At 38.1% G+C, this 141,801-nt stretch overlaps 11 protein-coding genes, 1 long non-coding RNA gene, 3 other non-coding genes and 2 pseudogenes across 18 annotated transcripts; 6 read left to right on the top strand and 11 right to left on the bottom strand.

Moving 5' to 3' along the window:
- Nucleotides 1-10,025: 10,025 nt before the first annotated feature.
- On the bottom strand, nt 10,026-16,304 carry LOC131800085 (uncharacterized). 2 transcript variants are annotated; one of them, XM_066173456.1, is made up of 3 exons: nt 15,558-16,304; nt 11,514-11,876; nt 10,026-11,201 (listed from the first exon to the last, which is right to left on the bottom strand). In XM_066173456.1, the coding sequence occupies exons 1-3, from the start codon at nt 15,573-15,575 to the stop codon at nt 10,836-10,838; spliced, it is 747 nt and encodes a 248-aa protein (XP_066029553.1). In that variant the 5' UTR covers nt 15,576-16,304; the 3' UTR covers nt 10,026-10,835. The 2 variants fall into 2 exon arrangements, with proteins under 2 accessions (XP_066029553.1, XP_058973750.2); XM_059117767.2 differs by lacking the exon at nt 15,558-16,304 and adding an exon at nt 12,998-13,600 and having other exon boundaries at nt 10,029-11,201.
- A 2,014-nt stretch (nt 16,305-18,318) lies between these two features.
- Nucleotides 18,319-23,965, bottom strand: LOC136283893 (uncharacterized). The gene is made up of 3 exons (XR_010718989.1): nt 23,479-23,965; nt 20,271-20,343; nt 18,319-19,768 (listed from the first exon to the last, which is right to left on the bottom strand). It is a non-coding gene; the product is annotated as an uncharacterized lncRNA (long non-coding RNA).
- Nucleotides 23,966-33,300: 9,335 nt separating this feature from the next.
- LOC131800093 (methyltransferase-like protein 27) lies at nt 33,301-49,299 on the bottom strand. Of its 2 annotated transcripts, none has more exons than XM_059117775.2 (4): nt 49,144-49,299; nt 35,245-35,377; nt 34,033-34,405; nt 33,301-33,549 (listed from the first exon to the last, which is right to left on the bottom strand). In XM_059117775.2, exons 2-4 carry the CDS (start codon nt 35,374-35,376, stop codon nt 33,371-33,373), a joined length of 684 nt encoding a protein of 227 aa, XP_058973758.1. In that variant the 5' UTR covers nt 35,377; nt 49,144-49,299; the 3' UTR covers nt 33,301-33,370. The 2 variants fall into 2 exon arrangements, with proteins under 2 accessions (XP_058973758.1, XP_058973757.1); XM_059117774.2 differs by lacking the exon at nt 49,144-49,299 and adding an exon at nt 43,182-43,377.
- Nucleotides 38,010-47,454, top strand: LOC131792642 (DNA ligase 1-like). Of its 2 annotated transcripts, XM_066173406.1 has the most exons (12): nt 38,019-38,337; nt 39,220-39,335; nt 39,929-40,011; nt 40,380-40,459; nt 41,006-41,098; nt 41,385-41,472; nt 41,701-41,740; nt 42,303-42,419; nt 42,850-42,975; nt 43,690-43,725; nt 45,568-45,628; nt 45,814-47,454. In XM_066173406.1, the coding sequence occupies exons 1-12, from the start codon at nt 38,325-38,327 to the stop codon at nt 46,089-46,091; spliced, it is 1,131 nt and encodes a 376-aa protein (XP_066029503.1). In that variant the 5' UTR covers nt 38,019-38,324; the 3' UTR covers nt 46,092-47,454. The 2 variants fall into 2 exon arrangements, with proteins under 2 accessions (XP_066029504.1, XP_066029503.1); XM_066173407.1 differs by lacking the exons at nt 45,568-45,628; nt 45,814-47,454 and adding an exon at nt 44,201-45,554 and having other exon boundaries at nt 38,010-38,337.
- A 5,422-nt stretch (nt 49,300-54,721) lies between the features above and the next one.
- On the bottom strand, nt 54,722-72,114 carry LOC131800073 (cytoplasmic dynein 1 intermediate chain 2). Its single transcript, XM_059117750.2, has 16 exons — nt 71,953-72,114; nt 70,445-70,607; nt 69,432-69,513; nt 68,067-68,130; nt 66,982-67,042; nt 66,095-66,184; nt 65,507-65,669; nt 64,840-64,939; nt 63,746-63,871; nt 62,904-63,050; nt 61,940-62,053; nt 61,144-61,277; nt 60,272-60,416; nt 59,675-59,815; nt 56,626-56,751; nt 54,722-55,445 (listed from the first exon to the last, which is right to left on the bottom strand). Exons 1-16 carry the CDS (start codon nt 72,031-72,033, stop codon nt 55,311-55,313), a joined length of 1,872 nt encoding a protein of 623 aa, XP_058973733.2. The 5' UTR covers nt 72,034-72,114; the 3' UTR covers nt 54,722-55,310.
- Nucleotides 56,766-59,657, bottom strand: LOC131800074 (low molecular weight phosphotyrosine protein phosphatase pseudogene; annotated as a pseudogene).
- Nucleotides 72,115-73,952: 1,838 nt separating the features above from the next.
- On the top strand, nt 73,953-75,525 carry LOC131800094 (histamine H2 receptor-like). The gene has a single exon (XM_059117776.2). It carries the CDS (start codon nt 74,173-74,175, stop codon nt 75,250-75,252), a length of 1,080 nt encoding a protein of 359 aa, XP_058973759.2. The 5' UTR covers nt 73,953-74,172; the 3' UTR covers nt 75,253-75,525.
- A 2,229-nt stretch (nt 75,526-77,754) lies between these two features.
- On the top strand, nt 77,755-79,192 carry LOC131800086 (uncharacterized). The gene has a single exon (XM_059117768.2). It carries the CDS (start codon nt 77,897-77,899, stop codon nt 78,677-78,679), a length of 783 nt encoding a protein of 260 aa, XP_058973751.1. The 5' UTR covers nt 77,755-77,896; the 3' UTR covers nt 78,680-79,192.
- Nucleotides 79,193-81,463: 2,271 nt separating this feature from the next.
- Nucleotides 81,464-88,314, top strand: LOC131800065 (ZP domain-containing protein). The gene is made up of 9 exons (XM_066173307.1): nt 81,464-81,580; nt 82,225-82,359; nt 82,907-82,991; nt 83,678-83,961; nt 84,469-84,669; nt 85,392-85,517; nt 85,958-86,546; nt 86,744-87,042; nt 87,956-88,314. The coding sequence occupies exons 1-9, from the start codon at nt 81,508-81,510 to the stop codon at nt 88,096-88,098; spliced, it is 1,935 nt and encodes a 644-aa protein (XP_066029404.1). The 5' UTR covers nt 81,464-81,507; the 3' UTR covers nt 88,099-88,314.
- A 48-nt stretch (nt 88,315-88,362) lies between these two features.
- LOC136283933 (WD repeat-containing protein 75-like) lies at nt 88,363-93,933 on the bottom strand. The gene is made up of 11 exons (XM_066173508.1): nt 93,928-93,933; nt 93,284-93,360; nt 92,565-92,656; nt 91,979-92,077; nt 91,185-91,351; nt 90,912-90,971; nt 90,290-90,356; nt 89,955-90,028; nt 89,771-89,865; nt 89,508-89,551; nt 88,363-89,268 (listed from the first exon to the last, which is right to left on the bottom strand). Exons 1-11 carry the CDS (start codon nt 93,931-93,933, stop codon nt 89,066-89,068), a joined length of 984 nt encoding a protein of 327 aa, XP_066029605.1. The 3' UTR covers nt 88,363-89,065.
- Nucleotides 93,023-93,159, bottom strand: LOC136284062 (small nucleolar RNA SNORA16B/SNORA16A family). Its single transcript, XR_010719065.1, has one exon. It is a non-coding gene; the product is annotated as a small nucleolar RNA SNORA16B/SNORA16A family (small nucleolar RNA).
- A 3,680-nt stretch (nt 93,934-97,613) lies between the features above and the next one.
- On the top strand, nt 97,614-104,311 carry LOC136283856 (uncharacterized; annotated as a pseudogene).
- A 391-nt stretch (nt 104,312-104,702) lies between these two features.
- Nucleotides 104,703-119,812, bottom strand: LOC131800082 (WD repeat-containing protein 75). Its single transcript, XM_066173306.1, has 25 exons — nt 119,697-119,812; nt 119,475-119,604; nt 117,943-118,008; nt 117,323-117,413; nt 116,559-116,725; nt 116,246-116,316; nt 115,724-115,822; nt 114,964-115,052; nt 114,351-114,506; nt 113,679-113,741; nt 113,135-113,250; nt 112,726-112,833; nt 112,214-112,290; nt 111,621-111,787; nt 111,022-111,131; nt 109,626-109,702; nt 108,908-108,999; nt 108,325-108,423; nt 107,525-107,691; nt 107,266-107,325; nt 106,632-106,698; nt 106,297-106,370; nt 106,113-106,207; nt 105,812-105,855; nt 104,703-105,389 (listed from the first exon to the last, which is right to left on the bottom strand). The coding sequence occupies exons 1-25, from the start codon at nt 119,798-119,800 to the stop codon at nt 105,187-105,189; spliced, it is 2,592 nt and encodes an 863-aa protein (XP_066029403.1). The 5' UTR covers nt 119,801-119,812; the 3' UTR covers nt 104,703-105,186.
- LOC131800097 (small nucleolar RNA SNORA16B/SNORA16A family) lies at nt 109,365-109,501 on the bottom strand. The gene has a single exon (XR_009341438.1). It is a non-coding gene; the product is annotated as a small nucleolar RNA SNORA16B/SNORA16A family (small nucleolar RNA).
- LOC131800098 (small nucleolar RNA SNORA16B/SNORA16A family) lies at nt 110,320-110,455 on the bottom strand. The gene has a single exon (XR_009341439.1). It is a non-coding gene; the product is annotated as a small nucleolar RNA SNORA16B/SNORA16A family (small nucleolar RNA).
- Nucleotides 119,813-119,891: 79 nt separating the features above from the next.
- LOC131800075 (uncharacterized) lies at nt 119,892-124,295 on the top strand. Its single transcript, XM_059117752.2, has 8 exons — nt 119,892-120,001; nt 120,113-120,172; nt 120,800-120,871; nt 120,983-121,054; nt 121,756-121,845; nt 122,831-122,952; nt 123,134-123,464; nt 123,795-124,295. Exons 1-8 carry the CDS (start codon nt 119,900-119,902, stop codon nt 123,882-123,884), a joined length of 939 nt encoding a protein of 312 aa, XP_058973735.2. The 5' UTR covers nt 119,892-119,899; the 3' UTR covers nt 123,885-124,295.
- A 293-nt stretch (nt 124,296-124,588) lies between these two features.
- On the bottom strand, nt 124,589-138,719 carry LOC131800067 (uncharacterized). The gene is made up of 13 exons (XM_066173507.1): nt 138,537-138,719; nt 136,893-137,084; nt 136,563-136,685; nt 135,365-135,731; nt 134,691-134,921; nt 133,788-134,200; nt 133,258-133,389; nt 131,107-131,268; nt 128,671-128,877; nt 127,928-128,053; nt 126,776-127,403; nt 125,683-126,326; nt 124,589-125,081 (listed from the first exon to the last, which is right to left on the bottom strand). The coding sequence occupies exons 1-13, from the start codon at nt 138,625-138,627 to the stop codon at nt 124,927-124,929; spliced, it is 3,471 nt and encodes a 1,156-aa protein (XP_066029604.1). The 5' UTR covers nt 138,628-138,719; the 3' UTR covers nt 124,589-124,926.
- Between the last annotated feature and the right edge of the window lie 3,082 nt (nt 138,720-141,801).

Raw genomic sequence — 141,801 nt, 5'->3', positions numbered from 1 at the left:
CAACACTGACCGCAGCTTGGCTCGTAGGTGATATCCGTCAATTGTGATTAAGTTAAAGGTTCACTGCCTAATTGCCTATCGGATGTTGCAATCATGCGTGCTCTAGAGTCTGAATCGGCGTAAAAAGTCCTCGCCCATGTACGGCGGGGTTTTCAATAGGGCCTGAAGTGGAGCTGAAGTGAACCACAGATCTGGCTCACGGACAGCTATAAAAAATAAGTTTACACGACATTGCGCGACCAAAATAACTTAGTGCCTTAGAGATGGCTCTATTCCAAGGCGAAGTTTATTTTTCCGTGTTTACCTTGACCTTGTTCGACAAAAATAGCATAAAAGGCCACTTAAATTTGATTTGATTAAACCTCGGAAGTTGCAACAAAGGTTTTATAATGATACAAAGAAAACAACTTTCAGATACGCCGACATCACCCAAATCGGCCGGTAGGCACTGTCAAGGATTTTGAATTTCAAAAGGAGCTGAACAAATGAACAGAGCATTTAACAAAGCAGTTGCATTCGCATTCTTTTTTCTGGTTTATTCTCTAAATCCTCTAGAATTTCAGATAATGCAACAACGGACCAAGGGAACTTTGAAAAACCCACAAAATTTGTTATTTGATTGTCTCTATCGACCAAGATATGACCCTAGGACTGTATTAAATATCCTCGATCTTGTGTGGCCTTTATTACGATACTCAGAGCTAGAGTGGTAAGCCTTGCATATACAGTGTGCCGAACAAAATGGACCAACTCACATGTACTCTCCCGTGTTTGTATTGTTAGGGATTTGAAATAGGGTTAGTTCATAATTCTACATAATCATCCTAGTCAAAGGGCTCTTGGAGCCAGCTCATTCATGTTATGGCTTAAGTTTATATTGATTTCTTGGACTTATTGAATACAGATACAGTTGAATTCGGTTTATGTGAACTTTCAAGACAGCAAAATATTAGATATAATAGATATAAGGGCTTCAATTAAGCTTACCTAATGCTTGGCGCAACTGAAACTCGAATAATTCCGAGAATCGAAACAGTCACTTGCATGCCGCCGTTTCTTAAGTTTACACTTTACAATGAAGTAAATCTGTTAGAAAGGTTTCAAGATTACTTTTAGTTAGTCATGTTTTGGGACATCCTAGATTCATAATACAAGCTGATTAACCAAACCTGATTACATAAAGAAGCCCTCCTTGATAAAAACAAAATAATGTATTCAGCCCTTCTTTTAGTAAAATCTATGGAAGAGATGTGCTAACTCCAATATAAAAGTCATTCAGTATAACAGAGATTTCCCAATCCCGGTGCACTTTGTTAAATTAGGATTCCAGTGAATGCCCTTTTCCTTATAGCTATCTAAGGCCTTGTCTGAGCTCATTTATTTTTTTTATGCCATGGAATCCAGATACAAAATGGAAAGGCCTCCAGTAGACAACCTCATTCGAGGCCAACAGAGAAAGCTGCGAGCCCAGGAAAAAAAGACAAACAGCACCTATGTCTGCAGTTTATGATAACTTCATTCTAATTTACTGTTACAGTTACAATGAGATTTTAATTTAAAAAAATCACTTTTATTTAACTGTAATTAATCCCTTCACTCCCAAGAGTGCTAAGTCAAAATTGAGAAGAAATCTTTGAATTTCAATGTGCAGAATCAATAACAACATATAGTAAAACATGAAAGTGCTTCTTGACAGCTTACATTTGAGTGTTCGCGCACAAGAGCTCTTTCCAAAGAAGTTACAACCACAGAAAATCAAGTCAATGCTTGACTCTAGGAGCGAAAGGGTTAAATACCATTTGTATCATCATCCAAAATTAAATGATTCATATAAAGACTATTTTTTGACTGATAGTATTTATTGCAGTAAATACAATTCAAGTTATTGCATTTTATGGAAAAGGATCAACAGATTTTATATACAATTTGTATCATACCAAATTTAATGATTGATTAGGAATATGTTTATGAATAGCTGTAATTAAGGATAATTCTTATGAAGTTTTCAAGAAAAGAACAAGAAATCAAATTCCATCCTAATATAACTACTTGTTGATGTTAATATACAATCAAATTTATTTTACATGTAAACCTGAGTTAAGCATGTAAATAAATTTCATTGAATACTTGAGTTTTTAGTTGCGATTTTATAATTTTAATTATTTATTTCACGTTAGTTGCCTCAATTTTTGCTTAAAATTCCTAGTAATTCTTAAACACTCCTAGAAATTCCTGAAAATTCTTAGGAATTTCTGGCAAGTTTTAGATTTACAGCCTTTCAGGGAAAGTCGTTGGTGCTCTGAGTTGGAATTCCTGGGAATTTCTAAGAATTCAAAGTCCTGTTGATTATTAACTTGGAATTTCTGGGAATTTCTAGGTTTTTAGTTACAGCAGTTGGGAATTTCTAGGAAATCTTAGGAATTCCCATTTCAAATTTACTGTGAAATTCACACCTCTCATTCCTAGGAATTACATTTTTCCTACGATTTGCATATACACGAGGCTCTATTTTAAACCTATTTTAAGTGTATTTATATCCTATTTTTTCAAGTTTTTTTTCCTATTTTATCCCTATTTTATGTTATAATAAAGTTCAGATATAACGCACGCTCTCATTGGTTGAAAGAGCGTGCTCTATGAGAGTATAGAGCATAGAACTTAGCTAAAGCTGTCACGCCATCTGCCAAATTGTACCATGTTCGACCTTTTCCGGGACTTCTTTTTAGCTTTTTTCCGATAATTGAAAGTGAAATTTCGGAACAAGCGAGCTGGCAAGTAGTAACAGAAGAACCAAGGAAAGGTTTGTAAACATACCAGGCGCCGTTATTTACGTTATTAAAACGTGGGCAGATACGAAAATCCTCAAAGGAAAAACAAAATAGACATTCCGAGTTTTAAAGATTTTCACGCTCAGTTAGATTGCAAGCTTACGTACGGTAATGAGAATCAAACACAGCCAACACTCGTATAGTCTATAGAGTTCAGAGTTCAAAAACAAAACAGAACAAAACAGAAATGATGAAAAATATTACCAAACTGGCATAATTGTTAAAATTCATACTAATCATAACGGTGTCTGGGCAAATATGATCATGCTGAAGTCCATCACGGCTCACTTATCATGCCGATCTCCGGTCATCACAGTAAAGCAAGCCTCAGAAACTACATCGGCCGCCCTTCGAGTGAAAAAATAAGAGCTCGCTCTGATATCCTTTCCAATGTGTTGAGTGGAAAGTCACTTCAGTCACTGCAGCCGAGTTTTGCGGCGCTGTCATCCCGAGCGATCTTCATGTTCCGGTGAATTCGGCTGTCGTTCATTTAAAAAACACTCGCCTTGAACAGTTTGTTTTCTACCTTGTCATGTGAAAAAACCCGCGTGTTTTTATGAGCCATAATTCGGCTGAAGTTCACTGAACATTTCACTTCAAGATTCTGATTTAAAAACTTCAGGCAAAAGCGTTAAATTCGACCTGCCGAATTATTTTAGTTTGTAAACTATCGCAGAGTGTGAACTTTGATGGTTTTTGAACTTTGATGGTTTGACACTTTTGACAGGTTTTGTCTTGTACAGCCAATCAGATTATTTGAACCATTCTAACAGGGATTCTGATTGGCTTATTGTAGCGTGCTCTATGAGAGTATAGAGCATGCTGACGACACTGTTCTTCGCTTTGGAAATAAAGTTTGTTTTGAAAATTGAAAGTAATACATGGGGAATTTAACGGATTCTTTATTATAAAACAAATAGAGAAGCCTTGACTGTGCTCTGTTCTGTTATAAAGCACTTAGGAAGCGGCTAGAGCACTCAAGAAGTGGGGAGAAACTACGTCTCGTGTTTCTCCCTACACTTCTTTCGTGCTCTAGCCGCTTCCTGCGTGCTTTATAACAAAACAGAGCACAGTCAAGGCTTCTCTATTTGTTAATTATATTTTATAGATATTTGATCCCAATTTTTTCAACTTTTTTCTCCTTTATTCCTATTTTATGCATATTTTAAACCTATTTTAAATGTATTTATATCCTATTTTTTCCCTATTTTTTGTGTATTTTTCGCTATTTTATGCCTGTTTAATATCGATTTTCTTTTATAACTGTTTCATTAATGCTATTTTAATCCTATTTTATCATCAAATCGCTTACACATTTTTTTCTATTTTAAAGCTATCTTTACAGTAGTTATGACCTGCCAACCAGACTATTTTTTTAATATTTTTTGCTTCAAAATAATAGGTATAAAACAGTTTAAAAATAGCTTTAAAATAGTCCGGAAAAATAGAGAAAAAATGCACAAAAAATAAGGAAAAATAGTTTGAAAAACAGATATAAAATAGATATAAAATAGGCACTATTTTTGTAGAGGTAAGGTATCTGACTATCCTATCTTTGAAACAGTACTGATGTAATTAAACATTTTCAGAAACCTGATGGCTTTACAAAGAGTAAAATGTTCCGACTTTTAATTGACTTCCAAGTAGAATCTTGAATTTCCATGAAATGATGTGCGATTCATTGACACAATGATCTCTGACCTTGAAAAAAAGGAATTTTTTTTCTGATTTTTCCTTGACTGTGGCAAACCTGATTTATTAATATAAAATGTTAAATCCTTTCAGGTAAAAGAAAATTAAATACACTCAAAACACACTCCTGACCACAAAATAACTAAATTTGTAGTACATTTTGTGATGGAGATCATTAAATCAAAGTCAAATGATCCTTGCTGCATTAAGTCCCTATAATAACAGTAACGGTAACACCAGAGTTATACCAATCAGTTTCTGCAATATTGTAAAAAAAAAAAAAATATATATATATATATATATATATATATATATGTAAATATATGTACATATACATACATAATATTCTGAATGATGACTTGATTAACACTCAAAGTAAATCTAATACCACTAAATGATAAAAAACATGATCACGAAGCTAATATTTGTAATCGGCCCATGGGCATTGCGGTAGAATAATACTAGCTATAGAACTTAGCCAATCAGAGCACATGCATATTACAAACTCCTTAATCCTTACCCTTTCGCTTTCTTTTCTTGTTTGGTTTTCTTGTTGGTGTTTTATCCACCTCTTCAACGCCTGTTCCTAGATTACCGGTATAACAGTGAATAAACATTATAAAGACATTGACAGATATCACTGATGGATGTGGCTATGGCAGGAATTTCAAACTCCCATGGGAAGGCATATCGTTAGAAAATTATGTTTCAATGGCAATCTAACTTTTATTTACAAATTAAAACCTAAAAAAACATGAAGGCTCTGCAGTTAATTTAACTTCAATTTAAGTCCAGTAGGACCCCGCTTACTCGAACTCGGTTCACTCAAACCTACCAGTAACTCGAACAACTCTGATTTCCCTTGACCCATGTTTTTCAGTCAATTACTATTAGCTAACTCAAACACTCCCTAACGTGAACCATATTTTGTTCCCTTGCGAGTTTGAGTTAGCAGTGTAAGTCTGTTTATACATGCACCTTCAGACCCTAAGCTGCTGTCTTCTGTTGCAGCCAGTACGTCATGAAATTTAAAGTCTGCTGCTAGAGATTTCTTAGATCCTGGCCCTCTTGTTCTTATTGTTACCAAATTCCTTCCGACTTGCAGGGCTTGGGGTGATGCATTTGGAAGCTACTTCCTGGAGCCTTCTTCCTTTCAAAAGTAAAGTTTCCTCTTTCATATTTTACTAACTACGTCCGACCCAAACTTCTGAGAAGAAGTAAACAAAAGCCTCGTTTTGTCCTTGTTATGCTTATAAATAATAGAAAGTTCCAAATTTAAGATTCCTAACAAAGTGCTGGAGGACAAATTTTAGGTATGTACGAAGCTCTTGGTTTTTTAACTTCAAATGAAAACTCCCAGCCATAATGGCGGCTTGAAAATAAAACCACTCAGTATTAGTTAAAGTACAAAGAAATTGTATGACTTACGGGTGCCACTACGGTATTAACAGTTTATGATAGGGACCTCGATAAATAAAAACGAAAAATAAAAACTGTTTATGCTTCTATTTCTCCGAACACAACAGGGGATAAAACTTACTTATTCAACTTGTAATCTGCACGACATCATATCGGCGATGAAGTTCCTACCCTGTACATAATTTTTTAAGGATGAATCTTTAATGTCGGTCCGATTAAAATAGCCTTCTATCTTGCGAATATCTCAAAATATGACTTAACTGGTAATAGTTCTCGCTAAAAACTGCCCCCAGCATTTGTAATATATGCAAAATTTATTTACTGGAGATTTAAACTGCCTTATATTCGTCCAGAAAGGAAACGAAAAACACTGTACAATAATGAAACTAAACTAATGAGCAGCACTGCACGCACTATAATAGTAAAAACTGTTTGTATCTAATTCTCCTATGTGATTCGTCGTTTATCATACAATCGAACCTGTATTAAGCGGCGCCGTATTTAGCGGTCAGTTGTCAAAGTCCCGAATTTGTTTCCCCTCAGTCGCTGTAAATTTCACCTCTATTGAGCAGTTTCCTCTAGTAAGCAGGCGTGGTTACCTATGAGCTCGAACGGCCTGTTTGTATCATCTTTCACTTGTGTTGAACGGTCATTTGGGGTAGAACCACACCAAAAAAACTAAGAATAATCTTCGAAGTAAAACTCAATCCATGTAATAGTATTTTTGAGCTTGTGTTATTACATAAGTGGTCAATTATGGCATAAAATGGCATTCTTTTTCCTGTTTTACATTACCGCTCTTCCGTGGGTGCTAACATCCCTGCGTCGTGTTTACACCCCTCTAAAACGAAGAAAAAAAATCAAAGTTGAGAGTAGAAGTTGCTTAGGAAGTTTATGTTACTAAAAGCTATAACTTCATATCACAAAGGAACTCACCAGCTGGTCCATATAAATTTCCAATGAGTCTGAGTGATCAGACTTACTTCAGAAACTACTCAGCGTAATCATATTGCTGAGCCGGCATGGGTAGGCAACTCTTTTAAAAGCATACATAGGTCTTCCATGACGTCACAAATACTTCTCTGTTCACATATTAACACTGGTGGTAGTCTGAGTGCTGCAACAAGGCGACGGAGGCCTTGCTTCTCGACACGAAACTCTACTTTGCATTCGGTGAAGTTCATAGAATCCGGATCGAATTGCTCGTAGTTTCCATGAGGAAATTCTGGATTTTTTGTTTGGAAGGTATCGTACAGCAGTAAAAACTCTATCTGAAACAATGTTATCACCATAAAGAAGTATGAGCAGCTCACGAAATTCTCTAGAGGACATTTGTCCTGTGACTGTAACGAAAGCTGTAGACTCTTTCACGATCCTCGTCCACGTAACCGGTGTGCTTAAGTGTTTGTGTTTCCCGCCGTGGCCGACGGTCCCATCCCGGGCCTCAATCGGTCATATACGTCGTTGTCCATGTTCTCGTCGTTATTGCTGAAGGTTCCTATTGTTCCAGGTTGTGCACAAGTGAAAATGACTAGATTACCTAGCAACATCTTGCGCGCCTACTGAGAAAATTAACTGGTACCAGCTTGCGCGCCTACTTTGATCAAATCAAAATTTTTCCCCCAATACACCGAATTTGAATTTGCAGTCATATACACGGGGAAGTGTATATCATACCTGCTCGGCGGTTTCGGCCTAGGGGGGGAAACACCCCATGCATACCCGCGGCGTTAACCTGAACTGGCATACTCACTCTTGTAATACTAAATGCATCGATGCTTACGAAAAGAGAGAGCATATATATTTAAGTAGTACATAGTGATTTCTTCCCGTAAACGTGATGCTATTGATGTGATTTATTTTGAGAATTTTAATGACTTAGACCATAGATTTGCTTTATCTTAGATCCCTTCTGGTATACTTTGAATTACTTTCATCGCAGGAACGCGTATTAAAACCACTAATTCGAGTGAAATGCAAATTCCCGCTGTGATCAAATTTGTGTGAAAGAGTACACGCATTTGCATGTAATGAATGGCAAAGAACGAATTAGAATACACCCATTTGGGCACAAGCGGCTTATTCAAAGGTAAATACAGAGATATTCTTTTATTTTTTTATTTTTTTTTTTTAGACTGGTTATCATTAAATCACATCGCAGCAAAATACTGAATTGCATAATTATTTACAAGCTACTAATATACAATTATAAATATAATGGCTTAAAGTTCTATTAAAAGGGGTTCTCATTCATCTCAAACTTGAGTTGGTTACAGCCGCACACTTCACGAAAAACTAATCAGCAAAACGCTTTGTCTCGGCGGCTGGTACATTGTACGTTCTTTGGCGCCTGAAATTATAATGAGGGCTGTAGGCTTCAGGAATTAGGTGATGTAGTTTACTGTCCTGATTCTCACTGATTGATCTGAATAAAGACTTTGTAATGTCTTCGTGGTGTTCCCTGATAGAGGTCAAACAGGCGCGCTCTAACGCTTCCCTGTACGGCATTCTAGGAAAAATACACGCCAGAGCTCTTTTCTGAACACTTTCTAACTCCGACTCTAAATACTGAGGTAGAGAAAAATGGAAAACTGGACAAGCGTAGTCAAGGGAAGATCTAATACATGCACAGTAGTAGGCGACAAGATCTTCGGCTGGAACACGCGCACGTTTAAGTTGCACGAGGAGATAGATTTTCCTAGCATCCCAAAAGTCAAGGTCTCACTTTGCAAAGAGAAAGGACAGGGCTGTCTTTACTCAGACTAGATCCTACTGCGGTTCTTCAAGATTGCTTAACTCGATCCGCGGCCGAATTTACTCTGTGCCATGTCCTCAAGCCCTCTGGCTTATAGATGAAAAACAATTCATAAACTCGAAGTCACAAATATACTAAACCTCGAAAATGCCAACAACATACAGTAATAAACACTCTCAAACTTACCTTTGAAGTGCTGTAAAAGTCGCAGAATAATTGATGCCACACGCACAAGGCACTCCAAAAGCAAAGGAAACACAATTTGGTTTCGCGCGCCTTTCGGATTTCAGAAGTTCCAGGATGTTGGCCCCAGGCCACGGAGCGAACAGAGATGGAATGATGTCTTCACTGAATATTGCTGAATTGCATGTTTACATGAAATATTCGAATTGAATTTTCGCATTGAATGTCAGGATTGAATGTTTCAATTAAATGCTTGCTCTGAATATTTGAATTGAATGTTTATATTTAATATTTGAATTAAATGTTTGCATTGAATGTTGGAATTGAATGTTTACATGGAAAATCGGAATTGAACGTTTGAATTGAATAGTGAATGTCCGACCTGCAAGTGTAATTGATATATTTTAATACCCGGGATGAAAGTTTCGCTAAAGGATGAGAAGGTTGCATTAAAAACCCGCTAATTTGGAGTTAACATTCAAATGTTACTGAAAGGGTTTGATGTTTATAAATAAACGTTAAACCACAGGCAGCCCAAGCTCCAGCTGTGGAATGATCATCTTACGAAATAACAGTCATGGCGAAATTATAAGTTTGTATGGGAATATTTACGACCGCTCTAAGGAATAAAAAAATAAGTCAAATTCTCACAAAAAATACTTCACCTTACTTCCACAGTGCGTTGCTTGTTATCTGACCGCATTCTAAGTTGAAGGAAACCCATTTTGGCGAATCATTTTTTTCCAGGTTTTCTATATACATAAGAAAAACCCTCATGTACGTAGAAAACCTCCAAATATTATTCCTTAGAGCGGTCGAAAATATTCCTATACAAACTCTTATAATTTCGCCATGACTCTTATTTTGTAAGATGATCATCTCACAGCTGGAGCTTGGGCCGCCTTTGGTTAAACCTGATTAATTGAAAGTTTTAACTGACTATTTGTGTGTTTGGAGCGCATAATTAAATGTTCTCATTGGATTTCAAAAGGCTTTTATGGATGTTTGAATCACAAGTTGAAAGTCTACAGTTAATATTGCAAAGTACAGGTTAATGTTTGTATCTTCGAATAAAAATTGATTAATTGAACTTTGGTGGTGTTGGAACGCCACAGCTTTTTTAATGGTTTCTTTACAAGTAGCGCACGTGGGACAATTTTTCCGGAAGGCACTCTATTTTGTTGACAGTAACCCTTAGATAAAGGACATAATTCAATAATATACGCGAGCTTGATTGCAACTGAGATGGCGAGTGGCCTCCCTGACATAAAAACATACTGATATAATTTCATGTTAATTTTCCTTTAAGAACCCTATGCAGAAGTAAGTTGTCGAGGTTAAATCACCACAAATTAAACGTGACAATCATTTTAAAACCCCAAAGAGAAGAGCTTTATTGTTATTATATTCCTAGGTAAAAGGTTGAACACTGTTACAGCGTTGAAGCTGCGTTTGAAGACAAGATCAGATGCAATTATGACCAAAGAATGACCTGGAAATCCCTACGTTAGTCTCGTTATAGGATAAACACTTTGAAAACAGGGAGGGGAGTTGTTTATTGCCAAATAAGTCAAAAAAAAGCTCTTCAAAAAAAGCCCAACACCGAAACATCTAGAAGCAAACAAAAGACCACAAAGTACCATCACTTACTCAGGCAGTTCCATACTCTACACTGAGGAACGGGGTCGTTACAGCCCGGCTGAATGAGCGGGAGCTCTCCATAGATAATTTCATACCTATCTCATCATCTCATCTTATACCGAGGCTTCTCACTCAATCAATAAAGATCCCAACACCACAACCTATATCTAATAGTTAAAATATCGGGAGGAAACTGACTGACTTAAAAACCTACTCTTAAACAAGACAACGACATGAAATTAAAATTCATTTCTGAAAAAAACTACTTAAACGCTAGTTGCCTCAGTCAGATCCTTCTTCTTCCACTCTGAGGAAGCCTAATTGTATTTTGGCATGATGCGCTTTCCATGTGCATCACGGGCAAAGATTGGGCAGGTACCTGGAGGGAATGGCCAAGCTCCAGCCTCCTTCTCAGCCTCCTTGGAGATCTCATGAACCCTCTTCACCAACTTCTCGAATGCAGCTCGACCCTTAGGAGTGCCTATCGTATCTCGCATTTCGGCCAGTTTGCCCACGTACTCACCCATGGTTGTCAGGTTCTTGAAAGGACATCCGTGTTTGAAACTAGGGCAGTTTCCGGTAATTCCTTTCATTTCATCAGCAAGACCTTTATACGGGCACACACCTTTGCCAAAAACTGGGCACTTCTTGACGATCTCTTCAACCGTCAAAGAATATGGATACTGCAGGTTAAAGGGAAGATAGAGTTGAACTAGAAACAAGAATATTCACTGGGAAACGGTACACAACAGCTCAACTAAATCAGCCGTAAGCTAATCATAATTTTCTTCATTTCAGGCAATAGATTCTGTAGAACGATTCGTGTTTCGAGATTTGCTCTGAAAGTGGGAAAAACATTACACAGTGACAATTGTTTGGCATTGCCTACAAAAACTAGGGAAAGAAAAGAAATTCCTGCATCTAAGCTATACGTTAGAAAGCTCTTTTTCGATGGTTTCTATCAATAGTTTCATGCTGAAACCGAAATTACCTACCACAGTGTATGCAGGTTTCAAAATCTCCATTCCTGCAGTGTCTTTGGCAAATGGGCAGCCACCCTTGAAGAAGCTTGGAGGGGAGACAGTTCCGTACTCTATGTTTTTTACCTTACTAAGAAAGACGACATCCTTCAAAAACTCGATCCATTGAGCTTCGTCTTTGGACTGGTCACGCATCTGACCCATCATGTCTTGAAGCTCACCCACGGTCTTGCATTGTTTGAAAGGGCAACCATTGTTGAAAGGAGGACATTTGTCACAGATGCCTTTCTTTTCTTGGGAAAGCTTGGCATATGGGCAGCCACCACCGAGAAATGCTGGACAGTTCTTCAATATGTAATCTACGGTGACGTCTGACTTCTAAAAGGTTGAAATAAAAACGGAAAATCTAAGGCTCAACGAGGCGATTCCTTATTTATGACAGCCGGAATCCAAAACATTCACCATTTGCCGTCATACATTTAGCACATCATAGCTGTTAGACCAATATAATTGTGGGGTTAGCGAGAAAACGATTGACCCAAAGCATTTACAAAATCATGCTTACAAAGCGACCGAGAACTTATAAATACGTTGTGTCTATGTTACGTAAGAGCGATAAATTACATAACAATTGTTCCTTCTGGGCTTATGACTGAGCAAGACGAAAGACGAAACTGGCGACAAATCAAGATGTTGTTTGTGTAGGTAATCACATGATTTCGAGTAATAATTTGGAATAAATAAGCAGGAGTAAATTTATTCAAACCGTGCATTCGGTCAAAACAACCGCGTACGATCAAAACAATAATATGCAATGATATCTTCACATCTTTAATGCGCAAAAAAGTTCAAAGTCTGGCTAAACAGTTCAAGGAATTGTTTAGTCTGTGTCCGAATCACTTTCGATGAAATGGAATCGTCGTTTCCGAGGTTTAACCATGTTTGTTTTTAATTTCGGCGTTGGATCGCTCGAGCAAAGTGTTAAGCTGGGTCGGCTCGTAATTTTCGATTTCCTTGGCAATTCCCTTCTCTAAACACCACTTTTTCCAAACCGACAACCAAAACGGAATAGTTTAGGTTTTCCTCATTTTGCACTCCATCAGTTGATATAAAATTTGATTCATTAACAGGGAGAAAACATTCATTTCATAAACTTAGCTTTTTTTCGCTTTTGTAAGTCGTCCCAAGAACTCATTCTCAATGTGATTAATGCTTTTTTTCTATCCTACGAAAACCATGCAATGGACGACAGTTATAATAACATCATCATTCGTCAGTCTCTTTTAGGATACTTAGCATCAGAGGCGACATGCACTGGTAATATTTCCTCAGAATAAAAGAGTTTTAAAAAACTGCAATATTCTAATTAGAAAAGACAGTATTTAGGGAGTGTCACACAGTTTGAACATCAAATGCTATAGCATTAGCTCCTCAGTAATAAAATCCTTAGACAGTATTTAATCGAACCCCTTGGTTAACCTCAGGACTGAGTCACTTACTGGCTTAGATGACGCCATGTAGAGCTCGCAGGAAGACTTTCTTGCAAAAAGAATTCAAAGTCTCGTAAGCTGTAGTAGTTCACACTGTTACTGACTAGCTCAACTGATTATGCTGGGGTTGGGTGTATCAATTCAAAAGCAAAACGGAGGCAAATAACAATGGATGATTGACGCATCAAAACAGGTTATTCTCGATCAAACAGGTTTTCCAACACGTGGTGCAATGCATCATTCAGTTCAAAAAACGTGATATTACCTTGCCAACACCTGCAAATTTGTTATCAAAGTTTCTGATAATTTGCATCAATAAAAGGACCGTCCAAATCTTGCAAAAAAACTCTTTTTTTGACAAATCAAATAACTGACTCATCATAAGAATAGATATATATTTGTCGACTATTATAAAAGGCACCACCAGCTTATCGATGTAATTCAAAAAGAACTTTTCAATGCGCCTGCACCAGTTTTAACAAGTGTTCAAATCCAGTCTTAGTTGTGGAGTTAGCGAGAAAACGATTGACCCAAAGCATTTACAAAATCATGCTTACAAAGCGACCGAGAACTTATAAATACGTTGTGTCTATGTTACGTAAGAGCGATAAATTACATAACAATTGTTCCTTCTGGGCTTATTACTGAGCAAGACGAAAGACGAAACTGGCGGCAAATCAAGATATTGTTTGTGTAGGTAATCACATGATTTCGAGTAATAATTTGGAATAAATAAGCAGGAGTAAATAAGCAGGAGTAAATTTATTCAAACCGTGCATTCGGTCAAAACAACCGCGTACGATCAAAACAATAATATGCAATGATATCTTCGCATCTTTAATGCGCAAAAAAGTTCAAAGTCCGGCTCAACAGTTCAAGGAATTGTTCAGTCTGTGTCCGAATCACTTTCGATGAAATGGAATCGTCGTTTCCGAGGTTTAACCATGTTTGTTTTTAATTTCGGCGTTGGATCGCTCGAGCAAAGTGTTAAGCTGGGTCAGCTCGTAATTTTCGATTTCCTTGGCAATTCAATGGATTCAGCTTTGCCGTTACGAGCTAGGTCTTAAAAAAAGTTTGGGTAGGACATTTTGATAAACCTTTGAACTGTACAAGAAATAAGCTGCCTTTTCCGCATCACCTGATCTCGCATTCCTTGTTTTCGCATCAATTTTTTCCCCAAACCGCGAAAGGCGCGAAATTTGGCAGTCGCGAAGATTTTAAATTCGAAGTTAACTGCATAACCGTGTACGAAACGAAATACCACAAAGGCTGTTTCTATATGTGGCATTTAGACACCAAAGAAACAGTGTGCCATCGTCCCTCGATAATGATGATGTTAGAAACGACGAAACATTTGACGTAATTGGCTAAGATATGTTGCTGATAAAGCTCTCAATGGACGTTTAATTGTTGTGAAGAAAAAAACTGTAGCCATACACAGACAAGCATCGGCGGTCATGTGGTCACAAATTCAAATTCCTTACCTACTCAATCCCATAGAGTCCATAGAGTCCAGTAGCTCAATAATCCTAAGTTTCTTGGTTTGATTGTTTTTTGTTTTTCGTCTGTCCTTTTTGGTGTAATCACTTCAATATAAACTTCCTTTGGCAAATCCTGCTTTCTACGAAACACGTGTAATGATGCAACCTTGAGTATTTTTGTGAAAGGTTCAAAACAGTAGCTATACGGAGACAAGTATCGGCGGTCATGTGATCGCAAATTCGCGACAAGTTACGAATCCACAGGCAGTTTATTTATAAAAATGAAAAACTAAAACGATTAACGATAGCAATTTCATCTCATAAATACGTTGTGCCTGTATTACGTAAGAGCGATAGATTGCATAACAATCATGCGATCATAACAGTCATAACAATTCCTTTTGTGCAGATGACGGAGCGAGACGAAAGACGAAACTGGCGACACATCAAGATTTTATTTTATGCTATAAAGACAATCTCTTGCCAGATAGAAACTGTGGGCTTGCAAACGTTGTATGGCTACAATTTGAACGACTTTATCATTTTTTTTAACCTGAGGCATATCTTACATTCCATTACTGATAGTTCTAATGAAATCAAGATCAAGCACGACACTTAAATCTACTGTTTCTTGAGGCCTTGCGAGAGAACGGACTAGCTTAGGTTTTCCTCATTTTGCACTCCATTAGTTGATATAAAATTTGATTCATTAATAGGGAGAAAACATTGCCCTCATGAACCTAGCTTTTTTCGCTTTTTGTTTAATGGTCCGGAAAGCTCATTCTTAATGTGATTACTGCTTTTTTTTTCCTATCCTACGAAAACCATGCAATGAACGACAGTAATAATAACATCATCATTCGTCAGTCTCTTTTAGGATACTTTGCATCAGAGGCGACATGCACTGGTAATATTTCCTCAGGATAAAAGAGTTTTAAAAAACTGCAATATTCTTATTAGAAAAGACAGTAGTTAGGGAGTGTCACACAGTTTGAACATCAATTGCTATAGCTTTAGCTCCTCAGTAAAAACATTTGAGACAGCATTTAATCGAACCCCTTGGTTAACCTGAGGACTGAGTCACTTACTGGCTTAGATGACGCCATGTAGAGCTCGCAGGAAGACTTTCTTGCAAAAAGAATTCAAAGTCTCGTAAGCTGTGGTAGTTCACACTGTTACTGACTAGCTCAACTGATTATGCTGGGGTTGGGTGTATCAATTCAAAAGCAAGAGCGAGGCATATAACAATGGATGATTGACGTATCAAAACAGGTTATTCTCGACCAAACAGGTTTTCCAACACAGGGTGCAATGCATCATTCAGTTCAAAAAACGTGATAATACCTTACCAATGTTTTTACAACGCCTGTAAATTTGTTATCCAAGTTTTTTTATTATTCGTATCAATAGAAGAACCGTCTAAATCTTGGTCATTTAACAGTCATTTTATGAGAAACCAAATGATTGACTCATCATAAGAATAGATATATATTTGTCGACCATCATAGAAGGCACTACCAGCTCTTTTCTCTAATTCAGAAAGAACTTTTCATTACGTTGCGATTCCGCTTTGCCGTTACGAGCTAGGGCTTGAAATAAGTTTGGGTAAGACATGTCATACACCGTTGGTCTGCACGGGAAATAATTTGCCTTTCCTGCATCCTCTGATCTCGCATTCCTGATTTTCGTATCATTTTTTTCCCGAAATCGTGAACTGCGCGAAATCTGTTAGTTGCGAAGATTTTAAATTCGAAGATAATTACATAACTGTGTACGAAACGAAATGCCTCAACGGCTGTTTCCATATGTAGTATTCAGACACCAAAGAAACAGTGTACCATCATACCTCGATAACGATGATGTTAGAATCGACGAAATATTTGACGTAATTGGCTGCGATATATTGCTGATAAAGCTCTCAGTGGACGTTTAATTTTTGTGAAAAAAAACAAAAAACAAAAAACAAAAAACAACTGTAGTCATAGGCAGACATGCATCGGTGGCCATGTGGTCACAAATTCAAATTCCTTACCTACTCAATCCCATAGAGTCCAGGATCTCAATAATCCTAGGTTTGTTGGTTTGTTTGTTTCTTTTTTCGTCTGTCCTTTTTGGTGTAATCACTTCAATATAAACTTCCTTTGGCAAATCCTGCTTTCTACGAAACACTTGTAAAGACGCAACCTTGAGTAGATGTTGCACGCGGCTGAAACATAACCACGAATCAACCTTTGAACAACTTTTGCCATTGCCTACGGGAGGCGATGTATGAAGCAAGACGAGGCAAAAACAAAAGCTAGATTATGCCAGCAGGAAACACCTTTTGCTGTTTTTGTGTTAAACTTATATTCTTGTTACCCTTGCGGCTTATGTGTCAGGTTACGTAACGTCGCAGGCCTGTTTCGAAAACATGATGATTTACCTCAGTGGCTCCATCTGATATAGGATTTGTTCGTTTTGATGACGGTTGATTCAACCTCAGGAATGATTAAACAGAAATTTCCCTTTACAATCGATACATTTTCACGTCGAAGGATAATGAAAAGATATCAAACAGCGGTTTCACACTATCCAGAAAAGCTGAACAATGATTATGTCAGTTTTTCCAGATAACATCCCTATATTCCATGAGTGGTTTAATAAGCCTTTTGTTCAAAGATATTAACGCGGATCTTTGAAACATTACAGCATATTTAATCGTTTAGAAGCTTACCAATTGGCGACGGGAAATCTGACTGGCGATGTATGAAGCAAGACAAGGCAAAAACAAAAGCTTGATTATGTCAGCAGGAAACACCTTGTGCTATTCTTGTGTTAAACGTATATTCTGGTTACCCTTGCGGCATTTGTGTCAAGTTACATAACGTCGCAGGCCTGTTTCGAAAACATGATGATGATTTACCTCAGTGGCTCCATCTGATATAGGATTTGTTCGTTTTGATGACGGTTGACTCACCTTCAGGAATGTTTAAACAGGAATTTCCCTTTACAATCAATACATTTTTCCGTGGAAGGATAATGTCTTAGAAAAAGTCTTTAAAAAATCGTGCCATCGGCATTTTAAGTTCAGTTAAGTGTTCTTTATCAACTTGGGGATATAAATTTGCATCATTGACAGTAGATAACACTGAGCAATACTGGAAGACTAAAGAAGGTTCGAAAACTTGGCATTATAGTTCTCATCACCGACCGCAGCTTGACTCGTACGTCATGTCCGTCAATTGTTCTTAAGTCAAAGGGTCATTGCCCAATTACCTACAGGATGTTGCAATCATGCGTGCTCTAGAGTCTGAATCGGCGTAACAATTCCTTGCCCATGTACGGCTGGGTTTTCAACAGGGCCTGAAGTGAACCACAGATCTGGCTCACGGACAACTGCAAAAAATAAGTTTTACACGACATTGCGGGACCAAATTACCTTAGTGTCGTAGAGATGGCTCTATTCCAAGGCGAGGTTAATTTTATTCCATTTCAATTCAAAAAAATTTGTTTGCCTTGACCTTGTTGGACAAAAATAGCATAGTGGGCCGTTGAAATTTGATTTGATTAAACCTCGGAAGTTGCAACAAAGGTTTTATGATGATACAAAGTAGACAACTTTCAGATACGCCGACATCACCCAAATCGGCCGGTAGTCACTGTCAAGGATTTTGAATCTCAAAAGGAGCTGAACAAATGAAACATTTAACAAAGCAGTTGCATTTACATTCTTTTTTCTGGTTTCGTATTTAAATCCTCTAGAATTTCGGATAATGCAACAACGGACAAAGGGATCTCTGAAAACCAACAAAATTTGTTACTTGATTGTCTCCATCGACCAAGATATGACCCTAGGACTGCATTAAATATCCTCGATCTTGTGTGGCCTTTATTACGATACTCAGAGCTAGAGTGGTAAGCCTTGCATATACAGTGTGCCGAACAAAATGGACCAACTCACATGTACTCTCGCGTGTTTGCATTGTTAGGGATTTGAAATAGGGTTAGTTCATAATTCTACATAATCATCATAGTCAAAGAGCTCTTGGAGCCAGCTCATTCATGTTATGGCTTAAGTTTGTATTGATTTCTTGGACTTATTGAATATAGATACAGGTAAACTCGGTTTATGTGAACTTTCAAGACAGCAAAATATTAGTAACCCTCATCCTTCATTATCATTTGCAGTATTCTGAAATATTCCTTGATATCTTTTGTTTTAAACAAAGCGGCCATATTCCCTTACAAAACTGGATACTAGATTTTAGCTATCTTAAAACTAGTTTACTGAACTATGGATCTAAAATCTACCTATTGACTAGCTATTTCCTAACCAGGTCGCTTGTGTAATCACTTAATCCTAATTCCTATCCATTAACGGGTTATTTGGAACCATGCAGATAGCTCTATCTAAATTCTATCTGAAAAATAAGTTTGTAAAATAACTATTGCAGTAAGTATTTAGGTAGGTATTAGATAGGGTTAAACTAGTGTTTGATGCTCTAATAAGCGAGTTTTCAGCTAGATATATAAAATAGAGATTAGATAGTTACAGCAACACTAGATAGATACAGGACAGAGATGAACTCGAAGTTAGATAACATAGATCAAAATAATAAGAAACTATTCTCGGGTAGATCACAATTAACTAGAATCAAAATAACATTAATCTAAAAATCAGATAGCTGAAAACTAGCCGCGAATCAGGTAGAATTATCAGCAAGTAGAAAGAGAGTGTAAAGCTAGGAATGAGATAGTGGAAAAGTAGCAATGAGATAAAACAAACTGTAATATGCAGATAGATGGCCGATGTGGAACTTGAGCCTTATGTCATGCTGATAAAAGGTAAAACAGCCCTTGGTCTTTGCCTTTCCTTTCTGCTGAGCATGTTGTGACAGCCTCCATGGATACTGTTGCTTTTCATGCTGGATTCAGTGTCAATAACAGCTACACTAGGATTCCGGCAACTACAAGTGCCTTCACTTGCTCACAGTGTGCAGCAACTATCTGCAACTATTGTCGCTTGTTGACTGACAGTTTCCCTCGTTTGAGACTAGGAATTTATATCATTTAAATTTTTTAATGCAGATCACAGGCAAGTTCGCTAAAGATTTGACTCAGCTAACAAAGCAATCAATAACATGTGGGTTCATTCTTTGTAACTCTTGGGCCAGATAAACGAGTTTCTAATTAGCCAGGATGACGTGCATGCATAGTGTTAATAATGATCACACTGACTTGAACTTTACTTAAGCTTTGTTTATTCCACTTTACTTACCTTTTGTACTTTTATTTGTTTTTTTGAGCTTCTTCCCTGGACCTGCATACAGTGAAAGTAAGATAATGTTAAACTTTGAGCAACATTTGGTTTTGCCATCTTTTTTTTTTTTTTACCGCTGGCAAGTAATAGAAACTAAGGTATCTGACTATCCTATCTTTGAAACAGTATTGATGTAATGAAACATTTTCAGAAACCTGATGGCTTAACAAAGAATAAAATGTTCCGACTTTTAATTTACTTCCAAGTAGAATCTTGAATTTCCATGAAATGATATGCAATTCATTGACACAATGATCTCTGACCTTGAAGAAATAAGTTTTTTTCTGATTTGTCCTTATCAACCCTTATTTGTTAATGTAATATGTTAAATCCTTTTAGGCAAAAGAAAATTTAATACACTCAAAACACACTACAAACTCCTGACCACAAAATAACTAAATTTGTAACACATTTTGTGATGGAGATCAATAAATCAAAAACAAATGATCCTTACTGCATTAAGTTCCTTACAATAGCAGTAAAGGTAACACCAGAGTTAAACCTATCATTTTCTTTGTGACTTTTCTTTCTCTTTAGCTCAACAATTTGTACATCCTGTTCCTCACCATCAGTTTCTGCAATATTGTACAGAAAAATAATGGATAAAATACCTGTTTATTTATTTATATATATATATATATATATATATATATATATATATATATAGGGGTAGTGGCTAGACCTTGCTTGGAGCCGGTCTAGAAAAGGAAAAATAAGGCGCTTCCTTCCCTCCACTAGCCTGGATGGACGCCTTGGGCAAGTGTTAGCACACCCTTAGCCTCCCTTAAACAGGGTTACGGTCCCACTGCCTTGTGGTAGCTAGGGATAGCCAAAGGCTAAGGGAGCAAACCCCGACAGAAAAACCGGAGTGGAACCCCGTAAGGCAGTTTTGACGCTGTATCATTTACTGGCAACTCCTGCAGTCGACCTGGTCCCGAACGTACTGGCCCTGCCTTTCCTTCGGACTCTACCAGCAAGACCGAGAGGGGGATTCTGGGACTTGGGCCAACCAGTATCTCCATATCAACCGCCCAGGCAGGCGCATGGAGAGGCAACTTCGGCATGCCCTACGGCTTCGCCAGGCATGGAAACAAACCGGGAAGTGGCAGTTACCGGTTCTAAGTCATGGCTTGATTGGCGTAAAGCCAGACGCCAGGGGCCATTCCTGACAGTAGGAGGGGCTTTTTAACCCCATTGGATAGCTACCGCCCGCTTAAACTGGGCAGCCCCCAGTCAATAAGGTGCTTTCCCGCCACTGCCCGCCTGTCTTGCTGGGGTGAGCAGGACTTAAGTCTGGAAACAGTCTGACAAGTGGGCTGCGACTTATTCACCTAAAATCATGGATCTATTAGAAGACCAGCTCTTACACTTGGGAGTTGGAACGTCCGAACGATGCTGGCCGGACTTATCAAGGACATACGCGACATTGATGGGGCACGCAAAACAGCTGTCATCAGCAGAGAATTGGTTACGCTCAAAGTTGATATCGCTGTTTTACAGGAATCGCGCATAGTTGGTTGCGGAAGCCTAACGGAAAAGGAATACACATTTTTCTGGCAGGGTAGAGATGAAGATGAGCCTAGAGTACATGGAGTTGGTTTTGCAGTTAGCAAGAAGCTAGTACAGATGGTGGAACCAGGCTCAACCAAGTCTGAGCGCATCATGCACATAAAACTCAATACCGATCTAGGTCCCACCAACTTGCTTTCTGTCTACGCTCCAACCCTGACTTCGAGTACCGATGCCAAGGATACCTTTTACAGCCAATTGGATGATGCTATCAAACATATCCCAAACAACGTAGTGCTGATTCTCCTCGGCGATTTCAACGCTAAAGTGGGCAACGATCAAGGCTCCTGGCCTAATTGCCTTGGTCACTTTGGTGTTGGCAAATGCAATGAAAATGGTCAACGCCTTCTGGAGCTTTGCACCTATCATCACCTCTGTATTACAAACACATTCTTTGGCGTGAAGCTGCACCATAGGTTCTCGTGGATGCACCCCAGATCTAAAAACTGGCACCAACTCGACCTCATCATCTCAAGACGGGAACACCTTCATAACATTCGTACTACAAGGGCATAACACAGTGCTGATTGTGACTCTGATCACTCCCTTGTCTGCACGAAGATCCAGTTACGTCCAAAGAAGTTCCATCGCGTCAAACAATCTGCTACACTTCGCATTAATGCTTCTGCCACCGCCATCCCTGTCTCTATGAAAAGAGGACAAAAGAAAAAAGAGGACAAAAAATAAATAAAGAAAAATAAAATAAATGTCTCTATTTTCAACGACATCCTGAGCTCGAACCTCGGAGACTGCCTGGAGCTAAACACAGAGGACCACTGGAGCCATATCAAGGCCACCACCCTTGCTGCAGCATTAAAGGCCTTTGGCAAGAATGTACGCAAAAGCCAGGATTGATTCAACGCAAACATCGCGACTATTCTGCCCTTACTTGGCTGTCCTCCTAAACTCCTGAGCTTCATCAAATCGTTCCATGATGGGTCTCGGGGTACAGTGCAGTATGACGGAAACAGGCATGAGGCATTCGATATAAACAGCGGCGTAAAACAAGGATGTGTGCTAGCCCCAACTCTCTTCAACATCTTTTCAGTTCTAGTGAATCATGCTTTCAAGTCCTCTGAAGAAGGCATCCTGATACGATCTCGTTCTGATGGTAAACTCTTCAACCCTGCGCGCCTTAGAGCCAAGACCAAAGTGCGCAAGGTAGCCATCCGTGACCTTCTCTTTGCCGATGATGTTGCCCTCGTTGCTCACAGCGCTAAAAACTCCAACTCCTCCTCAATCAGTTTTCTGACGCATGTGAGGCCTTCAGACTTACAATCGGCCTAAAGAAGACGAAAGTCATGTGCCAGGCAAATGCAGCCACGCCTGCCGTAACAATCAAAGATTACACCTTGGAAGCTGTCACACAGTTTACCTATCTCGGCTCCACCACCTCCAACAACAACTGCCTTGAAGTGGAGATTGGATAGAGAGTTGGCAAGGCTGCAACCAACTTGGCTAAGCTGTCTGCCCGTGTCTGGAAGAACAAGAAGCTAACTACCCAAACTAAAGTTGCTGTGTATCGTGCCTGCATCGTGAGCACCTTATTGTTTGGTAGCAAGTCTTGGACTACCTACGCTAGTCAGGAGAAGCGCTTGAACATTTTCTATATGAGATGTCTTCGTCGCATCCTCTCCATCTCATGGACAGATAAGGTCTCTAACAATGAGGTACTTGCAAGAGCCAATATCCCCTCGATGTTCACCCTGCTAAGACAGCGCAGATTGAGGTGGCTCGGTCATGTGTACCGGATGGAGGATGGGCGAATCCCTAAGGATCTGCTGTATGGCGAGTTGGAATCTGGTTCGAGGCCTATTGGCAGACCTAAGCTGCGTTTCAAGGACGTATGCAAGAGAGATATGCTCGCCACTGGCCTGCCAACAGATAACTGGGAGCTACATGCTGCAGACCGGAGTGATTGGAGGTCTGTGTGCAGTCTGGCTCTCCAGGCGGGAGAGGAAAGGCTGAAAGCTGAAGCCGTTGATAGAAGAGCTAAGAGAAGAGCAGAAATGAACAAAGCAACGCGTGTTCCAGTGGCATGTGTCTTTGTGTGCAGTGGATGCGACCGTGTCTGCCGTTCTAGAATTGGGCTTTTTAGCCACGAGAGAAAGTGTTTTTATTACAAACTCCTTGATCCTTACCCTTTCGCTTTCTTTTCTCGTTTGGTTTTCTTGCTGGTGTTTTATCCACCTCTTCAACGCCTGTTCCTAGATTACCGGTATAACAGTGAATAAACATTATAAAGACATTGACAGATATCACAGATGGATGTGGCTATGGCAGGAATTTCAAACTCCCATGGGAAGGCATATCGCTAGAAAATTATGTTTCAATGGCAATCTAACTTTTATTTACAATTTAAAACCTAAAAAAACATGAAGGCTCTGCAGTTAATTTAACTTCAATTTAAGTCCAGTAAGACCCTGCTTACTCGAACTCGGTTCACTCAAACCCACCAGTAACTCGAACAACTCTGATTTCCCTTAACCCATGTTTTTCAGTCAATTACTATCAGCTAGCTCAAACACTCCCTAACGTGAACCATATTTTGTTCCCCTTGCGAGTTTGAACAGGGTCATTCTGTTTATACATGCACCCTCAGATCCTAAGCTGCTGTCTTCTGTTGCAGCCAGTACGTCATGAAATTTGAAGTCTGATGTGAGAGATTTCTTAGTCCTGGCCCTCTCATTCTTATTGTTATCAAATTCCTTTCGACTTGCAGGGCTTGGGGTAATGCATTTGGAAGCTACTTCCTTGTCTCCACTGAGCAACAACGACAACAACAACAAGCTTCATTACCAAATTGAGAAGTTAATACAAAAAAAGGTAACATTTACTGAGAATAACTGAAAAGCTAATCTAGCTGAGTAAAAGTAAATAATGTTTAAATATAGGACGTAGGTTGGCACTAAAGCTTGAGCAAAGAAAATTATCAGTCAAAAGAAAAAAGAGGACAAAAAATAGATAAAGAAAAATAAGATAAAGAAAAAGGGACCAGTTGAAAACTCATGAATAGTAAGACTGTACGATGTTTAGTTTGACTTTGTTTTTAAATGTTTTAAGATGGAGATGTTTAATGCTTTCGTCAAGGTGATTCCAAACTTTTACATCTGCAAAGCGAATGTTGAATTTACCATAGTTCGTTTTGATGGTGTTAATAAAATAGGTTGATTTAGAAGCAAACCTGGAATTGTAAGAGTGCATGGATGCTACTGTTTGAAAAGGGTGGAAGAAGATTATAGTAATAGTGATACATAAAAAGTGCATTGTGAAGGATAACAAGATCAGTTAATGTAAGAATCTCTAATTCCTTAAAGAGAGGCTTAGATTGTTCATCTGATTTTGAGAAAGTTATGGTATGTATAGCTCTCTTTTAAAGAATTATTAAAGGTTTAAGAGTAGAACTATAAGTATTCCCCCAAATTGATAAACTATAGGTGAGGAAGGGGTAAATAATTGAATAATATAATTGATGTAATATGTTTCTGTTTACATAACATCTAACTTTAGATATTACTCCAATACCTCTTGAAACCTTCTTGCTCAATTCGTGTAAGTATGGTTTCCAGTTCAAATTGGAGTCAAAAATGAGACCTAAATATTTAATTTGATTATCAGATTTAACAGATGTATTGGAGATACTAATATTCAACTTACGAGCTATTCTTCTTTCTGGAGAATGGAATACCACAAAGCTGTTTTTTTCAATGTTCAAAGATAATTTGTTAGCATGTAGCTACTGGCTTACCTTTTCTAATTCTACATTTAAGTTGGTTTCTAGATTTAGAATGTTAGGACTATTAAGAAACAGGTTTGTATCATCAGAAAAAAAGGTGAAATTCTAAGATATTGGAGCATTTAGGTATATCATTAATGTATAAAAGAAAAAGAAGTGGGCCAAGCACTGACCCCTGTGGTACTCTACATGTAACAGTTTGGTAGTCAGAATTAGTACCAAAAAAAGAGACAAACTGTCTTCTGTTACTTAAATAAGATGCAAACCAATCATTTACAACACCTCATATGCCATATTACTCCAACATGTTTAATATAATTCTATGGTCAACTGTATCAAATGCTTTACATAGATCTAAGAAAATGCGAAAAAAAAGAGTAGGTGCCAATATTGATTGATCTTTGTATTTTATTGGTCAAGAGGAGAAGAGCATGGGTGGTCGAATGCTTTGATCTAGAGCCAAACTGATTATTGTGTAGAATAGAAAATTTCTCAAGATAGCTAATAATCCTATTATACATTAATTTTTCAATTACTTTATTAAATATGGAGAGTACGGAAATAGGTCTATAGTTGGAGACTAAAAAACTGGACCTTTTTTTGTGAATTGGAACTACTCTGGCTACTTTAAATTGATCAGGCACCAAACCAGTAGAAGATGAGCAATTAAAAAGCAGCTGAAGAGGGATTGGTAAAATGCCTTTTAAAGTCTTAAGAAGGGAGGTTGAAATACTAAATGAGCCACAAGCCTTGTTAGAACTTGGTGACATAATTATACTTTCAATCTCAGTTGAATTGGTACAGTACGTGATAAGAAGAAACTAGAGGCCTGCAGTTTATCTAGTGGATAACAATTAAATGGTAGATTTGGTTTAAGTACAGCTGACACCAAGTTTTTTCCAGTATTAGAGAAGAATTTATTCTAATGATCAGCAATAGCTTTATCATTTGTAATCTCATGTTCATTAATAATTAATTTGCTGGGCGAGGTGGAACCTTTGGATTTTAGACATATCAGTTGCTTTATTCCTTCCCAAATTTCTTTTGTTTTTGCTTTTTTGATCATGAAATATTCTTTATAATAATTGGTTTTACTTGGTTTAAGTAGATGATTTTAATTTGTTTCGATAACACTTAAATTTGGTATGGCTGTAACATGTATCAGTTTTCAGATAGTGCCTGTACAACCTATTTTTATTAATAATGAATGCCTTTAATCCCAAAGTAATCCAGAGCTTTGTTTGAAATTTTGATTCCTTTCAAGTGAGTGGCTTTAAGGGTAAATGATTATTTATGATATTGATTACTTTTGTGTAAAACTTAACAAACATTTCAGTTGTATCAGTTAGTCCATGAAATAAATTAGACCAGTCAATGGAGCTGAATTCCTTCAAAAAAGCTTCTTTATTATAATTAGAATAATCTCACCTAAATCTTTTCTCTTTATGTTTTGAAAAAGCAAACCTCTCAATGATGAGAAAATTAGGCAAATGGTCTGTTAGATCATGAAATAAATTCCCACTGACTGTTTGATATTTGATAGAATTACAGAATATATTATCAATCAGTGTAGAGGAATGATTGGTAATCCTTGTTGGTTTCAGTATGTGGGGCTCTAAAAGAATGAACCTAGGATATTAATAAAATCTTTGGTTAAGGGATGTTTATTGAAGTTCAAAAGATTAATATTAAAGTCACCAGATACAAGGCATAGTTTCCTTTTTTGATTGATTTTACCAATAACTGAGTAAAAGTTATTCAGAAATGTTTCAAGATTGGAAGAGGGATGTTGGTATACTACACCACATATCATATTGCTGTTTAAGTCACTCTCAATTTCAACCCATAACATTTCACTTTCATCGGTGCTAGAGGTAAGATAATGTCTAACACTATATTGAATACCATTATTAATATACATACCAACTCTACCTGCCCTCTGTGCAATGGGTTGAGAGAGGAATGAGTAGCCAAGCAGATCAAGATTAGAGATTTGTTCATTGGATCTATTAAGCCATGTCTCCAACAAACTTATAATGTGGAAAGGATAATTTAAATCATTTAACAATTGCATTAGGTTATCAAAGTTTGCTTGGATACTTCTTATATTACAATTGAGGAGTGAAAATGCCTTTGTTTGAACAACTACTAATTTCAGGTGAATTGTGAAATTTATGTATATCAACATAATTAAAATTAACTTTGGAAGGTGTGTTAGATTCAGGGTCAGAATTAGATAAGTGTGGAATATTACCAATGTTAGGTGTAGTCTGAAGCACCGGTAAATCTTCTAGAATAGCATTTACACTATTCTTTGAGCACAACCAGCTTAAATTGGAATTGTAGGACAGCTTGACAAGCTCTTTATCATCAATTGCGTGAAATGTAAAAGTTGATTGGCAGCATATCTGGCAGGTCCACCCAAGGGTACTGAACTTAAAGTACTTGTAATCAGCTAAAGTAAGGCATGTGCAATTAAGGTGATGACAAAGATTATACAGACTACATTTCAATTTCCTCCCATTACTCCTAATTAACTTATCGCAGATAGCACATGGGCATCTACCAGTATCTAATCTTACGTCATTTAGACAACAGTTACTTTCTTGCATTTAGCTTGGTTGGGAAGATACTTCAGTAGTTGCTGTACTGGTTGATTCAGATGTTGATCGTCGTGGTTGCAGCCTTTCCCAATCCCCAACTGATGTGATACGTGACGCTGGTGTGTGCTCATTACGCCTCAAATAAATCACTCCAAAATATGTCCAGATAAACTTATAATTCTGGTCTTTATGAAATTTGAGGCAATTCTTCAACAGCTTTCTTTTTGCTTCCGTTAGGCTTTCTTGAATAAAGATATTGCTTTCACCATGGCGCCCCAGTCTAATGTCGCTAATATTGTAGTATTTCAACTTGGGTCTAGCTTTGTAGAAACGATCCCGAATCCTTCGATTGGTAAATTTGACCACTATGGCGGGATATCTAATTGGGGTAGACCCTGATTCTCCACTGTTAGCTGAAGGAATTCTATGGCTGACCGAAATATCTCTGTCATTAATATCGACATCAATCAACGTTCCAATTTTCTTCACAATTTCGTTTGTATCCTCTCGAGATGTCAGGAACTCCTCTTATTTCGAGACATTCGCGTCTCGTGTACTGAGCTTGATCATCGATGGCGGAACGTAAATCGCTAATCTCTTTGGTCATTTTAGCAGAATCACTTCTCAAGTGGTCGTTCTCTTGAGCTAAAGTCTTCGTTTGTTTCTCCAGATTATCCATCTTAACTTTCATTGTTTCAAAAGATGTATTGAAGAAGGTCATCCATTCCTCGTAAGCCTTCAGCTTTGCGTCTAAGATGGCTGGCAAGATGGCCGTCAGTTTGGATTCTAAGATTTCATCCAAAATAGATCTCAAAATTGCCTCCATTTTAGTTTTTTCTCGAGCTATCTTATCAGTTTACCATTCTGGTACAATCGATAATCAGGAAATAACGAAAAATCATAAAGAAAATTGACTGTAAGAGTAAAATTAACACAGCTGACAAATCCACGCGATGCTCGCATGACAACCGCTAACCGAGAAAGAGCCTTCTTCCTTTCAAAAGCAAAGTTTCCTCTTTCATGTTTTACTTACCATATCCGACCCAAACTTCTGAGAAGAAGTAAACAAAAGCCTCATTTTGTCCTCGTTATGCTTATAAGTAATAGAAAGCCTTTAGAGTCGTGCACCAGAGAACGTAGTTTCTCCAAATTTAAGATTCCCAACAAGTAAGTATGTATGACAATTATGTTGTACGAAGCTCTTCGTTTCTAACTTTAAATGAAAACTCCCAGACATAATGGCGGCTTGAAAATAAAACCACTCAGTACAAAGTACAAAGAAATTGTATGATTTACGGGTGCCACTATGGTGTTAACGGTTTATGATAGGGACCTTGATAAATAAAAACGAAAAATAAAAACTGTTTATGCTTCTATTTCTCCGAACACATCAGGGGATAAAACTTACTTATTCAACTTGTAATTTGCACGACATCATATCTGGATCAGCGATGAAGTTCTTACCCTGTACATAATTTTTTAAGGATGAATCTTTAATGTCAGTCCGATTAAAATAGCCCTCTATCTTGCGAATATCCCAAAATATGACTTAACTGGTAATAGTTCGCGCTAAAAACTGCCCCCAGCATTTGTAATATATGCAAAATTTATTTACTGGAGAATAAACTGCCTTATATTTGAAACGAAACTGATAAGCAGCACTGCACGCACTATAATAGTAAAAACTGTTTGTGTCTAATTCTCCTATGTGATTCGTCGTTTATCATACAATCGAACCTGTATTAAGCGGCGCCTTATTTAGCGGTCAGTTGTCAAAGTCCCGAATTTGTTTCCCTAAGTCGCTGTAAATTTCATGTGGTTACCTTTGAGTTCGAACGGCCTGTTTGTATCATCTTTCACTTGTGTTGAACGGTTATTTGGAGTAGAACCACACAAACAAAACTAAGAATAATCTTCGAACTAAAACTCAATCCATGTAGTAGTATTTTTGAGCTAGTTTTATTACATAAGTAGTCAATTATGGCATAAATGGCGTTTTTTTTCCTGTTTTACATTACCATTCTTCTGTACAACCCTAACGGTCCACCTGTATTTAGCGGTCACCCCGCCAATTCCCGTGGGTGCTAACATCCCTGCGTCGTGTTTACACCCCTCTAAAACGAAGAAAAAAAAATCAAAGTTGAGAATAGAAGTTGCTTAGGAAGTTTATGTTACTAAAAACTATAATTTGATGTCACAAAAGAACTCACCAGCTGGTCCATATAAATTTCCAATGAGTCCATTTGGTAAAGACAACGATTGGAATTTTAAGGCATGGACCCTCTTATGACCAATATAAACAATTATTACGTTTATCAGGTCTTGAAATAGGTCTGGCAGTCCCATCGACGAAACCAAAGCACTTGTCGAGGGGGGCTCCATGTCCTGATATAGCATTTGCGTAACGCTGTGAAGCCCCATGATTCAGGAGATCTTGATTCCACTGGGTTATAAGGTGTCCATAAACGTCATTGATGTAGTCCGAGATATCATTTGTGATTAGACTTATTACAGAAACTAGTCGGCCAAATCGCTGAGCCTGCATGAGTAGGCAACTCTTTTGAAAAGCATACATAGGCCTTCTATGACGTCACAAATACTTCTCTGTTCACATCTCAACACTGAAAGTAGTCTGAATGCTGCGACAAGGCGAGGGAGGCCTTGCTTCTCGACACGAATTCGGTGGAGTTCGCAGAATCCAGATCGAATTGCTCGTAGTTTTCATGAGGGAATTCGAGACTTTTTGTTTTGAAGGTATCGTAAAGCAGTAAAAACTCTTCATCTGAACAATGTTATCGCCATAAAGAAGTATGAGCAGCTCACGAAATTCTCTGAAAGACATTTTTCCTGTGATTGTAACGAAAACTATAGACTCCTTCACGATCCTCGTCCACGTAACTGGTGTGCTCAAGTGTTTGTGTTTCCCGCCGTAGACGACAGTCTCGTCCCGGGCCTCAATCGGTCATATACGTTGTAGTCCATGTTCCCGTCGTTATTGCTTAAGGTCTCTATATTGTTCCAGGTTGCGAAGAATGACCTCGAGTTGCCGAGATTACCCAGCAACATCTTGCGCGCCTACTGAGAAAATTAACCGGTACCAGCTTGCGCGCCTACTTTGGTCAAATCGAGATTTTTCCCCCAATACACCGAATTTATATTTGCAGTCATATACACGGGGAACTGTAAATAATGTCTGCTCGGCGGTTTCGGCCTAGGAGGGAAAAACGCCCTATACATACCCGCGGCGTCAACCTCAACTGGCATACTCACTCTTGTAATACTAAATGCATTGATGCTTACGAAAACAGAGAGCATATATATTTAAGCAGTACATAGGGATTTCTTCCCGTAAACGTGATGCTATTGATGTGGTTTATTTTGAGAATTTTAGTGACTTAGACCATAGGTTTGCTCTATCCTAGATCCCTACTGGTATACTTCTGGCTTTTTCTCGCGGTTAATGGTTAGTTATCGCATTACTCAAGAAAGGTGGATTTTGGAAGAATGGTCTTTGTCAAATGACCCTTCGACCCTCCGGCTCTTCGCGTGCAGTCCCTTATTAAAAATAGTGCTTCATGATGGACTTCTAAGCTACTAGTTAAGTTTTCAAACATGTTGCATGAACGAAATCCATCTGTACTAATCAAAATGAAGAGCGCTTTTTCTAGCCACAATTATTTAAATGATCAACTTTGAATTATTTTTATCGCAGGTACGCATATTAAAACCACTAATTCGAGTGAAATGCAAATTCCTCCAGTGATCGCGATTGTGTGAAAGAGTACACGCATTTGCACTTATTGAATGGCAAAGAACGAATTAGAATAGACCCATTTGGGCACACGTGGCAGATTCGAAGGTAAGTACAAAGATATCAGTGATGATTCCCCTGAAGAGGTTGTCCGTAAAATTCAAGGACAATACTCTGGTGTGGGTAGAAAAATGCTTAAAGGTCATCCAAAAAGTCAAGGTCTCACTCTGCAAAGAGAACGAACAGGGCTGTCTTTACTCAGACTAGATCCCTACTGCGGTTCTTCAAGATGGCTTAACTCGATCCGCGGCCGAATTTACTCTGTGCCATGTCCTCAAGCCCTCTCGCATATAGATGAAAGTCAATTTATAAACTCTAAGGCACAAATATACTAAATCTCGAAAATGCAAACAACATACAGTAATAAACACTCTCAAACTTACCTTTGAAGTGCTGTAAAAATCGCAGAATAATTAATGCCACACGTACAAAGCACTCCAAAAGCAAAGGAAACACAATTTGGTTTCGCGCGCCTTTCGGATTTCAGAAGTTCCAGGATGTTGGCCCCAGGCCACGGAGCGAACAGAGATGGAATGATGTCTCCACTGAATATTGCTGAATTGACGGAGCGAACAGAGATGGAATGATGTCTCTGACTAACTTAAAAACGTACCCTTAAACAAGACACCAAAATGGAATTAAAAGGCACTTCTGCAAAGAAGTACTTAAACTGTTCCTGGCTCAGTCAGATCCTTCTTCTTCCACTCTGAAGAAGCCTAATTGTATTTTAGCATGATGCGCTTTCCATGTGCATTACGGGTAAAGACTGAGCAGGTATCTGAAGGGAATGGCCAAGGTCCAGCCTTTCTTCTCAGCCCCCTTGAAGATCTTATGACCCTCTTCATCAACTTCTCGAATGCAGCCCGACCCTTTGGAGTGGCAGTCTTATCTCGCATTTCGGCCAGTTTGCCTACGTACTCACCCATGGTTATCAGATTCTTTAAAGGACACCCGTATATGAATCAGGGCAGTTTCCGGCGATTCCTTTCATTTCATCAACAAGACCTTTATAAGGGCACACACCTTTACCAAAACTGGGCACTTGTTGAGGATCTCCTCAACCGTCAAAGAATATGGACATTGCAAGTTCAAGGGAAGATAGAGTTGAACTAGAAACAATAATATTCGCTGGGAACCGGTACACAACAGCTGTATCAAATCAGCCGTGAGCTGATCACAATTTTCTTCACTTCAGGTCACAGATTCTGTAGAATGATTCATGTTTAACATTTGCTCTGAAAGTGCTAAAAACACTACACAGTGACAATTGTTTGGCATTGCTTAAAAAACTAGGGAACGAAAAGAAATTCCTGCACCTAAGCTGTAAGTTAGAAAGCTCTTTATCGATGGTTTCCTAAGCTTATCTCGTGTTCTCCCAACCTCTCACGTGTTTACATCAGGCTATGTAAACACGGAAATCATTTTACATTTCTTCATTTTTGCACTTGATGCGCGCGCTTTGCTCATGCTTCATTATGATAAGCCATCTTGTATTTTTCCATGTATGTTAGTAACACGTAATCACATGATTTTTCTCGTGCAATTTGGAATAAACAAGCACTTGTTAATTTTTTCAAAGACCACAAATTGAACCCGCCCTACGGGCTCGTGCAATTTTGTTAGTTTTTAAAAAAATTTACTCGTGCTTATTTATTCCAAATTGCACTCGAAATCATGTGATTACCTATACAAATAGACCCTTATTTGTCTGATGAATTCACTTCTTTCAGCACAGAGTAATTTAATCTACCATGGAAATAGATTCTCTGTAGCTAAAGGTCAAAGAGGAAAAGACAATCTGTTTCCAGAAAAAACCTGTGTTTTATTCTCAAAAGATTTGATTCATCTACTTCATCCTCGTTGTGGTCTTGTTAGTGGTAGCACTAACATTTCAAGACTTTGTAAACAAAGAAAGTAGAAGTCGGAGGCATGTCATCTACATCAAACTGAGGCACTGTATCTTTAGATACTTTTTCCCAGCTGCGTGCTTTCTCCAGCTCTTCCATTTTTGGTTGGTAGACTTCTAGCTCACCATACCGAATGTTAAAACTCACCAGACCACCTGCGATGGAAACCAAAAGAAGAAAGAAATTTTGACTCAGCGCCCCTTAATTTAGGGAAACATTGCTGAAGTACTTCTTTCCACTTCCAGAACATCTGTTGCTTTTTTTCGTTGAGTGGGGGTGGGTTGGGGGAATGGGGGAGGAGGGCTAAAGGCAAACTTTGCTATAGATAACTTATACGATTTGCTTCTCGGCCATCAAAATTTGTATATGAAGATATTTCACTGATCGCAATTTGAGATTTTAAAAGTTACCTATCCTTTCATATACCATCTTCAAACGAGCTCAGAATTCAACCATGAACGTCACCATTTTGAATCTCTCCAAGCCGCGAGTTTCACATTCGAAACTCTAATAGATGAAAAAACTTCAATATATTCGTCTGTTCAACTTGGGGAAACGTCTCTTACCTCACCAGTGTCATTCCCAGAGCGACCACACTATGTTATGAAATGGGACTATCTAACTACTTTTAAGCTTACCAGTCCTGATCATCCGAATCATTTCAACCAAAGCTGCAGGTTTGACATGCGCAGAAGCCAGCGTACCAATGCAAATCATGGCGTCGTACTCTCCGGTTTTAACCTCAGGACTTTGCTGGTCATTTAGAGGGGCGCAGATAAATTTTTGGTAGATTTTTTTCTTCTTCGCCTCATCCAACATTTCTTGTGAAATGTCCAGAGCACACAGGTTGGTGTACCCAAGTTTGTTAAGCTCGACACCAGCCCTGCCCGTGCCAGCTCCACAATCAATGATTTTAATTTCCTCTTTCGGTTTGTCCAGGTATTTCTTAATGGCAGAGTCTAAGCATTCAGCTTGGGGCTTGTGGCAGACGATCCGTGCGTTAGAGTTTTCCTGTAAAGAAATTAATTAGCTTGCAATGGATAATACGCGAGAGAATTTTGCTCATTGCTCGCTAACTCGCAAAATATCAGCGCGTAGTATGTGTTTGAACCATCGCATAAGTTCAGGGAACATTCTTCTCTGGAGGAATATATCACTAAAGACCCCGCGGTTTGACTTATGAACAGAATTGCGAACCGCTGAACGGCGAAACTTGTGGAAGATAGAGAATTTTGTTGTTGCCCTACTTAGTAAAAAAAAAACAGTTATTTCCCTCGGTTTTACAAGTTCCAAGATCTTCAGTTTCGAAAGGTTCACCGATTCTGCGATCAGCAGTTCCATGGATAAATTAGTCATGCGCAGGCCCGTGGTATCCTCATGTATTAACCGTACCTCTTGCACTGGAATTAATGAGCAACAGCTGTACATTAACTTTTGTACAAAATTATTCTTAAGCTCGTCATATGTAAATCGCTTTAAACTTTACCAACCTTAACCACCCTTCATCATTCTTGTGTTATTTTTCTTTCCTTTTTTTGTTTTCATATCTCATTGAAATAATTTTTCTGAGTCTCCTCGAAGGAGACTCTCTAACATTAGTATTCATTTTCTCGGCGCCGATCTCTCTACATTTCCTATAGTAATACCAAGGAGAACTTTTTTGGTCGTCAGGCTTCTTATTGGTGATCATCTCCATTATTCTCATGACATGTAGATTTGAATCAAGGGGGATACTGTAAGAAGAAATTAGAAACCGTTTACTGTTTGGGGTAAAAGGGTTAAATTTGTTCTGTGCTTTGAAAAAAATAGCTCACAATATCGCTACTCAGCTCCTGGCTGTAAGGAATTACCTCATCAAACTTGCTCGCCCATTCTTTGTACACATCTTTTATCTGCTCCTCTGTTGTTGCTTCTGGAGATAAGTTTGCAAATCTACTCCCAAAATACTTTGCATAGCCAGCGACATGATCTTTTGTAGCCATTCTTAAAAAAGACATATAAATGAATAAATAATAATAATAATAATAATAATAATAATAGTTTTTTTTTAAAACTTGAGAATAATAATACTCTTTAATGAAACATTTTGAAATACTTAGTTACTTACATAATGAAATCATAAATTTTAATTCACTAAAATTCTTTTCCTACAATATAGTATAAACTTAATTAAATTAAAATCTGTCATAGGTCCCATTTCACACAGTTACTTCATTCTAATGATTACAGTCGATCGACTACAACCTGTTACTTCCTAATCCTATCCTTAACTATTTCCGAGTTCAACTTAGCTCAGGGGAAATATCATGGAAAATCATATTTAAAGATAAAAAAACAACCATCTTATATATTAAAAAATCTAAAAATATTCTCAAGGCAACGACAAACCTATTATTCGGCGCACTTTTTTGAAAGCCGTTAAAAACGTTTATTGAGCCCGCGCAACCGAAGTCGGATATAGAGCGGTTACCAAACGTTTAGCATCACGCATTTCTCTTTTCTCATTTCACCTGCTATCACAACAGATTCCAAAAACAAAAATTTAAGGACTATTTTGGAACTGCTCAAACCTCCAGGTAAGTCTTTCGCTTCCAAAGTTATTAATTTTGGTGTTGAGAATGTTCATGAGAATGTTGAAAATTTAATGTAAATTATCGCGGCTACGGCATCGTATTTCGTTTTCCCAGCGAATCGTTCTTGTACCTACTCCACCGCTGTATTGAAGCAAAGCTTTATCAGACTTCATCAGATAATTTGGTCTATAATTACCAAAGAGGTTAACTTAATAAAATTTTGGTCATAAGAGGTTCTTCCTCTTATCTAATGAATTCTGAAACTGCGATTCTTTTCACAAGATCTACAATTAAACATTCTTTCCAGAAGAACCTTCTACTTATTTGCCTGCCAGAATCCTCGTTCTTGAGAAAAATAATTCCGGATTCTTGTGGAAAGGGTTTCTGAAATTGCAATTCTGTTCGTAAGATTTGTCATTAAATATTCTTTCCAGAAGAACTCTCTGCTTCATTGCCTGCTAAAAAGAATTCTCCTACTTGAGAAAAGAATTCCTGATTCTTGTAGCAAGAGTTTTTGAAATTGCAATTCTGTGCATGAGATTTGCAATAAAAATTATATGCAGAAGAACTCTCTACTTCATTGCCTGCTGAAAAGAATTCTCGTTCTCGAGAAAAGAATTCCCGATTCTTGGGGCAAGAGCTTCTGAAATAGAGGTTCTTCTAAAGATATTCAGATGTAATGCATTCTTACCACAAGAATTCTCTCTTCTATTCAATCTTGTTTCAAGATTCTTGAAAGAATCACCATTAAAATGATTATTCTGATAAGAATTTTGGTTTTTAAGAGGAGAATATGCTATTTGGGGAATTTAGAGTGTGCCATGTGGGAAAGCGCAAATATCGATTTAATCTGTTTCGCAAACAAAGGAGTTAATCACCGACATCGGAAATCGCGATCAGGTATTCCTCGCGACTTCCCTTGGTTTGTTTTCCAATTAGCCCAGGCCGCTGCCAATCACTTCTTGCGTAAAAACCTACGAAACCTGCGAAGTGGAACTGTGGTGGCTAATGTTGCTTGCCGATATTTTCCGTTGGAAAAACGTAGAAGTCAGTAAATGTGACCGACTCTGCTCGGTAAATTTTATTGTCTGGAGCTTGGACATGTCAGGAGAGTTTCATTAACAGCTGGATTACACCCCATGTTTGAAACTATCTATAAAGACATCGCGCTTTTTCTTTGCTTCTTTTGGTCATATTTCTTCGCTTCGTGATGTTACAATAACACGGGAAATCTAACCAGATTTATGATCGCCGATCATTCGGCGAATATGAGCTTTCTGTGGGTTCTTAATTTAATTATTTTAAAACAATCAGGTTTTTAAAAACGAACTGGGATGTCCACGTGCTATTCACAATCTTACCCCTCCCCAACTCGCTATTTTTTGCGGCGATGTCCACGATGTCCATGTGAAAAAAATTTGATGTCCACGTGCAATCCGTATCTTGAAAATTTTTTTTTTCTTTAATTATTTTTTATTATTTTAGTTAAAATCGGTTTAATTTTTCTTCATTAATTAGAAAAAAAGAAAAAAATGGGAAAAAAGGTACCCTCGACACTGTACCCTCGCCATCGACATGAAACCCTCGACCCTCTACCCTCGACAAAAAGACAGACTCCATTAGATGCCGATATCTAAACAATCAATCAGAATATCAAAAGCCCGACACACTTTGTTCTGTGCAGACATTTTGCTCGTACTGCGGCATCCGATACCCGATATATTCAATAGAAGAATTTTCGGTCGTTTCACGCCTTACTGGCTCCTGAAACTTCCTGAAAAGACAAGTCGCTTAACTTATATTTTCATCGTTACCTGCAGTTATTAATTAAGCTTTCTTCTGATATATAGTTTGCTCGGATTTTATTGCAACTAACGCGCGTACGAATTTTTTCCCGAAGGACACCCACGAAGGTGGGAAGTAACCTTTAACCCTATTTCAAAATTTTACCTCGTAGGAATGCGATAAAATTATCTTGTCCATTGTGTCAGGGTTTGGGATAATGTTTCATGCGCAAGTTGTTTTGGTTCAGTCATCGATACTCACGCACCGGAAATGCCTTCTAAGCCGGTCAAGTTATTGAACCCGATTTATATGGTCTTAAATAACCCTTCAAGTCAAGTCAAGTTATTGAACCCGATTTATATGGTCTTAAATAACCCTGGGGAATATACTTTAGTTCTGGACAAATCCTGTCGTATAAGTTGGAGGATAATTAAACATGTTATCGTCTCCGATTTCGCTTGAATACAAGAAAGAACAGATTGTATCAACTGTATACAGGTTCTATCTCTGATCGAGAAATTGTCAGATGGAGTGGATTCTTAAATCTACCATTTGATGACAAAGACTCCATTATGGCAGATAAAGGTTCATAGTTTAGGATTTGTTGCCTTTGGAAGTCAGTTTAAATTTGCCACCCTTTCTTGGAGCATCTACTCAGATGGCTGTAGAAGATGTGGTAAAAACACAGGAAATTGCAAGTTTACAGATACACGTTGAACCTGCCTTTAACAAGATTAAGAATTTTCGCATCTGGGACAGAGTTGTTCCACTACATCAAATGGGAATTATAAACCAGATGTGGGCAGTGTGTGCATTCTGTTGTAATGCACAAACTAACATAACATCAATGTGAATATCACATTCGTGTGGGGCATGAATGAATTACTTAACCCATAAATTGCCTACAAATCTCTTCTCTCCCGAGATTGTAAGGGGCTACAAATTGGGTATTAAGATAAAGACAACATTTTCCCCTCTGTTCTGACTATTTATTGTAAGGGTTACATCATAATTGAGTGACTTCTTTTCTGTCTGTAAAGACCATGTTGTCTTTGTTGTGTTTAAATTACCTTTGGTGCAAAATGTTTAAACCAGTTTGGTTTTAATTTTCCTTTGTATTCTTTAGCATACTTTGAAACAAAGCAGATTAAAAATCAAACTGGTTGGACAAATTTTAACCCACTACAAATTAAAACTACAAACCAGTAAGAATTTATTCATGTAAGGTTTTAATTCCCAGTCAACTAGTAAATTCACGACAATTAAGGGATCAATATTTGTTTCTGGGCAACCGAGCTCGAAATAGGTGACTCGAGCTCGAAAGCCTATCCGAGCTCGAGTCACAACTCGACTAGAAGGATCCTGAGCAACCGAGCTCGACATAAGTGACAGTGACTCGAGCTTAATGTCTTTCTTTCATGTGTACCACTTAACAAATTCAATTGTGTTGGTTATTTGCTTCCCTAGTGGCATTAGGGAGACTGGACAGGGTGGAGGAGGTACTTCTATGTGAGAGGGAACTTTACCAAAACTATGCTGTGCTAGAGTCCTTACCTGTCTTCTTAAATCTCACCTTTGAAGAGGCTAGTATTGAATATTATAGCTCCACTATACATGGAAATCTGTGTCTAACTAGTGTGCTAAACATATGCGAAAAATGCAAAGATATGTGTGGAAGGTTCCATACATGTACATTTTTGTCCACTTCCTTTGCATGTGGCTACAAAAAAGTGCTACACCATAACTACAAAACCTAGTGTGCATGTTAGAGTTGCGACTAATGTGGTTATAGGGGCTCCCTACTCTAAGCATACAAGGTATTTGAGTGAAACTACATAAAGCTCTACGTAATGCTTCAATTTCCCTTTCACTGAGGGAGGGAAAAGAAGAAATAGGACTTAAATTTTAGTGATTTGGCTTTCAACAGGTTTCCATTAAGCTCCTACCCAATCAAAACACCCCAAAGAATACCCAAAAATAAATTGTCCAGCAACAACCCCTTCCTCTGCATTCTTAATAGCATTTGCAACAAGGACCACTATCATTACAAAGAAATTTCAAATCAAACTCTCCTTCCAAACACATTTCAATTCTGTTAAAGAACTGGAAAAGTAGATTTCTCTGAAAAAACCAAATTTTCCTCAATTAAATGCTTCTCTTGCTTGCTTTTTTGCAGATATGCTACCAGGCAAAGAGAGATTTTAAAATGTTTACACTAATTATCATAAAACTGGGCGATAATTTTGATCCTGTGCAAAGGTTAGCTGCTTGCTGTTTGTTGTTTTAAAATTAGGATCTTGTGCCTGTACAGCTACAGTGTAGTTATTAAGACAGCATTACCTTGAAGTTCAAATTTCATTGCCTAGTACTAGAAATTCAAATAAAGGCTAAGGGATTCCTGGTCAGAAACTGAGACAGGTCATATATCAGCCATTTCCAGAAGTCATAGCATTATGTTACTAAACATGACATGACACAACACTCCAACAACTAGAGTATGCACATGTTTTACAATTTTCCAACTTATATCAAATTCCATACTCAGGTTATCAAAGTGAGAATAATTCCCATTTGTCAACAAATCCTTAAAAGTAATCAGTTTTGTTTCTATTTTTAACTATCTGCAGAATTTGTAGCATGCTCCAAACATTATCAGTTGATCTGTACTACTGGATGGCATGTATGGAGAGTGCAAGTGGGAGAAGAGGTAAATCAATTATCCCAAAGCTGATTCTTGGTATAGATGGTGTACACTGAAGAGAATTAAGCAGTATAGCAATTCAAGAAGAAAGCCAGAAAAATTCTCCGTTTAGTCAGCTTTCATCTGATCATTGTCCATACATTTACACACAAACATGATAAAAGTATGACAGGTAAAAAAGGTTCCCTTCAGTAATTATAGACCTTACAGATAATGGATGCCCTCTGCAGCACTCAGCTGCACATAACTACATTGTGTTTTACTGGAAAGTTGTCATCGTTAAAACATTTTAAAATTGGATACTATGGTAAATGTAATAAAATAGAACTTACAATAATGATATACTGTAAAAAGAGTTGGTGTTGTTCATTGTGGCGAGTATACTATGTTTTGATATATTATCACCAACAACTTCACTCAAAGATTTACCATTCAAAGCTGATTAAAAAATTTTTCTCTCAAGTTATTTATTGTTCAAGTAGTTTACATCAATTGCAGATGGATACTACTATTTTATCATAGAGAGTTTCGTAAAAATCTTTCTTTTTTCAGTGATATCAAAGTTTGGCCTAAATAATGACGAGAGTCAGATTTTTTTCCTGGCACCAACCTCTGGCAGGCCAGTCCTGGTTGAACGTTTTTCAGGTAGGTTTTCATATTTAAGAGTAACCTTCATACATACATTATTTACCATTTTCTGTAATCTGCACTTTTCAAACATACACAGTACAGCACTTACCCTTTCAATCATGCAATCACAATGAAAATACAATATGCACTTGACAGAAGGATGAAAATGATACACAAGATATTGGCAAGGAAAAAGAGGAAACATCTTTTGCAGTAGTTGAGATTACCTTCCTTGCCAACACCAAAAGTTGCAATGTTGAAAGACACTCTTCCTTGAAAGTTCATAACTTGTTTTGTTTAGGCCAGACCCTTGCCAACATCAACATGGGTGACATTGAAGATTGCATTCAGCAGGGCCAATTGGCCCTTCTGAATTTAAAGAAGAAATGGTAAGATAATCAGCTCAACAAAATTCCTTTATTATTAATCCCATAAAGTAGACACTTGTCATGACTCATATACGAGTCATAGAGAACCATATTAAATCAAACAGTGGCCCAAATTTGCTTGTAGCACCTAACTTACTTTCAGAAAAAACATGCTACATGTACCACTTTTACAGTCCAGGTTTCAAAGTGTACCTAACTGAGGCAAATTGTTCTATATTTTTCTGTCAGCAATAAAAAGGAGGATCAAACCACTAAGATGGATATGGAGGTGAATAGTATAATATTACATACCTCTAAAATGTCTCTAACATATCCTTACAATATGTTGCGTTCCACTAAAGCCAATTCATAAAGTTTTGACATTGATGAATGATAAAAGTATAAGTTTATGTCAACAGAAAAACCAGGCCAATGAACATAGAGAAGTATGTCCTGGAGTATTCATCAAATATTTAATGTCATGCTAGTGTCTTTGGTGATGAGTAGGAGCAAAACTTTTCATTTTTTAAAAACAATAATTTCCAATATTGCCTACATACTACAAGACCAACCAGGAGATAAAAGAAAGAAAAAAATCTTTCTATAACATTAGGTAAAAAGTTTACATCACTATGAATAGAGAATATTGGAATCAAAAGAACGACTCCATAGATAGCTCCAGCAATGCTTGTAAAGGTAACCTCTCAAAATTACTAGATAATTGCTGCAGTTATTTTCTGGCCGACAGACCTCTTTGGTGTTTTAATTCCCCCTCCTCTCTACTTGGAATGAAGTCAACGAAGTTCAGCAGAACAAAACATAAGAAATGTTTTTCCCTTTTAATTTCATAGTTAAGAGAGGTAAGGGGTCAGCGGGTACTGCCTGAGGACAAAGAGGGCATTACAATAATCCTACGGTATGGCAGTACCCGACTGAAACGCAAATTCAAAGCAACTGCTCTTTTCCAGGTATTTACAGTAACTTGTGTATGAGTGGTTAATATGAATACATTTATGATCAATTATTGGAATGATAAACACAATGTTTCCATCTCTCTCTTCTAGGGATTTAAAATAATACATTTTATTCAAGATATTTAGATATTTTATATATGTACATGGTCACTTACTTAGATATAGTAATCTCCTCTTTTCATTGACAAATACTTCCTGATCAGAGGAAACAAAACTGAATTATATTGATTTACAGTTTAACTGAATATTTGAAGTACCCTCAATACATGACAAGAAAAAAGCTGCTCCAGACCCCTAATTCTAGTTTAAAAGGCAACCCACTTTCCAAATGAAAGGAGCACCCGCCCACTGCATGCTATTTTGTATTTTTCCTAGTTACAATTCGCATTAGAGACATTTTTGAAAGAACTTTATCTCTTAACAGGAGGTGTATGACTGGGCAGGGTCACAACAGAATATGCCCCTAAATTTTACTCTGCAGAGACAAAAGCACGTGGTCAAACACCAAGATCCCCTTCTGGGCAAGGAGGTGCTAGATATCTGCGAGAGGGTACGTACATAAACTTGTATCTATTATACTGATTTTTTCTTACACAACAAGAGTCCCAGTCGGGTTCAAATTTTCCCCTCTTTGTTACTGAAATAACATCATAAGACAATAAAATATTATTGCAGCCGCCAAAACCTTTAAGAAAAATAAATAAACCCGTTGATTTAATTAAGTTCTTTAATTTTACTTCAGTTAAAACAACGTACCTTGTCTTTTTCGATTTATCAGAGTAAAAAATTCCGAAATTCTTGATTGGTGCTGGGCGATCTTACGCCTCTTTCCACGGTACAGAACCGTCACGAAGTTATTTATCAAACGTTTCAAAGGCTGTTAGCGTCCGTAAAGACACAACAAAACTCCAGTAATGGCCACTACTGTTATTGTAGCTGTGAAAAGCAGTTATCTTTCATCTTCTTTGTCATGTATACGGCACAACGCATATCTTACTTCATATATTCCACACATTATGTAACATGGCTCGACAACTTCGAGATGCTTTGCAACTTCACGAGAAAAGAAGAAAATTTGGGCATGAGCAATCTGAGGAAACGAACGTTTTACTTAGGAATAATATGTATTCTCCGCAATTTCAATTACAGTACACGATATTCAATTAGTGCCTATACTTCAAATGGTGTTTTGCTAGATGGTTTAATAGACGAAACAATCATTTCAGCAGTAACATATCAATTACATCTTCACAAATCTATTTAGGATCCAGAGGAAGCCAAGGCTCTCCTAGATGACCAGGTAGGGAATCTTTTTTGGTTTTACACTGTGTTCTCAATTAAGAGCTTAGTTTGGAATTTATTATTAATTACATGCTGGAACAAGATAAGCATTACCTGACTGCATTTAAGGGCTTAGGTTGGAATTTATTATTGATTACATGCTGGAACAAGATAAGCATCACCTGACAACATTTAAATAAATCCTCACAATTAAAAATTGATTTGTCATTTTCTCCTGGAAAGGGAAATCTTGCAAATCCAACAACTTAGGCAGACAAACAAAATCTTACACTTGACAAATGACTATTGTTTCTCTCCTAAACCACAACACACTCAAGGGAGACTGACAAGGCCGGTTTCCCGACCAGGGATAATGCCTTACTGCCACGACACTTGTTGGGGGATAGGGACAAGACTATTCTCCTGACCAGGGATGAGGCCTTAGTGCCGTGACACTTGGGGGAGACTGACAAGACCGTTCTTCTCCTGACCAGGGACGAGGCCTCAGTGCCGCGACACTTGGGGGAGATGGACAAGACTGTTCTCCTGACCAGGAACGAGGCCTTAGTGCCGCGACACTTGGGGGAGACTGACTGGACTGTTCTTCTCCTGACCAGGGACGAGGCCTCAGTGCCGCGACACTTGGGGGAGATGGACAATACTGTTCTCCTGACCAGGGACGAGGCCTTAGTGCCGCGACACTTGGGGGAGACTGACTGGACTGTTCTTCTCCTGACCAGGGACAAGGCCTTTGTGCAGTGACACTTGGGGGAGACTGACAATACTGTTCTCCTGACCAGGGACGAGGCCTCAGTGCCGCGACACTTGGGGGAGATGGACAAGACTGTTCTCCTGACCAGGGACGAGGCCTTAGTGCCGCGACACTTGGAGGAGATGGACAATACTGTTCTCCTGACCAGGGACGAGGCCTCAGTGCCGCGACACTTGGGGGAGATTGACAATACTGTTCTCCTGACCAGGGACGAGGCCTTAGTGCCGCGACACTTGGGGGAGACTGACAAGACTGTTCTTCTCCTGACCAGGGACGAGGCCCTAGTGCCGCGACACTTGGGGGAGATGGACGAGACTGTTCTCCTGACCAGGGACGAGGCCTTAGTGCCGCGACACTTGGGGGAGATTGACAAGACTGTTCTCCTGACCAGGGACAAGGCCTTAGTGCCGCGACACTTGGGGGAGATTGACAAGACTGTTCTCCTGACCAGGGACGAGGCCTTAGTGCCGCGACACTTGGGGGAGATGGACAAGACTGTTCTCTTGACCAGGGATGAGGCCTTAGTGCCGTAACACCTGGGTGAGACTGACAAAGACTGTTTCACTCCTGACTATAAGATTGGCAAGAATGTTCCCCCTTCTGGTGAATGAATAGGCTCTTGTAGAGACAAGACAATCAGAGAGTTTGCCCAGACTTTTCCCCTTTGACAGGGAAAAGGCTCACAGGGAAATTCTCTTTTAGTTATTGAATTTCATTAATTCCTTCAACGCAATTATTATCAAGTGCTCCCAGAGATACTTGAATGAGCTGCATGGTAGGTATGAAAATTTAAGAAGAAAGGGATTTATTAAGTATGTTTGTTTTGAGTGGCAGGGAATTCCCCTAGAGTAATTTTGATACACCATTCCCTATGGAAGATGACACATTGGCATTGACTTGCGTAACACTGTTATAAAAGCTAACAATAACATTAACATTAACATGCAAGACAATGCAAATGGTATCTACTCTAGTGGAAATGTTTGAGGGAGGTATGCTGTACAGATGAATTTGCTTATAAGCTGAATTATTCATCACCATGTTATCCATTTTGTGCAGCATACTTCCCTTCCCTTCATTTCTTTGCAGGTTTGCTTCAAGGGAAATGTGCCACTAGGCAAACAGGAAATCCTGCAAACGACAGTCGAGGGTAAGAATTGTCTTTATGAGGTTTATGGTAGGTTTTCTAGCAAAACTTGTGAACAAAATTATTATCTTAGAAGACTTAAAATGCTCTTTATTGCATCACCTCAATAATGACGTGGTGGTAAAATCCATTACCAATGCCTGAGTTGATTGTTAAAGGGATTAAACCATCATCACTTTTACTGACAGATGAAGACCACCAAGACCATTATAAAAAGGAAAGAAGAATGGAAAACAGAAGAAAAAAGGAAAGGAAAGAGAAAAGAGAAAAGAAGAAGCAAAAGAGCGAAGAGAAAAAAGACGCAAGAGTAGATAAAGATGGAGAATGTAGAAGAGAAGATGCCAGCATGGAAGGTGAGGAAGGAGAAAAGGTAGAAAAAGAAGAAATAAAGGAAATCAATGCCAAAGGGGAAAAGAAAAAAAGGGAAAAAAGAACTGGCTGCCAAAGGAAGAAGTTGAAGAAGTAGTCAGATGTTGGATAATGTAAGGATATTATGGGGAGAAGTTACTTCTTAATCACTTATAGATGTTAAAGGGTGAAAAATATTAATGGAAGTTTTTAAACTAGTTTGTAATTTAATTACGTGAATGTTTGTTATTCATTAAGTATTTAGTGGTTATGATTACTCAGTAAGTAATCATGCATGTTTATAAATTTGAGTATTCTTGTTACCTATTTGTTGGATAACATAAGGATTTTATGGGAAGAAGTTGTTAACCTTTTAACTGCCACGAGTGACCCAGACAGAATTTCTCCCTACAATATTAATACAATATCAACCAGATAAGTGAAGAGACCAAAGAAGAATATCAATTTTGGGTTAATTAGTTGATCAATACTAAATTCTCTGACCTAACATCATAAGAATTGTATGGTTGATAGTAAGGAGAATTAAAAATTCAATCTGGGAGTTAAAGGGTTAATCACTTCTAGGAGTCAAAGGGTGAAAAAATGAATGCAAGTTTTTAAACTAGTTTGTTGTTTAATTATGTTAATGTTTGTTATTCATTAAGTATTTAGTGGTTATAATTACTCACTAAGTAATCATGCATGTTTATAAATTTTGATCAAAGAAAAATATAAATTATTGTTGTTGTGCTGTATCACATTCAACAGATGTAGGGCAGTTGTTAATTAAAAGTTAACTCTCAATCTTTTGAAACTGTTTCTTAATTGTCCCCTCAAGCTGCTACACAATTCCTTGTAGATAGCTTATGCAAATTGGGTATTGGATCAAGATGACAATTTCTACCTGATAAACATGAGTATTCTCATTACCTATTTGTTGGATAATGTAAGGATATTCTGGGGAGAAGTTTCATGTTTATCCCTTCTAGGGGTTAGAGGGTTAAAAAATTAATGCAAGTGTTTAAAATAGTTTGTATTCTATTTATGTTCATGTTTTTTTATCCATTAAGTATTTAGTGGTTATGATTAATCAGCTGGTAATCATGCGTATTTATCAATTATGAATTTTAATAAATTTTGCAAATAGCATGTGCACTTTACAATGGCATGTTGAAAGTTATCTTTAAATATGTGGTAGAAAGGGAACGTCAAAGGAGGAGAGCATTTTGTTAGACACTAACATACACCTGTTTCAACAATAAAATGAATGTCCCATCCCTTACCATATCTCTTTTAAATATTCTGGATTATTCTCATATTAACGGGGAAGGGGCTGAGGGGAAGAGAGGTTAAGACCCAAAAAAGTTGCGTCATCATCTGGTCACGAAGTTTCGTAATTTTCGGTAGTTTAGCAGCCACGAAATAAGAAAGAATAGAGAACCCATTTATGGGCGATACACAAGTGTAAGAAAGCGTTCTTAGCTAGTTCCTGCATTACAATGAGCTCGATAACGGTGTCGTAAGAAAACTGATACCGAATAGTTAACATTTCAATTTTTACATTCGCCTGCTTCCTTAAGGGATCAATATTTGTTTCTGAGCAACCGAGCTCGATATAAGTGACTCGAGCTCGAAAGCCTACCCGAGCTCGAGTCACAATCTTTGTAATCGAGTTCGATTTGGTAATCGCGCTCGAATCAAATCGAGCTCGTGTCCGACCGAGCTGAACGAGCTCGGGTAGGCTTTCGAGCTCGAGTCACTTATGTCGAGCTCGGTTGCTCAGGATCCTTCTAGTCGAGTTGTGACTCGAGCTCGGATAGGCTTTCGAGCTCGAGTCACCTATTTCGAGCTCGGTTGCCCAGAAACAAATATTGATCCCAATTAAGAATATTTGAATGTAGAAGCATGGTATTACCAATTCTGTTGAAAAAACCAGAGATGTCATAACAAAATAGCTTTTGCAGGAAAACTGTAGGTTGTTCACAAGACTTCACAATCACTGTTGTTATTTGCCAGACAATTTCAATTGAAAAGCTTTCCATAAGCAACTTAATAAAATGTTCAAAGTAATTAGAAAGCAGTTTCTGCCCTTGTTCGACCCAGAAATCAGGGTCATATGTAGTCATGCACTCGCTTCACCGCGTCTCTACAACATTTAAGCTAAAATTTAATCTCTGAGATTTTTAACTCCTCAGGTTTCCTTCCAAGAAGAGAAGCGCCAGGTATATCGTTTTCCGTAAGAAATGTCGGATTTGAAATATTCGAACTACTCGCCTTAACAAACGAATAGGGACGCGACGCGATAGTGTGGCCTTTCTGACCCCGTTTTCATGCAACTCGATCCTGGACTCACGCGATGTCCGCCATTATGAAAGTCGTGTATTGGCGTGAAATTACAGCAAAAACAGCAAACACTGTATCTAGCACGAAACCGCTACGTAGGTTGATCATGTAAATTCTTTAGGTCGAGAAGGGTCCAAACGTCCAACATCAGGAAATTGAACCGCCTGATCACAAATGTATGCTGTCGAGGACCTTGCTTTGTTCTTAGTATTTCTAATAAATCCTCAAGTATTCTCATTAAACAGGCTTACAAGAGGATTTCTGTAGGAATTCGGCATCATTTCCACCGGTCTGAGACAGATTTTGTGAGAGGAGATAACAAAGTGATTTTTTGTTAAGCCCAATAAGATTCGAATATTTCGTCAACAAGGAAATGAGCACCATTTTTGGAATCGCTTGCCATTTGATAGAGGAGATCTCAAGCAGTGTAAAAGAATCCTTAACTGGCTAATTTTTGCAGAGCGAACGAAATCTTTTATTTAGATCTCATCGGGCCGCCACAAAAAAAAAAAACCTACCTAATCAATCGGTCCTTCATTGTCTGAAACATTCCACCCGCCTGCTACTCTTGATTCTGTGACAACTCGCTTTTCCCTTTTCTAGAACTTGTACCTTATATCTCAGTCGATCAATCTTATCGGAAACTTGAATTTATTTCCATAACAAGGCAACAACATGGAAGTAAAAGGCATATTGTCCTGAAGAGAGGTAGACTTTTGCGCTTATAGCTCACCCAGTTTCCTGTTATCACGAAATTAACCCAACTTGACATAAAACGAAAAAAAAAAAAGCGTTACTAATTTCGATGTGCACATAAATTTACCAACCTGAATAGAGATGGTCTTTGCTTGACGTGCTCTCTTAATAGGCTGCTAGCAGGTCGCTCTAAGCGATGCTTATACCGCAGTCCACACAGGTCTGTTGCGTGAGTAATCGGTGCTTCTCAGTTTAACCAGATGCATCACGCGCTTTCCGTAAAAGTACTCAACTCCTGCCCTGACTCGAATTTTTGTTGCGATCTTCTTGACCTTCGCTTGGGCCGGCACATTCCTTAGGGGTACAGGGAGGGTGAATGGCGAAAAAGGGGAGGGAGATGTGTCATTTTTTTTTCGGTAGGGCTTTTGCAAGAAGCGATGATCAAAATTTAAAACTTGCCATGAAAAGTGAACTCCGATATGCTTCGACATCAATACTAAAGTTGATAACTACAGGTATAGATTTTCTTTCGGCGCTATAACACATAACTCCGAGTTTAAACGTAAACCTCTTTGACAACCATACCATAAATGTTTTATGCTATTATATATATTTTTTGTAAGTAATAACCTATTTCGTTGATAGATTTAAACCAGAGTGTCACCTTAACATACGTATCCAAACTGACATAAATAGTGCGTGTAGACCTAATTAATCATTTATTTGACACTGGAGAACAATTTTAAAATTGGATTTTCAATCGTTCGGTCATTTTACCGAAAATAGCCTCACATCTCACTTTCGAAGGGACGAGAATTCCATCAACAGCCAAAACACTATTTCTATGAATTCACTCTAAATCACTCTTTGGTTAAATTCTCTTTGAATGTCAGTTTCTTAGACTCCCCGTGAGAATATTTGTCCTTCACCCAAGAATGGACATTCATTTTTAAATTGATCATTCTTCTGCTGAGATTGACTTTGCTTGTGTGAAGAATCACATTCAAAACCACTCTTGCTGATAAAGTCTTTGTGCTCTTCTGAAATCTGAATATTCTATTGAGAAGAATCTTGTGCCTTTACTGGGTTTTGTTGCATAATTGAAAGGATTGATTTTCCTCTAAAACAGTAGAAGAATCTCATTTTGTTTAGTTTTATTCTTTAACGTACGATCAACATAACATAAAATTGACTTATATGTTCATAAAGTATGCAACAGGTTATCAAAAAACGACTATATCAACATTCACTGTATCGACAACATTCACTGTTTATCTACATTTCTCATTCTTTGTATCCTAGAATAATATCACATAATGCAAGCCGTTCTTGGTCGCTAAAAGGGGGTCATGGTCTCAGGCGTTCCTTGCGTAAACCGCAGAAACGGGATGAGAGTGCGACAACTTGTGTTATCGTGTGCTCGTTCTTCGTAAACAACATAATTTACAGAATACTGTGTTTTGTGAGGACCGCGTTGTAAAGATTCCTGGCTTATACGCTCATCTCACATACAAAATGATGTCGAGCGTTTTCGGAATAGGCCGGTCCAAGAACTCTATAGCTTGAAAGCTAGCCAAATGTGCAAAGTTCAGACTAGTTCTCACGAGATAACAAATGAGCCATGTGAGTTCAAACTACGAAAATACTGGAAAAAATGTGACAGCCGATTTAACAACAAACTATGATGCTGAGACGAACACCTCACACGCTGAAAAAATCAAGAATGTTCATGAACACAACTTAGAAGGTTGCGCTAACAACGGCAACGGATACTGACGGAAGCAACTTGAACAGTAAAAGGTTAAATATCTAAGCCTAGCTCTTCCGTGAAATCTATACTTTATAGGAAATTTATACTTTATTGAAAATCAGTAATAACATGCATAAATAAGAAGTACCCTTGCCAAACATATTTCAATATTCAACAGTCATTTGATGGAAAACAGTATATATGCAACACATGTCATTCAAAGGTCATAAAAGAAAAATTGCCAGGCTGTGAGAGATTATTCAGCGTTAATTGATTTCCGGTTGATTTTTTGCGATAAGTGACAGATGATTGAACAATAGGATCATATTATATATTTAAAATGAGAGAGACCAGAGCGTGAGACAGAGAACGGTGAGAGAGAGAGGGAGGTTAAGTTGATTTTATAAAGTAAAACGTGAAGTTTCGGAACATAGCAGATTCTTTAGTCTCATTTCCGACAAGGCTATGGTGAATAATATGTATGTGGATGAAATACTCAAAGAACTATCCTTACTAGAAAAACTAGAACAAATGCTAATAGCTCAACGAATAGTATTTGAGAAGATTGTGGTCCTGTATAGAGGACAACAGAGAAAAATTAAAGGTGCAATATGCAATGTACCTGTAGAATGTGATCAGACATATAATAAACTCCCTTGTCCACCTGACAGATCTGGTATAATAATACTTAAGCTTAAAAGAAAGTTACATTCTAGAGGACATGTTTATTTTCAAGCAAGTTCTTAACTAGTTCAAATTAAAGTACATAATCCATTGTACATAGATATACTAGTTGATATTAACAATATTGATAGCTATCTCATGGCTTTACAAAATGATGCAGACGATAATGATACACATCAACAGGCTACATCAAACAATGCAACAACAGATAGTGATGCTGCATTGGTGTATGATGCAAGAGAAACTGATAAATGAAATGGTAATGAAGAAGAAAATGATGACTCCTTGAATAAATATAGAGCCCCAGTATGCGAGACCTGCTTAGAGTCAATTATGCCAAACTATCCAGTGGTGAATGTTCAAGTAAAACGCTCGATACGAAGCCCGAGTTAACGCTCCTCGAGCGTCTAGTTTCCGTTAAAGCGAAAATTACATGGTGATAATAATGATAATAATGACCATCGCACCGAAAAATACAACATCAACTTAGTTTGAAAAAAAAGATCGCCGTGTGTAGCACGGTGCGGCAGTAGCGTGTGGTATGATGCGACACTGTGATACTTATAATCAAATGTATAATCATGAATTAGACCTGACATCGAGTCTAACAAGGAAAAATCTGGCTTACGTTCATGGAATAGAGAAGAATGAATACCAAACAAAATTGAAAAAAAGAATAATGAATAATTCGGAAAAAAAAAACCAAGAATGATGAATATTCGAGGTCCCATTATTCAGCTTCCACCATCGATGAAGTTCCTTTCAGTTGAATCTATTGTGCTAACTCTCAAGAGAAACAGGACCGGTGTCAAGCGCTTGGGTTGCGCGAGCTCAATCAACGTTTTTAATGGCTTCCGAAAAAGAGCGCCGAATATTAGGTTGTCGTTGCCTTAGCTTGATTCGATTTCATATGAGGAAGGAGATTTCAGCGGCCAATACTGCCTTCCGCTCCAAGGTCAACTTGTACGTTAGGAGGGCACTCAAATTTGAGTTCATATGGAGGGATTCAATAGGAATATTCGGAGTGTCAGGTGGGGTTTTTGGTACAATAATCCAATGTCAAACGATCGACGGAAGATTTTATCAATATCTGCTTGATCGGACTTAACCTTCATCGGAAACATGCTATTAACAAAGCTGTTAGAAGGAAGTGCTCTTCAGTAACTGATCTTCAAGAACTGATTGAACTCTGTTCATACTGTACTGATTGCAGCACTGACAAATTTAATTTCAGTTACAGAGCTCGAGGTTGGGATAAATTACAACTGAATGGGGCCGAATTATGTACTTGAAGGCTTCAATTTGCAACAAAATTAAGCTCTTGTTGTATGGCTCATAATTGAGCATTCCCCATCCCCTTTCAGTTATGTTTCTGAGCAGAGAGGCACTGGCATGGATTGCTCAGCTAGAGAAGGGATCATAGGAAAGGACTAGGGGTTGCAATTGGGTATTGTAATGTATGACAATGAGTTTGAAACAAAGGAAGATAACATTTGAACCAAGGATAACATTGAACCACAACGTATACATCAAATTATCAATGGACAACTACATCAGCATTCACTATTAGTGACAACTCTTAATTTTTAGCTACATATATCATTCTTTGCATATTAGTTATTTATATAATAAGCTCAGTTATGCACGCATTCTGATTGATTCTCACTCATGATCTATTGAAGGACAGACTATAAATGACGTCATCATTAAAACTTTTTTAAAATTTTTTATTATATAAAACAATTAGATTCCAAGTTGCTGTGCGTCTGTTCAGTAATAGATCACAGAGGACGTCAAAATGTGGTAGGAACATCGTGACACATTTTTTGTTCTTACCACATTTTGACGTCGTCTGTGATCTATTATTGAACAGACGCACGGCAATTTGGAATCTATTTGTTAAATATAACCTCGACTGGCTTACTTCACAATTCCCGCGACTTGGAAAACTGATGCTTTCTCGGTTGTTTTTCGCCGTTTTAATGCAATTCCCCTAGTACAGTAAATGGTTTGAGCCCGGGGTAACATGTAATAGTGTAGTTGGATCGTCGAGGTGAGTGTAGTCCTGAGAAGGACTATTGTCCGTTACCTGAGCGGAAGTCATCTTCAGAGTCAAGTGCTTAGTAGTCACTTGACTCTGAAGATGACTTCCGCTCAGGTTGTCGAAACGTCAGTCACCACGACCGACATTGCCCTGAAGTGAAAATGTGAACGAGGACATGTACTCTGTCGTGGGCAAAATGTGCGATTAATCAATCCACCTCCAAACTTGAAAATCATGAACACTCGAGGGATGCGAGACGCACTCGCCTTCGGCTCGTGCTTCTCTGCACTTCTCTCGTGTTCTTAAAAAATTCCCGCGTGGTTATATAACTCAACATTACATTCGGCGCGTTTTTTATTTCTTTAACATAGCATTGTTACTGACACTTTTTCCTACAATGAAAAGTTTGAATGATAACAAGTGTCAGTCCCCCCACCCCCGCCTTTGCCCCCCTCCCCGTCCTACGCCCCGGCCCCCCCCTCCTCATGCATCGCGTTTTGCAAAATTTTTATGATAAAACAGTGGAGAACCTCTTATGCTTAGGCTTGACAAAGAAACGGAACCGACTACAGCCAACGTTTAGCTCAGGTCAGCAAAGGTTTTTATTAAAATTGAAGCATAACAAAAACCGATTGTAGTACGTACAGATGTTAATTCCCAGCGTGTCCTCCGTTCGGTAGATGTCACAATAAAACTTGCATGGACACAACGCCGAATACAACAAATATGCGATTAATATTTCCGAAATCGAACGATTACTGAAATTTACACTTGGAAACGAGTAAGTCGGACCCCATCGGATTACATAAAGTACGTGAATATAACCCAGACCGTATAGGAACGAAATTGTTTCGCCAAATATATTTCTCAACTTCCGGTACAATCGGGCTGTACACGCGACTTTTTTGTAAAAGAAACCTGAAGATGCGACCTCCTGTTTGTCGATGTTACTTTGACGCGACCCCACTGGCAAACCTCTTTCCGTCTCGTCTCTAATCTTCCCGCGGGCGGGCGGGCGGAGAAACACGCGTCCTGGATTGCTGATGACTAGGACCTGCTCGCAATTAGTCTCCTTCATAGCCATTGTTTGGCCTCGTCACGCAACGTTCTCTCCCCCACCAACGCGGAAGAGAACGTTGCGTGACGAGACCAAACAACGACCGCGAAGGAGACTAGCTCGCCGGCCACCCACACTCTATAATTAACTAAGCACACCATAACAAGCTTAATATTTCCGGTGAGATAAACTTTCAACTCATTTCTTGAGATATGGTTGACAGATATCTTTATTTCTTGCAGTAGACCGCCATAAATATATAAAATTTTACTTCTAAAGCTTCTCCAGGTTAACAGAATCAACACGTGTCAAATTCTCTCACGATGGGCAACACATTTAAGACTTGTGACTGTTGAGGCCCAATCCACAGTGCGCAATAACCCAAAAAACTTTCAAAATTATTTTCAGACACATTTTCATACTGTGAGTTAAAGTTGTCTCGTACGTTTCGGGCAAAATTCGAAACTTTTCAGAAAATTGCTAAAATCAACCGAAAAAGGACAAATATAACTTACATCTGCCAGGACAATACACCTTTTAACCTATTTCTCTCTCTTCAGCACGCAAAATGTGGATAGACTAGTCTAACATCTATAAAACCTGAACAAATAATAACATAAAGAACATGATGCATCCCTATTCACGACCTTCATTCCAATCTCCCTGAGAAAACAAATGAGTCCTCTTCCTAGAATGGCTGACTCAGTTCTGTTCTATTACAGTCCTACTGCATTATTATCTCAGAATTACAGCGGAAATAAAATCAACTAAATGGCATCTTGGACGGCGACATTTTGGGGGAGCCTATTTCGCCAATGTTGGATGAGGCATTCGCTTGGATCTCATGAATGGTGTTTTGAAATCTTGACCATTCATCCACTCTTGGGACAGCAAGTTGCTAAAACAAATCAAGAAAATAGAGAAAAATGAGAATAAGCGTAAACTATAAGTATCGATGGGTTTAACCGTGACGTAAGCAGTAATACGGCCAAAAAACTTAGTGTAAATTGACAAATTTAAACCGATAGTCGCAAAAAGAGGTAACCAAAACAGACTTTCCGGTGGAAACAATGGAATGTTATTAACCTAGCCTGCAGTGAGGGCGTAATTTTGGGGAGCGAGTGCTCAGTTTTTTCTAAGCGAAAATTATGGCTGTCACCTTTGATTTAGATAGCAGCGGAAGGCTGGGGAGAGAAAGAAATTTGTACCCAGGGGATGAGAGACAGTAAAAAAAGGGAGAGGGATGGGGGTTGGGGAGAGAATATTACGCGTCTTTTCGCCTTTTCCCGCCCCCTCCCCAACCCTCGACTCTGACTCCAAATCAAACAAGGCCGGTTGAATAAACGAAAGCGCGCTTCTTTACGTTAACTCGCCCTTATAAGACGCCTGCACTGCTGGCTGATATTGACATTTAGCCGTAAAATAGCCAAAATTTTAAGCCATCACCCATTGAGACCTTCTGAACTGTGTGACAAGGAATCTCTTATCACCACAGATAGACCACCCTGGGAGTTGGCCCTCATTATTAGTACTTCGGCCCGGGCGTTTCTGCCTCGCTCCCACCCCACCCCCGCGGGTAGGTATGTGGCCCTGACAAACGCAAGGCGAGAGGTCTGCACTGATATTGGTGCCCGACTCTTGGGTAACCTTCCCCCTACTCGTCTCAAATCTTTCCGCGGGTGGAAAAACACGCGTCCCGCAGTGCTATTATAAGGGCTTGTGTGCAGGCTATGAGCATTATGGCGGTTACCAATGAAGCACTAAACAGTAGAATTTTGAAGGCAACGTTCTCTGACAACATGAAATAAGTAAGCTGAAATTTCGATGAAACAGCGTAGTTCTCCTCCTGCTATACCCAAAGGTTGATAATGTTTCAGTAACAGGGCGTTTTACGCGACTCAGAGAGGCAAAAAAAAACCCTACAAACTTAGTGCATAATATTAAATTTTACTTTCTTGAACTGACAGTTTCTGATCACGATACTTTGAAAACAGTAATTATTTCCTGCTCTACGTGAGTATGTAGTTAACACACTTACTAAGTTCTCCGCCTGTGTTATACAAAACGCTAGTACTTACCTCGCCAACATCATAGATGAATACGTGACCGTCATCATCACCCACGGCGATCTGGTGACCAGAATGCGTCCATCGTAAACGATTAAGTGACGTCATTGATTCGGCGCTGGTGCTCGCTGTTGGTACCTAGAAAAGATGACGAACAGAGGTGGAGTGAGGAGACGTGGTTAGCTTTGTTTGTTTAGTTTTTTTTTTTTACATACCGCATCAGAATTGCGTTACACCAAGCCGCAACGTTCGGTAAAATCAATATCGCTTCAGTTCTATGTCCTTCATACGATTATCATATTATAAATTTCAACACCAAAGTTACGAAGTAAATGAAATTGAAGCTTGCCATCTACTTGATTCTCGTAAAAATACAAGCTACCTGATGCGAGTATACATCAAGAAACCTTTACTAATAGAATTCATGCCCGATGGTTATATCCGATACAATATAAGCTTAAATCGTAATATGTTTTAATACAAAAACTGAGAGGCATTGTTATTCTTTTCACGTCACGTCACGCGACGTCAATCAAATACAAGCAAACAAAACATACGAATTTACATCGCTATTTATGAATACCCACTGATTCGCGGACAAAATAAAGTAAAAATTATTGGTCTGGTAGTATCTCATTCGGTCTTTATCCCTTTTATTCACAAACGCAAATAATGTCGAACCTTTAACATTTTAAACCTGAACCTCTGCATTAAATTTTGCTTCACAGGCATGAAAAACCGTCTAGACTGTGCTATCCAAGGATTTGACCTAACAAGACCTTTTCAATGTGACCGGACTTTATCCTTTAATCGGCCGCTAGTTCAAGCCCTTTAATAAACTTAGTGCACTATTCATTCCAAAACGTAGAATGGCTTTGCTATATACTCAGTTGTGTGTGCGTGTGTGTGTTTAATCATGCATGGATACAAAACATATTGCGGCGTTGATGTTCTTGTTTCACGGTGTTGCGGTTTTGAGATATCCACATTGCACCCACCACAAACGCTTGGAATTGAGCATTTCCTTTTCAGCGTGTAAAAATAAAAAGCTAAATTACTGGTCCAGTGTTTGAAACATCATCAAGTCTTTCTCTAACACTGTTTCAAAAACTCCACACAGCATCTGTAAACATGATCGAACATCATTTCATAATCTGAAATGTCTCCATAGTAAGGATCACGTATTATCAACTCTCCTTTAGGATCATATGTGCCAAACAGTTTAACCTCCGCTTGCGCAGTGCCATCATTTGGCTTAAAAGTTTCATTCAGATCTCGCACATTGCTCTCATCAAAGGCCAATATTACATCAAAACGACGAAAATCATCCTCGTTTACTTGTCTTGCTCGGTGGTTGCTAGTAATTTCATGTTTCTTCAACACTTGCAACCCCCGTTCGTCCGATAAGAGTCCTTCACGAAAACCAAGAGTTCCAGCGCTGTCAATCTCCCATTCGTTCCTATCTTCACGTTCCTGTAAAAGATGCCTTAAAATCGCTTTAGCGGAGGGAGACCGACAAGTATTCCCTCGACAAACGAACAGGATTTTTCGATATTTAGAATACGCCATATTAGATTGCAACAAGACTTTCAAAAGCGTTCACGTGGAATACATTTGGTCGCAGCTGGAAGAATATGATTACGCAACAATGAAACATATCTCTAATGTGTAATATTGGCATAATAAATTTTACAACTGACTGAATATGAGCACGAATAAGGTGCATCATGAGTTCAAATGAGTGCGTGCCACAGAAAGAGCTACTTTTAAACCCGATGGAAGAAGTGCTTACAACTAACTTAGTACATGTACCATGTTTCCTACACACCGATTGAGTGCTCGATACGCTCACTCTGATATCGATATTGGAAATTCGAAGAGAAATTCAATACCTGCGCGCGCCTATGTTTTATTCTCTTTTTATGTCAATTAAATGATTCATCTCGAACATTGACCACATATTTTATTCATATTGTATATTCACATGAGTTAGCTTGTATTATTACGACAATCATATCAATAACAATTTTTTTTCCGAACTTTGCTGCTGTACCGTGCTTTCCACTATTCCTGCATTGAGTTCGAGACTGCATGAACAATAAACTTAAAGGCGTGGAAATGTACTACTTTCAAGTGTAAACATCACAATGTAGGGGGTGGGGAAGGCATTTTCAAGTAATATATCAAACACGAGGAAGAGTGTTTTATCCGATATCTAAACACCGAGAAGGTGTTTGGATATCAGGTGAAACACCCTTTCGAAGGTTTGATAAAGCTTCTCAAACTATTTATAATTCTTGGAGAAAATCAAAGCAAAAGTTCACCAAATTTTATGATAATTAAGATCACATATCCAAACCTCCATCACGGTTGCAATTTCCCTTGTTTTCTCAGCATGAATTATTAATGAGTTTGAGAAAGAAATGGCGCAATGGTCACTTTTTTCGCCCAAAAATGGGCTGTCCGATCAATAAGTTTGACCGACGACTCGACATTATTTCAAGGTCTGTTCGTAAGATCATTCCACATGAAGAATTTTCCGAAATTTCACAAGCTGTAGGGCCCTGTTTATACTACGGATATCCTAATGACCTATGAAGCTTCGTAATGAAAACACGAAGAGCAATGCTGATCGTTCCAGTTGCAGTAAAAAGGACGCGAGTTAACTTACCTTGAGAGAAACATGTCAAATACTGCCGTTTCTGCATGCTGTTATGTCTTCTTTAGTATAGTTCTACTTGCGATTTACAGCAATTACTGCTCTCTGATTGGCTACGCTACTCGCTATCTATTCTGTAATAGATGGTGAGTGAGGTGCGCTTGCCAGTTATCAGCACATGACGTGACCGCTTTGTACTATTATTCAGTAAAAATCACGAGCTTATCTTGTTTTCAGTTTGAAACGACTGGTTCATGTAGCTTTTTAGCTTTATGCTGAATGAGCTACATTTTTCACGCTCGATTTCTATACATGAAAATAGCTTCGGCCCTCGCCTTCATCAACTACATCGAGTACATAATCTAATCGTTGAAACAGAATGGAAGTTCATAACCACTTTACCTCTGTGTCGTTGTTAAGATTCCACAGGTCCAGTCTTCCTGTTCCGTCCACGGCAGCAAACAAAGCAGGATGGATTGGGGACCACTGTACGTCATACAAATAATCGCCATTGTCTTCAAATGAGTACAGCGGACGTGGGTTCTGCCAATAAATATAACACTGTCAATAAAGATGTTTAAAACTTTTTGTTAATGGAAGGGGAAGCGAAATACCCCTTGAGGATTTAGCCGATGCGCAGGCTCTCAATGGCGCTGCTGGACACTCACAACGTAGGACAAACACTATACAAAGTAGCAGAGAGAGACGAGCCAGCCTGCTTCACTCGCTGTCGGAAGGAGTACACAGACATTCCACGGGCTCGGCGAGCAGCGTGAGAGGATTTCGTGAAGCAGCGCCACTACGAGAATGGATTCGAACCCGTGCCAGTCATCTTTTTTATTCTGTAATGTTAGCAATGCCTTTTTCCTTTTGTACGACGTCATCTTGCCCGGTACAAGGATTAGAACTCCGTGATTCCTGGCGAGCATTCAATGACTTAGGAAAATAGAAAGGCAGATGTAAGAGAGTCGTTCGAAAATTTCTGTTTAAAAACCTTACCTTGTGACTCCACAGTTTGATGGTCCAATCAAATGAAGAAGTCAAAAACAGGTAAGAGAAGTCAATAGGTCCTGCTGCCGAGTGAGTATCAATGCCTGTCGCTGGTCCATAATGACCTTCAAATATATCACTGATTCCCGCTTTACTATAAAATATAAGTAAACAAGGATTTCATCCACTTTGAGTTTGGCACAATTCCGAAACAGTTGAATCATACGAATGCTCTTTGAGAAACATAATGCGCAGTTGTAGAAATATGAGCTAATACGTTACGTTGATCCAGATAAAGCTTAAAATTCATTTATTTTTTCCCTTAGCCTGATGGCTGGCGTTTTTTTCAGGGGGGAGGGGGGTGGGTGGGGGCGCTCTATGGAAACAAAGGTGGCGGGAGCATGAAAATGAACAACGTAGCTTCCAGTGGCGAAACTTATCACAGTTTTCTGTTCCGTATCTCTGACGGTGTCGCCGCTCAAAGCAGCCACGCACTTCAAGCTTTAGAAAGATCATAGAAAGCCCCAACACCCTTAATATTGAAAAACCACAGAGCAATTATCACTAAAGTAAGCTAAACACATCATATACATCTAATCTTTCAGCATTGCCGACTCCTTAGAAACATTTCACAAAGTAAATAACGGTCTCTTGGTGCTTTTGTCACAGTGCCTCTGCCTTGTAAGGTCTGACTTTTCTTGTCACTATCACCTCTTCATAAGTTCTACTGAGTCAAGAAGTGTTTAAAAATATATATTTTCGTTCATTAGAAAGTTCTCGTTATGATGATTACGCACCAGCGTTCTCCTGCATGTCCTGCATTTGTAAAATAAGGTGTACAGCGTTCAAGACAATCTCAAATATGCGCAAGTTAAGCTTACCTTCCGTGTCGACAGGCTGTGTAAACCGAGCCCTCCTCGCTCCCAACCACAAAATTATTGACATCACCGGCCAAAAACGATAAACACGTCACAGCCACAGCCTTGGACTGTTTAAATTGAAGCTCCATGCTGTCCTGAAATAAACAGAGATGGCAAGGAAGAACATTTACGGCAAGTGCTAAATGGAGCTATAGCATAACATTTGGCGTATTTTAAGGTCAAAAATGAAATAAAAGATTGCAATTATCATTCGTTGAGGAAGAAAAACACCGAGAAGGAAAAAGTAAACCAAAAAGAGAACAGAATGTAACCACAAAACCAGCGCCACTTTCTCAACCAAACAGATTTAAAACTACTGCCAATCGCGACATGGTAACCTGCGTTTCTCCATGCATGAAGCAGTTTGCTTGCTGTTACTTTGAGTTCACAATGGTCGAGAAATTTCTTTTCATTTCATTAGTCCTTGTGATTTGTTGCTTTGGTTTTACGACTCTCGATCGAAAAGCGCCCCAACACGGATTAAGAATGGGGACTTTGAAAAGCAATTACCAACTAAATTTTTTCAAGTTGGTCAAATCATAAAAGAGCCTCCCCAAAAGAGCAAACATCAGGTTGTGTGCAGTTTTACTATGCGGCAATTGTCCTGAGACGGACAGTTGCCGCTGACAACAGTTGACCACAACATAAGTAAGAGTGACCATTCGTCACTCACGAAAGGGACCCTAGTCAGTTGAGAGTCTAGTTTTGTCGTGATATGACAAGCTGAAGTAAGTTGTTAACATAACCGCTGACTCACCTGGGGCTGTGACAACATGTCAAGACTCCAAGAACACATCTTTCCATCAGTGGACACACTGATCAAATTGTGAGCATTTTGAGTTCCAACCACATTCACACAATAAACCGGATGCTACACAGAGAAAAGAAATCATCTAATTACACAATCGTTATGAAAAAAACAAACAAAAACAGCAGTAACAAAATAGTACAAGTTTTCTTGTTTTGTTTCTCTTTACAGTCAGATAAAATGTTCATGAAGATGCTGCATTTCAATTTCATCCGTTTTCAACAGATACACTGTTCATCCTTTAAGTTTGAAACTCATTCTTACACATATCAGTACCAAAAACAAAAAGTAATAAAATACATGTATGGTCAAATCTACAAATTGAAAATTCATTTGCACACCGTAATGATTCGATTTAGTGCCTGGTCGCTTATTTGCGTTTTATTAAGGATAGGGCGTTAATTTCTTTTTTTGAGAAACAGCAGAATGTGCGAGACAAAGCTTTGCTGTTTATGTGAAGAGGATCAAGAAGACTGGAAAACGGGAATTGTTATCCCTGGATCCTTCCTAGCTCGAACACCCAGCCAAGCAATCGCCGAAAGATTTAAAGACGAGATCAGTCGTTAGAAATAACTGTACACTCACATGGACGTGATAGTGGAGAAACTAAGACAAAGGCAACCGCTTTTAAAATGAGGCTTTAAGAAACCAATAAACCACGTTTGATCTCAATGTGCAGTACTTTAAGAGTGCTATCACACAAATAGAATAGGCGCTTATTAACAAAATCAAATTGGAGGGGGCACTTATTAGAGAGAGGAACGAGGGCGCTAAATCGAATCGTTACGGTTTATTCAGCTATCACTTAGAGGTCTTGCACAGAAAAATAAAGATAACTTTTTACAGACATTTACTTGGCCCTGACATCCAAACACCAAAGAAGGAAAACAAAATTAACATAGAATTCACTTACTGTGTGTGCAGTGGCAGAGAGAGGTGTTCTCTGTACTGGGGTCTTTTTACTGCTTCTGTTGTCCCACAATACAATTTGGCCTGAATATGTCCCACCAACGATTAAATTGGGATGAAACTTGGCAAAGGTAACTGACGTCACACCAGACTGAAATGGAAAGGAATTATCAGATCTGTAATTCAACGCGATGGTCTTAAAAATGGCTGAAAGACAAAGGGTAGCTGTGAGATTAAAGTACTAAGGCTATATCTAACATATCTAATATATCTAATCTCGCCTGATATATGTGCGATATTTTTGCATGATGGACAAGAAAGCGTACCATTTAAAAAATACATATCAAAGTCACATGTATAATAAGAGGGAATATCAAAGCACGACTTATCAAAACTAGACTTCATGTTTTGGCAAAGGGGGCTTCAATTTCAGCTGATACGTATAATACATGCACCTATATTCAGCATGATAGATATTCCTTGCGATGCCCTTTACCGTAGTGTACTTAGTTGCCAAGCCTTTGACTTGGAGTGAGGCTGAAGGTGACCTTGTTGTGATGGAGACCAGTATCAAGTTAGCATGATGACAAAGTCATTTGCATTTGAAAAGCAGCAACGTTTGTATCATAACAAGCTAAGGTCACCCTTAGCCTCACTCCCGTTTAGAGGCTTGGCAACCAAGCACGAAACTGTAAAATGGACTATTCAAGTTGATTAAACTTAGGCTGTCTTTGCACCGCTATAACATTGAGGCTACTGCACACCTTAAAGCTTTTTAAAAAAATACAGTCCCTACTCTTAGCAAAAACTATTAAATGCATACCGGTAAGTAACTAACTCTCTCACCTGACAGTGAAATACATATTCCGGAGATTCTTTCTGATATTTGATGTTCCATATGAGCGCTACACCATCAGGCTCATGTGGGGCATCTTCATTGTTGTTATACGATGCTACTAACAGCTCTGGGTACTAAGAATGCATCAAACACATATTTATGTTACTTACAAGGCGTAACTGAAAGTCATGCCATCATGTTTCTCACAAAGCACTGTATAAGTTACATCTTTATGCATTGCTCTCAACATGCAAAGTACATGTAAATGTATTTTTCACTTTAAATAAAGGGGGCAAGTTTCTGAAGAAACTGTGGTGCTGCGTTGGTGGGAGAGTACAACAAGGTAATTTGGTATTATCAACTGAGTAAACAATGAAAATTGGCCGCTGTAAATAGTTTCAAAGCTGACGTTTCGAGCGTTAGCCCTTCGACAAAGCGAAGGACGAAAGGCTTACGCTCGAAACGTCAGCTTTGAAACTCTTTGGGTGACCAATTTACGCCATTTTTTACTTTGCTGTTAGATTAAAATGATTGCACGTCACATACATGTCCGAGAGCAAATAATTTTGTAAGCTTATCCATACTCACTCCCTCTAGGTAGGGGATTACTGTAAAAACTTCAGCTTGAGCGTTTTGTGGGAAAGTATGAGCCTTGAGCGACGCGAGCTGGCGGAGGTCTGCAAGGGGTCTGGCACTAATACACAAATCTTTCCGCCGGCGGAGAAACACGTAACCTGAAGCGCTAATACTGGCAGCCTTCTTGCGGTCAAGGGTTAGCCCTTTAACCTCTAAGAGTGACCGACATCTAATTTCTCCTAACCATATCACCCCTGAATCAAACATTAAGGTCAGGAGAATAAAGGAGCTGATCAACGACTGAAGAAGCTCTTGACTGTCAGATAAATTCTCCATGTCGGTATCTTAGGAAACGTTTAGAAAACAGTTTGGAGAATGTGCATACTGATTTTAGGGTGTAAAATCTTGCATTTCTGGAGTTGTTCTGGTGCCACAACTTCTACAATACATTTTTCTTCTTCCACAAAATTAAACAATTTTAAATGAAGTCTACTGAACACAACAACAAATTATCATCCTCCAGTACCTGTGTTGACCAGTCCAGGCAAGTCACTGTCCTATGCCTTGACCACCTCTCATCAAAGAACTCTCGGTTGAATGAGAGTTTACCAGAGGCCTGTGTGTCTCTGTGACAAAAGAAAAAAAATGCTGCGGATTAACTTCATAAATATACACCAATGCAATGATAAGCACTCAAAAAAGCAGTGTGCAAGGTAAATTAAGAGAAGACTCCTACTGGCCAAATAGACCAACATTTCAACCAGAGCTTAACCTGGATTTTTAAGCTTTGAATCTTTAACTACAAGAAAAGATCAAATTGTAACTTCTCATTGCAAATTTAATTCAATATCTCCCAAACAGGTTATAAGAACAGAGAAGCCTGTCAGCCAGAGAGTTTTATCTTGATTTAAAATGGAATCCTCCAGTACAATTTATGGAGGAACCCATGACAATCAGTCAGGATATAAGTAATTGGATCGTGGGAGATCAGTGTACATATTCTCCATACTGCTCTCTAAACATTTCCTAAGATGCTAACAAGGAGAATTTGTTTAACAACTAAGAGCTTTTTGAGTTCATAATCATTTCCTCTAATCTCATAACCTTCATATTTGACTCAGGGGTGATACTGTTGTGAGAAATTACATATTTGTCGCTCTTAAGGATAAACAGGTTACCAGAAAAAAACCTACCCTTCAGTGTCCTCTGTCTCAGCTCCAGAGTAATCAAATGTGATATCAACTGTTTCACACAAGGCTCTTTCCATCATTCTTGTTGCTTTATCAAAGAACTTGCTGAATTCTCCAGAATTCAATATCTGTTCCTTTTGTTCATCACTGAGCTCTATGACAGGCACTGTAGGGGGAGTAAAGGAATAAGAATCAAAGAAAAAAAGGTGAAGTTTCCTCCCCTCATTGAATTAAAAGAAGGTTCAATCTGGTTAAAAAAATGAAAAACCTTTAAATAGCCAACAAACTGAAAGAGAGAACTAAATTTCAAGGAGTTTTTTTTCAGCTCTATGACAGGCACTGCAGGGGGAGGAAATGAATTAGAATCAAAGAAAAAAAGTGATGTTCCCTCATTTAATAACAAGAAGGTTCTATCTGGTTCAAAAACGAACAACTGAAAGACTGAAAAATTCCAGGGACTTTTTACAAAGGGCTTGATTTAAAGAATGATGGACTAAAAGGATAAAAGTGGAGTAGCTTTTTGTATTTGTAAAAACTGGATCAGATGGATTGAATGTCGTATCTTATGAACAAAATAAATACTTTAATAACCTTCTTCTCTTCCATCTTCTCCTCCATCTTCAGGTTCAGGTTGTGCTTCAGTCTCCTTTGGCTTTGGTGCAGCTGGAGTCTCAAATTCATCTAAAAAAAATTATCAAATAAACAATAAATAATTTTAAAGAACTTGCTATTCAGCTCATGTTAACTATTCAAGTTAACAACATAGAGGATTGAAGTAGTTAGTGGCTGATGGTTCTGAATTTTTCTGGCACATATTCCACCCATGATCTGGATGGAGTTTTTACCACATTAACCATCTTGTAGTACATGGTATGATGCTTAATTCCACCCTGCCTTCCCCAGGTAGGATTGTGGGCTCATGGATGAGTTAAAGGGAATGTCAGCCATGGCAGAGGTACACTTTAACTGGTCTAGGAACTGTCTCCTTCAGAGGTTCCTGGACATCAAAAGCTTATAGGCAATTAAACCTTTGATTCCCATGAGTGACCAAGACAGAATTTCTCCTTAAAATATCAATAGAATATCAAGCAGACAAGTGACGAGAATAAAGAAAAATATTGACTAGGGGATTATTAGTTGATCCAATACCAAATTCTCCAAACTAAAATCAAAATAACTATATGGCAGACAGTAAGGAGAATTACTAAAGAGATCTTGGGAGTTAAAGGGTTAAAGATTGCAGAAAATGTTAGGTTGGCCTGACAGACAAAGTGTCTTCTTGTTGTTGCACAAGTTTGCAGTTTACCCAGTGTGTTAATACCCAGTACTAGGAATCTTTATTAATAAACAGTTGTATGTATATACTTTAGGTGTTTTTCAAAATTTCTTCAGTAGTCAGTGGTATAGGCAATTACTTCTGTCACCCTACCTTGTAATTACTGCTACCCTAAGTTACACTCTTAAAATCTCTAACTCACCAGGTGGTTCTTCTGGCTCTGCATTTTGAGTTTGTGTTTCTTTGTTATACAAAACTGGTTCCTGATGAAAATGTACAGAATGATTTTTCAGTGTCAAGATGTAAAAGACACAGCATTTGTTATCTTTGCACACTGTGTGTAAGATTTCTCTTCAGCATTCATGTTCTATGCCCAAGACAAAAAATTTACACCAAATTTGTTGCCTTTCTTGTCGGAACCCATGGAAATGTACAGAATTCAGAAAAATTCAGAATGGACAATATGCATACTGATGTTAGGGTGTAAAGGGTATATTAAACTAAACTTCTGAGCCCCAGTTTAAATTTTCATCCTGGTTTCTTCACTCCTCTGTTCAAAAACCTGTTTGGGTAAATTTTCTCTCTTCTCTTCAAAGCATCCAAACATCAAATTGTAACCAAAAAAAGTATGCTGAATTTTCTTTCAAGTATTCAGATCTGAACTCAAATTTTACACCAACCCTGGGTTATCTTGACCCAACCTGGCCCAGGGCCTAATTGTTTGATTGTGGATTAGCTCCAACCAAGGGTTACAATTTAATCCAGGTTTCTTCATACCTTTGTTCAAAAGCCTTTTAGGAATAATTTTTGCTTTTCTTTTAAGAACAAAAAAAAAATGGAGAACAAAATAAAAATGGTGGACAAAAAGATTGAAGAGCTGGATTTTATTTATAAGTTTTCAGATCTTAAATCAGATTTCACTCAAACCCTGGATTAATTCTTAACCCAGCCTTAAACAACATGAGCCAAGACCCAATTGTTTGATGGCAGATTAGTGCTAGCACAGGGTTTGATTTTAATTTTAATCCAGACCTTTGTGGACAAAAAGAGTTCAACTGAATTTTCTTTTAAAGATTTCAGATTTGAAATTAGATTTCACACAAACCCTTTGTTATCCCAGCTTTGAACAACCTAGTCCTGGTAAGTATATAAAGTCACCACTACCTGAAACTTGTTTTGAATTACTGGTAGCTTATCAGCATGGTTATAACACTACTGAAGGTACATTTTACAAGGTGATATGCATAGTGGCTGAAAGAAATGTACTGAAACAGTGATGGTACTGACCTTGGGTGGAATATTTGTCTGAGTAAGCTGTGATACACCCAACTTCACTGGCCTTTTCTTCTCTCTAAAGGGAAAGTAAGTGACCATTTGATAAATGATAAATTGAGTTGGCTGGTAGGAAATGGAAAATTAGCTATAGTAAAAAGGGTTGTAGCTAAGAAATTAAACTACTGGCTGAAATTTTAAAGTGAGGCAGCAGAAGGATAGCAGTATTACTAGGCTTCCTGTTTACAAAACAGTGATGCAAGAAATGAAAAGAAGTCACATAAAAAAGTGCTCATACAATGTTTTATTATAATGTCCCTTATACTCAGGTTAGTAAGGTATATCTATAAATATTTTCAATTAGATGAAAGAATTTGCTATCAAACAATTGTGAGTGTGTAACATCAAAAATTCAGCCCCCAACTGCCACCTTTTAATCTGGCAAACTTTGCCAGCTGTCACTACTAAGGAGCCAAAAACACATCTTTTGACAAGATGCATGCACCTAGGTCTCCTCAGAATTTCAAATAATCAGTGGTTTTGGGGGCAGATCAAAAACTGGAGAACACAAAGAAAAATCCCTAAGACAAAAACGCCGAACAAAAAAAAAAAAAAGTATGCACATGTGTAATGATGGCATACAATATTTTCCACTCAGGCCTGTTTGGAATTTCAAATTGTGGTTTTGGTGGAAGGACAATAACAGAAGAACCCCAAGAAAAATCCTCAAGACAGAAAAGAGAATACACCAGTACTATGATGGTATAAAGTAAATTTTACTTAGGCCTGTTTGGAATTTCAAATTATGGTTTTGGTGGAGAGACAAGAACTAAAGAACCCCAAGAAAAAATCCCCAAGACAGAAAAGAGAATACACTTGTATGGTGATAGTATGAAGTATTTTCCACTCAGGCCTGTTTGGAATTTCAAATTGTGGTTTTGGTGGAGGGACAAGAACTGAAGAACCCCAAGAAAAATCCCCTAAGAGAGAAAAGATAATACATGTCTATAATGATGGTACATGTATGTTCTTTTCAGGTTTCCTCTGATAAACTACACACAGCTTTTGTATGTGACCTTAAAATATGCAAGTTACTCTTCTCATGCTTGCTAATTAATCAGTGCACACAAGAACAGAGGAAATAACCTAAAATGGAAAAACCACCACAATATCATACACAAGGTTAAATAATATTACAAACACCATGTCTAATTTTATAAAGAGAATGAAATAAACTTCTTCCTTGTCTTACCTACAGGCAATTCAAAAAAAGTAAAAAAAAAATAATAAAATAAAAAATAAATAAAAAAAAAAAAGAAAAGAAAAGAAAATAATAAACAGATAATTATAATATTATTGGAGGCAGCATGTTTTACTTACTGGTGTGCCAAAGGCCTTGATGTTACATCTTTACCTGGGCTGGCTCCTTCGCTTTTGGTAGATCTTGGTATGAGGGGAGACACTAATGAAAGACATAACTCATGTGATATTGATGCTTAAAGCATCCATCTACAGTATGGGGATAGAAAGGCTACTAGACACGAGTGAACGTCATACATTAAAGTTGTCATACAGAGCTTACAAGTCTCACACATTGAGCATGTGAGTCACAAAAACAAAGTGAATCTTATGCTCTCACCCTGAAACTACATTTGCATTACTCCTCACACATTTAAGGTTTCTGATTTAAACTGTTCATTTTGAGATAGCAAACTCCTACTTTAGTGAAGTCCCTACAAAACTGATTCTCTCTTAAGATGTAGATTACTCTTTGTTCCCTTCACCTTAAAAACTTTCTAACAGTGGAAATTCTGATGCAGAGCTACTGTTACACTGGTCAAAGCACTTAACCCTTTAACTCCCATGAGTGACAGAATTTCTCCTTACCATATCAATACAATATCATGCAGAGAAGTGATGAAAAAAGAAAAATATCAATTATTGGATTACTAATTGATCCCATACCAAATTCTCCCAACTAACATCATGAGAATCATTTGGCAGACAGTAATGAGATTTACCCATGAGATCTTGGGAGTTTAAGGGTTGATGACCATAACATTAACTCTCATGCTGACTGCAGACCTGTAATGTGGACTTCCTCCACACAGGTTCAGAATAAAGGAATGCACATCTTAGTTATTTCACTTTTTCACATTTTCCAGGAGAGCATATCTCATTCAGGTATTGCTATTGATTCAAACCAGAACAGACTATATGATGCACAATCAGCTGGCTAGTAGGATACTTGTGCTCTTTTAAATAGTCCACAAGATGATGAACAGAATTTGAAACAAATTCATAACTTGGTTGATGGCTTTTGAACATGAATGTATTCATATTATTGAAAAGATAAACAAAAGAAAAGATTTTAGAAAAGAAACAATGCAGACCTGCAGTGCCATCAATTACATCATCAGGAATAATTCCCTTGAGCAGCTCATCAGCTTCCCTCTTTTTCCTCTCAATATCAGTCTCTTTGGATTCTGTTGATGCAGAAGTAGCACTGGCACCACCCTTTGGTGCAGCCGCTGTCTTGCTTTGCTCTTGCTCTTGCTGCAAGTTATAAAAATTGGAAATTAAAACAAATAAACAAAGAGGTACAACAACTTTGGCATGAAGTAGAAGAAATCTGATTACCTAGGGGTTTCCATAAAAGCAGGTTATGGACAGTCTTCTGCACTTGTAAGACCTCTTACGACCTCTATTTAACCTGCATGTGTTTGGGTTTTGTCTAACAGCCCCTTTTCTGGTACAGCAGCCTATAACACTACCAGTCAACCACTTATGGAAAAACCTATTTAACCCCTGGATTATCCCAAACAGAATCAAACCCTACAGCCAGACATGATTTTAAATTGGATGCTCCAGTCCATAATTGAAACAGAGAGCTATCTAATAACTACACTCATATGTGAGAAATGCCCCACATACTGCTAGCATAAGAAAAAGCAACCTATCCAGAGATAATTGGAGAAATGACAGATTTCAGTCCCTACCAATAGCAAAACCACTGAGACAGGATAACAATATCAATATAATGAAAAGAGTAATAATTACACAATTATTGTGAATGCAATGATAATTAGCACGTCAACATAAAAAAAAGTTTTGATGAGACAAAAGAGTTAAAATATAACACAATTTTTGTACCATCTTCCATGAACAAATTCATATGACCAAAACCACAGTGCTCATAAAGACCAACCAGAAAAAAAAAAACAGCATAAATCACCATGAGCAAATAAGATCTCAGGTTCTAGAGAAATTGACCATGTTAAATTTATTTGAGTCCTCTGTCTTAATTGTTGGCTAAGTATTTTTTCTTTTTATCTCTCTTTCAACCCATCATTGAGTGTGATTAAGTAAGATCAAAGCAACACAGGACTACTTTCCTGGATTAAAAATGTTGGAGAATCTTTCAATACGACAATTTCAGCAAGTGAACAGCCAAAAAAAAAACATTTGAGGTTCTTATGTTATTCTCAGCACCCCGACTAAGCACTTAAGATTCTTGCCACTGTACATGTACATCCAGCTACAAGTACCCATCTGCATTTGACAATAAGTGTTTTTTGTAGCGGGATAGGCGGAATAAACACAAATATACTTTCTTTTTGAGAGCGATATTCAATCACTCCACCAAGTATTAAGTGTAAATCGATCATATTCATTCAACAGTCTGGGATTTATCGATCAATTTTTAAAAATTTACGTACATACAAGTACTCGTAGTTACAAATCTTACGTATACCTTCTAGCTGATGCAATCTCCTTGATGCACATTTTATATTTGCACCAAAACAAGAACAGTTAAGATCTATTTAACCAATCAGCTTTGTACATACAGCAAGTTGAAATCACTAAGTCTGAACAGCACTGGTTCTTGACGAACTCTCACCTTTTTCTTTTCTTCTCGAGCTCGTTTGATTTCTTCTAAGCGCCTTCGCTTTTTCTCTAACTCAGCTTTCCGATCAGACATATTTCTCCAGGTGATCGTCAAATCCTATGAAAATCAGGTTGTATTGATGACACTAAACTTCTAAAATGGCCGACAACAACACCTTCGTGTTCTAGTACTCAGTTCTTTCTTACATGTAAAGGACCAGTTATTACTGACAGAGAGCAGCTTGGAAACGAAAGTAGCCTGCGCGACACGACCGCAACAGGGAAAAAAAAAGTTGAAAACTAAAAGATAAACAAAAGCGAGGGAAAAATAAAACAACAAAAAAAAAACAAAAACAAAAAAACAAAACAAAAAAACTAAATGTATAAAACGAGGATGAAGATATATAACCAATGATCCGTGATGGCATATCTTCGACTAATTCCTTATTTCGCTTTACTTGTATTTATCAAATTTTTTTTAAATTTAGGTCAGTTAAAAAACTTTTGCTCGTAACAATGGCAATCTATTGATGTAATTTGTATTTATCATAACTATTTATTGAGTTTTATTTGTTCATTTTCATTTGTCTCTCTGTCATTTATCAACACACAACTGTGTTTTCTGACCGGTTGCCCCGTGTATTTGCATTTAGAAATTAGTCGATTCAATGACCTTCGTTGCTATGAAATAATAAACACCGCATTTTAATAGAAGGAGAAAGATGGTAAATTTTTCAACTCGTGGTCATCGATTAAAGAAAAGTAAGTTCTGGAGCTTGAAACGAAAAAAGAGTCTTCCACGACAAACGAACTTCAGATCTTCGAATTTGTGCTTCGATTTTTAACCACTGAGCAAAGAAGAACTCGATTTCTCATATTCTATACGGGATCTGAAGACCGTTTGTAGTAGCATTGTTCAAAGCGTCGTGTGAGCCAATAAAATACGAAAGATAGCAAATAGTAATTTTTTCGAATTCTTTGTCCCAAGCTCATGACAAAACAAATAACACCCTTCTACATTAATAACATCGCACCAGGAAATAGGACCTGTCCACGGGTCAAGTTTACAGAAGCATCTTTATTAGAATATTTATTAACATTTGGAGAGAAAATTTTAACCTGTATCGGCTTATATTTATAGTTTTCATGAGACGATACCAGAGAGTATTCGAAAAATTTTCGAGCCCTGAGAAAGAGATATTGAACGTGCGGTTTTGAAATGACTTTTAATGACTTGAAAACAGGCGAAAGCTTGGTGTTGTTTATTCGCCATGTCCGCGTGTGAAATGTTAAATGGAAAAAAATTCCAGCCAATCAGAATACTGTTTTTTGCGTATATTAAAAGATATCTATGGCTCATCGGGATAAATAGGCCTGGCAGGAGTGGAAAAACAAGCCTCCTTTAGCTCAAGTCTTGGGCATGTATCATGGTAAATATGCTTTGACAAGCTATCAATGAGCGGCTTAAGCGCAATGCCACGAATGAACACATCTTGACAATTAAAGTCAGTCAGGACATTCTAACATGTTCTTTTAACGTAAAATTTTAAATGTTTGAATAAAGATAACAATGCAAAAATACTACTCGAAATATCGCAGACTTTCCCAAGATGACTTCAGATTCAGGTTTCTGTACTCAAAAAATTTCATAGAAACTGATCACAGTTGAAGTCAACTATGATAAGACAAAACCCTTGGGTAAAGAGAGTGTAGCACCAGCTGCCCTAGAACTAAAACATGTGTTCAAATAACGCTTTAATTAAAAGTTCAGTCTGTTTCTTCCCTTCTTAACATTAATATCTAAACAGGAATCGCAAAGCATGACTAATATTACTTTCAAATTAGGCGGAGAAAAGGCATCTTATTTAAATAATTATATTTCGCCGCGCATTAAAACCTCAGATCGCCGATGACTTACGCAAATGACAGGACAAAAAAGAGAGGAAAAGGTTATAGAGAAGAATTTTTTGACGTGAGGGTTTAGGATATTCAGTACATGAAGTGTATATGAAAAGTCAATTGAGCTCACAGCCAGTAGCGTTGATGGAAAGTCTGTTATAAGAAATACTTGTACAGTGGGTGAACCGCATGCAGACAGCATCCAGAGGAGATTTATGGTCGGTAGTTGGAACTTCCTTAAGTTTTAAGTAATTTTCGGTAGCAGAAGGGGTAGGGAGCTTTTCCTGAAAAGTTAAAAAAACTGAAAATTTTTGGTTCGTTTTTCAAGTTCATCATGACAGATCTAAACGTAAGCAGTTGGAAAGCGGCAAGAGATCTATTAGAGCGACCGACTTACCTTGTAGTTATCGAAACTATTGTTTTAGCCGTTATTTTTGTTATATCAACAACTGGCAACATTTTCTCGTGTTTCATTATGTATACGAGCCCACGTCTTCGTACATGGCACAATTTGCTTCTTCTTAACGTGATTTTTGTGGATTTGATGGCAACTGTTCTTTGTGTTCCATTCGGTGTGGTTGTTCTCATAACAGGGAGGTGGATTTTTGGAAATACTCTTTGTTCCATGGTCGCTTATGTGAGCTGTCTTCTCCTGACAGTCTCAATTATAACTCTAGCAGCGATAAGCATCAGCCGATATTTCTTGATAACGAGCCTCTTAAGGTACATGAACGTCTTCAAAAAGCAAAACATCACATGGATGATAATACTAATCTGGAGTTTCGCCGCGTTATGCGCTTTTCCGCCATTTTTGGGATGGGGAGATTTCCTCTTCTTGCCAGGAAACGCCATGTGTTTTATATTCTTTGGTTCTAATTTGTTCTACGCCGCGGTTTTCACACTATTAGTGATCGGTCTGCCAGTTTTTGTTATTATTGCATGCTTTGTGAGGGTGAAGCTTCTGATCGAGATGAACAAACGTATAAAGTCGTTTACGTCGGTGACTTCCATTGCGTCTGAGGAAATCGACTCGGCCAAAACTCTGTTTTCAGTTGTAATCATGGTACTCCTGTGCTGGTTTCCGATTTTGCTGCTTTTTCTGCTGGCAGCTGTTGGGATAGAAATGCCAAGACAAGCATCACTGATGTCAACATATAGCATATTTCTACCATGCGCGCTGAAGCCCGTTATCTATTTCTGCATGAAGAGACAATTCCGGACTGGATTTCTAGCTATTTTGAGCAAGCTTCTACCCGATGTGTACAAGAGAAGACGGAGAAACCGTGTTGCTCATAAATCAATAATTATAGATTGTGCAGTAAACAGACAAACCTCTCGAATCCACAGTGAAAGGCATGATCAGTTCAAACTTAAACACGAGTCTGCCGAATTCGAAGAAACAAGAAATATATAATAATTATACATATACCTTAAGTATTAAACTACTTTATTTTAAAGGGCTTTCAAGGTTTATGCGGGGAAGAGACTGAATACACTCAGCTTTCAACAGCCCTTCAGGAAACTGAGTAGCCGAGAAACTCGCCTCGAAAAATTGAGATTTCATAATAACAAAAACATTTAATTCCGTGAACGGGAAAGCTGGCAACGAGCCTACTAGGCTGATCGACATCTGTTGGAAAATCAGCGTTTTTGCGGACGTAATTAAAACTAAAAGCAATTATAGACGAAGGAGTAATTTTTAACCTGGCACAATTTGACAGATCTGTAAAAAAAAATTGTCTCTCTATATACCATTTAAAATTAATTATGTGGGAAACTTTCAAAGGGAGGCATTTTTTTTTGTTTTGTTTTTTTTTTGCACCGTTTGAAAATACGAAGTAAATGCAAAATTGTAATAATTACAGAAAGCTTCTTTCAAGAAATTAAGCCCGGTCTCCGTCCCCAAAAACAGCGCAAATGACAAGTTATACCTCACTTTCTTCTCTTTTTTAATTTGTTTGACATTTGCTGGTTATCTCGCGATTTTTTAATTTTTTAAAGTCAAACAATAACTGAAATCCGATCAGGAATAGAGATTGCAGATGGTCTAGTTCTTCCGTTTTGTAAGCTAAGTTGAAATCTCCGCGCGCTAGTTGCATTAAATTTGTCCGTGAGATAAACTGACGTTGTCGTTTCACTGATTCACAACCGTAAAAGCTTCATGTATTTTGCTCATCCGTCAGTTTGTTTAAGCAAGGTGACATTTATCGACATTATGCTGATTTATGACTACAATTTCACTTTATTCGTACCTTGCAATCGCCCATTGAAACCTCTATCGCCCTATGGATTACGGAACAATTTACATTTAAAGGGAATCAAATGAAAAATGAGTTTGTTATTTTTTATTTTAAAGAATAATACTGAATGAAAACGAGTACCTGACTACTAAGTAACGAGTAAGTTGACAACTCGTCACCATTATGGAAAACGTGGTTGAGGAACGGAAGAAGACTTTAAAATTTATCCTTAATTCGCCAATTCTCTTAATTTGATAGAAAAAAGGGTAAAATTTACCTATTTTTAGTTTGTATTTATTTAGTCAGATAGAACGTTTTTGATTAAAACTAAAACCAGTAAATGTTTTACATTTTAAATAAATGCAGAAATCTACGAATGTCAATCAGGTTCTCAATATATTCGTCGTCGGCTTTCCAATCAGTGAAAGGCATTTAAAATGGTGTTAAAACAAGTTGTTTCCATTGACAAAGAGAAGCCGTTTTTAAAGTTGTAAAGCAACGAGTTGACATCTCGAATTGTGCTAATCTTAATTGACTGCAATTTCTACGGAAAACTTTTTAGTTTCATATCAGTTTTAGTACTAAAGAAAAACTAGAGTCCTACGTGCTAAATTTATCGCCAACGCCCACCAACTGAACGATGAATTTGGCGCTCAATGCAAATATAATGTGCGATGGTGTTGTTAGCAAACTTTTTCCAACCACAGGCGGACTATCATGAGTGATTGATTAAAAATGAAAGACGTTTAAAACGGCCCGGATAAGCGTGAAAAACACTACATTTCTATGCTTTGGCAAATCATTTTACGAGATTTAGATTTTCAGTCTAAAATGTATTGAAAATTTCATTTTTCAGTGCTTTGTTCGTAACCGTCATACATTGTTTTACATAACTATAGTAAGTCTTGCATGGATGGTATGTTGCCATGTACAACCATGTAAAACTTATTATAGTAATGTAAAACAATGTATGACGGTTACGAATCAAGCACTGACGAGTTAAATTTTCAATACATTTTCTAAACCAGCATCTATCTACCGTATGGATGACCATTATCATCGTCTACATTCATTTATGAGTTCCGTATGTGTCTTTAATAGTTTCTGAGCGGTCGAGACCACCATTTTCCGAAAATGAAAAAAATTACAGGTGCTTATTTATTCCAAATTGCACGAGAAAAATTATGTGATTACGTGTTAATAATATACATGAAAAAAATACGAAATAGCTTATCATAATTATGCAGAAGCAAAGCGTGCGCATCAAGTGTTAAAATAATTTATTCAAACCCTGCAAGTGACCTTGTGCGTTCGGTCAAAACAACCGCGAACGATCAAAACAATAATATACAACGATATCTTCACATCTTTAAGGCGCAAAAAAGTTCAAAGTCCGGCTGAACAGTTCAAGGAATTGTTCAGTCTGGTTTGTTACTTCTTTGCGCTGAATTAACCCTCTTCTGTACTGAATTACCAGAAAACTGCATTTATTTTAACGAATCAGAACTGATTAATTCTTTTCATGTATCTTAATAGACTGAAAAATAAATGATAGGAGACACTTTGATTATTTTTCTTTCCGGCGCTTCCAGAAGTGTTGGAACAAAAGCCTCTGTTGTAACAGAAATGATCTGATGACGTTTCATCGAAGAATTTCTCATACAAATACAGTCTAGTGAATTCTTCGTCGATTAATTTACATAGACAGAGTTTCAAAATTGCACCGGAAATAAACCGATGATAAATTTCCTTGCTTCATTGATCATGTGACATCTGGGAAACAACCGCACACGTCGACTAATTTCCCATCATTCTAATATGGCTGCCTCGCACGATGAATCCTTGTTCGGAGAAAATATCGACAAGAGTTTGTTTGAGGAAGGTCTTGTGGAGATCGCGGATCGTTTGCGTAAGCAAGGCAAGAGTGTCTTCGATCTGAAAGCAGCAAAGGACGAAATGTCTGTGGAGAAAGACAAATATGTTCTTATAAACATCTTTAGGGGGCATGCATCGATCGTTGTTGTCGACAAAGAATTGTTCGAGACCATTTTATTTCCACCCATCTGGGGACAGATGTTAGATGGACCTAATTTGGCATTCCGGGAAGATTTCGAAACTGTGAAAAGAATGGCTGCTACGATCCCTTTACAGCAGTATCACGTCTGCTTAGACGAGTCTGGCAACAAGTACATTCTTACACGCAACATGTTTTACATGCCATGGCTGAAGAAATCTCGGAGTTTTTACGTTGGAGAATCGGCTATGGCGTACTTATACCTGCAGTTGTTGTGCTTGACTGTTGTTCCATCGAAGTATCGACTGATCATCGACGACTGTTTAGAGTTTGCGAAGCGGTTCGCCAAGGAGATCGCTGTTCAAGAGAACGACATTAGGGGAACGGAAATCCAAGCGTTGTTTAGGACTTTGTCAGTATCCGAGCACTATGCAAGCGCCGTAGTGGAACAAGCTTCTCGAAATAACCCGAAAAGTGGTTTAAGCGCTGCCATTTCTTACTTCATGAGTTTTAGATTAGAAAGACTACTTCTGGCATTAGGTATTGTCGTGATCGCGATTGTTCTGTACATTTGTATACGTTACTAAGTATGTAAACTCCCCGAGATCTCAAAGTTCATTCTCCAAAAAGAAGACCATAGTTCACCTTTGCGGCTAAGACTAGGGCTGTAGAGTTGTGAACAGACAATATGTGCAGCGATGTTATATCCTAACGGGCCGATCACTGCGATCAGTCGATAAACTTGCTGATGCCCGAAGTGCACGCTGTGTTTATGATGACCAAGTCTAGTATGTAAATTTTTTTCTTTATCTCAGATAACTTTCACGTGTTAGTGTATAGAAACTGATGATAAGGTTTTTCAAGGACGACCCGGGACAAGTAGACTCTCCGCAGCACCTACAGTCCACAAACTGCCAGTGAGGTCAAGCAACCAGTTTGTTTTAGACACAGCTTAAACACACAGAACAAAATTGAATAGCGAAATCACAGTGATTGGTCCAAAAATAGCACTATTTTAATAAATAGGAAAATTTGCTCGTGATTTTCTGTAACGACACCACTGGTGATCAAATTCGCAAATAAAATCTGTTGGCGATAAATCCTTCGATTGAGATCAAAACTCAGTCTCTTTAATGAATTTTTCATTTTTCGATAAGAGAGTAAATTGTTTATATGTTTTTAAGGTATAAAGTAACATCAAGCGCGGTTACACTTTAGTTCCTGTTTCAAGTGACTTTCAAGTTTAATTGGTGGCCATCGGGTGTTATTTCTGATGAAGTGCACGTGAAAATATTACTGTGATTTCAGTCTGTCTTACTAATGATAAACGTTACGCTTCTCTCAAGGGTTTTTGTTTCTGCTTATAATTCTTAACGCTATCTTTTGGTCCCTCTTAATTGTTACGAGACGGCTCTTGACTTCGTGCGAGGGCAACAAGAACATGTCAGGAAGAGGATAGGGATTGACTCCACGAGCAGATCAAACGCTCCTTACGTGACACTCGGCAAAAATGTGTCTACTAAAAAAACCCAAGAGTATTTATAATCACTTGACATTTCTAAAAAAACATCTGATACTCTTTAAAAGTTTGAAAGAACCTTTGAGTAGAATTTCTGTGAAAATTCCTGACTTCCAGACATTTAGTACGTAAGACCGTGCCTAGCTGCCGGGCATTTAGACTCAGCGTTACATTAATATTTGTGCCATACTCTGCTCTTATGAAATGAAAAGCTATAAGTTTATTTGACGTCCAGATCCAGCTTGGAGATTGGAGAGTGAAATAGCATGTCCTCAAAATAGATTCTTGAACAATGAATTTAACAAATGATACGCCATTTCTGTTCAGAATTGTTCGAGACTATTTTATTTCCATCCATCTAGGGACAGATGTTAGATGGAACTAATTTGTTATTCCAGGAAGATTTCTAAGTTGTTAAAAGGATGGCTGCGTGAACGTTTCTACCCAAGTAAATTACATTTGCTTAGTTTTGAAACCAAACGAGATTTAGACGCAAAAAAAAAATTGTTTCCCGGATACAAGAAAGAAAGACAAAATATTTGTATATCGAGTAGAAAGGTCGCTAATGGACTCTATCTGTAAACAAAATATATAGCATAACAACGTTATTAAGTCTACGACGCCGTTTATTAAAGAAGCCCGGCCATTGGTGAACACTAAAGCTACAGTAATGGCGTCATAATCTTATCGACGTCAAAAAACGTTTAACGCCGTCGTTAACCTCTGGACATTGATAACTTTACAGTGTTAAGGATTTTGACGACGTCGGTAGCATAACGACGCTGTTCACAACTTAAACAACGCCATCAAATTCAACGAGATCATAATCTTAAGATGTTTCTTCCTACAATTTCCTCTTTTTATCCAGTAACCACGTATAGAGAGTAGCAGGACATGTTAGTCGGAGTGTGTTGCCCTGTTGTAACCAAACTCTCTCGCGGTAGTAAATACGTGAAAGCTGTACTAGCGAATTTCTCATCAGGTCTGGTGAGCTAAAAGGTTTCATGAGTAGAATTGCTATATTGTTGTTTTACAGGTCTTGGTGACAAGTTAATGTTGCAGCTTTATATTTATTTACATTTTACACTTTCGCACATTTTCATTTAACCCAAGAATTGTTTGGATAGTGAGTCTGAGTATACGGTTATACGCGGAAATGTTGCCGGATTGTTTTCGATGTGAGGTAAACCGTAATGTTCTTGATCAAACAACAACTTACTACTTCTAATAAGGTACACAAACAGTCTTCCGTTACAGAAGTTTTCTCATACAACATTGTTCTTGGTGAAAGGCCGAAAATACTATTGTGTCATCAACCTTTTTTTTATCATTTGTCTGGGAGACAGTTGTCGATGATGCACGCTATTATCACAGTCTCAGAAGCAAACAAAGCATACGCATATGCAAACCTGTTCTCTCGCCGAAAAGTACACCTTGTCAATTATTTTGGCTGCTGGTGTTTTGAAAAGCCGCAAACTTACACCCTGGACATTTTCTCCGATGATCTCTGGGGCTGGTTGTCAAAACTTCTATCAGTTACGTCGAAGCCCAAAGAAAACACCTTTAAGAAGTATTCGTTTTTGCGACACAACAACAATTTTCAGATCGTCTCAGAATGTTTGGCAGATCCCAAAGATCTGTATTGTTTCTGCACTGATTTCGATGGGAAATTTTGGTGAGCTTTCGGCGTGTCTACTTGCTAGAGCATCAGGGTTTATGATCACAAACTCCTTCAATATTTAAACAAGGTGAAATGTTAGAAGCCCAGTAAAAGATATTCGATGACAACCTTCTAATGAAAAGACTATTACTACCTCGCATGCAATCATTTCGTTCGTCTGCTGCAGTCGAAGGATTAACTTTCGAGGCGAATGACTGATCTTTCAACCTTCCGATATGACTCTTTTCGATTGGTCGCTCATTGTCCTCGTAGGAACCTCTACAATGGTGATAGAAATCGATTCTCAACGTGAGTTTTAAACCTGATATCGATTCTTAAAACGGGAAAACCCCTTCTACCATTGTGCTCAGATGAAATACTTTTTTCCTCGAGTAAGCGCCCGAGTGCTTATTTAAATTTCGAGGGAAAAAGGAGGGGCACCTATTGGAAGGAAAGCGCTTAATCGAGGGGGGCGCTCATTGAGTTTTCCTTTAAACGAACTGTAACTTTAATTTGGAAAAATCTTTAAAAGAAAAACAACAAAAAAATTATCCACCTGGACGTCAAGTCATTATGGCGATAGAAATAACTGGAGGTGATTAAACGGAAAAGTAGCTATTCTCCTTTACGTCAAAATATTTTATCTTTACGCGGGAATCAAACGGTGAAAATGGAAGATTTGTACCTCCGGATGCTGCAAGACAATCAGTACCCAGGATACTCAGAATAAAACTGTCATGGCCCCCAAATTTACGTTTAAGCTAAATCCCAGTTCCAAGTACTGCTCAATTTGTTTATCCATGACATTAACACTTTCTCAGTGCGCCCGCGATTGAAAAATTGAAAATTTGGCGGAGACAAATTTTGCAGAGATTTTTGGTGGAGGAAGACCAATTTTGTCGGCTCAGTGCGCCGGGGTCCTATGACAAATATGTTATCTGTTATTTTATAAGGAATATGGAATAATCTGATTGGTTCCTGGAGTGACAGTGGCTTGTCATGGACCGGAAGTGTTCCTACAGACGAAGCTCAATTTCATTATGGTCCAGTGAGGCTGTGGACCACACCTTTGAACTCTGATAAGTATGGTTAGTGAAAATGTAAAAAATGATGAGAAAAAAAAAAGAAAAGAAAAAGAAATCACGTCAAAATACTCGTGTGCCAGTTGCTGGCCTATTAGTGGCGAAACTTTTTCACAGCGCTTCAATCCATGTTCATGGATAGATTCGGTACTCATTAAAAACTAGACCTTTTTAGACAGGGGTCATTATATATGGCCTGGGGAGGGTAGGTCGGAGGATCTCGGTTGTGTTACGATAATTTTTAACTGATCCCCCATAATACTCTGTAATATATACTTTGTTGGCAAGACTGATCCCCGCTCAGTTCCCCCTGAAAACCATGTGATCCAACCAAAAAAATTATCTACCTCCACGGTGATTGACTGGTCCCATATGAAGTGTTTCCATGACATTTGTGTTTCAACAAGTAGACAGCAACGTACCACAACAACGGAATAGTCGTTTATTGTGAAATTCATTCTTTATATAAACATCATAACGAGGCTAGCAGCGCACCCTGGTACAGAGGCTACCCAGCCTACCCTACATAACAATTTGATATACTTTAATTCAGAAATTACCAGCCGTGTTCAAGTGTTAAATAACAAAGCCTGTGGACATGTATTTAAGTACAAGCAAGGGAGCGTGCGAACACGAAAGTGAGTAACTTTTCAACAATTGTTTTTAAATTTGATATTTCGTACGATTAGCTTACGATTGTTCGGTTTTTTTGGCCTATTTGTCTGAGCTTTTTTTGCTTGTTTGTGATCTTAAACCCTGCTTTTTATTTTGTAAAGTTCAGAGAATCCAAAGATATTTGTTACGAAAACGTTGTATTGACAGAAACTATGGTATTAACCAGAAAAGATATAATAAATGTGGCAATATTTTTAACGGTTCATTTTCATGCCATAGAAAATCAAAATGTGATGAAAAGTTAACGTACTTCGCACACCCTGCACCTTAGAGTAATTCATCTTTTTTTTCTGTCTGAAATAAAATGATGAACATAAAGTTTATTTTGGGCATACTAACAATACTATTACAATAACAGCATATACTTACATTGTATCTCACATTAAGCAACGTTTTTTAGGAATTTGTGTCATACGAGGCTCACTCATTAAAGAGATTTCGTACCTTGTGGTTGGAAATCTGGCTTGATGCTTCTCTGGTTCAAAGATTAAATGAATGTAACCGAGAAGTTACAATTCATAGACCCAACGTTTCGACTTCTGTCTAGTGCCTTCATCAAGGGTGATCTAGTCGCTGCATACTCACTAACTAGCTACCTTTTTTTTGTAATCTTACAATATTCTTGAAATTATCTTGACTTACATAACAGCCTGGTAACAAAGGCGTGGGGATACTTCTTGTGGGATGGGAAAATGTACATAACAAGTTCTGGACAAGAGAGTAGTCCAAGCATCAATTTTGGGGTGACTTCAAATTCTTGGTACAAACTCAAGTCAGTAGTCAATGGAATTAACGTAAAAGTTTATGTTAATGGCAACTTGGCGAAGGAAATCACAATGTCAGGAAGTGAAGCGGACTCTAAAAGTAACAACTACGTAGGGATATGGTGTCATGCCAGAATTCCCATAAAGGGGGACAGTTTTCATGTAGCAGGTGAGGAGAGCTTTTAAGATTTGTTCGCAATTTGAAACTTGAACTAGGGAAGAACTCCTTCATATGAACTACCGCAGCAAAAACAATAATAACTTTCAAGTTTATTGTAAGATTTAAAAAAAATAATTAAATTGAATTAAGTGTACAATACATAAATTGAAAATACAGAAGGTGACTTGTCACTTAAATAGCTCTAATGCTTAACTAGTTGGGTGACCACAATTACTATTTTAACAGCATCTCTTTTCTGTAGTTTCTCCTTTTACTCTATTAGTGACGACTGATTTCCCGTTTTAAATATGGTGGTATTTCCCCAATATAATAAGTAGTTATGTCGTATTATTGACACTATACTTATTTCACGTTTTACCAGCTCGTTAATTCAGTTTTACAAATACAAGAAAGGTTTTAATGAACTATTATCACCATACTATTAGGTATTCCTTTCCCATTTATTTTTACTGTGGTTGAACTTGACGTTCACAGCCATCTTATTCTTTTCCACAGTTTCAGCTCCAGGTTGCATGAAACTCAACTTGTCTCGTCCTGTAAAAACATCTCCGGGTGATTGTATGACGTCACATATGAAAGCCAATACGAACTGCTCGTTTTCATGCCTACAGGGATACCAGCTTCAAGGTCCGCCCTTTACACTGTGTGGGTCAAACGGCGAGTGGACAAACAGTGCTAAGGCAGTTTCGTGCAAAGGTGAGCTCTGGCACTTTTCTCTCTTGTCTTGGGATGCGCTAAGGCTCCTTAGAGACAAAATGTGCCGAATTCCATGTCATGAACGTATTCATGAAATAAAAACTATAAACAGTTGATAGATCTTCTATCTAAAGAAGAGAAAGTACTCTTAACTAAAGTAAGGAAAGAAAATGTCAGCGTGTTGAGTGGTTAGGGAACAAGACTTGTAGTCTGTTGGTCTCAGGTTTAAGCCCTCCACCCTGCTACAATGGATTTTTTCTCGGTTTTCAATCGGTGGTTAGCAATATTTACATTTGTTCATAAAGGCCCTAAAAAGCCCTATTAGGGAATGGCCAATTAGGCACAAACACACACACACACCCACACACTCACTCATATATATATATATATATATTTATAAAGTGTAAAATTTTGACTTTCGTAATACAGTGCTCAACACAATCCCCACTCATCAGGGGATTTAATTTAAATCCCCTGATGAGTGGGCAACCACGAAACAGGCTTGTAGGGATGAACTTGTAGTTTATTTGCCTTTTTCCTCCCAATATATATGTATTTATATATATAAACAAGAGTTCATCTAAACATTATGGCAGATTCAGTCAAATTTCAACCAGTACCAGGCAGTTTTTTATGAGAGAAGGTTCTTCAGATCAAGCTTAACTTTACCAAATAGATGTGCGTTATCATCCGTTGTATTTTTTTATCCTCCTTTTCAACAGATGTTAACGAGTGCGCTGTGTCAAATGGTGGCTGCAGTCACAAGTGCGTCAATACTGCAGGAGGCTACAAATGTGAATGTCCAGACCCAGAGCTAAGCTTATCATCAGATAACAAAACATGCCATGGTTAGTATACTGTCTTGATAACAAATGGGCACTCCTTCTTTTTTTCTTTGTTTTACTTTCCTTTTTCTTTTTTTTTTTTTTTTACACTGTTGTTTAGCTGTTGTTTGTTTATTAAAGTTCACATGGCAACCAATGTTTGTTTGGTTATTCCGCTATTCTTTCCTTTTTAATCCCCAAAGGCGATAGTGGTCGGCGAACGGAATCGTGCAAGTAACGTACACATTTAAGGGTCAGGCATCTAACGTGTTTTCAGAAGTGACTTTTTTCCTTCACCCTATCGCCCGAATTTTAAATTTTTGAGAAATTTGGATGGTCTATAACTCATTAGCCCATACCATGACAGGTTAAAAAGTAAAATGAAAGCTCACGTCCATCAAAAAGAGATAAGGTTGGTGAGTAAATTTCGAGTTTGTTTTTTCCCATTTCAAATTTTGTTTCAGCTCCAGGGGTTGACGTCGAGTGCAACAGCAACAACATGACCATCGTCATCCCCAAGTCCCTCCTCCGCGGTCTCGACCGTGAGCATCTTCGACTCCTGGACACGACCTGTAGAGCAAGAGAAACCAACACTCATTTTTTCCTAACGACTCCACTGAATGGCTGTAACACGACACGCAGGTTTACACCTACAGCTATCGTCTACTCCAACGCTGTGTTGGAAATCCCTGTGGCTGCCAAGGGCGTAATAACACGCGTACGTGAAATAGAAATACCATTCAGCTGCTACTTATCCAAGTACGGCGTGGTATCATCCGTTGCCAGTTGGAAGCCAAGTAACAGAAAACTCGTGTTCAGTGATGAAGGCAAAGGAAACTTCACACTTTCGCTGAATATGTTCCCTGACAACAGATTCGTGAGTCCTTACATGAAAGACGACTTCCCTATTGGTGTGGTGCTGCGCGAACGTCTGTTTTTTGAAGTGTTAGTCACCTCTGATGACAAGCAGCTGTCGATAATTGCAGACAGATGCTTCGCAACCCCTACCCAGGATCAGTCTAACCCCTTAAAGTACGGGTTTATAAAGAAAGGGTATGTTATATGTTATGGTGTTTCTTTTCATGGCTTTATAGCACAGGTGGTCATCAAAATCACAACTGAGAATTGAGACCTGCGGGCGAGTACTTCTCAGTATTATGCAGTAAGTTTTGAACAGCACTGTGACGTGAGACCTTTCCTTACCTTCTTCAAAAACTTGACATTTTATTTTCTTCAAACCTGTCTTTTAGATGCCCCAATGACGTAACTGTGCAATACCATTCTGCGCCATCAGTCAGTGCTCAGCGGTTTAGCCTTGAGGCCTTTAAGTTTATTGCAGGTCATCCGTTTGTGTTTGTCCACTGCCACGTGACTGTATGTAATGCAACTGACCCAGACTCTCAGTGCGTACAGAAATGTCCTTCGAGTGGCCGAGGGAAACGGGCGGCAGGTGGTCAAATGACTGACACGTACTTTTTGGCAGAGGGTCCTCTTCATCTAGCTCATAACAAACGCGAGGAAAAGCGCGCAAATAACTTCAGAACAAATGGTATGTAACACAAAGATAAAGTGCAAAAGTTGTTACTTATATTACCTTTCAGTTTTAGATATCTCTATAATATATCAAAAATTTCACGATGCTCGTCTGTAACATACAACTAAATGAATATTAATTATAACCAGCGTACAAGCAATGACTTTAGGACGTAAAGAAGTTTTATTCTGGACGACTCGAACTCTTAACTAAACATGAAAATTGCCAGTGATTTCTCAAATAAATGTTACAAACGTACTATAACTAATTAGAACAATGGAAATCACACAAGAAATAACAGAGGAAATACGAGACAAACGATAAAAGAGGACGATTCGGGAATACGGCGAAACAGCATTAAGAACTTAACGTTACTTGACATCACTTGTCAATTGGACCAAACACTTTGTCATTTGCCTAACCGTGCGAATGTCAAACTATTTTAGGATAGCTGCTATTTATTATTTAACTATATATTTAACTATTTATGGATAGCTGGGACTCGGCGGGGGATTGGTTTCTACAGAAATATATTTTAAAACCTTGAGGCCTCTTTTCAACCTTTTTCGATTTTGCACGACTAAAGTTGTCACAACTTTAAAAGCAGAACGCATTGGACTAAGTTGTAGAGTGAAAATCAGCCTTCAGATGGTTTCCAAAATGGCATACTGATACTTAACTGATTTCTTCAATTTGTGCTGAAGCAGTAACATAAAAACCTATTATTATTTCCCTCTTAGCCTGACAACAAGGCCTCCAGCTGCGAGTTGCGAAAGAGTACCTTAAAATTGTCTCTGATCTTTCTCGACGTGTTGATTCATCGATTATTCTAGCTCTTTTTTGTGGCTCGCGTCGCCCATTAACCAAAAAGTTAAGTTAGGTAACCTTGTCATATGCGCATAATTTATGCCCTCAGTCTCCCCATTAGGATCCGGTTCTTCCCTTCTGATGACTCTCCTTGTGATTTGCGCCGCTTCATTGATGGGTACCGCGCTGATGATCTTCAAGAAGTCACGTGACAAGCCTGCTGGTTACACTTTGCTTGCATATGGAGATCAGCAACACAACTAGCGAAGCATTACAAAAAATGACTAGAATTGACATTTTTTTTTTCGTTTAATGGGAGCGGATTTTTAAGTGTGTTTAAACTAGGGAGGGTGCGTTACTTTTCTGTGTCAACATTTTTAGACCTGTGTATCGACTAAAGGGCAAATATTTCATAGAATGATGAGAATTAAATTCATAAATGGAGTCATCGTATTGAAGGAAAACTCAGTTAAAAGCCCACAAGGAATGTGATAGTATGTCATGGTGTTGGGTTTTACTGTCGCTTTTAAAAAAGATCAATAAAACACATTTTAATTGCGTTACATTAAATTATGCTGAATTCTGAAGTATAAGTTGTCATTAGGAAGTCTTGAATCCACCGTCCACGGCCAAGCGGCTCAATTACAGTTAAACGGTAAGATCTGGGTACGAGATTCGTTATTGGAGCCTTCAGCCCTTATCCTTAATTCTTTTGCATAAAATATCAAGTAATACAGCCATTTATTATAAAATGAGGCAAAAAAAGTGTACAATGGAGACATGCGCACGGACGCCATAAACATGTCTTGCGGTAAAATTTTCCTTTTTTCTCCCACCCCCCGAGGCTTTGTAATGATCTCCCCTCATTGGCAGTTGATCGGCAGTCAAAGTCCGTTCTAGTAATCTGTTGGCGACGACTGATTCCCCTGAAAACCAGATCCCTGATAAAATACTTTAAAACTTTTCTTCCTTGTTGGTAAATATATTTTCAACACTGTTCAGTTTTAATTTACACTGCAAGGGGTCTCCCCACAAAAGTACAAGATTTACATTTCTCTTCCAGAGAGCTCATGGTTGTCCTTCATCTGTGGGGCATTCTTTCGAGATGAGACACGGCACTGAGGAAATTGTATTGTTTTAATTTTTCACTTTCATTTTCCTTGATGAAATAATTATTTCGTTTTATTCACGCACATATCCTGCATCTGATGTTAGCGACAACAAAGTTGACTTAAGAGGAGGCGAAGAAGTCTTTTAGCCAGGTAAAATTAACACTGTCAAAATCAGCGTAATGTTCTCCGGAATTGAGTTGCCTGCTTTGCAAAACAGCACCGTCTGTCGTTTCCATCGAAGAGTCAAGAACTTGCCCGGAAGCTCCTTCGGAAACACGCGTTGTTTCTACGTCGCTGTCTTCATCCTCATCCATACTTTCAACTGCAGGAGAAAAAAAATTTTAAAAAACAAACAAAAAAACAAGAATTGCTCTATTAGTTAGAAATAAATCAATTAAGGGATTGAAATGAACGTCGACGGTAGTTGGAATCGCACTGATTTTGCTTTACTCGGCTCTGATATTGTTTGGTTTTACGACATTTAAGCGCTATAGTGGTCACTAAGGGCTGTAATTCACACGAGGTGTGACAGATTTTCAGCAAAGGTCCTGAAAAACTTACCTTCGTTTTCATCATCACTATTCTTGTCATTATCTTGATCTTCCCTGAGAAAGTCAAAAAAATAAAGAAAACAAATGTTCATATCAGAATAAGTGAGACGAAATTTCACATAAAATAGACCTCATGGCCTGTTTTCGCTCATCAATTTTATCCTTTTACACGTGTTATTTGGTATGCAGCGCTTTTCCCAGCAGTCTATGCGTAACGAAACTCAGCTTATATACTTGGAAAAGAAAAATATCACCTTGAAAAGAAAATGTTACCTTGGCGCGGATTGCTTGCTGACCAACAGTGACTGCAGAAATGATGAGCAAATAGAGGAAACTGAAGGAAGAACATGAGAAGGGGTCTGCAGCATCTGCAAAGAAAGAAATCCGCATTCGAGCTCGTTACGGTTAGCAATATTTAAGTAGCCTATATTTTGGAATCAAAACACTTCGAACCAACCTGTCTGACCACAGCGCTTGATGGATTTCCCCTGACACCTTTACCGACGCGGTGATCTGAAGTGGACTCCGCTCCTGAAACAGAGATAAATTGATAACCTTCATTGACGAACTCAAAAAATGATAATAGTGATGATAAAAAGAAGACAAAGATAAATGAAACGTGGAAAGAAGCCGTCCATGGCTGGAATGAGAATTGAGATTTACGAGTGTTGGTCGAGGATTTGACAGGAAAAAATTGCCACGAAGAATACATTCGCAGATTATAAGCTGCAGGAAAGAAGGCGATGACCAGACCGTAGATTACGAAAGACAGCTGCTGTCTTCATCACTTACTACTCTTCGTTGACTGTCCGAAGATCTTATAGAATTCAGTTTGCTCTTCTGGCTTCGCAGCAGATTCCTGAAATAAAGCAATGTCAAAAATCACGTCATTGACTGATTGGCTCACGTAAGTTTAAATGAAAAGTCAAGCATTACTCAAAGCCTAAAGCACTGGCTTAATAAAAGGATCTCAGTTAGGGTGGGGTGGGGGTGTGGAAACGGTTCGCTTCTATAAATCCACTTTTTGCCAGGCGACAATTCGATAGAAATAAAGAAAGGAAAGGTAGAACAGATGTGGTAGTTTATTCAATTGGAAACAGCGGCACTGACTTTTAAGAGGACAACGTACTATTCCTACGGAGAAAAATTCTTAGAGGTTTGACGATATGTCTGTTTTAATTCAAGATTAGAGCTCGTTTTTTTTTTATTTCGACTGTTTAACACTAAAACCTTTTAAAAAATTAAACAAAAAAAACCAAACAAACAAACAAAAATAAAGAGGGAAAACGACGTGACCAAAAAAAAATCATTAAGATCAATAACAAAGTTTCACAGTGATGATATTGATTATGACATTACAAGAAGAAATTACGAATTGGTCATTCCTGAGGCTGACAGGGTCACAGTTACTCACCTGTGACTTGACTGGACTCATTTTATCTTCTGATTCACCAAAATCCAATGTGAACAGTTTCTGAAATGGAAAAAGGTAACGTTAAGTCCTATAGCTTGCATTTGACAGCTTTTACGTGTAGATCGCTCACGTGTTCGCTAATTTTACAAACTTTGTAAAAACGTCATGGTTTCTCGCGCAAAACCGAACTGCATCAGATACTCAATCAAAAACTCTAAGTTTTTTCTTCAACACTGATAAAAACCATATAAACTTACGGCAATTTTCCCATACCTGCTCCTGATTCAAGAAGTAAAGTTTCGACATTTTGAACGATTTCCCATTTTTGTTGCTGCATAAAACGCTTTCCCTGTCGAAGACCGCTGACACCACATCCGACCTCCTGGACACAGAGGACTGAACAGCTACAGGATGAGGGGAGGCTGGGTCGAAAATGTACACTATAGTTCAAAAAAAATATATGGCCACTTTTAACAAAGTTAAATAGTATTTACTTCTTGTCTCTGTTTCCCAACTTCTTTTAAACACGCTTTGGTTGTTGTGAAGACAAAACTCTCAGTTTCCTTGTTCTTGTTGCTCAGAATATAAATGGCGCCGGTAAATGGCTTGAAACCAGATAAAATTCTGATAGTCGGTGCGTTTGATGACCAAAGTGTGGAATGTCATCCGTTCATGCCACGGAAACGGGAATAAGCTGTCTCCGTTTAGTCTCAACGACTGGGGGAAATTCTCTGTCACTTAGACTAGAATTTCCTTTCTGTTTATGGCAAAGTACATCCATACTTCCTGTTAAGTGTCTCAAATAAAGCCATTTTTTAAACATGAGTATCGAACCTTTAACTAGCTAGTTGGCTATTTCGAAGATTTTGGTGTTACGTCAGGACAAATTCTCCCCGTTTATGAACTTCGTAAATCTCAGCACCTTTTTGCTCAACAGTGTATTTAGGTTGTAAAATAAATTTGCATTCTAAGAGTAAATGGGTTTTAAGAATTATAAGCAAGATTCAGTTCACTGAGATCAGACGGATGATCTTAAAACCAGAACGACGATAACAAGGCCCACTTACAGTGTGATTTGTTCTTGTTGAATGAAACGAAAACACAAATCAGATTTGTTTGTGGATCAGGCAGTAAACACGTCACAGGGGCTTCCACACTCCACCAAACTAAAAGAAAAGAAAAACACAAATAATCAGCGTGGAAAGACTGTTTGTCCAAATTAATCACAGAGTGTACAAGTTAATATTAGTCGGTCTCTTCCATAGTCTTCTGCGCGGCCGTTGTTCTGGCATCATCACGCAACACGCTCCACTCAGTGGTGGTGAAGGAAGGGGGGGGGGGGGGGGGCTGGGGGGCGGAAATTCTGGGGAACCGGGAGGTACAGGCCCCTCCGCACCCCCATTAGACCTGTGAGTATTTTTACTACTTGCCTGACGCCAAAATTCTTAAAAAAAAGAATCCCATAATTCTATTCAACTTCGAGTATTTAAAATTTACTACTCCAAAAATTACTCGAATTACTTCCGACGCTCAATTGGAAATTCTGCGTGTTTACTGAGGTAAGCAAAGCAAAGCAAAGCAAAGCAACACAAATGCAGTTCTCGAATTCCTTTCCACGTTCAACTGAAAATTAAACTGGACATTTCTACTCACCTGTACAGGAGAGAAGATTCCACACAGTTAGATACCGATTGGTGATGGAGGCCAAGTACTGTGAGGAGCTGTTATGTCCAAACTTGATCCGCCTTTAAAGGGAACAATACATAAAACAGTAATTCACAAAATAAGGGGGGAATTTTGTAAAGAAACTATGGTGTTGCTCCAGTAGGGTTATAGTAAGATAATTTGGTATGATCAACTGAGTCGATAAAGTACATTGGCCACCGTACAGAAATTACAAAACTAATGTTTCGGGCTTTAGCCCTGTGCCATTTGCTCCGATTAAAGCGCTTACTCTCACAATGTCAGCTTTAGAAATTCTCCACATTAACTTACAAACACAACTCAATCATTCAATGCTACATGTGCTATCATCAACGTACAGGTGTGATCAATTCATATACGCATTACACAAATTTCATAACCATTTATAGGTTCCCTGGAAAGAGATGTTTTGTTATTTTCTTGGGTAATGCTGTAGAGACATAGAATGAAGTCTGCCAAGCGACCACATAGAAAATGTTTTTCTTGGCTCCTATTTGACTTAGAGAAGTACGGACAACTGCTCTGAGCTTCGAAAGGGCCGAGTGGCATTCAGAACACCTGTGCGTGTAACACGCATGTAATTGAGTGTAGATGAGTTAATAACAAACGAAAGAATTGTGCGAACAAGTAATATGACGTATCTGACGTGACGTAATATGAAGTCTTACTTGATCTCCTCATCAGGGTAGGGTAAGGCAAGGGTCTTTCTCAGTTCATTTGTACTTGGGGTCCATAGAGTGATAACCTACACGTAACATAAAAAATAATGATGATAAAAAAAATATTGCTGTCTTGATAGTTTTATTATTTTGCATAATTACGTCTGTAATTTTACAATTAACATGGCTCGTGTAGGTAACAACATGATTTCAAGTGCAATTCGAAGTTCATAGGCACGAGTGAATTTTTCAAAGACCACAAAATTGCACAAGCCAGTAGGGCTTGTCCAATTTGTAGTCTTTGAAAAATTTATAAGCGCTTATTTACACCAAATTGCACTCGAAATCATATTGTTACTTGTTTATAACTTACATGAAAAACGCATCACAGATAGTCAAGACCGACGACATTTGGCAGCACGCACGCCATTTGTAATTTGCCCTCATGTTGCAACTTCACACTCGTTTTTAGCCAATCATACGCGCGTACTTTTTCCATGCATATCAATAACCGCATAATTACAGTTTAAAGTGTGGCTTGCCAATACGTACATGCATGAAAAATCAGCTATTAGGACGGAGCTAAATGTACCATCCCACAATGAAAAAAAGAAATAAGTTCATTAAGAACTTGGTTTCTTTGCAATACTTGCCTCCATAAATGAAGCAAGGAAAAGTAAAATCTTATTTTCCTGGGTAATGCTCAGTAGTCAGATGGGGGGGGCAACCAAGCGACCTTTGGAAAATTTTCTTCTTGGCACCGTTTTGACCCAGGAACAGCAATGTTATACTGTAATGGGCTTCGATAGGGCCTCTTATTGTACTAACAGACGAATATTGGTCTAATAAACCTGAGTTGAGAACCCAAAGAATGAGGAACACAAGAAATACAGGAACAGAGGAATGAAGGAATGAAAAAACGAGGGAATGAACACAGTGATAAAGCAACAAAACCATCGAGCCACGAAAAGAATGAACGAAGAAAGGAAACAAAGAAAGAACAAAGGTAAGAATAAACAAACAGATGCACAACCAAAACATACAAGTACAAAAGGACACAAAATGAACACACACACAAGCGAGTCAATGGAAGAATGAAAGAAGGAAAAAGGAAAAATAAACAATGAATGAACACCAAAACAAATGTACAAGTGATATGTGAACCCAGGACAATACATTAACCCTTTAATCCTTAAGAGTGACCAGTATCTAATTTCTCCTTACAATATCCCCACTGAATCGCACATTAATGTCATGAGAATAAAGGAAATGATCACCAACTAAAGAAACTCTTGATTTTTAGACAAATTCTCTTTGTCTACACCTTAGTAAATGCACAGAGAACGGTACAGAGAATATGAATACTGATCTTAGGGTGTAAAGAGTTAGTGAGCCAAGAACCTTATCTGCATAATTGTGATAGACTATCTCGTATTTTTTCATGTATATTTTTAATACGTAATCACATGATTTTTCTCGTGCAATTTGGGATAAATCAGCACTTGTAATTTCTTTCAAAGACCACAACGAGCCCGTAGGGGGAGTGCAATTTTGTTAGAAGACGGGCGCACGTGGGACAACCACAAACAAGATTCAAGATTCCTCTAAGTTTTTCGAGTCAGAACAAGAAACTCACAGTTTTATTTCCTTATCTTGCTAGGTATTCGTTGATGTTATGAATAGCAATAACTATTGTTGATTGGTTACACTTACTGTTAAAAGAAACATGATGTGATTAAGTGTGAGTGGCTCGCGTGATTTGAGTAAGTCTGAGTGGCTCGCCTTGCATTTTCACTTTCTAATCATTTTATTACGTTGCCCTACTTACTGATACATAAAACACTCAAAGAAGGCTAACAGCAGTGACATGCATGGAGACATATTATTCATAACAAAATATAGGTTATGTTCTGTAGCCTTCCTTTGTCAACTATGAACTGCAAAGCTAGGCGATAACGATATCTGCTTTGAAATCACGATTTAGCGTATGGGTTTGAGTCTCTAAATAAGAACTCAGTCTTTCACCCTCTGAGTTCACACGGCTCGCTTTCCAACTCATGCTGTGAGAAGGGGTTCCAAAGATTCTAGCGTTAAATTAGATCGTAAGTAAACCCGATGAATAGCCAAATACAAATTAAATTTGGTTGAAGGAACCCGTTGCAGCTCCAGTTGTGGTATAACAGTTACTTACGGGTAACAAGATAAAGAAAGAACTATAAGTAAAGGAAAGAACTAAAGAACAAATCACAGCTGACAACAAAACTAAAAACTAAGGAAGACTCATGAGCAATTATCATCCTTTTTTGCCTCGGGCATCAAACAACATTTCCATTGAGAAGTTGAATGATGCCTGGACGTGGTTGAAATTTCAATAATCTCGATTAACATTTTATTAAACAAAAGATTTTTCAAATAGAACTTTAAATTGAACTTTTTTCTGAGACAATGAAAGCCAAGAAAGGAAAGAATAAGGTCACTTTGATGGTTATTTTGGATTTGTTGTGTTGTTTGTAAGTTTGTGTTCATCATATGGGTCACGGTTCGCTTAGACATTGTTATTATGTGCGTATTCACAATTTTTCATTTTTAAAATCGAGACAGTTCATCGTGCATGGCACGTCAAAGTTCGTTAAATTGTTCTTTATTAGATGGGGAAAGAACACCTGGTATACATGTAGCTACGAGAATATTTATCTGTCGTCATGAACTTTATTTTGCCAGTGATATCCATTTGGGAGGGCTGACACTCTCTGAAATGCTGCATAAATCGCCATACGTTCAGTGTTACTCTTATAAAGCCCAAAAAACCAAAATAAACAAACGATAGAGAACAAAAACAAAAACAAAAAGAGGAAAAAGAAGCAAGCAGAAAAAAATTCGACCGTGTCAAACTTGGTCGAGAAATATTTTAACAAGACCATAAGAGATGAAAATTTCGAAAATATTGTTTTAACCTAAATAGGATGTGATAGACTGGCGCTCGTGGTACAGCCACAAAAAAATTCAAAATTCCTTCAATTTTTTTTGAGTAAGAACAAGAAACTCACAGTTTTATTTACTTATTTTGCTAAATATTTGTTAATGTTAGGAAGAGCAATAACTCTTGTTGATTGGTTAAACTTACTGTGAAAAGGAACACGCTGCTGGAAAAAGTTAAGTGATTTGCATTTTCACTTTCCAATGGACTAATTACATTGCACAACTTACTGACGCATGAAAACACTCAAAAGAAGCTAACAGCAGTGACGTGCATGACAGACATTTTCATAACAAAATATAGGTTATGTTCTGTAGCCTTCCTTTTTCAATTGTGAAGTGCGAAGCTAGGCGATAACGATGTCTGGTTTGAAATCATGATTTAGTGTATGGGTTTGAGTCTCTAAATAAGAACTCAGTCTTTCACCCTCTGAGTTCACGCGGCTCGCTTTTCAACCCATGCTGTGAGAAGGGATTCCAATTATTTCAAAACTAAATTGGATCGTAAGTGTGTTGGGCCGAAACCCGAAGAATAGTAGAATACAAATTTGGTTGAAGGAACCCGTTCCAGCTCCAGTTGTGGTATAACAGTTACTTACGAGTAAGAAGGTAAAGATTGTACTTGTACCAAGTACAATCTGAGGAAAGAGACAAGTCACCATCCTAAAATAAACACTGATAGGTTCAAAAACACGTTTGTTAATCGCTTAATTTTTAAACATAATCTAGTCTTATAATTTTTATCTTGATTTTCTCTGTAATTTATATATATACCTTCTTTTAATGTTGTAACATAGGATATGTGATTATTTATCTTATGACTTAATAAAGATTAAATTGAAATTGAAATTGAATTGAAAAAACTATAGGTAAAAACACGTTAAAGCTGAGAACAAAGCTAACAACTAAGGAAGATTAATGAACAATTATCATCCTTTTTTGCCTCGGGCATCAAACAACATTTCCATTGAGAAGTCAAATGATGCCGGAACGTGTTTAAAATTTCTCAGTACTCAATTATCATGAGTAACATTTTATTAAACAAAAGATTTTACAAAGAGAGCTTTAAATAGTACTTTTGCTGCTACCAATCAGGGATTTCTGATGGTCATATTATCATTTGCTAGCGAAAGAAAAATTTGAGACCACAACAGCCTCTTTGAATGTCTGCAGTGAGCAACATAGTACTTTTCAAAGACAAATATGTTTTTCAACAAAGGACTATTTGAATAGGTTATTAAATTTCACGCCATCATTCCTTGATTGCTCTCTCTTTGTTATGTTTTTTTTTGTTCATTTTTTGGGCTGACACCAATTCTCATTCCAAAATGGCAATCATTCGTGAAATTTTACCCTCGTTTGTTTTCGATATCGTTCATCGACGCTTGAGAAGTTGCTTATTGTGAAGATTCGCTGAAAAAAGCTCCCAATTTCTTCCGATTACTAAGTTCCAAGCTGCCATTATGTCTTCGATCATAACAGCAGTTTTCAAAGCGACTATTGGATGCCTCGTGGATAAAGGCAGAGATGAGGCAGCAAAAAAGCTTAAAGATGGCGACGTAACAGATCAACAGTTGCGCGGCATCATCATGCGAGAAATCGATGACGTGAAGTCCAGGCTGAATGGATTATCAAGAAAAGATTTGTTAGCAAGTACCAGCTTCTTGAGAGAAGGAACCGTGTTGCTGTCTGAAGCATTAGAAGAGGAAAGGTCGAGGAGTGAGCATGGCGCGGATACAGCACAAGTGGCTTGTGCGGAAGCTGTGTCGCTCACTGAAGGAATGCGAAACTCGAAGCTTATTACATCTGCCACAAGAAAGCGTGCTAGTGCGAAGAAAAGATTCAAACGTGCTCGTGAAATGGCAACGATTGCTTTTTCAAATGAAGCGCTATCAACAACTGACCGCATTTTAGCAATGCAGTACCGAGTGGTGGCAACAGCATTAGAGGCAATAGACAATCTATCGGATGCTTTAGCACTATGTAAATTGTGTATTGAAGAGCTAAACGGTCTGCCAGTGGTTCAGCAAAGCTTTAAAGTACAGCTCAAGACAGGAATCAGTGCGGTGATGGGTTGGTTTTACCAAGAAGAACGAGTAAAAATTATTTCCGATGTCTTTCATGTCAATTGTCTTGCCTACTTTGTCTCACAAGCGATATGCAGCAGAGGGCTTTTATTCCTGGAATGGCCCAATGTTGATACAGGAGATGAGAAAGTTGACTTACTGCAAGACTGGAGAGTAGCTCTATTGCTACGTGAACAAGGTATGGAGCAGTGTGATCTATCATTGACAATTGGTCAGGATGGTGAAAAGGAGCACAGGATAAAAAATCCACTAGATATCGCTACTAACTCAAGCGGGCAATATATTGTAGCCGACATTGACCTGACAATCAAGATGTTTGACAATAGAGGCAAGTTTGTGAAGTGTTTCAGACTTCCTCCTCTTATTGATGACAATGGTACAGAACTATCGATTAAAATCTGGCCGGTTCATCTGGCCACAGACATGAATGACAACATTTATGTCCTCATTGAAGAAAAGAGTCATAATGATACTCGCTGGATTTTTAAGTTTAACAAAACCGCTGAGCAGCATCACAGGTTTCGTGTCAGGGAAATGAGCTTCGAATTATCCCTGTCAGTCAGTGATAGTGGTAAAGTGATGGTACTGAAGGGTGACCGGAGAAAGAAATGTTATGTTGTGGATGTTTATGAGACTGATGGTCGCTTCGTTAGCAGTTTTGGAGAACAAAATTTGAAGAGACCGCAAGACATCCTCACTGGAAGTGATGGCCGAGTTATGGTAATGGACCAAACTCCTTCCTACTGTGTGCACATATTTAGCGAAAGCGGTAACCATCTGAGCAAGTTTGATCTCAAAGAGTTTGTGCCCTTACCAAGCATTGCATTTCACAGGGAAAGTCAACAAGTCCTCTTGGCTAGTACCGACATTTCTAAGAAGCTCCTAATTATTGGAATATACACCAAAGATGGTGAGTTTGTGCGAAGCGTTTTTATCTACAATATTGACTGTTGCCTGCATAAGATTGCAATGAGCCCTGATGGACGGATTGCAGCTCTAGGAATTCCATATGCCAAGGTACAGTCCGGCAAGTTAAGTTACCAAGCGCAATCTCGATTGATTGTTTTATAGAACTGATGCAAATGTTCTTGACTTGTTTCCACACTAATTTTGCGGAATCAGCTCAGACCAAAGAAAATAACCCCCTTACTTTCTCTTGGTTCAGCGCAAGGTTTTGAACAATTCTACTTTCAAGAGAGGTCTACTGCAAACTGTATGATCTGATTTCCATTTTTGTCTGGATTGTTTGCTATGTAAGTTTTTTTTCCTCTACGAAATCAATTATAATACAGTTTAACGCATAATACGTTTTAGGTAAGACACAGAATCATATACCTTGTTGGCGACGTTTCTCTGCCACATAGTGGAGTTTTTCACTTTATGTCTCTTTAGACCTTGGAACATACTCAAACGAATGTAACGTAGTTTCGGTTTTTCTTGATAAACAAAGCTTAACAATTCAGGATATTTTCTCTTTTGTAACAATTTCATTCATGGTTCTAGGCTAATCTTCACTGACCCTCCTCCTCATGGTTGTTGATATCTTTCTTTTCACGATGCGACGATTAACTCACGATTTTAGCTGCTAATCATTTTCTTATACCGAGGTAGAACTAGCATGTAGCGGATATATTTGTCTATTCTCATTACATATCTTAAAATACAGAAGGTGACTTGTCACTCAAATAGCTTTAAAGCTTAACTAGTTGGGTGACCACAATTACTCTTTTAACAGCATCTCTTTTCTGTAGTTTCTCCTTTTACTCTATTAGTGACGACTGATTTCCCGTTTTAAATATGGTGGTATTTCCCCAATATAATAAGTAGTTATGTCGTATTATTGACACTATACTTATTTCACGTTTTACCAGCTCGTTAATTCAGTTTTACAAATACAAGAAAGGTTTTAATAAACTATTATCACCATACTATAAGTGTATTCCTTTCCCATTTATTTTTACTGTGGTTGAACTTGACGTTCACAGCCATCTTATTCTTTTCCACAGTTTCAGCTCCAGGTTGCAAGAAACTCAACTTGTCTCGTCCTGTAAAAACATCTCCGGGTGATTGTATGACGTCATATATGAAAGCCAATACGAACTGCTCGTTTTCATGCCCACAGGGATACCAGCTTCTAGGTTCGCCCTTTACACTGTGTGGGTCAAACGGCGAGTGGACAAACAGTGCCAAGTCAGTTTCGTGCAAAGGTGAGCTCTCGCGCTTTTCTCTCTTGTCTTGGGATGCGCTAAGGCTCCTTAGAGACAAATATGCCGAATTCCACGACATGAACGTATTCATAAACTAAAAACTATAAACAGTTGATAGATCTTCTATCTAAAGAAGAGAAAGTACTCTTAACTAAAGTAAGGAAAGAAAATGTGAGCGTGTTGAGTGGTTAGTGAACAAGACTTGTATTCTGGTGGTCTCGGGTTTAAGCCCTCCACCCTGCTACAATGGATTTTTTTCTCGATTGTCCGGATCGCAACTCGTTGGCTGCGCTTTGTATTTGGCAAACTGGTCTGCCAGTTGGGGTTTTCGATCGGTAGTTAGCAGTATTTAAATTTGTTCATATAGGCCCTCAAAAGCCCTCTTGGGGAATGGTCAACTAGTCACAAACACACCCACACCCACACACTCACATATATATATACATATACATATATATATATATATATATATATATATTTATATATTATATATATATATACAAGAGCTCATCTAATAATTATGGCAGACTCAGTCAAATTTCAGCCAGTACCAGGCAGTTCTTTATGAGAGAAGGTTCTTTAGATCAAGCTTAACTTTACCAAATAGATGTGCGTTATCATCCGTTTTATTTTTTTACCCTCCTTTTCGACAGATGTTAACGAGTGCGCTGTGTCAAATGGTGGCTGCAGTCACAAGTGCGTCAATACTGCAGGAGGCTACAAATGTGAATGTCCAGACCTAGAGCTAAGCTTATCATCAGATAACAAAACATGTCATGGTTAGTATACTGTCTTGATAACAAATGGGCACTCCTTCTTTTTTTCTTTGTCTTACTTTCCTTTTTTTATTTATTTTTTTTTTCACCCTGATGTTAAGCTGTTGTTTGTTTATTAAAGTTCACATGGCAACCAATGTTTGTTTGGTTATTCCACTATTCTTTCCTTTTTTATCCCCAAAGGCGATAGTGGTCGGCGAACGGAATCGTGCAAGTAACGTACACATTTAAGGGTCAGACATCTAACGTGTTTTCAGAAGTGACTTTTTTTCTTCACCCTATCGCCCGAATTTTAAATTTTTTAGAAATTTGGATGGTCTATAACTCATTAGCCCATGCCATGACAGGTTAAAAAGTAAAATGAAAGCTCACGTCCATCAAAAAGAGATAAGGTGGGTGAGTAAATTTCGAGTTTGTTTTTTTCCATTTCAAGAAAAAACATTTTGTTTCAGCTCCAGGGGTTGACGTCGAGTGACATCATCCCCAAGTCCCTCCTCCGCGGTCTTGACCGTGAACATCTTCGACTCCTGGACACGACCTGTAGAGCAAGAGAAACCAACACTCATTTTTTCCTAACGACTCCACTGAATGGCTGTAACACGACACGCAGGTTTACACCTACAGCTATCGTCTACTCCAACGCTGTGTTGGAAATCCCTGTGGCTGCCAAGAGCGTAATAACACGCGTACGTGAAATAGAATTACCATTCAGCTGCTACTTATCCAAGTACGGCGTGGTATCATCCGTTGCCAGTTGGAAGCCAAGTAACAGAAAACTCGTGTTCAGTGATGAAGGCAAAGGAAACTTCACACTTTCTCTGAATATGTTCCCTGACAACAGATTCGTGAGTCCTTACATGAAAGACGACTTCCCTGTTGGTGTGGTGCTGCGCGAACGTCTGTATTTTGAAGTGTTAGTCACCTCTGATGACAAGCAGCTGTCGATAATTGCTGACAGATGCTTCGCAACCCCTACCCAGGATCAGTCTAACCCCTTAAAGTACGGGTTTATAAAGAAAGGGTATGTTGTATGTTATGGTGTTTCTTTTCATAGCTTTATTGCACAGGTGGTCATCAAAATCACAACTGAGAATTGAGACCTGCGGGCGAGTACTTCTCAGTATTATGAAGTAAGTTTTGAACAGCACTGCGACTTGAAACCTATCCCTACCTTCTTCGAAAAATTGACAATTTATACTCCTCAAAACTGTATTTTAGATGCCCCAATGACGTAACTGTGCAATACCATTCTTCGCCATCAGTCAGTGCTCAGCGGTTTAGCCTTGAGGTCTTTAAGTTTATTGCAGGTCATCCGTTTGTGTTTGTCCACTGCCACGTGACTGTATGTAACGCAACTGACCCAGACTCTCAGTGCGTACAGAAATGTCCTTCGAGTGGCCGAGGGAAACGGGCGGCAGGTGGTCAAATGACTGACACGTACTTTTTGGCAGAGGGTCCTCTTCATCTAGCTCGTAACAAACGCGAGGAAAAGCGCGCAAATAACTTCAGAACAAATGGTATGTAACACAAAGATAAAGTGCAAAAGTTGTTACTTATATTACCTTTCAGTTTTAGATATCTCTATAATATATCAAAAATTTCACGATGCTCGTCTGTAACATACAACTAAATGAATATTAATTATAACCAGCGTACAAGCAATGACTTTAGGACGTAAAGAAGTTTTATTCTGGACGACTCGAACACTTAACTAAACATGAAAATTGCCAGTGATTTCTTAAATAAATGTTACAAACGTACTACAACTAATAAGAACAATGGAAATCACACAAGAAATAACAGAGGAAATACGAGACAAACGATAAAAGAGGACGATTCGGGAATACGGCGAAACAGCATTAAGAACTTAACGTTACTTGACATCACTTGTGAATTGGACCAAACACTTTGTCATTTGCCTAACCGTGCGAATGTCAAACTATTTTAGGATAGCTGCTATTTATTATTTAACTATATATTTAACTATTTATGGATAGCTGGGACTCGGCGGGGGATTGGTTTCTACAGAAATATATTTTAAAACCTTGAGGCCTCTTTTCAACCTTTTTCGATTTTGCACGACTAAAGTTGTCACAACTTTAAAAGCAGAACGCATTGGACTAAGTTGTAGAGTGAAAATCAGCCTTCAGATGGTTTCCAAAATGGCATACTGATACTTAGCTGATTTCTTCAATTTTTGCTGAAGCAGTAACATAAAAACCTATTATTATTTCCCTCTTAGCCTGACAACAAGGTCTCCAGCTGCGAGTTGCGAAAGAGTACCTCAAAATTGTCTCTGATCTTTCTCGACGTGTTGATTCATCGATTATTCTAGCTCTTTTTGTGGCTCGCGTCGCCTATTAACCAAAAAGTTAAGTTAGGTAACTAGCGAAGTGTTACAAAAAATGACTGGAATTGACACTTTTTTTTTCGTTTAATGGGAGCGGATTTTCAAGTGTGTTTAAACTAGGGAGGGTGCGTTAATTTTCCGTGTCAACATTTTTAGACCTGTGTATCGACTAAAGGGGAGATATTTCATAGAATGATGAGAATTTAATTCATAAAATGTGGTCATCGTATTGAAGGAAAACTCAGTTAAAAGCCCACAAGGAATGTGATAGTATGTCATGGTGTTGGGTTTTACTGTCGCTTTTAAAAAAGATCAATAAAACACATTTTAATTGCGTTACATTCAATTACGCTGAATTCTGAAGCATAAGTTGTCATTTGGAAGTCTTGAATCCACCGTCCACGGCCAAGCGGCTCAATTACAGTTAAACGGTAAGATCTGGGTACGAGATTCGTTATTGGGGCCTTCAGCCCTTATCCTTAATTTTTTTCCATAAAATATCAAGTGATACAACCATTTATTAAATGAGGCAAAAGAAGTGTACAATGGAGACATGCGCACGGACGCCATAAACATGTTTTGCGGTAAAATTTTCCTTATTTCTCCCACCCCCCTGAGGCTTTGTAATGATCTCCCCTCATTGGCAGTTGATCGGCAGTCAAAGTCCGTTCTAGTAATCTGTTGGCGACGACTGATTCTCCCGAAAACCACGTGATCCCCTTCCCCAACCCCCCCCCCCCCGCCCCCTCACAGCGATAGGAAATTATCGGTCTCATAGTTGTGATGGAAATTAGTTTGTCTTCAAACTAAAATTATAAATTAACTTCTGAACTTCGACCTGTGCCTGTGCGCATGAGTACTCTTACTGAATATAATTCGCAATTCTCTCTGTCCAAGAATAATTTCGGGGAATAATATATCGACATATATGATGATAGCTTACTTCCCAATAACCTTTTCCAAGGTAAAAACTTAAAAAACTCGAATTCTGACAAAATCTCCTTTCAACCAAAAGTAAGCAAGCTTAGTGTACATTAATGGTTGTTTCCATGCGTCAAGAGTTACAGGACAGTGCTGAAAATCGTGCGTGTATGTCGCCCAATTCAACTGGTAATACTGATACAGCTTTATTAGCATACTCTAATTGTGCATAAATCAAGACAGAGGTTCTTTGAACTAAAAGGCGATAAAAATAAGGATTATTTCACAAACTTAAGAAAGATTCCTGATAAAATACTTAAAAACTTTTTTTTCTTGTCAGTAAATATATTTTCAACACTGTTCAGTTTTAATTTACACTGCAAGGGGTCTCCCCACAAAAGTTCAAGATTCACAATTCTCTTCCAGAGAGCTCATGGTTGTCCTTCATTTGTGGGGCATTCTTTCGAGATGAGACACGGCACTGATGAAATTGTATTGTTTTAATTTTTCATTTTCATTTATCCTTGATGAAATAATTATTTCGTTTTATTCACGCACATATCCTGCATCTGATGTCAGCGACAACAAAGTTGACTTAAGAGGAGGCGAAGAAGTCTTTTAGCCAGGTAAAATTAACACTGTCAAGATCAGCGTAATGTTCTCCGGAATTGAGTTGCCTGCTTTGCAAAACAGCACTGTCTGTCGTTTCCATCGAAGAGTCATGAACTTGCCCGGAAGCTCCTTCGGTAACACGCGTTGTTTCTACGTCGCTGTCTTCATCCTCATCCATACTTTCAACTGCAGGAGAAAAAAAATTATAAAAAACAAACCAAAAAAACAAGAATTGCTCTATTAGTTAGAAATAAATCAGTTAAGTGATTGAAATGAGCGTCGACGGTAGTTGAAATCGCACTAATTTTGCTTCACTCGCCTCTGAGATTGTTCGGCAGAAATCACCTTACTCCTGGAACAAATCAGATTCAAAATTAAGACTAACACCACTTCATTATCCGTGGTTTACTGCGGATCATTCCGCTGACCGATGGTTACTTTTAGTTCTGACAGGCTTCTCTTAATATCTTCCAGTGTTTTGATTGGCCATTGCGACTACTCCTGTTTAGGTTTTACGACATTTAAGCGCTATAGTGGTGATAGGTCACTATGGGCTGTAAGTCACACAAGGTGTGACAAATTTTCAGCAAAGGCCCTGAAAAACTTACCTTCGTTTTCATCATCACTATTCTTGTCATTATCTTGATCTTCCCTGAAGAAGTCGAAAAAATAAAGAAAACAAATGTTTGATATTAGAATAAGTGATACGAAATTTCACAAAAAAATAGACCTCATGGCCTATTTCCGCTCATCAATTTTATCCTTTTGCACATGTTATTTGGTATGCAGCGCTTTTCCCAGCAGTCTATGCGTAACGAAACTCAGCTTACATAATACTTGGAAAAGAAAATGTTACCTTGGCGCGGATTGAAACTCAGCTTACATAATACTTGGAAAAGAAAATGTTACCTTGGCGCGGATTGCTTGCTGACCAGCAGTGACTGCAGAAATGATGAGCAAATAGAGGAAACTGAAGGAAGAACATGAGAAGGGGTCTGCAGCATCTGCAAAGAAAGAAATCCACATTCGAGCTCGTTACGGTAAGCAATATTTAAGAAGCCTAAATTTTGGAATCAAAACACTTCGAACCAACCTGTCTGACCACAGCGCTTGATGGATTTCCCCTGACACCTTTACCGACGCGGTGATCTGAAGTGGACTCCGCTCCTGAAACAGAGATAAATTGATAACCTTCATTGACGAAGTCAAAAAATGATAATAGTGATGATAAAAAGAAGACAAAGATAAATGAAACGTGGAAAGAAGCCGTCCATGGCTGGAATGAGAATTGAGATTTACGAGTGTTGGTCGAGGATTTGACAGGAAAATATTGCCACGAAGAATACAATCGCAGATTATAAGCCGTAGGAATGAAGGCGATAACCAGACCGTAGATCACGAAAGACAGCTGCTGTCTTCATCACTTACTACTCTTCGTTGACTGTCCGAAGATCTTATAGAATTCAGTTTGCTCTTCTGGCTTCGCAGCAGATTCCTGAAATAAAGCAATGTCAAAAATCACGTCATTGACTGATTGGCTCATGTAAGTTTAAAGGAAAAGTCAAGCATTACTCAAAGCCTAAAGCACTGGCTTAATAAAAGGATCTCAATTAGGGCGGGGTGGGGGTGTGGAAACGGTTCGCTTCTATTAATCCACTTTTTGCCAGGCGACAATTCGATAGAAATAAAGAAAGGAAAGGTAGAACAGATGTGGTAGTTTATTCAATTGGAAACAGCGGCACTGACTTTTAAGTGGACAAAGTACCATTCCTACGGAGAAAAATTCTTAGAGGTTTGACGATATGTCTGTTTTAATTCAAGATTAGAGCTCGTTTTTCTTTATTTCGACTGTTTAACATTAAAACCTTTTAAAAAATTAAACAAAAAAAAAAACAAACAAGCAAACAAACAAAAATAAAGAGGGAAAACGACGTGACCAAAAAAAAATCATTAAGATCAATAACAAAGTTTCACAGTGATGATATTGATTATAACATTACAAGGAGAAATTACGAATTGGTCGTTCCTGAGGGTGACTTAGAGGCCTCTTGCAGTTACTCACCTGTGACTTGACTGGACTCTTTTTATCTTCTGATTCACCAAAATCCAATGTGAACAGTTTCTGAAATGGAAAAAGGTAACGTTAAGTCCTATAGCTTGCATTTGACAGCTTTTACATGTAGATCGCTCACGTGTTCGCTGATAAAAACGTCATGGTTTCTCGCGCAAAACCGAACTGCATCAGGTACTCAATCAAAAACTGTAAGTTTTTTCCTCAACACTGATAAAAACCATATAAACTTACGGCAATTTTCCCATACCTGCTCCTGATTCAAGAAGTAAAGTTTCGACATTTTGAACGATTTCCCATTTTTGTTGCTGCATAAAACGCTTTCCCTGTCGAAGACCGCTGACACCACATCCGACCTCCTGGACACAGAGGACTGAACAGCTACAGGATGAGGGGAGGCTGGGTCGAAAATGTACACTATAATTAAAAAAAAATATATGGCCACTTTTAACAAAGTTAAATAGTAATTACTTCTTGTCTCTGTTTCCCAACTTCTTTTAAACACGCTTTGGTTGTTGTGAAGACAAAACTCTCAGTTTCCTTGTTCTTGTTGCTCAGAATATAAATGGCGCCGGTAAATGGCTTGAAACCAGATAAAATTCTGATAGTAGGTGCGTTTGATGACCAAAGTGTGGAATGTCATCCGTTCATGCCACGGAAACGGGAATAAGCTGTCTCCGTTTAGTCTCAACGACTGAGGGAAATTCTCTGTCACTTAGACTAGAATTTCCTTTCTGTTTATGGCAAAGTACATCCATACTTCCTGTTAAGTGTCTCAAATAAAGCCATTTTTTAAACATGAGTATCGAACCTTTAACGCCCATCTGCTAGTTAGCTATTTCGAAGATTTTGGTCTTACGTCAGGACAAATTCTCCCCGTTTATGAACTTCGTAAATCTCAGCACCTTTTTGCTCAACAGTGTATTTAGGTTGTAAAATAAATTTGCATTCTAAGAGTAAATGGGTTTTAAGAATTACAAGCAAGATTCAGTTCACTGAGATCAGACGGATGATCTTAAAACCAGAACGACGATAACAAGGCCCACTTACAGTGTGATTTGTTCTTGTTGAATGAAACGAAAACACAAATCAGATTTGTTTGTGGATCAGGCAGTAAACACGTCACAGGGGCTTCCACACTCCACCAAACTAAAAGAAAAGAAAAACACAAATAATCAGCGTGGAAAGACTGTTTGTCCAAATTAATCACAGAGTGTACAAGTTAATATTAGTCGGTCTCTTCCATAGTCTTCTGCGCGGCCGTTGTTCTGGCATCATCACGCAACACGCTTCGTGTAATACTCAGTGGTGGTGAAGGAAGGGGGGGGGGGGGCTGGGGGACGGAAATTCTGGGGAACCGGGAGGTACAGGCCCCTCCGCACCCCCATTAGACCTGTGAGTATTTTTACTACTTGCCTGACGCCAAAATTCTTAAAAAAAAGAATCCCATAATTCTATTCAACTTCGAGTATTTAAAATTTACTACTCCAAAAATTACTCGAATTACTTCCGACGCTCAATTGGAAATTCTGCGTGTTTACTGAGGTAAGCAAAGCAAAGCAAAGCAACACAAATGCAGTTCTCGAATTCCTTTCCACGTTCAACTGAAATTAAACTGAACATTTCTACTCACCTGTACAGGAGAGAAGATTCCACACAGTTAGATACCGATTGGTGATGGAGACCAAGTACTGTGAGGAGCTGTTATGTCCAAACTTGATCCGCCTTTAAAGGGAACAATACATAAAACAGTAATTCACAAAATAAGGGGGGAATTTTGTAAAGAAACTATGGTGTTGCTCCAGTAGGGTTATAGTAAGATAATTTGGTATGATCAACTGAGTCGATAAAGTACATTGGCCACCGTACAGAAATTACAAAACTAATGTTTCGGGCTTTAGCCCTGTCCATTTGCTCCGATTAAAGCGCTTACTCTCACAATGTCATTTTTAGAAATTCTCCACAATAACTTACAAACACAACTCAATTATTCAATGCTACATGTGCTATCATCAACGTACAGGTGTGATCAATTCATATATGCATTATACAAATTTCATAACCATTTATAGGTTCCCTGGAAAGAGATGTTTTGTTATTTTCTTGGGTAATGCTGTAGAGACATAGAATGAAGTCTGCCAAGCGACCATATAGAAAATGTTTTTCTTGGCTCCTATTTGACTCAGAGAAGTACGGACAACTGCTCTGAGCTTCGAAAGGGCCGAGTGGCATTCAGAACACCTGTGCGTGTAACACGCATGTAATTGAGTGTAGATGAGTTAATAACAAACTAAAGAATTGTGCGAACAAGTAATATGACGTATCTGACGTGACGTAATATGAAGTCTTACTTGATCTCCTCATCAGGGTAGGGTAAAGCTAGAGTCTTTCTCAGCTCATTTGTACTTGGGGTCCATAGAGTGATAACCTACATGTAAAATAAAAATAATGATGATAAAAATAAAAAATATTGTTTCCTTGATAGTTGAACCATATAGTTTTATTATTTTGTAATTTTACGACTAACATGGTTTGTATAGATAAAAACATGATTTCGAGTGCAATTTTAAGTTAATAGGCACAAGTGAATTTTTCAAAGACAACAAAATTGCACGAGCGAGTAGTGTTCGTGTAATTTGTAGTTTTTGAAAAATTTATAAGTGCTCATTTACACCAAATTGCACTCGAAATAACATCGTTACTTGTTAATAACTTACATGAAAAACGCATCACAGATACTCAAGACCGACGACATTTTGGCAGCGCGCGCGCCATTTATAATTTGCACTCATGTTACAACTTTGCACTCGAATTACATGAGAATGCACTCGTTTTCAGCCAATCAGACGCGCGTACTTTTTCCATGTCTATTACTCACTGCATAATTACAGTTTAAAGTGCAGCTTGCCAATACGTACATGTATGAAAAAAAGCTATTAGGACCGAGCTAAATGTACCATCCCACAATGTAAAAAAAGGAATGAGTTCATTTAGAACTTGGTTTCTTTGCAACACTTGCCTCCATCAATGAATCAAGAAAAAGGAAAATATTATTTTCCTGGGTAATGCTCAGTAGTCAGATGGGGGGCTACCAAGCGACCTTTGGAAAATTTTCTTCTTGGCACCGTTTTGACCCAGGAACAGCAATGTTACACTGTAATGGGCTTCGATAGGGCCTCTTATTGTACTAACAGACGAATATTGGCCTAATAAACCTGAGTTGAAGACATAGAGAATGAGGAACACAAGAAATACAGGGACAGAGGAATGAAGGAATGAAAAAACGCGGGAATGAACACAGTGATAAAGCAACAAAACCAATGAACAACGAAACGAATGAACGAAGAAAGGAAACAAGGAAAGAACAAAGGTAAGAATAAACAAACAGGTGAACGACCAAAAAATACAAGTACAAAAGGACACAAAATGAACACATGCACAAGGGAGTCAATGGAAGAATGAAAGGAAGAAAAAGGAAAAACAAACAATGGTATAAGTGATATGAGAACCCAGTACAATACATTAACCCTTTAACCCCCAAGAGTGACCAGTATCTAATTTCTCCTTACAATATCACCTCTGAATTACACATTAATGTCATGAGAATAAAGGAAATGATCACCAACTAAAGAAATTCTTGATTGTTGGACTAATTCTCCCTGTCAGCACCTTAGTAAATGTACAGAGAACAGTATGAAGAATATAAATACTGATCTTAGGGTTTAAAAAGGTTAATGAGCCAAGAACCTTATCATAAGCCACTGCTAGGAGAGATCCATCCTGTGAGAAAGCTGCATCTTGGCAAGGCTTGTCACCATAGTAACCAACTGATTGACAAGACCAAGAGTATTCCTTCCCTGAAAGTACAGATAAGATGGTTACACATTACCCTACAAACAGCATACCATTCAAGGCTGCAAAAAAGGGCAAAAATAAATTCACATGTATGTTGTGATAGTATTTCGGATTTTTACACAAAGATAAACCATGTCCTTCAATGCAATCAGCGAAAGTTTTAAGGGTGGAGGGAAGGTGAGCAAAATGAAGGGGGGGGCAGGAGGGGTTTTGTTGAGTAATTCATATTTTTTCTGTCCACTTTGAAAACACTATAAGTAAGTCATACATCAAGGTGTCCATAGGCATCAAGCACTGCTAAATAGTATTGAAATGTTAAGCAGTTTTTGTGATTCTCCTTGAAATTCTTGATTTACTTCTCCCGTCAGGAAATTCCTCAAGAGTACAGTATGTGGGATGCATCTCGAACGGTCTTAGTTTTTTTCTTTCCTTTCAATCCCACACATCCTTCTTGAAATTTTCTGTACATTAACTTTTTCATACATGTGTACCTTTGATAGCTGTTTCTTCAGCCAAAAGCCAGATCTTGAATTTTCCATCCTTTCCAGCTGTCATGGCAAGAGGAGGTGTACTTTCATCTCTTTTCTGCTGAGGTTGAAACTGAATGGCTACAATCTTCTTATCATGAGGTGAATCAACACAGGTGTTTGTAACATAACTAAAAAACAAGAGAGAACAAGAAATAAAAAAATGACTGCACTGAACTGTGGACAAAAATGGCTAGCTTTGAAGTCTAGCTGGATCAGGCTGCATTCTTGTGCAAGACACTTCAATCTCACTGTGTCTCTTTCTGACCTATGAATATAATTAGGTACTTCTGAAAAGTCAAAGAATCACAACGAATTGCAAGGGATAACCTTGTGATGTACAGTATGAGGGGAAGCAGAGGTACTGCCTGATTCTTGATGCAACAGAAACAAGGTAAAGTTTCAGATGAATAGCTTCTCTGGTTTGCAAGCTGACTTTACCTAAAGTCACAAATATAGTAACTTACTGAAATTCAGGAAACAAAGATGCACTTGACAAGTCTTGTAGATGTAAGTCAGCTTTTATCAATATTCAATTAATGGATTAATGATCATACCACTGATCGCTTTGGTTGTATTCCCAGAATTTGAGTCTCAATTCCATTGCATTTTTCTTGTCATCTCTTCTTTCAACCTAATTAACAATTGCGATCAGTTTCAGAAACTAACATGTGTATTCAACATTAACAAACATTTAAAACATGTACATGTACAAACTGTATGTGTAAGTGTGAAAACAGTATAAAGACTGTGCCTAAAATTTCCCGTTACAAGTGCCTGGGTGCAAGGAGACATGTAGCTTGTATTTTCTAAATCTGTAATTGACTCAAAGAAAACAGCATCTTTCCCTGTGAACATGGACCTACATGTATGTAAAGTCATCAGGGAGTGGCTGAATACAGCCCTAACTCAACTGGATGCAACATCTGTACTTCTCTGTTTCACCAGGGTGCACCGTTGTTTGAGACAAGGTTTGTTTTTTTAATTAAACAAGTACAATATCTCTAAGGAGATCACATTGTCACCAGAATTCAATTCTCATTAATTTTTTCAGAGATAAGTAACTCACTGTTGCCAACCAGCTTCCACTGTCATTAAATGCCATTTGATCAACCTTGGTGCAGACTACTTGCTCCTTCTTTGTTCTGACAATAATGTTCTGTCTTACAACATCAAGCTGAGATTAAAAGTTTAAAAACAAAAAAACAAACAATAAATGGTTAAGATGCAATACTTTTTCTGCACAGATCTGGGACAAGTAAGATTTAACAGTTACAACTGCTGTAACATCTTAAATACTACACGTACATGTATCAGACATGTAAAGTATATTACAATCAAAAGAAAAAATTCATTTTGAATGTACACAATTTATGACAACATTATACGAAAGAATCAATTCTCCACTACAACAAATAATGTAAAAGTAATTCAGTCTTCACATATTTCATCTAAATTATTTCAGGTAAATAACTTACAGAAAATGCATGATGATCACTTTGTGGAAGGTAAAACTGTAGAACACCAGGCTTGTTACTTGTCACTAGGCCTTTTGAGCGTGGATCATACACAATGCCAGCAAAAAGATTATCAACTATAAAAAGACAAAAGAGACAATACATTGCACAATCATGTACATTGAGTACAATCAAGTAGAAAACACAAAAAGGTAGTCTGTTTTTCTCACAATATGGAGCAATTAAAGTTTTTGGCAAGAAGAGATAAGGGCAGTAATAGATTGTAATGACAAGAGAATGCTGTAAGAGACTGTTGCTGAACAAAATTTCCTTTCAGTTTGATAATTTTCCAGAAAAGGAGAGACCAAAAGTTCTTGCCTCTTTATCTTCAAATGCTTTGATAGCCTCCTATTATATCAGCCAGAGTGCACTTTAAAAAAAGTGCTTTCCATTGCACACCATGAACAAGAAAATAAATGTAATTTTTACATTTGAACAATAATTATGCATTTATGCCATACAACCATTATGGCTGATGTTTAATTCAAGTTCAAGGGATACCTACTTTGCCTCAATCCCTGAATTGTCCGTTTAATCTTCCATTCAGTATTGTTAACTAATCTAATAACTGAAATTTAAAAAGATACAAACAATTAATGATACTGTATTTGTTGACATCTTTTCAAAGAGGAAGAAACCAATCCCAGGCATAGAATGTTAACTTAATTGGGACAATTACCAAAACAAAGCAGCTAGTTAAGAGATTGTCATCTGAGTGGTACTCATTTCATGTATAGTCATGCCTCATTATTTAAAAAAATTTCATTACTTTTCAAAAGTTACAAGATGGTCAAAGGTAAGTCCACAAATTTCATTTTCTGTAGTACAATTGCATGATTGTACATGTAATTCTTAGCCCCCCCCCCATAGATGGGGTGCAAGTCTATCTGAGATTACCCCCCCCCCCCTCTCTCCCCCTGTATTTTGTTGGGTTTTTGACCATTTGCTGATGTCCTAAGACATTCCTGGGCAGAGTGGGGTGGTGTGACTAAAGACATTGCCTCAAAACACAACAAAATAGACCCAACAAGGGATTGAACCTAGCTCTTTCCATCTTGACTCCAGAATGTTAACCATCAAGCCTCTGAACCTTTCACTTCTTAAATGATGTTTAATAAAATTAGAATCATTTTGATCATAGATGAGACCTGCTGCCCATAAATGACTGACAACATACCATTTTCTCTTTGACTGACAGCTGTCAATGAATCATCTGGACTGATAGCAAGATGGTTTATAGGAGTGCTTAACCTGGGAAGGAAGACTTGGTGATCTGTCTTATACTGCCACAACACCAATACACCTTCCTCTCCACCAGAAAACATATTTGAACCTGAGACATGTACAACATAATGAAATGCCTATCAAATATGGTGCTGTATGTATTTATGATGTCAATCTAGTTGTGCAATCAACTTCATACAGTATACGCACATGTATGTGCAGCTGCACTCTAAGCTTTCTAGTTTAGTTGCCATGACAGCTTTAAATAAAGTTGAGCTGAGAGTCTTCAGCATAGCTCTCAGTAGGACTATTGTAAGTAAAAGTGATTTGCCATCAACAACAGTCCTGTTCAGTCCTCACCAAAAATCATTCTCCATGATCAACTGATCTCCCTTAGTTCAAACTGTTTTATTGTCAGTAAGATGTGAACCCATTCAGTACAGTATTGCTTAAAGAGAAGCTTTTTTTAAGTCTGTAGAGAGAGACTTGTAGCTACCACTTACTCTGAGGTAAACATAATATAATACAAGCAAGTAAACAAAAAAAGACAAGTCAAATCATCTTACCATCGTGAGAAAAAATAATATCAGAGACAGGATTAGGATGCCAGTGAAGAACTGAAGTAGCAGGACTTTCTAACTGATCCAAACCTTGCCTAATAACAGAAAGCACAGTCATGTACATGTGTAAGGTCTGCAAAACTTATTACTGCGTTATCCACTCAGAGACCATAATTATCACAAAGAACCCAAAGACACTGTAGAGGGCTGAACACATGCAGAAACTGCAAATTGTTCAGGCATTTTAATTCAGATATTTACAAGCAAACTTCACCATTTCATAAACCATCCTTTATCCTTTGTGCATGACCATAACTTAAATAATATTAAAGTACCCACTAATTCCTGCATCTTTTAAGTTTAAGGGTTTACCTTAAACACAGAAGGTAAAAAACAAAAATGCATGCAGTCTTTTTACAAAGAGTTAGACAAATTTCTCTACATGTATATCATAGTCTGGTAATTCCACAACAATCATGTACACCACCACCATAATTAGTTGGGGAAACTACATTGTACTGAATAAATTACTGACTTTGTAGCTGACTTAATCAGAACAAGCTACACGTAATTCTAAAAGTCTGGAGGTAAATTTAATCAAATGTACTAATATTCATTCCACTTCACACCACTTTGTTGTGATCCTTGAAAGACAAACTTAATTGATACCTTTGGACAGGCATACATATACAACATGTAGACTTTCATCAGCACGTTCATGTTGGACATTTTGCAATCTGGTCATGAGGAATCCTTAGCTACTCACCACAAAATAATCTCCCCACTACCACATACACCAGTAGCAACACAAGCTTCTAAAGGATGAAAGGCTGCACATGAAAACTGTATGCGTCTGTATGAAAACCTGGCAAAAAAAACAACAAAATAACAACAAAACAAAGAATTATTATTAAAAAGAAGTACAAGAAACTGTAAACTACAATTACTGTAAAATACAGTGAGTTCTTCACCTACTATCCTATGGTCTAAATGATACACACTATGCAAAACCACACCAAAATGGGGTAAAAAAGCACCACTGACAATAATGATGAACACCGTATTTGAGAATGAGGACTTACAGTACATGTAATTTTGAAGTTGTTCTAAGTAAATTTGTCCTACTAAAAGGTAAAAATGCATACTTCTCAGTCAAAATTTTTTAGCGCATGTATTGAAAACTGCATGAACCATTTCTCATGGGGTCATCTCAGACAAAGCATGGCTTTGTAAACGTATCTTTTAAGTACAAGTACATTTACACTTTAATGCAAAGCACATCACTTACGTATTTAATTTTCCAGAGAGGAAGTTCCACAAGTGTAGATTGTTTTCCTTCACAGTTGCTAATAAGTTGCCCTGGTTGAAAAGAAAACAAAATTTTCATTAGTGCATCCTCAAATAACATGTAAATTGAGGAGACTTTGAGGCAAAGAAGGAAATTTAAATTAAGCTCCTACAACCATGTGCCAAACTATTGAAGGAAAAAAGGGTAATAATTTGAAAGGTCAAAAAGTAATATTCAGAACCAGTAAATAGTGGATTTTGATCCATTTTCCACTTGTTCATCCTTACTCTGTTGAATATTCATTAGCACTTACATCACCACTCATTGTAGTCTGTTTGGAGTTGCCTGATGTATGAAGTATCACTTTTAACTTTGGTTTGTCAACTTTTTTACAATATCTTGGATTGTACACAGACAAGCTGTACTCTTCTGGTTCAACAAGCTTTTTTTTCTTTTCTTCCTTTGATTTTCTCTTCTTACCTAAGACAGTAAGCAACAGATTCTAAGTTCCACAGCTCCAGCTCAACTCTTCTATTCTCTATAAGGTGACCTGGGCTCATAATGGGTCACCAGAAATAAAATTTGAGCCAATAAATTTGACTTCATACGTGTATTTGTGTTTTGTTTTGGGATGTTAGCACAATAACTCAAAGCATAATACGCAAACAAACAAGTAGAAAGAGGCACATTCTTATAAAAGAAAACAGCAGAACATTCAATTTTTTCATTTCTTGTGTGCACATGTTTATCTCAACTAACCTCTTGACCATAAACACCTGGCAACCTAAAGTTTTTGCCTTGCTACACAACCATCAAACATAGGTTTCCCAATTGGTGACAACCATTCCATATTTAATGTTTTGAAATATGATCTTAAACCTTTTTGACTTGCCACATTAAAGGTGCTTGTGCATGTAATATACTGTATGTGTACCTTCTAGACAGGTTCAGATGATTGAGATAGATGACCACACAAATAACTAAACACCGTTAAACAAACCAGTAAGCAGATTTGAAACTCTTACAACTACCAATTGAAATTTAAGGCAATGACATATAGTCTACAAGGTTCTTTACCTTTACATGAGGTTTGCTTTATCAAGAACACCGATTCATTATGTACTGAGTGAACCATCAATCCTACTAAAGAACCCTCAAATCTGTATTTCTGTTGAAAAATAACCCATCAATTCTGTAAAATCTAACACCAAAAATATACAAAACACAAATCCTGATGGTAAAGTGAATACAGAGTAATTATGTGTACATTGTGGTTAAAATATAGTTTTGATTTACAATTTCACAATCAAAATCAGTTTAACCCTTTAACTCCCATAAGTGACCAAGACAGAATTTCTCCTTCCAATATCAATTCAATGTCAAGCAGACAAGTGATGAGAATATAGAAAAATATCAGTAAGTTGATCCAATACCAAATTCTCCAAACTAACATCACAAAAACTGTATGGCAGACAGTAAAGAGCATTATTAATGAGATCTTGGGAGTTAAAAGGTTTATGATTTGTTTCCTTCAATTTCAGAATAAGGTGACAATTACAAAAAAAGTGAAATCAAAAGAAAACTGATATGAAAAATTCTAGAGCCACTGAAAAGTTTGAACACCAGCATATTAATTGTCCTTGCCAAAATAACTTTATCTTAACTGCAACATAAATTGTACTTTGATCAGTGCTTACCTTTATAATCTGTCCATCTGTATAATCCCAATATATGACATCTCCACTGACTGCGCAGGAAATTAACTAGAGGCAAAACATGGACTTAACCTTTTATAATCTAAGAGTGATATGCATCTAATTTCTCCCAACAGTATCACTTCTCTATCAAATATTAGGTCATAGGAATAAAGGTATTGGTTAGCTCAAGGAGCCCTTGACTTTTAGGTTAATTCTTCCTGTTAGTACCATAGATATGTATTAAAATAGTACAGAGAACTTGCCAACTGATAATAAGTGTAAAGGGTTAATGGAAATGTTCACTGCATCATGAAATCCTACATTTAACCCTTTAATTCCCATGAGTGACCAAGACAGAATTTCTCCTTTATGATATCAATACAATATCAAGTAGACAAGTGATGAGAATAAAGAAAAATATCAATTAGGGGATTATAAGTTGATCTAATACCAGATTCTCCAACTAACATCCCAAGAACTGTTTGGCAGACAGTAAGGAGAATTACTAATGACATCTTGGGAGTTAAAGGGTTAATATACAGCTTGTGATGCAGTAACCAACACAAATTCAAATAGGAAAACAAATTCAAACTGTACACAGACCCACATCTACAACGATTTAAACAGCAAACCCCAAGGTGGACTGTTTACATGAAATTCAAACCCTTTGAAAGTACAAGTATTATCTACAGTAATCACAATAGTTTAAGATGACACCGAATTTGGTAATTAATACTGCAACAAAAACTGCTCTTGCTTTTTCACAGGACAATGAACACTATTCAGTTCTTATAGACAAAATACATGTAGATTCCATGTAATTGCCTGCGTATGTACAGTACAAAGAGATTGCAGATAAAGTTAAAATGTAGTAAGAACAAGAGAGGCACATAAGGTGTAGCAGAGTGTGTCACTGATGTTCTTACCACCTTTTTACATATTCTGTAATCTATTATTGGAAAGAGTTATGGTGTATAGTGTATAGTGTGATAAATAATTACTGCATTACTGAATGATGTAAAAGTACTGTTATCAAGTAACATGATTGCACTAGGTTATTAGATAGTTGATCGTTGACTACAGGCAGGGGTAAAATTTCCGCACAGCCCCATACTATTGTAAAACAAATCTGTTTTCCCAATGGCAATGTATTGTTTTTGTCATTGTTTTCTCTATCCAACAACTGAATGCATAATGTAGTATGGGGCTGTGCGGAAATTTTACCCAGGCAGGATATAGAAACCAGTCGAAGAGTTAGAGTTTGCACTAAACGAATACACAACACATGGCTACTCAGAATCTCTTGGTTTCATATCGTAAAGAAAAGTGTTGGTAATGGTAATGTTATCTGTGTCCGTCCCCTAATACATCATAAGGAAGAACCAAAATAAAAATGATCGTATAATTCAGTTTATTATAGAAAGGTATATATTATAAGACTACGTAAGCTTAAAATTGAAATTAATTCACTGCACTGCACAGAGCTCGCGACTTAAAAATCCTCCACAATCTAACTCGCTACCTGTACGAACCTGTAAGTGATTTTTAGGGTTGATTTTAAAGTCTGTAACTTTTCCTTCGTGTCCTTGGAGTTCTCGCAATAAATCTCCCGTTAACGTGCTATACACACGTATTTTTCGGCCGCAAGAGCAAAATAAGATCCTGTGGACATTAACAAACAATCAGGACTTCGACGCCACGACTTAAATGAACTTTGCGATTTACGACACGGAATGACGCGATTGATAACATACTTGGAGTCTCTGCTGAACACTGTTCGGTGAGATACCAGAGATTCACCCCCAACAAGGCGAACCGATCCAAACCGTTCAGATATTTCGTCTTCCTCGGGCACCATTTTGAAAATCTGCACGTGGTAAGCTTAGTAGTGCTCAGCGGTTATGTGGAGTAGTAAGGTAGATACGTCATGTTTTCCATTTCGAGGAAGAATTTCAAGATGGCTGACGAAAACGCATGGGAACCCTTAGTTGAGACTTTGACAAAGTCTTTTTCGAATTTATCACCGCAGATTTTACCTGGAATGCATGACGTGAAAAAGGTTGTATCATTAGTTCAAAATTTACTCTAAAGAGGGTTTCATACCTTCAGGTTTAAATGTGAGCTTGTAAATTCACCGTTTTGCTACAACTAATAAAAGATTATTTCGAAGGTCTTACAAGCTCTTCAGTCTGGTTTGAACGATCCTCGTGAAAGCAGGGCGGAATTAGAGGTATGATTAAAGTTTTTAGTTAAACTAGGAAATTCGTAGTTGTCCTTTCTAACTTTATGGATACATAAAAGTGAGATACATCTAACATTCGTAAGATCACGACTGTGTCGACGTCATTTTTGAAGCAAAAATAAATATATATCTGCTACGCACTTTTGTGCCTGTTTCATGTATTTTTGTGTTCTTTAAGAATCGTGTGCTTATTTTTTGTTTTCCCAGCTTGAGGCTGCTTAACATTTCAAGACTCCATATCAATTGTTGCTTATTTGTATATTACCATTGTCTTATGAGTCCTGATTTATCTGTGAATGTGAAAATTCCGTAAAGAAAAGAACGCATCTCATCCATAAGATGTCGTTTGTGAGACATGCAATGTACTTGAGCAGCCATTTTGATTTCCGTTTGCCCATTTCAAACCACGTGATCACATAGCTAAAAAAGTCCATTGGCTACAACTTTGCACATGTGTAATAACTTTGCAATCATGTTACATGAAAAATGCACTCCTTTTCAGCCAATCAGAACTGCATGAATTTTTCATGTATATTATTAGTAGTGTAACAGACTGAAGTTTTGTTAATGAGTGGGAGTGGTATGAGAAATAATATACATTTTATATGTTTGAAGATCCATTGTAAATGGTGTGGCAAAGTAGTTTCCAAGGACAGTGAGACTTTGGACATCCCACAGGATTCTGTGGTGAGTAACATTTATTGCTCAACAACCCAAAAAGTCAGGTACTCTTTGCTTGGGAAGAAAAAAGGATTAATGCATTGAATTTGTATAATATGCATCTTTTTAATTTGTCAGAAAACTGTGGAAAGGATACTAACTTGGCATATAGATTGGACTAAAAGGATTCTGAAGATTAAAGGGGCAGAGGTTAGTTTTGAAACTTTAATAGATTTCGTTTCTCCTGTAGGAGGGAATATGGATTGCAAACATTTCTCCATCATATGACTTGACTGGTAATCATGCTTATTCTTCATCTGTGGTGGCAGCCTTTACATTAACATTGTCATTTGTCATTTCTTTGCATAGAAGACACCTAAGTTTTAAAGCCTTTCTCAGAGGAAATGTGTGATGTTCTTGAGTGACACAATGTTACACTGTTCATCTTAGTTTACACATAGGAGCATCACTGGGTAGAAGAGGCAGTGTCAGAGAAATTTGAGAAATTACCAGTGGGAGTTGTTGTGAATGTAGACTTTTGCAAAGTTCCTTTTTGTTGGGCATGACAGAGTCCATGGTCTGGGGGAAAAAGACTTTTCTTTCCAATGTAATATCATTTTAATTTTTTACATGGAGACAATAGTTTTAAATGAAAGTTTGGCTTTGTTTGCTTGGTTGGCTTGCTAAGTCTTTGCCCTTTGTGGGAGCACTAGGTATCTAGGTAGGCTGTCAGAGCTGTTAAAATATGGAATGCTTATCACCTTTGGAAAAAAGCCGTCTGGTCCATACTCCTTACTTTGTTCCTTTCATCAAAATGATCCACACTTGAAATCACATGTTCTTACCAGTATTCCAAAGTATACTATAATATTCTCAGACAATCCCTGAATTGCTTTCATTTAACATTGTAGTTTTGTTGTCAAGATTGTCATTTGCTGTTGAACCTTGCAAAGCTACTGAATTTCCTGTTGTCTTCAGATAACTCTTCAGACAGTGCAAAGGTATGTTGGCTTGAATTTTCCTGCCTGTGCTTGGAATACTTCAGTCAATGATAGACCCTAAGGGCTCGTTCTTTGCACAAGGTCTAACCCAAACCACAGTTTTACGCAAGTAGAGGGCCTTACATATTCTCTGTAAGAGGGTTGTTTTAATGAAATGAATGCCCTTCCACTATTAGCTTTCAGCCCTCTTGAAACTGTTTGCAACAATAAATGCTCAGATAAAATACTCAGCTTAATTCCAGATAGTTTAGGAAGCAGTTTAGTTACATGACAGCTAAACTTTGTTTAAACAACAGGCCCTTAGGGTTTTCATTAGTAGATATAGCAGGAGAATTCCAATACTTCACAGGAAATATTCCCCATGTCTGAAAAAAATAGTACTCACTTCATCTAGATTTAGTCAGAGATTTCTGAGTAGAAGCCACAGAATTGTATGGTGTAGCGAGATAACTCTCAAATTTATGTCACCTTATTAATACCCATCTCCCGAAATGGTAGCAAATTTAAACTTTATCATTGTGATAAGGAAAGCAACAAGCGGGAAATTAAAGGAGGAAATACAAGATAAGATTTCAAGCATCTAAAATATCATCTTCAATTAATGAAAAGTTGAAACTGTCATAGTTTGACAATTTTATTTCCTTGAATAAAGCAGCCACGCCCTAATAAGCTCCCACACTCTAACAAGCACCCACCCCCACCCCTCTTGGTCATAATATCAAACCAAGTGCCTTTCTTGACCTCTTGAAAGAGTGCCCTCCTCCCTTCTTCTTCACTTTCATAAAATTAGGTTAAGAGGAAAACTTATTCTTAAAAGTTTTTGAGCTTAAAACACAGTAGAATAAGTACAGGTCAATAAATTCTTTAAAATGTTCTCCCTCCCTTAAGCGCCCTCCATCTGATAAGCGCCCTGTGTACATAAGTTTTCCAGACCAATTACTTTAAACTCAAATGTTTTCTGTTAATTTTTCCAATTCCTCTCCAGCTGTATTCTTTGGCCTCCCACTTCTGTCAAATAAATGGACACACATCTCAGTCAGGAGAAGACGACATCATGTTACTTCAACAAGCTGTATCTGTTGTTCACTCTCTCCATGTGCTAACAAAGTAGGCATTGTACTGAATGATTAACATAGCAGTTGTATCTTCTGTACCTCTCCAGACTTTTTCCAGACAGAAATGCAAGAGAGGACACATTGTGACGAGGCTAGATGAAACTGTACATGTAGCAATATTTCCCATTCTAATTCACGACGATAGGGGATTAATTTTCTTCAACTGTTTCTAGAAACATGCCGGATTTGCAAATTCAAGGACCAGATGGCAAAAGCGTCACATTGGACACTGTTTGTGACGTGTTAAACTATTTTTCTCCACGTTTGATGTCAAGCTCTTCCCCAAGGTCTGCATCAAAAACAAAACAGAAGAGGATAAAAGCGAAAAGGTTAAACGACGATCTTAACATCACCAAGAAATTAGATTCCTCGATGACTGAGCTTAAAACGAATTCTACAAAGAAGAAAAAGATGGGAGTGGCTTCTGAACCTCATGTTAATGGAAATCACACCAGCGATGATGAAGGCGCGGTTGAGGATGATCATGCCAAGGAAACATTTGAGGTATGTTAGAGGTATATATTTCTGGTAGAGAAAAAGCTGGCGTTAGCAAAGCGAGCGGAGGGGGTGATTTTATGAAAGGTTTTAAAATCACTGGCGTGTCGTACATTTATTTCATAGGAACTTTTTATCAGTCTATTGACTTAAACAAAATGGACAGTTTCATTTTGACAACTACCTGTCACTTTACGTCAAGGTAATGCTTAGAAGTTAGGAGGAAGACAGTCTTGGATCACGGAGAGTTTCACGTGCGTTGTCGCTCTGGTGTTCGGTCTGCTACTCGATACTCGATTTTCAACCGAGAATTTTAAGTTTCATTACGTTTTCTTTCAGGGCTCAGCAAAAAGAAAACATCTTATTGTATCCGGAAAGAGGAAGAAAGGTACAGCTGGGAAAGTGAAACTCGGGAAAAAGAGGAGGTGACTTTCCGCCATTAAACTTAATTGAAAAGACATTACGGCCGGTTCGTGAAATGCGATCAAGTTAACCGTATTATTGACGTATAGTCTGTTTTTGGATGATCTCCACCCCAGCTCCCGAAGTTGTAATCGCCCAATCAAGAATAACTCTAGCTTGCGAACAGGCACTCATCATTAGCGCTGCGGAACGAGCGGGATCTGGCCTTCATTATCGTTCCCAGACCCCCCTGCGGACATTTTCGGACAAATTGATGACCCTTAGAGATGTAATTTGGCACAGGCTTCCGACATGATTACGTTTCTTATTTCCACTCAGTAATGCATTGTTTTTAGGTTCGTTAAAAGCAAGACAAATTAGTCAAGTTGTATCAGATTCCTGTACGTTTACTGGAAAGATAAAAGAATAATTATTATTTCTCTGCAGCTCTAACTTTTTAAGAGGACCACCTAACTTGCCCGCATACGATTTTTTTTTATAAAAACATCGATAAAACAGTTTTTTTAAAGTGTATTTCGAATGGTTATTGGACTACGAGCAGTCCCTCCTTTGCAACAAAGTCTGTCGCTCAAATCAAAAAAATATTTAATGAAAAGATATTGATATTAGTGGGCCGTGGGGAGCTCCGGAAGTGGGGCGCTTGCACAACGGACTTCACCGAAAGGGAGAGACAGCTTGCAGTCTAAATGCTTATGTTTGCTTTCGACAAGTTTACGTATTTAAGAATGTCTTTATTGCCAAGAGTAAGCATTTTTGAAACAAAGAAGTAAAAAGAGATTAAACAGAAAAGATATAAGAAAAACAGAAATAGAAAAATTGACCCAGTTTTCTGCCATCATAATGCTTTTGAAAAAGTGTGAAATGAGCCATCTCTCAGTGAATTGCTCGAGAACTTTTTCCTTTGTGGAACCTCTTAAAAGTTACATGCGGAAGGGCCAAGATAATACTAAATTTTACTATTTTCAAGCATTGTACAGATTGAAGGTTGCTAAAACCAATTTTATAACACAAAGGACAAACAGGATGTAGTATTAACGACTGATGAAGTTTACTGATAGACTGCTAAAGAGTCGTAATTGTAAGGATTGTTCACAATCTTTGTCGCTTTGCGACCAAGATATGCTACTCCAACCAGCGCCATGATGGAAGCTACTGTTAGCACCACTAGAACAATGTTTGTTGCACTAGGAGCCACAGACGTACCTGAAACAAGAAAATCCAATGAAAATGAAAATTATTATTTGAAGCCCTATGCTCGCTGACTGCTACTTCGAGTTCAGCATATGTGGGCGTCAACTCCCCGTCATTATTCTTCCACTCATATCATTGGGAAGAAAAAGCTGCAAGCTTTACCAGGATTGTTTAGACTTCGAGGGGGTAGTTTGTACCACAACTGAATTATCGAGAATTTTCATCTCATAAAAGTTAAAATAATGACAACGACAATGATTTCGTATGTCATCGGTAAAAAGGAGTGGGAGAGAGGACCGTAAGGTGGAATTAGGGCCTGTGTGCCTGGCGCGAAACTCGTTAATCAGACCACAGAACCAGGTCGAAATTTTCTTTTCTCTCAATAAGAATAAAACAAAGATGGAATATCTCTTTTTTACGCATTGAGTTTGTTCTTGCACCCTTTTCTGATTCCCGTACGTACTTGTCTCTTCACGAGTAGCGATAATTTTAATCGGTGCTGGTCCGGTCAGAAGTTTTTAAATCTTCTGATCTCATTGAGTGAAAGAGCTCTGATTCCGATCTCTTTTACCCACATTTCTAAAGCTTCAAATTAAAGGTATTAGCAACTTACGTTTGTTTTTTGGCTTCACATCATGGTTCATACCAATCCCTTTCGCATCGGCGAACACTTTCTTAGGCCTTGGCTCTCTCTTGCCATTTCTTTTAGCATGTTCGAGTAAGACTGGACCTATGGAGGTTAAGTCAGTAGAACCCAACACCCCTCTCTTTTGGAAACGCATAGCAGCAGCACGTTTCATGAGATGGCGTAATTCAATCTCGGCATCTGTCTTCTTTGATACCTTGGGTTGATCTTGAACCTTCTTGGTTATCGAAGGTGCTTTTACTAAGACTTTAGCTGGAGCTTTCACGGCGCTCTTCTTGCTCGCCGAGCGAACCTCTGCTTTCTTGCTGGTACCTGAGGCCACCACCTTCTTGACGCTCTTTCCGTTCGGCTGAGCTACCGGCTTCGCACGTTTTTCTGGAGTCTGAACTTTTTTAATCTTCTCAGGATGATCTTGCACCGGTGGCTTACCGAATTCTGGCAGGCATCCCTTCGCACAGCGGGACTTGTTATCGTTAACATCGCACACATGGACACGGCAATGTATAAAGACGTAATCGTGGTTGCCAAGAAACTGGAACGCTTCGAAACTGAACCGAAATTTCGTCGGGTCAGAGGAGGAATGGAATTGAACTGTAGGGTCCCTGGGACAACTGGAGAGAAAGAAAAAATTATGAGGAGACTAACTTTTCTTTCTGATCTATCCTTCCTATACTTGTCTAAAACTAAAATGCATTATATGTATCTTGAGATCAATTCTATCAATGCGGTGATGTCGAAGCAAGTTTATTATAAAACTCTTCTGTTTTTTTACCAATATTTTTTTTTTGCTAGAAAGTGCAAAATGTCTGCGAAGTCGGGTCAGTTGTATTCTTTAGGCTGCTACCATACTTAATTGACGGTGGCACAGTTTTGAAAGATCAAGTGCGATGGAGCGGTACGAAATTTGTTTATGATCTATTTGGATTGACTTTAACTTTTGTTGTCCTCTCTATGTTACAACACATGTGTTTCCTTCGGTCTTAATATTTCTACATTGTAAATAGGTTTGTTAACCTCTAGGCTTCCATACTGGAAAAAGAAATGAGAAAATTTTTCTTACCCTTCCACAATCAACGCGTGCCTGAATTTCATAGTAGCCTCGTGATCTTGCATTGGTGTCGAGCAGCAGTTAGATGCAAATATCTTTAGATCCTTCTCGCGAGTGTCCAACGATGCCTGCACGAAAACTCGCTCACGGAGATGAACTTCGATGGGGAAGTCGTCTTGTGTGTACTTCGCCGACGATGGCGCCAAAGCCCGAGATCCTTCTCCGTAACTCTTATCCTTAAATATGTCCAGACTCAAAGCGTATTCACCGCGTCCTTTAACGTACACGTGGATTTTCTGTGCAACCGGTTTGTATCCGACGGTATGGACAATTTCCAGGTCGTTGAAGTAGCAACTGAATGGAACTTTGATTTCGTTTACACCTACGTGGGTTATGACGTCCGAGTCTTCGTTAGGAGATTCGATCACCCTGTTGGTGTACACGATGAAGTTTTTGTACACGTGGGAAGTGGTTCCGCATTTTGTGATGTCTGTTGACAAGCTGTAGTGTGTGGCGTTACCATTTGCTCGACAGCTTGGGTCGATGAGACTCAGGTGCTCGTGACGCAGGTTGTGGATGAGGTTTTTGGGTAGAACGATCTCCATGTGATTTGTATCACAAGTAAGTTGAACACCAGGACCTGCAAGGATACGTACACCAAAGATAAGTACATTGTTCATATATTGTTACTATCCTTTTGGGAAAAAGGTTACCAAAAGTCAATTTCCCAGGTTGTATAATAATTCGGACACATGCAGTTGTTGATCAACAAATCCCGATTGGGGAACTATACTTTAAGGGAAAATCCAATGGTAATTTCCGTCTTTAAAACACAATGGAAATCCTCAACCTTTCATGAGCTCAGATGTGAGAACAATCTTTCTGCTTTTAAACTAAGGTGCATAAAGCATGAAAATTTAGCAGAACTGCAGCAAAAGTCGCAGTACTTGTATGCGTCTTCAAATTTTTTCATACATCCCGTTCGACTCAAAATATCGAGGACATAAAATATCTAAGACATGGGTCCTATTGACACCATCTACGTCTCTTGCGATGACATGCGTGAAAGCTCCTTTCGATAAACTGTAGGTCTTGCTAGTTGGCAAGACGTCGTTGGTTGAGTGTTTGTGTTAAATGCTTCGGGAAACTACGTACGCAGCGTACCTTTGCATTTCCGCTGATTTTTTGGATCTAATATAAGTGGAGGAGGACACTTGCACTTGTAACTTCCAGGTTTATTCACGCAGAGGTGACTGCAGAAGCCATTGGCGGTATCACATTCATTCACATCTGGTGAAAAAACGCACAGATTATCAAAATGAAAGTACTTCAAGGAGAAAGTAGAAATCGTAATCTTTTAATTAAGATACGTTTATCGCAGAGATACACCAAATTTTTTCGTTCCTTGATGAATACCACATCAAACTAATCACGCTGTTGTCACTAAAGCTGACAAAACTTGTCGAACTGGATAATTTTATACAAAGCACGGTGCCTATCGTGCTTTTAAATTTACTATTTTGAATGTTGATGCTGCGGTCAATGTTTTTTTAGGTGACTCTCGAGATGACAGGGTCGAATTGTTTTGCTTCTTCTAAGCACCTTTCAAACTTTCAAAACCAAACTAGGTCTTCACACGCTCAAGAAAATTGACTTGTATCGCGTTCACATCGCAAGCAGCCAAAAAAAACGCAAAGAAACTACGCTTCATGGAACCGGTTCTTACGCAGGAAAACGTCATTGTTTGGTGAATTACTTTTCCATCAGATTGGTCGAGAAGATGGCGCGAGTCTTAAGAACCAATTAAAAGTTGTCGTGACGCTAAAAAAAATACAAGCACCGATTACTTTGGACGCTCGATAGAAAATTTCGCCTTCAACGAATTTATAAGATATGTGAAAACTTACCATCGCATTTGACAGGATCATCACCATTTGTCCAAGAGCCGTCCAACTGGCAACGTTTATGTCCCGGACCATTTCGCTGATATCCCTTGGGACACTCAAATGAACAAACTGTATCGACGTCGCTAGGGCCACTAGTACAGGAATGATAGGTTATCACATGGGCTCCGACTTTAAGGGCCGGACACTTTTTCTCACCAGGTGCCGCAGCTGAAAATAAATTTCAAATTTTTTTCTCAAATTTCTATTTCACTATCTAAGAAGGCTAAATGTTTCCTTAGACCACACTCAAAGGGCTAAAGCTTGGAGTAAAACTCGTTAAAAATAGGAGAAATTTTTCTCCTTCAGTATTATTTCGCGACTGACTTTATTCCTTTTTTGAATTTAGTGTATGCTTCACCCTGGCTTTTACATGGTGGGAACAAATTAAAATGCAGGTGCCAAATATGGTGCAGCCATTTCCTTTACAACCATGACCGCTGTTTATTACGCGACAGCTCTTTCACTCGACTTAACCAGCTGGGAGCCTAGAACAGCTATAGATTAGTGAGTGATAAAAACTGGGCCAGAACGACTCCTTTGGTCACTTTCTCCGTTTTACTACCTCTTATTTTTGCTAGCTCTAGTTCTCTCTAGGCTATGTGTTCATGTATCCACAGACACTAAGAGGTCATTGTGTATTGTGTCAACATACAGCTGTAAAGTGGAATTCTGCAAGGAGAAGTTTGCTATTGATCATAAAATGTTTAAGCACGGGGTGTCAAAAAACCTCTGACCCCACAATATTGAATTAAAGATGCTAAATGACAAGATATAATCCCGCAAAAAAAACCTTATTTCCCTTTTGTCAAATGATAAGCATTTTCACTTCAATATCTGGCCGTTTCCTTAGAGTTTTTAGTATCTTCTTCATGAAATTATCTCAAGATGCAGTTCCCATTTTCGAGTTCGATGCTCACTCCATGTTCCGACATGAATGTGTTGAGTAGGCGGTGGAATAATAGCACTTTGTAAACAATTATTTCTCAGCTTATAACTGAAATCGTAAATCGTTTCAAAAAGTCCAAGGCTCAAGCGACATGAGACTCCAATGCCGCTAGTAATAATAGATATCTACAATGAAAGCTAATGCTAGTGTAAGAAAATCTTAATTTATGTTCAATTGCAGTTAAAGGTTTTGATTAACAGGCAAACTAAATGGGCTGAAGTAGGAAAGTTATTAAAAGTTAATGCATCGGGGGAATGTAAGAAATTAAGTCGTAATTTTGCTCGTAAATCTTTGCGCGAATTTGTTTTAATATTTATCTACCTAGCCATAGAAAAGTTGGGAAAATATATCATTGCAACGAGTCAATGTTTTCCGTAACATGGCCTAATGAATTTTTATGAAGTAAAAAAATATTTTTGGCGAACTGAATCGATTTTGAATCGTTAGAGTCTACATATCTGCTCTTAGCTACGGTGCACATGAAGGGATGAAAATTATAAGCTAGCTTGTACATAACAGATTTGTTTCCAGAAATGTGATCAATTATAAAGTTTATTGCATAGGGAATGTTTCATGTGTTTCATGTCATTAAAATTTATAGTGTGCTTTTCCTTTTTTTTTCTTATGACACTTTAAACGAAGTTTATCATTTCAGTGGATTTCAAATTTGTTTGCTGATAAAAACCGCACCTGAAGGAAAGTCGTCATTTCTAGCAGTTTCATTCAAAAATATTTCGCGCAAAGAGACTTGCATGCTTCAGAACGAAAATACAGAAAAATATATCATGTCAAAGCTACATATTTCAGTAACTGAGTAAACATTTTCGGAAACCGGCAAGGTGAACTGTGACAACTTATTCTAGATGAGCATATAAGAAGTCTTGCCATTGTAGCTATATCTCAGATTTATCAAACTATTTCAGATTCAAGAGAGTCACAACTTATGTTCTTTTATCATTAAACTAGGCTTTGTACTTTGCAGGTACATGAGAATTTATACTGCATAATTAAAACTGTAAGAGTACACGTTCACATATTGACGAAACTAGAGGATTGCATTGAAAAAATCATAGAAATAAAGTCAGTTAACCTTTTTGAAGAGATGAAAAAGAACGAGCTGCAACAATAGAGTTATTTTTTTCTGGCTGTAATTTTTTGGGTTATATTTAAGCGACGTTTGTTACCACAGTTTAAATACCCGTTAAAAGACCCAAGTTCCTAGGAAGGTTCTAAACTTTCTTATTTAACTTGTTGTAAATTATGCTTTGATGCTAGTAGTCCACAGATGGCTTTTATAGAATTGCCTCAGCGAAAAAAACTTTTCTTGAATTGCAAAAGAAAGTTCATTCATAAACTCGCATTAACATCGGAAATGATATACGATGTTTTGACTAACGATTGCTTCTCAAATCGTAGATTAATCTGTAAAACTGGAAGAATATTCCACTTACGTATTTTAGCTGTAACATCGTCCAACAATGCAAGACATATTAGTAGTAGGTAACGGTACATTTTTGCTAGATTGGTAGAGGGAAAGGTTTTTCTTTCCCACACCCAGCAAAACCTAACTAAAGTCAACAAAATTTTGGACTTAAAAAGAATTTCAAGACGAGATTACAATGAGCTCTAAATTAACATAACAATCGCCTCCCACGAAACACTAAAAAACAAGATAGGTAAGGAGCCGAAATTTCTGTAAGCTTAAATTGTTTAGGTACAATAAACAAACTAAAAGAGGTACACGCCATGGCAGTGTAAACACATTTAAATCCCGGGATAATAAAAATTCCTCGGAAGGCAAGTTAATCGACGAGCAAATGCTTAAGGAATCACGATGGATTTTTTGAAAAAACCCTATTGCGTCCTTATCTGCCTTGAGAAATTCTTGCTTATGTAGAGAAACCCATCACAAAGAATCGAATTTTTTTCATGGAAATAAAGAAAGCTATAATGGAGGTTTTTTTTTATGGGAAATGTTTTGCTCGCAGTGTTTGCTCAAATAAAGCCTTTGAATTATTCTGGGTTTAAAAACCACGTAAAAGATTGCATTTAAGGAATTGATGGATTTAAGTGAATAGCTAATAAATTGACACGGAATTTAAAAGGGCGCAATCCGCCTTGCCTGTTTTTAATTTTAATAATGATGATCTAGATTTAAAACAGAGATAGAAGATTGAGTTACATTAACGTCACCACAAATCCGGATTGCACGGCTGGGGTCCAGTGTCGTCACTTTCGTTTTTGCCGTGGCAAGCATGGTGGTGAGAATGGATACCAGCCTGAGTTCATGTAAGCCCGACGAATTGCTAAGGTGAAATGGTACCGTAGTTAGTCTTTTCATTCAAATAAACTGGGATTATGTGCGGCTGTGATGTGTTATTGGCCTATCCGAGGCTTTTTTTTCCTTTCAGGCCTTCATCTCAGTGTCCCGATGAGATTGGAAGGTTAGGCTTCCACCTGATCTAGAAGCCTTGCTACATGAGCAGTATCTACTGTAATTTTCCGCAGATTTCACTACACTGCATATTACAGAGTTACTGCAGTCAGAGAGAAATTAAAACTTGATTTTATTGCCTGCATCAATTGCTGCAGCAATAAATTTTGGAAGACAAGTTATAGGAAATTCTGGGAGCTATCTGGCTCAAAGGGGTCCTTAATTCTGAAAGCTAATTCGTAGAATCGCTTTATAATTAAGGACCAAATCTCACCCACTTTGTTCTAGCTGTTGGTGCACAATTTCGGGACACATGTTCATTAAGACCGAAAAAAATATTTCCTATCCTTTATGTCTGTTCTGTTTAATAAAGGGCATTTGTATTCAAATATTTCTCAGCTCTTCTGTACGAAAGTTAAAAATTTTTCCGCGGCGTGTTTTTGTTATTTGATTCAGACTGTTCGTAAGGAGGTTTCGGTACTTGAAAATGAAAGAAATACTCATGATTCGATATTGTATTTAAAACAAAACAAAACAAAGTAAACAAAATTGACAGTAGTTAACTTTCGAAGTTATTTTATTCTCTTTGCTCTACAGAATCATTTATTAATCTACCTTAAGTAACATTAGCACATTCTAAAAGGAATATACCTCTAAGGAGCTATGGATTCAAAATCAACTTTGATCTAAAAATTGCTGCTTAACTATTTTTTAACAAAAGTAACTTTCATTTAAAGAAAATGGTTTGATATTTAGCATATAAAAAATAGAACTTACATAAAAGAAACCGCCATAAAGATTAAAAAGGAATTTGTTATTCGTATTTAATGTTTAGGATTTCCTTTCCGCAATAAGGAACGAAGTAAAAGAGTTTTTCAAAAGAATGAACAGAAAAACGCTTGTTCTGCTTTTTGTTTTACTATTTGTTAAGGAAAGGCAGCATTTAGATTATCAAACTTCAAGTTGGTTGTTTTTTGCATAAAAACTTTTAGAGTTTTCTTTTTTTCTTTTACTTTTACATTCAGTTACGAATATATTTAGAAAATAAACAGGATGGCTTTCAAGGAAAAGATCCTCTTTTCAGCTGACACGGGTTGCGTAATACACACAACTTGAACCTTCTGGAGAGCAATTTCGAGAAAAAAGTACGTAAAAGGTCCCATTGTTCAAAACCGATCGACCACCTTGTAATTGCGGCCGCGTTTCATCACGCGTGTGACGTGGATGACACCCACGAGAGCGAGGACACTTGCTGCAGCAATTACAATCATTAGACCGTTTGTCACGCGTGAGTTCCACCCTGAAATGCAAAAACACGTAGTTAATGATCATGCTGTTATTGCCACTTTGAATTAAAGGCCATTAAATCTCGCCTTTTTCCCCGAGGATTCAAACAGCAAACTGGCAGGGTATAAGAAGCTGAGCCGCCGAAAGTGAGTTTTTAGCCTACTGGTCACTCTGCGCAATGATACGCGTGTAAATGACCACTAGATCAGAGATTTTATCACGGACGTTAACCCTAGAATTTCATCTCGCGTCTCACTGTTAATTTTCGCTGTTAATTGGGGACTACACTCCTCTGTTCAAGTGTCTCGTATTACGAGGTGTAACTGAGGACAAGGAAAATTTAAAAAAACCGGCGAAGTCAATGACAACAGCGTTAACAAAGCTTTAATTGCAGCAGTTCTTAACACTTGCCTTTCTTTTCTTCGTCTTTTCCTTGTTCATCTTCCTCCAACTTAGACTGATCCCGTCGAGGTCCTTTCAGATCAATCACAGGTTCATCGTTTAAACTTTCCTCGTTTAAAGAAAAGGGCCCCTTTGAGATTAAATAGTTGGGGTCCTTATAGTCTAGGGCTCGCTTGGCTCGGTGCTCCGCTTCCTCTTCCTTTTTCAGCTTCTCCATGACGTCCCATGGCGGATTCACGTGCAGGCCTGGGACACACCCTTTGGAACAGCGTGAGTCGGAATCATTTGCTCTACAAACCACCACACTGCAGTGGAGGTATACGAAGGGGAAATCACCCACAAACTTGAAGGCTTCGACGCTGAAGCGTTTTTTCTGTCGAGAAGGTGAATCTTCCATCTTTACTGTATCATCGACCGGGCACCTGGGGTAGTAAGATTGGATTAGAACGTGGCACAGATTAGGACTGAAATAAACGGCAAATAATTACATCGTCTCCTGAGAGCATCAAATGAAGAAAAAGTGAAGAAACAAAAGAGTTAGACGCCATGAAAGCTACAGAGATGGCGAAGCGCGGTTTACTAGAATACTTTGTCAGCGATAAAAGAATTTAAAGGGGAAACGACGAAACGAAAATATCGATCATTAACTGAATGGCGGTCGAACGGGTTAGATACCTCAATAAAAAAAGGAAAAAAAGTAATTATCGTTGATTTGCAATACTTCTCAGATAAATATTTCAATGAATTATAATAACTAAGAAATGCCGCCGAATGAATACATTACTGAATGAGACTTATGCTCAACAGATACTGACGAAAATGTAATAGAGCACGGAACAAGCAACGGAAATTTTATTCTTTTATTCATTTTTTATTCATTTGATGTTTGAGCTGTTGTCAAACTGAACCTACCCTTCGTGAATAAGTTCATGCCTGAACCTGTCCACTTTTTCGTGGTCAGCGGTAGGTGTGGAACAGCAATTTCCCGCCATAATCTCGAGACTTTGGTCCAAAGTAGCAATGGACAATTCAAAGTACAATCGCTCACGGAATGGTACCTCCACTGGAAAGTCACTCCACGAATGAACGTCTTGGTAATCTTCGCCATGGTAGAAATCCATGCGGATTGAAAAACGGCCATACCTGTGGAAAGGGAAGTTAACCAATTAATTTTGGGACTGAAAGATAATACTTTTGCTGATTTTAACCCTCTGTTAAAACTCTCTCTAATGAATTTGGTGTTAAATCAAAATGGCACCTTCCAGCTGATAGAGTTCTCGATTTTTTTTATCATCTCCCTGGTTATTAACGTATTGAAATTAGAAGGAAAAATTATACATAACCATTTATTGGAATCAAATGTTTAAGGAAGGAAATACTACTTCTATAGAATATTATCTTTGCTTTTTCAAAAATGCAGTGCAGCAGGATGCAGAAGTTTGGATCGCTCATTCTCTGGTCAGAGAAGAAAGAAAGTGCGAAATCGGCAGTGTACCCGAGAAACCGTTTCTACTTTTCTGTTAACTATCTTGCATAGCAACGAAAAAATCATTACATCTGCTTTGATACTTCTCTCGTGGCCTCACCCTTCTTCCTCGATGTATAGCTGCTTTACCACTGGTTTGATTCCAACCGCTGAGGTGATACCGTTGTTCAAGTAATAACAGCAGAATGGGATGTCAAATTCATCCTCTCCAACCCGCGTAATGATGCTTCCAGGAGCAGCCTTCTTCTCCACGATTTTGTTGCTATAGACGATGAAGTCCATAGTACTGCGTCTCTTGGTGCCACACTTGTCCAATCCAGTCTTGAAGATGTAATGTGTGGGTGTCTCAATTACGGGACATGATGGGTCCAGGAGGCTAAGGAAGTCTCCTTGCAGGTCGCGCAAAGCTGTTTTAGGGACCGTGACCTCGATAGCATGTGTGCTGCAGTTTAGGAGCAGACCAGGAGCTGGAAAACAACAAAAGTTTGTGATAAGAATATAACTGTTCTGGATAGTCTTGTACAGAGCACTTGCATCCAGGGCCACCTTACGTTGCACACTTTATTGGTGGTAAAACAGTTTGCCTGATTTGCCTGGTGATATTTGTACCTGGTAACAGCCCACTTTCAGCCAACCCATTTTCTCTTCGACTCAGTGGCCCGGTTAAGTCACCAATTAAAATTGACAACTCATCAAATGAATTTGCGTGATAACCTCTTTGAGCGATATTTCCAGTTAAATTCCTTCTCTGTTAATTACGAGCTTTCCAAATCGAGATATCTCCACATTACACGCTATGGTTAACCATGAAAGCCTGGCAGATTCCCTATTTTTCTCTTGTCATCAGGCAAGTCTAGTCTGTAAACATAAAAAGGTCTTCTATTCATGAGTTGGTCTATCGGTATCTTAATTAGAATAGTATATTATTCTTTGGGTGTTTTGTACTGTCACTCAGAGCCCACGATCTTAGGTCCGAGCTTTCTCAAGCTTTTGTGGTCATCACAACTAAATAGGCAGGTTTCCTGGTATCTGTATTCCCTACTCAGGGATACCAATACCCAAGGTGTGGCAGAGCGGTGTAGAGCATGGATTGGTTTGAACAGTCACCGGAGGGTGTGTCGACAGGGTCAACCTTCCCATTGATCTTCGAAGAACTTGACATCATTATCACATCACGATCACTCACTGCTCCCCGTCAAAGGGACCCTTCAGTGGAAATTTAAAGAGTTCTCAAAGAACAACTTGACACCAAAGGGAACACTCAGGCAACATTGTAACAACAGCTCTTAATCACTCACCTCTACAATTGAGTTTATCATCAGATAGAACCAGCGGATGAGGGCAGGTGCAGTGGAAACTACCCACATCATTCACACATTCATGACTGCAGCCTCCTTTATCGTATTCACATTCATTAATATCTAAAATTAAGTAAATAATTGATAAATGAATAGGTACAAATTTCTACCAAATGAATCAAGACATTTATATCAATGTTTGCTCTTATAAATTAGAAATATGACGTTTAAATTTTTTTCCCCCAGTTTTGATAGTATATAAACCATCTTCAGATAATAACTAAAGACAACGCCGACTTACTTCTTCATAAAGTCACCACAGCACCTTACCTCCACAACGGATGGAACCAGTGGGTGGAGTCCAGATCCCCTCATTTCCACACTGCTGAAATGGGGGTGCCATTAATTTCATGCCGTTCGGACATGCCAAGTCACAAACGGTTCCGCGAGGGCTTGGCGCTTTTGTGCAACTCTCTTGCACAATTACACCTTGGCCAACCACGAGAGGACTACAGGAGCTACCTTCAGGAGAAAAACGTGGTGGAAATAACGGTTAGTTACTCAGTCAGCACGTTGAACACGCAGATATGACAAAAATAAAAAACAAAAAACTTTGATGAAGGCTTCCTAAATATTCAAAGTTCAAATTTTCTTTAAGCACCGCAGTTTCCGTTTACTTGTTGTTTCCGATACTTCCGGTATATAAAATCAATATTTTGTTCAGTTTTTAAGAATTTCCTTTCGTTTCTCCTTTTTTCATAGCTTCCGTTGCGCATCCTTGTACTGAACACATCTCGTCATGACGTAGTCAGATGGATGATTATAATTTAATTTTTTGAATCCAGTTACGGGTAATGTTCAATCGCGACTGGTTACTCTCGGATAGCGACTTCACGCATCACTACTTTTTGAATACCTACACGTCATTACTTCGAGTTAATAATGAGTTTAGTGTCAACAGAAGGATATGATTTTTTACGGTCGATTTAAACTCTTTTAACTAACAACACTGAAATGCAAACTAAACATCCCACGTAAGATTAAATTTTGCCAGTAGAAATTAAAGCACTTGTTTCAATCAGTTTTTCATATTTGAAGATTAAAGGTTTCCCGAAAGAAACCCGAAATTGTCGAACAAAAGATGCAGTCTTTCACTGATGTGTGATTTCTCTCGGCTCTGCGATAGAACTCCAAAATTTATCAGTGAAAAATCAGTCTTCATACAAGTTTGTTTTCCAATTTAATAAAATTTTTCTGGCTTGCATAAGACTTGATGTATTAACTACTACTAGCCAGGTTAGCGAAAAACCTTATTAGAAATTGTGCTTCGAGTTACTATCAGATATGTATGACAACCACATCTTTCTTATTAGTTATTTCGGCAGAATTGAATATGAATGTCTCGATCAGCAATAGAACTGTTTGGTTTCCAATTTTTTTAGCTTTTTTTTGTGGGAAGGTACCATCCGTTCGTGTGAGCTGACCTCATACCGACCAGAGCTGTCTTGTAGGCTGTTTTAGTTTTAGTAACTCAGTTATTGGCAAATTAATGCTCAATTGTATTTCTTTGAATCTATGAAGAGGGAGATGGCCTGATACAACAAAATCTGAAAATAACTCAACTAAGAACTATGGCTCAAATATACTTATATACCGAAGAAGATATCAAGACCATATTAAAATGCAATTTATACATCTTTTCAAAATCAGAAAAAGTATTTATAATTTTTTTACAACTACTTTCAAACAAGATGATAATTTGTGCAGGAAACTCTCTAAACTGAGTGCAGCTTTGAGATGAAGTCAGTTTATGATTAATGCTTCTGCTCATATGTTTGTAAAACTAAATTTCAAATTTCCGTGTGCACGCAAGTTCATGGCACGTTACTTTCCAAGGCGTTTTCAACTAAACTTACAAGCGAAGTTTATCGTTCTGCACGTCTACGAAGGTATACAATATAGAAATTTATTTACCTGGCTGGCCGACGTCAGGAACACCATTACTAAGGATAACGTCTGCTGCAGAAAAGAAAACAAGAGAAGCGAGGACAAGTGAAAGTCTCATGACTGAATTGAAAGGAAAACCCAGACCGTCTTTCTCTGCAATCTTCTTGGTGTGCAAACAAGGTCCTGTAAGAAATATTGCAGTAGAAGAGATTTAACTTGGAGTGATTAACATCACAAAGCCTCCTACACACAAAAGTGAAAAACAAACTAAGGGATTGGCAATAATTGACACATTCCACGGCGATCTTATTGTGCAAAGAGATGGAAAATTCCGCCAACTGTGCTTTATGCTTTGATGTCAGCCTGAGTAAACATCGTTCTTAAATAGAAGATTCCTGTGAAACTAACTTACAGCACTGTATCTGAACTGGACTATGGAGACCAAAGACTAAATTCTCAATTCGCTTTCGATGGATTGTTGAGCACGTGGCTGTCATGGAGACTAAAGCAGCCAGAAGACGAAAAGGGCGAGTTGTGGTTATAAACATCCTAAAGGGGATTTAAACTAGGCGTTATTCCTAAAAAGGTGGCTGAATTTTTCAAAATATATATAAAAAATGGGAAAATAGAACCACTGAGTGAAATTTCTAACAAACAGAAACTGGTCATACTTCACATTGCTTTAACTCTGAATGGCCGCCATGGACGTCGTAACACGTGTACGTGAAACAGAAATGCCAATCCGCTGGTCTATATCTAAGTGTTGCTTTACATCATCAGCTGATTAGAGGACCCCCCCAAAAAATGTAGTTAACAGAGGAAAGGCGAAGAGAACTTCAAACTCTCCCTAAATTTGTTTTCTGATAGAATACTCGTGTGCTTGCATGAGGAATGACTTCCTTGTTGCTGTGGTACTGCGCGACTGTCTGCTGTTTGAACTTAAAAAAAAAAAACAAGTCCCGTATTGTATTAATAATCGAAAAATCTTGACTGTAAATAATTTATCAGCAGAAGATTACTGCTCAGAGCCTAGGCAGCTCCCAATTGTCTTACGTATAAAATTATTTATTCAAGAAGTATCATTGTGTTTTAAGTCAAAAATGGGGAGGGGGACAAGGGGGCGGGAGCCCGGGAGAACAGGAGGCGGGAGAGGGCAGGAAGGGGGAGAACAGGGGGCAGGAAGCGGGATCTATGTGAGGGTGGGAAGCGGGAGCAAAAATGAAGAAGGTGATAGTTTGTTGTTTATTACTGGGTATTATTCAGTCAACAACACTTATCTAGAAAAATTTTCAAATTTCCGTTTAACATCCACCAATGCTTAAAAGAAAATTTTGGAAGCAAGAAAATGTAAATTTAAATTTTTGCTTCACTAGTACTTAAACTGAACGCTCAAAATGCAGAAAATTCAACAATTGATGTGCAGCGATTTAAATCATCATATGGAGTCAGCTTTTTTATTCACTCACAACTCGTTACGACCAATTACTTACGTCAAAAAGAGAAAGGAAGCACGGATAGAGGAGAAGCAAACTCTAAACGTTACGTCTGGCTCTTGATTTTTTGATTTGATTCTGAAATGGCATTCCTAAATGCATGGAAAAGCCTATATTAAATTGCAATAACTATAACATTACACAGTGGAATGAGACCTTCGTCTCTACAACGAGATGTCAGAAGCGATGGTCAAACTAGGTTGGCGAAACTTAGTTTAAGAAAACTGACCTGTAATAACTTTCGTCGGGTCCCAATGATCCCCAGCCAAAAGAAAGGCCAGAAAATGAACAAGAATGTTAAGTTTTGGCACAATTTGAAAGTTAAACCCGGGTTTCTGATCCTCTTGATTAACCTGAAGATGGAAGCAACATAATGAAGGGCGGGAGTCGGGAGGCAAAGGGGCACAAAAGTACGGGAGGCGGGAGAACGTGGTAGGGGAAACGGGAGACTCTGACTCCTGTCCCATCCCCCCCCCCCCCCCCACACAAAAATTTGCGCCGATCAAAAATTTCCTGGTGCGTTGCCTGGTGCGTTGTAAAGGATGCAGTTTAGTCGGCTGCGTGCTTCTCCAGCCTGGGTGAAGTGAAAAGTACCTTGTCGGATTGGCTGAAGCTTTTTTATTGGATAATACAACAGCTACAATAGGAATAAAGTCAAATGTGTTCCATTCTTCAGATTGTGCTATAAATTCACCGAGAAATTCTACTGGTGCTCAAAGACTACTACTTCACGTTTTGCACGAGAACCTTTATATTCCAGGTCAAAAGCACTTAAAGTTACTCATCTCACCCTTCATGACCTTTTCAAAATGGCTACCTGCACTTTTTGTGGCTTTATCAGTCTTAATAATTAACAGCACTTCTCAAGTTGAGAAGTGTGTGGCTGGTCGTAAAGACATGTTACAACAATTTTTCACCGAGAATGTTCCGAGCGGTTCTGTCGCTCATTAAAGCACTCGCTTGGCACCTTTAAAATTGAGGTGATTTAAAGCTCACCTTTAAAGCTGAAGTGATTCTTCGTGCGGGCTGAATCAATCTTCGAGAAAGATGAAGGTGATGGGATCATCAAGACATTAATAAAACATCTAAAAGTAACAGACTGAAAATGTTCCAATTGTGTTGTGAAGGAGTGGGCATGCAAATCAGATTACCGGGCCAAATGTTTTCAAGCATCAGATTCACCTCACCTACTTTTTTGTTCCTGTTCCTTTAAGATACTGAGCCAACCACTGGAACGAAAGTACCCTTTTTTTTCTGTACGTGGAAGTACAGTGAACCATTAGTGAACCACTAGTGAACCACTAGTGGACCACTAGGGAACCACTGTGCGAAAAAAAACGTTCGTTTCCTGAAATAGTAACCGAAATTGAAATATGCCATTTTTTTAAATGTTTAAAAGCGAGGTAGAGTATTGTCTATGTTCAGTGTTTGTATGAAACATCGGAAATATAAATTAACTTTAAAGTCAAGTCGCTGATTTAAACGGTTTCAATCAGCAATGATTCATATGTTGTCCGGTATTGTTGTCATATATCTAGGTAAAAGCCTGTGGATATGGCCACATGTTTATGCACTTTTAGGAGAGACTCTCACAAAATTGAAGAGTAGTGTTCCTCCTTTAATTTTTTCCACACGCTAACTAGTTCGTTGAGGACTTTAACAGACAGCCAACCGTCACCTTCTTCAAAGGAGTGTTCTTCTGTCATCTTTTGGACAGACACCCAAAGTGCTTCCTCTGTCAGCTTTGCGACGGGGGGAACACGCTTATTTCTGACTCTTTTTAGTGACTTCACGGCATC

This window comes from Pocillopora verrucosa, chromosome 10, assembly GCF_036669915.1.
Source record: "Pocillopora verrucosa isolate sample1 chromosome 10, ASM3666991v2, whole genome shotgun sequence".
NCBI lineage: Eukaryota > Metazoa > Cnidaria > Anthozoa > Scleractinia > Pocilloporidae > Pocillopora > Pocillopora verrucosa.
This window is presented reverse-complemented; position numbering and strand designations above follow the sequence as displayed.

Bases quoted from the DNA above. Each gene is read 5' to 3' on its own strand.
- LOC131800085 (XM_066173456.1), bottom strand. The intron at 11,202-11,513 runs GTAGGTAATTTC...TTTAACCTGCAG, and splicing joins TGAAACCTGCATACACTGTG to TATCCATATTCTTTGACGGT.
- LOC131800093 (XM_059117775.2), bottom strand. From the start codon at position 35,376: ATGGCTACAAAAGATCATGTCGCTGGCTATGCAAAGTATTTTGGGAGT. The intron at 34,406-35,244 runs GTAATTCCTTAC...ATTTCTTTACAG, and splicing joins GGGCGAGCAAGTTTGATGAG to GAAAACTCTAACGCACGGAT. The intron at 33,550-34,032 runs GTAAGCTTAAAA...TTTCCATCGCAG, and splicing joins GATTCGGATGATCAGGACTG to GTGGTCTGGTGAGTTTTAAC.
- LOC131792642 (XM_066173406.1), top strand. The intron at 39,336-39,928 runs GCTAGTATTGAA...GCTTTTTTGCAG, and splicing joins TAAATCTCACCTTTGAAGAG to ATATGCTACCAGGCAAAGAG. The intron at 41,473-41,700 runs GTAAGATAATCA...TTTTTCTGTCAG, and splicing joins CTGAATTTAAAGAAGAAATG to CAATAAAAAGGAGGATCAAA.
- LOC131800073 (XM_059117750.2), bottom strand. From the start codon at position 72,033: ATGTCTGATCGGAAAGCTGAGTTAGAGAAAAAGCGAAGGCGCTTAGAA. The intron at 68,131-69,431 runs GTAAGTAAAACA...CTTTCCCTTTAG, and splicing joins TCAAGGCCTTTGGCACACCA to AGAGAAGAAAAGGCCAGTGA. The intron at 64,940-65,506 runs GTAGGTTTTTTT...CTTTTGTCACAG, and splicing joins GAGACAGAGGACACTGAAGG to AGACACACAGGCCTCTGGTA.
- LOC131800094 (XM_059117776.2), top strand. From the start codon at position 74,173: ATGACAGATCTAAACGTAAGCAGTTGGAAAGCGGCAAGAGATCTATTA.
- LOC131800086 (XM_059117768.2), top strand. From the start codon at position 77,897: ATGGCTGCCTCGCACGATGAATCCTTGTTCGGAGAAAATATCGACAAG.
- LOC131800065 (XM_066173307.1), top strand. From the start codon at position 81,508: ATGACTCTTTTCGATTGGTCGCTCATTGTCCTCGTAGGAACCTCTACA. The intron at 85,518-85,957 runs GTTAGTATACTG...ATTTTGTTTCAG, and splicing joins AGATAACAAAACATGCCATG to CTCCAGGGGTTGACGTCGAG. The intron at 86,547-86,743 runs GTATGTTATATG...CCTGTCTTTTAG, and splicing joins TACGGGTTTATAAAGAAAGG to ATGCCCCAATGACGTAACTG.
- LOC136283933 (XM_066173508.1), bottom strand. The intron at 90,357-90,911 runs GTGAGTAACTGT...GCTTTATTTCAG, and splicing joins TGAGTCCAGTCAAGTCACAG to GAATCTGCTGCGAAGCCAGA. The intron at 89,866-89,954 runs GTTGGTTCGAAG...CTTTCTTTGCAG, and splicing joins CAAGCGCTGTGGTCAGACAG to ATGCTGCAGACCCCTTCTCA.
- LOC131800082 (XM_066173306.1), bottom strand. From the start codon at position 119,800: ATGGTGCCCGAGGAAGACGAAATATCTGAACGGTTTGGATCGGTTCGC. The intron at 116,726-117,322 runs GTAAAGAACCTT...TTACTGTCTTAG, and splicing joins AAAGCAAACCTCATGTAAAG to GTAAGAAGAGAAAATCAAAG. The intron at 108,424-108,907 runs GTGAGTAGAAAT...CTTTTCTTTTAG, and splicing joins GAATCTTCTCTCCTGTACAG to TTTGGTGGAGTGTGGAAGCC.
- LOC131800075 (XM_059117752.2), top strand. From the start codon at position 119,900: ATGGCTGACGAAAACGCATGGGAACCCTTAGTTGAGACTTTGACAAAG. The intron at 120,173-120,799 runs GTATGATTAAAG...ATATGTTTGAAG, and splicing joins AAAGCAGGGCGGAATTAGAG to ATCCATTGTAAATGGTGTGG. The intron at 122,953-123,133 runs GTAGGCATTGTA...AACTGTTTCTAG, and splicing joins TCTCTCCATGTGCTAACAAA to AAACATGCCGGATTTGCAAA.
- LOC131800067 (XM_066173507.1), bottom strand. From the start codon at position 138,627: ATGAGACTTTCACTTGTCCTCGCTTCTCTTGTTTTCTTTTCTGCAGCA. The intron at 131,269-133,257 runs GAACAATGGGAC...GCTCATTGTAAT, and splicing joins CAAGGTGGTCGATCGGTTTT to CTCGTCTTGAAATTCTTTTT. The intron at 128,054-128,670 runs GTAAGTTTTCAC...TTTTTTCACCAG, and splicing joins TGATCCTGTCAAATGCGATG to ATGTGAATGAATGTGATACC.